This window comes from Mytilus galloprovincialis, chromosome 13 (assembly GCF_965363235.1).
Source record: "Mytilus galloprovincialis chromosome 13, xbMytGall1.hap1.1, whole genome shotgun sequence".
In the NCBI taxonomy this organism is placed as follows: Eukaryota; Metazoa; Mollusca; class Bivalvia; order Mytilida; family Mytilidae; genus Mytilus; species Mytilus galloprovincialis.
Genome location: NC_134850.1, coordinates 65,317,904 through 65,462,082, shown reverse-complemented (window position 1 = coordinate 65,462,082; position 144,179 = coordinate 65,317,904). Strand labels below are relative to the sequence as shown.

The 144,179-nt window shown below is 32.7% G+C and overlaps 1 protein-coding gene and 4 long non-coding RNA genes across 8 annotated transcripts; all 5 read right to left on the bottom strand.

The window, feature by feature from the left end:
* Positions 1 to 12,952: 12,952 nt before the first annotated feature.
* Positions 12,953 to 16,996, bottom strand: LOC143056671 (uncharacterized). The gene is made up of 3 exons (XR_012972453.1): positions 16,893 to 16,996; positions 15,319 to 15,403; positions 12,953 to 14,850 (listed from the first exon to the last, which is right to left on the bottom strand). It is a non-coding gene; the product is annotated as an uncharacterized LOC143056671 (long non-coding RNA).
* Positions 16,997 to 34,582: 17,586 nt separating this feature from the next.
* On the bottom strand, positions 34,583 to 92,736 carry LOC143056223 (uncharacterized). 4 transcript variants are annotated; one of them, XM_076229301.1, is made up of 35 exons: positions 92,638 to 92,736; positions 90,294 to 90,515; positions 89,462 to 89,720; positions 87,472 to 87,659; positions 86,316 to 86,436; positions 85,421 to 85,645; positions 84,991 to 85,102; positions 84,298 to 84,369; positions 82,988 to 83,134; positions 80,981 to 81,146; positions 80,380 to 80,479; positions 79,434 to 79,552; positions 78,859 to 78,998; positions 78,242 to 78,413; positions 77,176 to 77,340; positions 76,724 to 76,795; positions 75,986 to 76,075; positions 75,494 to 75,619; positions 74,356 to 74,485; positions 72,138 to 72,191; positions 55,354 to 55,529; positions 50,703 to 54,206; positions 49,995 to 50,147; positions 48,647 to 48,854; positions 46,471 to 46,596; positions 44,827 to 45,368; positions 44,012 to 44,116; positions 42,874 to 42,978; positions 41,728 to 41,859; positions 41,018 to 41,179; positions 40,419 to 40,577; positions 37,906 to 37,929; positions 36,786 to 36,942; positions 35,918 to 36,105; positions 34,583 to 35,238 (listed from the first exon to the last, which is right to left on the bottom strand). In XM_076229301.1, exons 2-35 carry the CDS (start codon positions 90,495 to 90,497, stop codon positions 35,176 to 35,178), a joined length of 8,466 nt encoding a protein of 2,821 aa, XP_076085416.1. In that variant the 5' UTR covers positions 90,498 to 90,515; positions 92,638 to 92,736; the 3' UTR covers positions 34,583 to 35,175. The 4 variants fall into 4 exon arrangements, with proteins under 4 accessions (XP_076085416.1, XP_076085417.1, XP_076085419.1 ...); XM_076229302.1 differs by lacking the exon at positions 37,906 to 37,929; XM_076229304.1 differs by lacking the exon at positions 37,906 to 37,929 and having other exon boundaries at positions 36,840 to 36,942.
* Positions 92,737 to 98,475: 5,739 nt separating this feature from the next.
* Positions 98,476 to 103,389, bottom strand: LOC143056389 (uncharacterized). The gene is made up of 2 exons (XR_012972319.1): positions 103,327 to 103,389; positions 98,476 to 100,184 (listed from the first exon to the last, which is right to left on the bottom strand). It is a non-coding gene; the product is annotated as an uncharacterized LOC143056389 (long non-coding RNA).
* An 8,789-nt stretch (positions 103,390 to 112,178) lies between these two features.
* Positions 112,179 to 115,927, bottom strand: LOC143056837 (uncharacterized). Its single transcript, XR_012972533.1, has 2 exons — positions 115,569 to 115,927; positions 112,179 to 115,058 (listed from the first exon to the last, which is right to left on the bottom strand). It is a non-coding gene; the product is annotated as an uncharacterized LOC143056837 (long non-coding RNA).
* An 11,764-nt stretch (positions 115,928 to 127,691) lies between these two features.
* On the bottom strand, positions 127,692 to 136,515 carry LOC143056570 (uncharacterized). The gene is made up of 2 exons (XR_012972406.1): positions 136,463 to 136,515; positions 127,692 to 129,829 (listed from the first exon to the last, which is right to left on the bottom strand). It is a non-coding gene; the product is annotated as an uncharacterized LOC143056570 (long non-coding RNA).
* Positions 136,516 to 144,179: the final 7,664 nt, after the last annotated feature.

Genomic DNA, 144,179 nt, shown 5'->3' with positions numbered 1-144,179 from the left:
CAATCACAATGTTTAGATACATTTACCTAAGTAGGGTACACAAAAGAGCAACCTAAATTCTGGAATGCAAATACTACCGTGCCACCTTTACTATGTTTGTATCGTTTCAATCTAGCAGATACCAGTTTATTTCAATGCATTGAAAAGAAACGAGAAATTTGTAATGAAAGGTTTAGTTTTTATATTTATCAGTTTTAATTTTATATTAAATAGAAATAACTTATTAATATGGATGAGTAAAAATGATGAGAGCGCCCTCTACAATATCAATAACAAAGATGGCGGAACGTAAACAAACCACCTCCCCGCGAAATTGAACTTGTTCTCTTATTTCTTGCTTATTGTACTCTATAGTCCCCCTCTCAAGTCTTTCTATGAACAGGTCAACATTTTTGTTGTAAATATAATAAAGTATGTAAACTGGTTCCCGTCCGACTACAACACTTTGTTCGAGTGTAGCGGAATACAAGCAGATACCAGTTAGTTTGTAAAATAGTAAATATGAAACCAAGTGCGGAAGGCGGAGACAATAATCGACTTCCTGTTGGTCTGGTCAATGGTATTGGAACAATGCCGCTGACGCGTCATTTTCCAATAAACCGGGTTTCAGATTTTTTATATATGCCTCCAGTAAGAAGATATATTGATTTAACTGCTGGGTACCAAACCTCATTTCATTTTATACCTTTTTTTTTGGAGACCTATAAATTCATTTAAAAACAAATTATACAAAAACTGGGACACAGTATTGTAGAAAATACTCCCTTTAATCACATGTATTAGTCAACCTATAAAGTTTCTATTTCATTTTTTTCCAAACAATTCTCACGAATAATTGTTCTGAGAAATTACATAAAAACAGAATTTCCCACTTTTGAACCCGTAAATTTTGCATTAGGTGTGCACTTTCCGACACTAACTTGGCTTTTGGTGGGAGTTTGACCAATATCTGTGATGTAGTAATTAAATATAGACAAAGCTTTATAGACCAATAACAGGATTGACCAGCTACATTTAATTAATATTTAACATCATTATTTTCACTATAAAGAATAATTTTCAATTGTATTTTAAAAAGAAATATACTAAGACTGAAATTAGCTGGAACATCAAAACTGCATCAAAAGGCATGTTCATCAAAAGATCAAGAGCAATCCCTTCTTGAAAATAGACTGTCCTACATGATTTTCTAGTTTTATAGAATTGAAATATTTCACATCAACTTAAGCATGTTAAGATTGGTTAAAATACCTAAAACTGTATTTAAAATTAGAAGACCAAAGAGAAGAAATTTAAACAGGCAGTCAGAGGCTTTCAAAGATACTTTCACATATATTTTCCATAGTTTTCTTTTTTTCATTTTTGGTAAATTTTTTCCATTTAAATTTTTCCATTTGGATTTTTTTCTTTATTTGTTTATATATTTTCTTTTTCCTTTTCTCTGTTTACTTCCATGTTATATAAATTACTTCTGTTGCAGTCCACAACACTTATCTTGTGGATATAGGGATTAACAGCTAGACACTGGTATCAACATATGATTGACATTTTAATCCCTCCGAAATGCCTATATATATATAGATTAATTACCATGCACGGTGCTTTTACTTACATAAGTTCATTATAAATTTAATCCCTGTTGTGATATGACTTTGGGATTTTTACAAACGGTGCAGAATGATACTTGCTTCAAAATTATATTATCAAAAAAATTATCTCCAAAAATTATTGTTAGACTGTACATAGTGCTACCTTAAGATTGATTTTTTTTAATAAAAATCCCAAGATAATATAAACTAATCGTGGTTGTCTTACTTAATTTGTTCTTTATTTTGTTATTTGTCAAGCTTTGGAATTTATTAAATTATGAACACTTGCTATAATGCTAAAAGTTGAATTTAATGTAAAACAATCTAACATACTACTTTCTTACCATCACCTACAGTAACTATGCCAATAGGCACAAGATTAACTTTTAATTTATTTATATACAATATATGCAAGCAACATGAATAGCTGGTATGCGTTTCGCGATTGAGGAAACCTATAAACAGAGATGCCGATACAATATGCATATTTTCAGCCCGTAGATGTACTATATAGATGAACAATGTGGTAAATACCTGAAAACAAGGACGAGGGCATATCAGTCATTACAGGTGTACTGCAGTCAATATACGGGTGTACTTCATATCAACAAGGAAGTAAATTATCACGTGACTTAAAGGTCCACCTTACCCTTGCTTATATGCATATTATACAAACCAAACACTGAACGAAATAGCGATTTTTGTGTGTAGAACGAATAAACAATCAGATCTTCCTTAAATTACGATGTTGGTTTTCTAGACATATAAATAGGTAGCATTATTCACACACATCTATTAATTGGTATTTGCCTAGGCTTCGTCCAATCAGTATGTTTTCGATGCAACTTAAGATTAACAGGAGGTCAACTAAGCGTAATTCAACAATACCCCTTTTCTGGCGAATTATATTTGCATATACTTAGTTTTGTGATATGGTTGTTTGATCAAACTTTCAATATCGAAAAAGACATCATACAATAAATGGTGGGTATAAATCAACTATGGTAATATAAAAAGCAGAAACCCAACCATACTGCTTTTTTTTTCTTCTTTTCTTCATGAATATTCTGAAATGCTAATGCTACGTCTTGCACTTACATCAACCTGGATAAAATAAGTAAAACGCAACGTCGTAACTCCCGCGGTATTTTCAGAATCATCCAATCGCGTAGCTGTATTTAAAATTCCGCGAAATATAATGACGCTTGCGGTCAAATAGTTTTATCGAGGTGCAATAGTTAGAAATTTTTGACCGGTCCAATAGTTCAACGTATGCAATTTGAAAAAAATATTCAAACTATTCTGTATTTATTTTATATAAAAAATGATAACTGAGGTATAATAAAGTACGACTGTCATACAAGTGAGAGGTTTAGCTAGCTATAAAATCAGGTTCAATCCACATAAGAAAATGCCCATACCAAGTAAGGAATATGACAATTGTTATCCATTTGTTTGATGTGTTTGTACGCTTGATTTTGCCATTTTATTAAGGACTTTCCGATTTTAATTTTCCTCGGACTACAATTTTGTAATTTTACTTTTTTAACAGCACCTACTCCAGATAGTTCTTGGTTGCCAGAAAAGAACAATCCGTAAATGCGACTATTGTTGAGCCTGAAATCGTTTTCAATTTCAAGTCAAGGACAACTTGTTTGTTTTTGGAAGTCGTGTACATGTCCTGTTCCATTTTAAGCATCACAAACGGACAACAGTAACTTGGTGCTCTCAACAAAATTTGATATATATATATATATATATATATATATATATATATATAACAAGTCAAAAAGGGTACAACATCACCATTAAATAACTATAAAATACACAAATATTAGATATTTCGGATAACAGATATCCTTCTTCGGTAAATATATATATATATTTTTAAATTTGCAAACTACATTTCACATCAAATAATAACAGTTCGTTAAAATATTGTCACTAGCGCTTTCATGCCTTCTGGCAATCTTCAGGCGACGTTTTAACAATGTCCTTGACGACACTGTCGTTGGTAACGTTTATTACGTTACAATAACGATAAGGGGAGATAAATCAAACGTGTTTACGTAGATCCGTTTAATTTTGGCTGAAAGTCCTTTATAAAGTGTGCTTCCTTTGCCAGTCTTTTATATTTGTTCGATTCGTTCATTTTATAGAACGGATATACGGTAAATTTTCCACTACTGCACGTTTCGAAATGTTCGCTCACATCTTGCATTCGTGTGGATGGATCTCGTATCTGTTGTCTGTGAACACGAACTCTTTGACAAATTGAGTTACCAGTCTGTCCGATGTACCATTCCTTGCAAGTGCTGCATAAAATACAGTAAATAAGGTTTACCGTTTTGCAATTCATGTCTGCATTTGGAACAATGGTTTGGCCGTTTTTCAATGTTATTTGCGGGCCGGTTGCCATGTATTCACGAAGACCACATCTAGGGTCATTACATTTTGAAACGTTGTATTGTATTCCATTTGGGTCATAAAACTTAGCCCTTGTTAAAATCTTTTTAAGATTTAAAGGCTGTCTTTTACTTTTCAGGAATTTTTCTGTAGGGAAAAGCTTTTTTAATTTTTTCGTTTTTTGTAAGACTGGCAAATTTGCTTTTATGACGTTGAATATGTCAGGATTGTACGGGTTATGAGTGCTAACAAACGGGATAAGTTCTGTATTACTCTCTTTACGTGCTGTGGACCTGAGTTCCGTCATTGGTATAGCTTTTGCCTTTTCTATTCCCTTTTCTATTAGTGGGTTTGGATAGTTTTGTTCTTTCAAAAACACCTTTAGTTCATTCAAACGTAATTCCTTCGTGAAATCATCACTCACAATTGTACATACACGTCGTGCTAGACAAAACGGGATGTTTCTTTTCGTATGTGAAGGATGGCATGAATGAAAATTCAGGTATTGGTGGGTGTCCGTCTTCTTATAATATATATCTGTGGTTAAGGTTGTTCCATTCTTTAATATTAAAATATCTAGAAATGGCAGTCTTTGTTCGCTAGATTCGATGGTAAATTTAATCGAAGGATGTAATGTGTTTATCAGACTATGAAACTTCTCTAAATTGTGACTTTTGTTTAAAATGATAAAACAGTCGTCTAAGAATCGCTTCCATTCCGATTTTACGTACACTTTAAAAGCTGTATCAAATTCACTTTCAACTTGTTGATACATTTTATCCTCCAGAAATCCCATCACGAGAGTTGCGTATGTGGGAGCAACTTTTGTTCCCATAGCTGTACCAGAGATCTGTAGATAATATTTTCCATCAAAGAAAAAGGTGTTATTATCTACACTGGTGGTAAGCGAATGGTCGTAACTAAAAGTTACGACCATCCGGAGATGGGAGACAACTCTAGGGATAAGTTTTTCTTTTCCGATTTTCGTGCACTAAAAGGTTCATTTGAACCAAACCGCTTGTCTCGTACATACTATTCGGCAGTCCGGTGATATTAAAACCAAATTTGATGCATTAAAACATTCCAATTTTCGTAAAATAGTCATTCAAAAATTCAAGCATGATGGTCGTAACTTTAAATGTGTGATGGTCGTAACTTCAACTATAGTATTTTGGATGATGGTCGTAACCGACACAAGATGGTCGTAACTTTGAAAGATGACCGTAACTCGAGTATTTAGACAAACTTGTATTAATGTATTTTAATTGTTAAGGTAATAGACTCAGATGTAATATATGATTTGCTACAAACAATACTATTTGTAACTCTGGTAATGATATGCAGAAATCAAGCTAGAGAATTATTAAACATACACATTTCTGATGGATTTCAAACGCTCATCTTATAGGAGCAACAGTGAAAACTAATAAATAAAAATAAATAAATAAATAAATAATCTTTATTTCAAGAGGATGATCCCATTAGTTAAAACTAACCTTCCTGAGAGTCCTCAAAATAATAATAACATAGTTATAAGTACACACAGTATTATAAAGTTATACTATACACAATATACAATTATAATGGAAATAATAATGAAAAGGCATATTAATTTGCACAATTGATGAAAAATTTGTAACATTTTGTTTTAAAAGATACAAGTGTATCACTCATTTTGATTTCATTTGGTAAACTGTTCCATATTTGAGAACCTGAATATGTAAATGTTTTCTTTAAAAAAATTGTTTTTGGTTTTGGAAGATTTAATAGTTTTTTATCAGCTGAACGTAAGTTATAGTTTTGATTATCAGTAAAATGACAATTTTCTTCTAAATAGTTAGGAACCATACCATTAATTGATTTAAATACAAGTATTGCCTTTTGGTATTGAATTCGTTTTTCCACATTTAACCAGTGTCAACTATTAAACAATAAACTGGATGATGTCATTATGTCAGCTTCTACTATAACCCTAGCAGATTTCTTTAATAATTTATTAAGTTTATCTATTCCACTCTCACAACAACTTCCCCATATATTGCAACAATAATCAAATAATGGCAGAATATAAGCATTAAAATAGATAATACGTATATGCATAGGTAAATATTTTCTTATCTTTTGTAATAAGTTGATTCTATTTGATATAGTAATTGACATTTTATCTTTTTGCTGACTCCAATTAAAGTTTTTGTCAATATATAAACCAAGTAATTTTTCACAAGCTACATTTTCTTTTTGTTCATTTGAAATATTGACATCAAAACTGTTTCCAGTTAAACAAAGCCATTGTTTTGAACCAATAATCATTGATTTACTCTTTTTTGGCATTTAATTTCATACAATTTTGCGAGCACCAGTTTTCAATTACATGAATATTATTTTGAAGGTTAGAAGCTAACTGAATTACATCATTACCTTTACAATGTAATGTAGAATCTGTTCTATATTAAGTGGTAAATCATTGATATATAAAATAAATAACATAGGGCCCAGGATAGAACCTTGTGATACACCAGTTTTTCTGCATTTAGTATTAGACATGACGTTATTGACCTTAACTTGTTGGCTTCGTTCAAACAAGTATGACTTAAACCAGTCAAGTGTTCTATTAGAAACATTATAATATTCAAGTTTTTTCAATAAAATTATATGATTAACCAGATCAAAAGCTTTCTTTAAATCTAAAAATATAACTCCATTTATCTCTCCATTATCTTTTTTTGCTAACCATTCATCTACTAATTTAGTATGTGCAGTAGTATACGAATGTTTAGTTCTGAAACCTGACTGTGTAGTATTAAGAAGGTCATTACTATTTAAAAATATATACAAACTATTAGCTATATGTCGTTCTATGATTTTAGATAGACAAGCCAAAACTGCTATTGGTCTATAATTATCAGGATTACAGGCCTTGCCACTTTTGAAAATTGGGCATACTCTTGCAGTTTTAAAAATACTTGGAAATTTACCATAATTGATGTTTAGATATATGTCAAAGCTGGTAAAATGACATTGCTGCACATACTCAAAATAATTGGTCCGACATCATTTAAACCAGTTGCTTTCGACTTGTCAAGTTTTTTTAAATACATATTTACATCTAAAATGCTCATTTCTGGTATAATGAATTTTTCACTACCCCTTTGTAACTTTGATTTTACAAATTTATTAAGTGCATCAATTTAATCAACTCGCATTAAGCCAAAAAGTATGTTAGGGTTGAGAATTGATATATTTTTTACTGTACGTTAAGGCATTAAATTATTAAATGCACGTGTATTCCCTTATATTTGTTTTTAGTATTTTTTATTTACGACTTTTTTTTATCTGCAATCATGTCAAAAGATGAAATTATTAGACGTACAGTCTGAACAATCATCTTTAAATCATTTATTGCAGCTCTTATGTCTTAGAGTTTTTGAGTCTTTGTTTACTCCTTGACTTTTTTAAAATTGTTATTGTCTATAAACTATTGGCCTTCAAATATTCGTCTTTTGGTCGTTCATGAGGAAATAGAATCCACAAATGCACTTCTGAGTCAGGGTTGAGTTCAATATCGTAGCTGCTACGTAGTGCTACGTAGATCTTGACGATTGAACATGCAGCTATAGACTAGTTGTTACATAGATATTGATAGCAGCTACGTAGCCGCTACGATATTGAACTCAACCCAGGATTTTATTACGTGTTGTCGTTATTTTTTATCGATTACATAACGATTATATATTGCTGTATAGTATTGATATTAGTTCTAAGTATTGGTACGGAATGAAAACTGAATCCATGGTGTCGCAATGATCATTGTGTTAACTTCGAAAGTAGGAAAAGTGTTGATATATATTTTACACTGCTACATGCACTGAATTTAAGAGTAAAATAAAATACTTGTTTGTAGCCAGGATAATGTTACAAAGACTTAGGTCAAACTAGATGTACTGCGGCAATTATTACATACAAATCCCGGTATGCAGGTTGAAAATCATATGTAAGTTATATGTTTACATTGTATGAATTGCTACAAGCTACTCATGGACTTCGCACCTGATTATCAGCTTGATTTCACCAAACAACAATATGACGTCTAAGCATCCAGGCTAAAAATAAAGCGTATGTTCTTTTTAAAACTCAGGTACGGACCTGCGAATTCGCGGGTATGCTCTAGTCTCGATAACGACCTTCATAACCTATCAATATGTTAAGCTTATTTTGACTCCTTATTAATACTCTTTCGACTTAATGTATCATTCTTCAAAAGTACATCCTCAAAAGTTTATGTTTGCAATAGATGCGAATTCCAATCGGGAAAAAAATTAGGATACTGCTATTTCATGTGATGTCCAATTTGTTAATTTGTTTCTTAAACTCATTTATTTTGTAATTAAAACAATTACATGTATTTGATACATTTTGTGCTTTTTATTTCTAACAAAGAATGATCATAACCAGAGCTGTGTTTCTTGTTTTAAAATGATTTCTCCACTTTTGAGAAATTTACATTGTTAATGAATTTAACCGCTTACATTAATTCAACTATTTGCCTCTTTATTAATTTTATACATTATATTTTAAGAATATATTACTGTTCATTTCATTTTGTATTGTTTCGTTCGATTCGTTCCAATTTTCTTCTTTACAGGTATCCCTCTCTCCATCTAGTTTTTATTATTTGGTGAAAACAACTTCACAAATATATAATATGATATATGATATATTCATATAACAGAAGACACGTTTAGAACTCTTGACTGGTTCGGTTACATTTGAAAAAATTGGAATTTTAAATCGAACTTTAATCAAAATTCCCCAAAACTAATATTTGAAAACTTTTAAAATTTCTGAATTGATAAGTGTTACACGCATTGAAATTGCTTTATTTTACATTGTATGTAAAAAATGAAAAAAAAATCTTCAGAAGTACATCATATGAAATACTAGTATGCATATAATAAAAGACACGTTTAAAATTCTTGACTTGCCTTATTCGGTCTTATTTAAAACAGAGTTACGACCATCACAAATTTAAGTTACGACCATCCTCAATATTTTGTTTTTTTAGTTACGACCATCATGCTTGAATTTTTGAATGACTATTTTACGAAAATTGGAATGTTTTAATGCATCAAATTTGGTTTTAATATCACCGGACTGTCGAATAGTATGTACGAGACAAGCGGTTTGGTTTAAATGAACCTTTTAGTGCACAAAAATCGGAAAAGAAAAACTTATGCCTAGAGTTGTCTCCCATCTCCGGATGGTCGTAACTTTTAGTTACGACCATCCGCTTACCACCAGTGTATCTAGTATGATTTTCAATCCCTCCAACAAAAAATTATTCGAAAATCTTTGGTCGATAATGTGCCATCTACCATCTAAGAACAAAAATGTAGACAAGAACGATGTGGAACGGAGAACAAAACGGATTCATTTTTTTAGGTGTGGGTCGGAACAAAACCGCCTACCAAATAGAGGAACGTTCCGAAACCAATCTGAAACAGGTAACAGGGTCGACCCAAAAATAATTAACTTGTCTAATCGCAAAATTGATTCCGATGAAATGAAAGTGTTAAATAAAGGATTGAAATATACTCCAACACCTCCAGCTGACACTGATACACTCTCAGTGGATATCAAAGAATTTTGCCGAAAATTAAGACTAAAAAATCATTTTGGGGATAAAGAATCAAAGACAGCTGACGAATCAATTGTAAGAAATAAATCTACATTTGCACCGGAAAAAGGAAAAAATAAAGATTTAGACTTATACATTAATCATCTGTCAAACTTTCCATTAATACCGAAGCCACAGGACAAAGTAAAAAATAATTTACCATTTAAACAACAGCAAGCTTTATACAGATTACAAAAAGATGAATCGATAATTATAAAAGAAGCTGACAAGGGTGGTGCATTAGTAATAATGGACAGAATATATTACCGAGACAAAATTCAGGAACAGCTCAATGATAAACAATATTATCGGGAACTCAACGACAATATGGAAAAGAAAACTAAGAGAAATATAAACAAACTTATTTCAAAATTTCCTCATTGTACTACTGAAAAGGAAGTTGACTATCTTACAAAATTTGAGGTAAAGACAAGCAACTTTTATGGACTACCTAAAATCCACAAAAGTAAGGAAGTAGAAACAGCAGTTCAACAACAAAATTGCGCATATATCAAAATAAATTCACCAAAAGATTTAAAATTTCGGCCTATTGTTGCTGGACCGCAGTGTCCAACTCATAGATTGAGCCATTTCATTGACCTAATTTTGAAACCTTTATGCCAATATGTACCTAGTTTTATCCGTGATAATTTTGATTTTTTAAATCATTTACCAGCCGAAGTCAAAGAAGATGCAATATTGGTAAGCTTCGACGTAACAAGTCTTTACACCAATATACCGCACAAACTAGGATTAGATGCTGTAAAATTTTGGCTAGAGTCATATAGGCACATTATCGACCAAAGATTTTCGAATAATTTTTTGTTGGAGGGATTGAAAATCATACTAGATAATAACACCTTTTTCTTTGGTGGAAAATATTATCTACAGATCTCTGGTACAGCTATGGGAACAAAAGTTGCTCCCACATACGCAACTCTCGTGATGGGATTTCTGGAGGATAAAATGTATCAACAAGTTGAAAGTGAATTTGATACAGCTTTTAAAGTGTACGTAAAATCGGAATGGAAGCGATTCTTAGACGACTGTTTTATCATTTTAAACAAAAGTCACAATTTAGAGAAGTTTCATAGTCTGATAAACACATTACATCCTTCGATTAAATTTACCATCGAATCTAGCGAACAAAGACTGCCATTTCTAGATATTTTAATATTAAAGAATGGAACAACCTTAACCACAGATATATATTATAAGAAGACGGACACCCACCAATACCTGAATTTTCATTCATGCCATCCTTCACATACGAAAAGAAACATCCCGTTTTGTCTAGCACGACGTGTATGTACAATTGTGAGTGATGATTTCACGAAGGAATTACGTTTGAATGAACTAAAGGTGTTTTTGAAAGAACAAAACTATCCAAACCCACTAATAGAAAAGGGAATAGAAAAGGCAAAAGCTATACCAATGACGGAACTCAGGTCCACAGCACGTAAAGAGAGTAATACAGAACTTATCCCGTTTGTTAGCACTCATAACCCGTACAATCCTGACATATTCAACGTCATAAAAGCAAATTTGCCAGTTTTACAAAAAACGAAAAAATTAAAAAAGCTTTTCCCTACAGAAAAATTCCTGAAAAGTAAAAGACAACCTTTAAATCTTAAAAAGATTTTAACAAGGGCTAAGTTTTATGACCCAAATGGAATACAATACAACGTTTCAAAATGTAATGACCCTAGATGTGGTCTTTGTGAATAAATGGCAACCGGCCCGCTAATAACATTGAAAAACGGCCAAACCATTGTTCCAAATGCAGACATGAATTGCAAAACGGTAAACCTTATTTACTGTATTTTATGCAGCACTTGCAAGGAATGGTACATCGGACAGACTGGTAACTCAATTTGTCAAAGAGTCCGTGTTCACAGACAACAGATACGAGATCCATCCACACGAATGCAAGATGTGAGCGAACAATTCGAAACGTGCAGTAGTGGAAAATTTACCGTATATCCGTTCTATTAAATGAACGAATCGAACAAATATAAAAGACTGGCAAAGGAAGCACACTTTATAAAGGACTTTCAGCCAAAATTAAACGGATCTACGTAAACACGTTTGATTTATCTCCCCTTATCGTTATTGTAACGTAATAAACGTTACCAACGGCAGTGTCGTCAAGGACATTGTTAAAACGTCGCCTGAAGATTGCCAGAAGGCATGAAAGCGCTAGTGACAATATTTTAACGAACTGTTATTATTTGATGTGAAATGTAGTTTGCAAATTTAAAAATATTATTATATACATTCTGTACACCGTGTTTATTTCTTTAATATGAAAGTTCATGTTGTACAAGTTGTATATCCTCACGAGCTGCTTTTAACAAGTCACTTAATTTGTAGTGTAACTGAAAGGCGAATCCTGTGGTTTATGTTATTGTTGTTCAAATCTATTTAAAATTTCCCAGACAATAATTGGCATTAACCATTGTTTTGTTTTATCAATATTGGTTATTGATCGACCTCAATACAGTTACCAACCGATTAGATCTACAATCTAGGGTTCATTCATGAGAAATGGCAGGCTCAATATATATATTTAGATGCACTGTAATTTGTTAAAAATTTCTAATTCTTGGTTGTTTTGGGCGTCTTTGCAGTTAAAGGTCTTCACACCTCTTTTAAAATGTTTAAACCCTGTTGCAGGCCTCTACTGCACCTTTTCATAACATATAAGTTCAATACGAATTTAAGTAAAAGTAAATCTCTGCACTCGCTCATTTTATTATTGGATATATAATAGATTTAATTTTAACTAGATTGAGTTAACACTGTATTTAATTCATGGAATATTTTTTCATCGATACTTTCACGCTTTTGCTTCTAATAAGTTAAAACAATGCTAAATGTGTGTGACCATACCTATGGAGTTGTAAACATTTGTGACTCTATATATGTATCATGTTGATAATTGTATTTTGACAAAGCACAACACCATGTTTTCTCAGACTGCTTTTGAAATAAACCTTTACACTTAATCTATTGAATATGTGATTTATTGTGTTTTTGACAGAATTTCTTTAACTCTTTAATTTTCACGAGTTCGTGTTTGCAGAAAGCACAACTGTTGTGTATGAGTTTTACTGTTATTGTAGAACTGGTCAATGGCAACATTTTTCTCCTTGACTAAATTGATCCTAGACTTTAAGACAACAATGTAATATGTCTAATAAGAACTTCCTAAAAAAATCTCTTAATATTCAAACAAATCTGCAAGATAGTTAACATATACTTAAGAAGGATTAAAAGAAGCTTTAATAACTGTGTGTATTATAATTTAATCTAGATAGTCTCACAAAACACATAAAATGATGAAAATCAAACAAGGTCGGAAATGAAATGTAAATACAATCCATATTCAATTCACACTGATATTTTTACGTGAGTGATAGCGATGTAAATTCATCTGTAAACGTCAAAAAGAAATACAGTTTTGCCTTCATTTCCAATCAGCAATTGATTTCTATCCTTATCAAATGTTATAACGTGGGGTTTATTAAGTTCGCTATGTCCAGAGAGAAGTGTTCTAGACTATTGACCATCAGGAGAAAGTACGATAACACTATTGTATTGACGACTGGCAATGTAAATGTAGTCGTTATTATCAACAGCCAGACCGCCGGGTTTCACTAACATGGTTTTGTCCTTAAAAGTCCAATTTGACCTACCATCGAAATCACAGCATGTAACTGTACTTTTATCTTTATTGCAATAATATAACTTGTCACTGATTGAGGATACATAGGACCATTCGGACAAATCACAATCTACAATGCATTTAACACTTGCATCCTTTATATTAATTCTAAAGATTCCCTTACTCTGGACACAACAAAATAACAATCCATTTATGTATGTAATGCCATAACATCGATGCTTTGTAGGTATGGTATTTTTAATAGTTTTATTTTCTATGTCGACAATATGTATTCCCTTATTTGAATATCCCGATGTTACAGCTACAGTTTTGAGATCTATACACGCAACAGCATATGCATAAGATGAAGACAGGGACAATTTAAATGGCTGCTTACCATCTTTGTCGGTGATAACTAGTGCATGTGATAGACTAGCATAGTCACTTAAGACCATTCTTTTATCTGGGAATATATCACATCCCCTAATTTCCCTTGAATCGATATCAAACGTTTGGGTCAATTTTATATTGATATCATGAATGGATTTAGGATTAAGCCCTATAATCTGAGCTTGTTTATCTTTCTGTCTAATGTAAGTTATATAAGTAGAGATTTTCTTCTCAGTTATAGTTCCAAAGGTTTGGATGTTTCTTGTTATATCATTGAGAGACTCGTTTACGGAGCAGGTAAGTGAGACTTTGTTTAAGCTTCCATTGTCAATAAAAGATTGCAAACTGGATTCTAATTTTACAATATCAGAAGAAATTTGATGAAGACCGAGATATGTTTGAAGATCTGACGCATGTTTCTTCATGTCTTGAAGTTGTTGTTGATATTTCAAACGTTCGGTTTTCTTTTCATCTAAAATTTGTAATGTATGTTTCATGCTTCTGGTAGACTGATCTTCTATCTTGGTTACTTCATTTCGAAAGCTTTCTTCTAGTTTGTCAAGGTGATCATTGATTTCCTGTCGAACTCGACTTATATTCGCTAAAATTAATCCCTTTTGTTCCCCAAAATCGTCTATATTCTTTTTAACTTCTGCTTCCATTTGATATATATTCTCATCAATATCTGCTAAACTTTGTTCCGTATCTTTCCATGTATCCGATGTTTTAATGTCTTTCGTCTTTTTACTAAGTGGAATTGTATCTTTACATTCACTATGTTCCTCTACACAGAAGATGCAAAGAGGTTTGTCGTGTGTCTGACAATACATCTGATATTTATCATTGTGTGTACTGCAGTGGCTACTGTAAACGGTAACTGACTGAGACAATGACTGGTAATCAACTATTCCAATCGTCTCATGGTTTTGTGTGCCCCTGAATACAATATGATACTCCTTACACTCGTCGCATAATGCCTGGTCACATTCAAAACACCATGTTGTCGAAGGTTTTGTAAGATGACGTAGATCACATATATTGCAGATCCTTGGATTATCTGCCATCACTGTCCAGTTCTATGGAATATGATTCAGCATGGATCCGTTACAATTCATTGTCAAGTCCTATAAAAAGATAAATTAGCATGTATCCAGAACATATTTAGAATTTTAAGGTTATGCAAAAAGTATATCAATTCTTTATTTAAAATTTAAGATTAACGTATGTAAAACATTGTAAAAGAAGTATGCCATGGAATATCAATTAGCCATAGTCGGACATTGCAACCAAAATAATAACGAGGAGATTGATGTACATGTATGAACATATATCAGGTTTTCTAGTTAAAATTGTTTTCAAATTTGAAGTTGTTGTTTTTAATAGTTACTTTACGGTATAGAATTTGGACCTAGTTGATAATGCCGTACGGAAGTAAGTAAATTAGTTCAATCATTAGAATTCCTCAAGGATTAGAAAAACAAAAACCTGTACAGCTTTTGTACCATGAAATCAATAATATTGAAGGAGAAAGTGTACAGCTATAATTCCAAGCTTGTAACTCTATCCTCTCAGATAATTCTTAAATAGCGTACCTTTTTTTCTATGGTTCACAGTCCTTTCCCTTTGCAAATATTCTGGACCCCTTATTGATTTAGCTAAGGCAAACAAATTTGGCATCTGTAAACGATATGTTTAAAATTGTTTATTCATAGATCTCCTACTATAACAATAATTATCAATACAAAATATTAAGCAAAACACGTAATTATTTATTCAATTTTTGGTGGAGTCTATGAATTTAATTTTTTGATTGGTTGTAAGAATTATTAACAAAAAGAGTGTTTTCTAAATGTGAAATATTAAGAACTAATCTATCAACCATTCAAAACGGCTTTGAAAATACGCCAAAAAAATGTTACTTCTTCACATAAACTAATATATCCCCAATCTATAAAAATGTAATTTCTTAATATTCTATGCATAAAATATCCTCAGGAATAGATTACCTTAGCTGTATTTCCCAAAACTTTTAGGAATTTTTGGTTCTAAATGCTCTTTAACTTCGTACTTTATTTGGCCTTGAAATTTTATTCGAGAGTCACTGACGAGTCTTGTTGTAGACGAAACGCGCTTTTGGCGCATATATAAAATTCCAATCCTGGTATCTATGATGAGTGTATTTTCGAAAGGTTTAGGGAAACAGAATTCAAACACTTTCAATACTAGGGACTGTATTACATCAACAAAAATACCGAACTTCGAGGAAAATTCAAAACGAAACGTCTGTAGTCAAATGACAAAATCAAAAACTGACAACCCGTCAAACGAATGGACAACAACTGTCATATTCCTGACTTGGTACACGCATTTTCTTATGTAGAAGATGTTAGATAGTTTTATAGATAGCCAAACCTCTCACTTGTATTACAGTCGCATACAATTCCATTATATTGTCAACAATGTCTAAACAAAACAAACAGTCACGAAAGGTAAAAATGTCAAATATAACTGTCAACATTGAATGACAAAAAGGCAAAGATAAAAGCAAGAATACAAAACCAACCTTAGCGCAACACAATGACGGGATGAACAAGAACAGTGCCACGTCATGAGTAACAAAGAAACACAAAAAGGCATATTGATAACGCATATAAGTAAAATTGGAAGACAAGAATACAACAACATTTCCATAACACAAACACATTGTTTTTGAAGTGATGAAAATAAAACAAACAAAAAAAACAAAAAAAAACAAAAAACGTTTTCAAGTTAATTGGAGTTACTGTACGTTAAATTTGATTGACACATTGGAGCCCGAATTACTAGATATTTAACTAAACTCGGTTGCCTTTCTTTGTTCTTTATTTTGTCAAGGTATTGAATTTGTCATAACTATGAAGACTTGTTATAATAATGAAAGTTCAATGTTATGTTAATCAATCTTGCATACCACTTTCTAGTCAATCAATTACAGTAAATATTTCAATAGGCATAAGATTAACTTGTATCGCCTACATTGTTATCTATTTATACAAGCTACTGTACATGAATAGCTGATATGCATTTATGTATTATTTGTTTTTTTAATGAGAATCTAAACATCTAAAGACAGCGATGGAAATATCAAATGCATATTCAGCTTGTAGATGTGAAAAATCGTAAATACCTGAATACAGAGAACTATTGAAGAGGGCTGACGTCATAATAGGTTTACTACAGTCATTACACAAGTAAAGTTCATAGTAGTCATTATACAAGTGTACGTCTCGTCAACAAGGAAGTGAATTATCACGTGACTTAAAGGTCCGACTTACCTACCTTGCGAAAAAGTAGTCTATACCTAGGATTACACTTTCTTATACAGTTGGCAAAGAAAAAGGGTCATTTTAAAATATAAAATAAATGGATACGTAATAATAACAAATGATTTTTTTGTTCATTCTTTGGATAAGTCTTTTCGAGGACAAACTAATGAAAACTGTTTTGGATACTTAGTATCATCATCTTAGGTATTTTTTTAGTTCTGCGATGGCGTATTCAACCTGTACTCTGTGGTGTGCAATAATTTCGTGTAATTTTGTATTTATTTGGCTTTTTTAACTATTTTGATATGAGCGTCACTGATGAGTCTTATGTAGACGAAACGCGCGTCTGGCGTATAAAATTATAATCCTGGTACTTTTGATAACTATTTCTACTGTTCCTCTACATATTCTGGGGTTTTTCAAACATTCTAATGTCTTATAAAAGGTGTCAATACTAAATTTTGGTTCAGGTGTATTTTTCTCACACACAAAAAAACTAGCAGAGAACCATTCGCTTTCCCAAGGAAATAGAAAATTTTACTCCATTGTTTTCAGTATATCGAAATCAGTAAAAATTCGTTCGAAAGGTACTCTACAAAGGGAGCACTTGAAAACACAGGACAATGCGATAATACACAATATAGTTATTTTACCCGTCGCAGCGCAGTGCTTTAGAATATTAATGCCGGGTGTTGTGTTTCTTCAAAAGAACAACACTTTTGACATATTTGAATCCGCGCACTAACCTACATAAAAGTTTTATTAATTTTGACAATTTCAATCTCGCTTAATATACCTTTTTGCATAATTTTCGACTTTTAATCAAAAGTATAATTTTTTCGATTAACTTTATGTTTAAATGGAAACTAATATAAGTGCACTCTAGTAATTGTACTGGTCACAGGATCAAGAGTGACTACAACTTGGAGAACGATACCAGAGGGAAATTCAAATTCATAATTCGAAAAATTATATAGAAAATCGGAAATTTAAGACTGAGTCACACGAACCCCTACAAATACTGAAAAGACAGCAAGTGTGGGATTAAAGAGGTTCGCAACTCAGTATCAAAGTAACAAGTTTTTCATATCACTATTATTTATTTGTAGGGGATGTTTAAAGGAACCAAAAGAGAAAACAAAATATATAGGTATATGTGCTTGTTTTCGAGATTTGCGGGTCGCAAATAGTGATGTGCTAGTCAGAGATAGACAATTCTCACAATTCTTATTGATATAAAATGAATAACGTGTATTTTTTTTATCTTAATGAAAATGCACTTGACTTTTGCAAGTTTGTATTATATTGACAAATGCTTAATGTTCGGTTGAGGTTATGAATTAGAATATAATACTGTTGTTTTCATCGTAAAACATGACATATCACCAACCGTTAAATATCATAAATATAGCTAACGTAATTATAATTAGTGAATTGTTACACATGCAAAAATGTCTAACATATATATGATACGAGATTTGTATGTAACTTGGTTTCTTTGATAACACCTGTATTAAATCTTCAAACCTTTTCAATGATCATTGTAGAAAACTTTACGGCACCCATTTCAAAATTTTTAAAGTCAAACGGCAATTCTTCATGTGCCAGATACTATTTCTGTAAAGTTGCATTAAGTGTAGAACACGCTTCTTTTTTTCGCATTTTGATGTTTCAATGGCAAAGGTAGTCATCTTGAGAATTTCATACCCGGATTGTTAATCTGCACATGCTGGTTACTATTATGATAAATTTCCATTACGATTGGTTCATAAAATTCTGTGATATAAGCTAGACTAAAGAGGTCAAATAAAAATTAAAATAAAAAAAAAAAGAATAATAGAAACATAGAATAACAATATGTCATACTAATTCTGATGAGAGTGCCATACTGATAATGAATTCTTTATTTAAATAGGGTTAACACAGTAAGCAAATGGTTGGTTTCAACAAATGATTCTTCCCTGAGGCCGTCACTTACAAATTACAATACAATTAAAAACAGATAGATACACATAATTGATTTACGTATATGTAAGAGAATGCTAATCCCTTTTTTCGTGATTAGGTACGATTAATCGAAGAACACGAATGCGTTCTTAATAAAATTAACGGTACCAATTTTCTTCCACCAGACGCACAAAAAATATATGTATTATATATCTGATATTCTTCCTTTGCCATATAACCTTCCATCATTACAGAACTGAACAAAGAAATAACACGACGGGTGCCGTATACGGTGCAGGAAATGCTTACCCTTCCGGAGCACCTGATTTGACTCCCGGTTTTTAGTGGAGTTCGTGTTGTTTCTTCATTATTATTTATAACTGTTGATATAAATGTTCTTTGGTTTTGTGAGTCTTTGTTTACTCCTTGGTTTTTATTGTTATTGTCTTTAACACTCGAGCCTAACTTAAAACGTAAACAATCGATATGTATCCACATATTATAGTCTCAACACAATGCCAAAAATAAAATAAGAAAACCATCATAATTTGTAATATTTTCTAAAAATAGACTTGAACTTTAAACTCCTTACTGTAAAACATTAAGCGTAGGGATTGAAGATACAAATACAAAGAAAGGTATAGCACAACAATAAGAAATACATAGATTATTTGTCCTTGCTTTGGGATTCTAAAACGTTTACTAGGAAAAGTGTATGAATAATTTTACTGAAAGACTATGAAATAACAAATTATTCCAAAGAGCAGGGTTTTGATTGATGTTCAACATTGTATTTTGTTTCTTAATTTCAGTATTAAACATCTCACATGAATATGAAAATGCAACGATAATTTTGCAAAAGGTATGCATGGGTTCATGTGAACATCGCAAACTATGCCATGTTGAATATAGCATTATTCATAACTATAGTATTTTGAAAGCGCGCGTTTGTTGTCAATATAATAGATATGCATGCGAATGTCATACAAGCGAGCGGTTTATCATGCTATAAAACCAGGTATAATCCACAATTTTCTAGATAAGGAAATGCCTGTACCAAACAGGAATATGTCAGTTGTTTTTCATTTGTTTGATGTGTTTGAGCGTTTGATTTTGTCAATTGATTAGAGAATTACCATTTTGAATTTTCCTTGGAGTTCGAATTTTTTTTTTATTATTTCTTATTGATTTTTAGCGAAATTCTAATTGAAAACATTTTTTATTAAAAAAATACTTAATGTTTAGCAATTTATATAATTCAATAATATAAAGTATTAATTTTTCATTCAAAACATTTCAGTTTTGTGAGTTTAAGGATATGTCGTCCTAATTATTATATGTATTATACATTTTGCAGCGATATTACGACGAATGAACTTACAGTAACCTTAATACAAACGGGATATCACATTATTATGATTATGGTGATGTTGATTGTATAGTCTGTACATTTACATACGTACTAGGTAAACTTATTGATTCATTGAATAAACTGTTTCTGGAAGGTTATATAAATTAAAGGGGTCTAAATATTTTTTTTTCTAATATAGGATTTCGCTATATTTTTCTATAAATGAACTTTATCTTCTACTTAAAAGAAAAAGAAAATAAAAAATTGGGGTCACCGTTCATTTACGCTCACAATCTGCCTTCGAAAGAAGCATACATTTTTGTAAAGGTACTTTTTTCCTATTGCACTAATTGGAGAAATAGAGGTTATGTCGAAATAAAAAAAATAACCTAATTACAGAAATCGCTTAAATGTTACAATTATTTAGTTTATGTACAGCTTATGTGAAAACAATAATAAAAAATATAGGTCACCTATGTGTTAAAAAAGTTATTTCAATTTTAATGCCAAAAAATGGCATTTTTGGACTTAAGGGAGATAATTTGGAGCTTATTCAATGATATAAACATTTTAAAAGTCATATGGGGGCAAACAGAATCGATTTAATTGGTTGATTTTTGTACCATATCATTAAGTAATAACTAATAGTGTAATAAATACAATTTGTGATGAAAAATATTGTGTACCCGCGAGCCTCCTTAAGACCAATCTAATTAAAATTAAATCTCAGCAATCGCTCATTGTTTATGCTTGGTCGTTGAGCGCTGAGCAACCAGTTACCAAGCATAAACAAATGAGCGAGTGCGGAGATTTAATTTTAACTATATTGACATGACTGATTCAACACTGTATTAAGATCATTGAATATTATTACATCGATACTTATACACTTTTGCTTCTACAAAGTTAAAACATTACTTTATAGTTATGTGACTATGGAGTTATAAACAACACTTCTGCCCCTACAACCTGTCGATATTTATATTTTGGGCTGTGGATTCCATTTCACTACAGACATAGTATAGAAAAGTACGAAACTGATTTCAATAGAATTGTAATCTTTCGTGTTTTTTGACAGAATTTCATAAACTCTTTAGTGTACAATAGTTTGTGTTTGACGAAGTCAGCATTGTTCTGTATGCGTTTTTCTGTCTTTCTAATCGTAGTCTGAATCAATGGCAACATCAATTCTCTTTGATAAAGTTTATCCTAGACTTTAAGACAAAAATGAAATATGTATAATAAGACGTTTCTAAAACATCTCTTAGTATCCATACAAAACTGCAAGATAATTAACATATACTATTAAAGGATTAAAACAAGCAAAATTGACTGTAATATTGTTTAATCCAGATAGGCTAACAAAAACACCTAAAATGGAGAAAATCAATCAATTAAAGTCTGAAATGAAATGCGAATACAGAGCATATTCACGGTCATATTGATGTTTTTACATGAGTAATGGCGATGACAGTATTTCATCTGTATATTTCAAAAAGAAAAGCAGTCTTTTCTTCATTTGCAATCAGCATTTTATTTCTATCCCTATCAAACTTTAAGGCGAGGGGTTTCTTAAGTTCGCTATGTCCGGAGAAAAGTGTTCTAGACTGGTGACCATCAGGAGAAAGTACGACAATACTGTTGTGGTGACGACTGACAATGTAAATGTTCCCTTCATAATCAACAGTAAGATCACCGGGATTTACTAGAACACTTTCGTTCTTAAATGTCCAATTTGACTTTCCATCGATATCACAGCATATAACCGTGCTTTTGTCTCTATGTGTATAATACAATTTGTCTTTGAAAGATGACACATATGACAACGTGGGCAAATCACATTTTACAATGCAATTCGTACTTGAATCCTTTTGATCTACACTACAGATTCCTTTGCCCTCGACGCAGTAAAATAACAATCCATTACTATGAGTAATACCATAACATCGGTTCTCTGTAGGTATGGACTGTTTTATAGTATTACTCTCTAAGTCGATAATGTTTATTTTACGACCGGTACAACCTGACGTTACAGCTACAGTGTTGTTAACTATACACACAACATCAAATGCATTAGATGGATCAAGGGACAACTTCAATGGTTGCTTTCCATTTGTGTCAGTGATAACTATAACTTTTTTAAAGCAACTATAGTCACTAAAAACCATTATTTTGTTTGGAAGTATATCACATCCCTTAATGTCGGTTGAGTCAATATCAAGTTTTTGAAGCAATTTCATTTGTATATCCCAAATGGATTTTGAATTAACTCCTATAATTTGAGCTTGTTTATCTTTCTGTCTAATGAACGTTACATTATCAGAGATTTTCTTCACACTTAAAGTTCCAAAGGTTTGGATGCTTCTTGTTATATTATTGAGAGACTCGGTTATGGAGCAGGTAAGTGAGACTTTGTTCAAGCTTCCGTTCTCAATAATAGCTTGCAAACTGGATTCCAATTTTGCAATTTCAGAAGAAATTTGATAAAGACCAAGATATGTCTGAAGATCTGACGCATGACTCTTCATGTCTTGAAGTTGTTGTTGGTATTTTAAACGTTCGGCTTTCTTTTCGTTAAACATTTGTACTGTAACTTGCATGTTTCTGGTAGTTTGTTCTTCTATTTTCATGACCTCATTTCGAAAATGTTCTTGTAATTTGTCAAGGTAATCATTGATTTCCTGTCGAACTCGACTTATGTTTGCTAAAATTGATCCCTTTTGTTCCCCAAACTCATTTATATTCTGTTTAACTTCTGCTTCCATTTTATCAATGTTTTCCTCAATATCTACTAAACTTTGTTCCGTATCTTTCCATGTATCTGATGTTTTAATATCTTTGGTCTTTTTGCTAAGATGAATAACATCTTTACATTCGCTATGTTCCTCTATACAGAAGATACAGATAGGTATGTCGTGGGTTTGACAATACATCTGATACTTATCATTGTGTGTACTGCAATGGTTACTGTACACGGTAATTGACTGAGACAATGTCTGGTAATCAATAATTTCAATCGTCTCATGGTTGTGTGTGCCCCTGGATAAACTATGATATTCCTTACACTCGTCACATAATGCCTGGTCACATTCAGAACACCATGTTGTCGAGGGTTTTGTAAGATGACGTAGATCACATATACTGCAGATCCTTGGATTTTCTGCCATTTCTGTCAAGACTTATGGGAAAATAGACAAGCATACGTCCACAATTAATTCAGTCCAATTATTCATCATGTATACATTTCAATTTTCTGTCCAGTCCTATGAAAAAATAAATCAGCATTAATAATTTCACTGTTTCACTCTTATTAATGATTGAACAAAAAAACATTTTTTTTATAAAAAATTCGATCTAACTGAATCCGTATTCATATAACATTTTCAAACAGTTAATTTATAAAAATGACCCTATAATTGATATTCATATCAACACTGAAGTGCTGACTACTGGGCTGGTGATAACATCGGGGACGAAACGTCCAACAACAGTGACATCAAACCAGTCAAAAACTGAAACGATGATTGTCATTTTTTATTAACCTATAGCATGAAATCAAACACACACAAAAAAGGCCAATTGCACGACGCTAAAATTCATATCGCTTTATGTGACCTTTGAAAGTCTTCGAAGTTCATCTCGATAGTTGATCAGATGCCTCTTGACTAAAACATGTAAAATACACACAATATTCTGAAATTTTTTATAGAGCCAATGCATTGTTAATTGTTTAATTATTTTTATGTTGTAAATCAAATATGAGAACTTGAGTCGAATTAGTGAAAATGAATGTGACAGCTAAAGCCACTTTGAAGTTTTGTGTAAGTAATGCTAATATTATTATTCATACAATTGTTGAAATATTATAAGTATCAGACTTAGTTAATAGCTGTCGTCACACACCCTTTCCGAATTATTGCCTAAACGATTTTATGAAAATTCATAGATATTAAACTAAACCGTGGTTGTCTTTCTTTGTTTTTATATTATCAAGCTATTGGATTTTTCAATGATGAAGACCAATCTGTTATACCACTTTCAAATTATCAGCTACAATAACAAGGTCTATACGCACAAACGAAACTTTTATCGCCAGCATTGTTATATATATTTTAAATATGCAAGCAATATGAATAGCTGATAGTGGTTTAACATGTTTAAGAAAAACCTAAAGACAGAGATGCCGAAAAAGACGTAAATACCTGAAAACAGAGATCTTACGAAGGAGACAGAGCATTCATTAGTTACAGGTGTACAGTACTGTGCTTATTTTATTTTATGTATTTTACAGGTGAACATGTCAACAAGGAAGTAAATTATCACGTGACTTAAATGTTACACTTACCTTTGGTTATATGCATAATATTCAAAGCTTCTTTCTTTCTTTTTACAAGTATGAATCGCCGTTCTAGATCGGCGCACTCCTACGATGGCTAATGTGCTATATAGAAAATAATGCATGGCAAAATACGTATCATATGTCGGATCATCCCGAGATACCAATGTCAGCCAGAGGGCCTTAAGGCCCGAGGCATGATATTGGTCGAGGGTGATACGGCATGTGATACGGATTTTGCCATGTTTTATACGCTTTATCATGTATTTCAACAGGAGAGTTTATATGGACTGCTTTCTGATCCCTAGCACCTGGGTAACATTCAGATCTACTTTTGTCTTGTTTTAAAAGCTTTTAAAGAGCTGTTCAATTACAAATCCGAAGCACCTGGGTTGCCTTACAATTTGCGTGCTGTTGTTTTAAAAATATTTTGTTAATTGTATTTATTTGTGTGTTTTTTGTGGTAAGAAGCTTGTGTAAATAAAAACGGAGTTTATGTAAAAATGAAGAAAAAAAATAGTTGGGGTGCAATAAAGGGTAGGGGTGGGATAAAGGGTGTGCTAAAGGGTTAGATAAAGGGTGCGCATCAAAAATGCGCGATATGGATTAAACAGCAGGCTATGTATCAAACTGTTTTTTTCTACTAAATGTATGATAAATACAAATATACACCCGTACCAACTAATATCTCATATCAACAAACAAGATAACGTGTCACTAATACACCAATTCATACATATATATTTAACGGTGACGGTAAAAGCGTGCTGTACAAATACTGTGTTGTTATTTACATGTTATATACATTCACTGCCGACACTCGGCTAACCGAGAGATAGGTCGGTTAATCTATATTGAGTATGCGGCTATATCGGCGGTGGGTCTGTAAATCGGGTTGGCTAAAGTCTGTTAATCAGGTGTTATCGTGAAAATCAGTACAAGGTCAGCATGTTTCATTGTATTACTTTTTAATTATATTTATATCATAAAAACTATTCATGTCTGACAAAATGATTTGGAGTACTGAATACAGTGGTGTAATTATTTTTTTTCTAGCTTCAATAAACGATCTATAAAATGAAAAGGCGAGTTACTCATCAATAAATTTATACACATTTTACACACACAAAATGTACACAAAAATGACAAGTTGGTTGAGTTTACTTGCATGCAATCTTTTGAACATCGAAAAAAGATTGGCATTATGTTTGTTTACCATATTAACATCAATATGTCAAAAATTTACACGAAAAACTGTATTTTGGTGACATAAATCAATTTTTGATAAAAATATGGTCTGTTAATGGGTCGGATGTATAAAACTCGGTCTGTTAATTGGTCTGTTAAGAGTTATGAATGACATTACAAGTATAATTTAATTGCTATATGGGATGTTATCTGAATAAGGAGATAGGCCAAAGATTAGTGGCTAGAATAAATGGAAACAACACATGAACAATGAAACATAAGTTTAGACAATCGAATCTGAAAATTGATAGAAATGATTTTAAAAAGTGTAAAATCAAAGTAATATTAATTTCATCAAAGAATGGTCGCATATATCATGTGGATTCTGTTTCATTGATATAAATGGCACCAATTTGTCATTTACATAGTTAACAAGTACATACATCAGAGATAAACTTCGGAATGTTTTGATTTTTTTATCAAATGAACTGAAATATGTTTATAATGCAAACAAATATGAAACCTTTCAACATCAACCTTTCTCTACACCACCTTGATGGTCACTCGATAGAAAAACAAGCACGTTTGCGGACTGCGAGTCGGCTAAATGACTTACGATATCATAGGAATACATCATTACTCGAAAAATAAAATTAATATTATGCATTTATTGTGATTTACAGGAAAATAAAATGGTCTTGTTGTCACACATTAAATCAGGACCCAACACTAATAAAAAAAACCTTACTAATGTCTATTTCTTGTTTAGAACCACGGTTTAAAACTTGGTACAGACATTTCCTTAGGCGGCAGAAAATGAGAATGATGACTCGGTACAAAGGAAAATACATACCGGAAATAAACTTCTCATAGATACCAGGATTGAAATTTGATATTCGCGCCTTATATTTACGCCAGACACGCGTTTCGTCTACGATAAACTCATCAGTGACGCTCGAAAAAGATGTTTTAAAGCCAAAAACAAAGTTGAAAAGCATTCAGGAAATACAACTAATACCGGCGTCACACATCAGCGTATAGCTCCGGCGTGTTAAAAATCATTTACGCTGCCAATATGCTTTAAGCGTGTATTGGGCGTACTAGAAGCGTACCTAAGGCTAAGCGTTTATCCGGCGTTCAAGAAACGTATGTTGGCGTATGTTATATGTTTTTTATGCTGCATACACATTTCCTCGGGTTGTAGCTTTCATCAAGCTTATTTACTTTCCTTCAGTGGCCAGAGGTATAGTGGGAGGGTTGATATCTCATAAACATGTTTATCCCCTCCGCAATTTTGCGCCTGTCCCAAGTCAGGAGCCTCTGGGTTTGTTAGTCTTATATGATTTTTAATTTTAGTTTCTTGTGTATCATTCGGAGTTTATTATGACGTCCATTATCACTGTACTAGTATGCATATTTTTTAAGGGGCCAGCGGAAGGACGCCTACGGGTGCGGGAGTTTCTTTCTACATTGAAGACCAATTGGTGGCCTTTGTCTGTTGCCTATTCTATGGTCGGGTTGTTGTTGCTTTGACACGTTCCCCATTTCCTTTCTCAATTTTACCTTTGTTTTTCGACGTACTTCAAACTTATGCAACGCGCTTTGAACGATTGCTAAACGTTCCTATGGCGTGCAACTAACGTATACCGACTTTGTCAGTTTTCTCTGTACGTTTGATGCACGCTGGTCTATCCGACAATGTGTGACGCCGGCATAAGGTAATCTATTCCTAAGGTAGAAAAGCCTTAGTATTCAAAAGAAAACGCATGGAATTTAACCAGCTGAATTGCAACACATGACAGATTCATAGATGTTACAGACTTTGAAAAGAAAAAAAAATAAGGCTGATTGATAACTTGGCGTAAATAATAAATTCATGCGAATTCGAGCGGCCAATCAGTCCATATAACGCTAATTTGAAATGACACACCCTTTTAATGAAATGTAGAGAATTTTTTTTTTAAATAAAAGTGCTCTTTCTATAAGGATAGTTATTATTACTGTTGCACCGTATTGTATTTTTTTCGTTATAAGTACATCTCTTTTTTTTCAATGTGAAAATATAAATTCAAGGTAGTAAGACTATTGTCGTGGCTAAATAACTCTTAACTGACACGAATTAAATTGTCCAACCCATTAACAGACTGTATTCCCCTAATATTCATTAAAATGTGATATAACTCAACTTATATAACAATTATGAAATATTTATCAATGACAATTGATTTTTTAGAACCAAAGTACTACTTTGTGTCCTTTAAATCATATCTAAAAATGGTTTTAGGCCTTTAATCTAAAATATTGCTATGCGTACAAGCATAAAAACCACATACTTGCGCGACGCCTTTTCGTTTTACGTAAAATTGCACGGACTATGCATTTTTTTTAATGGTGGAAAATGTTCTATGATAGATATCATTTTGTCAGACACTTTTTTTTTTTTTTATGTGATTCTCATAATGTGCCAAAAAATCTGTATATTTAACAGAGTTTAACATTAAATTGTGAGTTTTACTCTTAACAGACGTATAACCAACCCGATTAACAGACCCAACGCCGATATAGCCGCATACTCAATATAGATTAACCGACCTATCTCTCGGTTAGCCGAGTGTCGGCCGGCCGTGACATTGTACATATTTACAGTGCAGTTACGATTAAGACGGGTGTGATCATCTTCACTGCTTAATGCCTAAAATACTGGTTGCTATTTCATGCTAGGTGTGCGGATATCTACATACGCTTTATAACAGGCTATAGATAAGCACTGTTAATGTCTTCTATTTTAAACATACTATGGCAAGCCGTTCTCGTCAAAACTATGTTTAAACCCTTTTTTCGAAAAAAAATACACACTGAGATTTAAAAACCTAAAATAACACACTGAGAAATCGAAATTACACACTGAGATTTAAAAAAATAAAAAACACACACTGAGAATTCAAAATTACACACTGAGATTTTAAAAAGACACACTGAGATGAAATAAATTGAAAAACACACACTGAGAATTGTTAATTACACACTGAGATTTCAAAAATACACACTGAGATTAATATGCAAATTACTGATGAATATTCATGAGATGAATAATTCAACAGATTAATATCTTGATCTCAAGAACTCTTGTCATTATGATGAAATGCGATTCCTTCAACCAACATTCGTAATAAATTTCAAGACTTAACATCGCTCATATTCATAAGTTTGTTGCCTATAATTCAGATCATTACTACCAGTAATTAAACATGGATCCCTTTTCAAAAGTCTTCCAACTATTTCCCTGATTTCGCTAGTTAATCTTTTATATTTTTGTTACGTTTATATGCTATAATAGACACTTGAGTAAAAATTTCACATTTCACTGCATTCTTTTGCAGATTGTTCCAATGTTTTCTTATAATTTTAATAACGTTTTTCACCATTTGGTTATATTTTGTAATAAGAGTAAGTGGGTATTTTTCTTGTTCTTGTATTTCTAAAGGTTTTTTTTATTAATAATTTGGAACCAAATCGAAGGACTAACGAGTTCTGTCCCCTTGTTGTTTTAAGCTTGTAATAGATTCAGATTAAGTATGCTTATAAGATATGTGCGCATAAAACGTGCGCACAAATCTCAGTGTGTAATTTTAAATTCTCAGTTTGTAATTTTAAATTCTCAGTGTGTAATTTCAAATTCTCAGTGTGTGTTTTCAGTTTATTTATTCTCAGTGTGTCTTTTTGAAATCTCAGTGTGTAATTTTAAATTCTCAGTGTGTAATTTTAAATTCTCAGTGTGTAATTTCAAATTCTCAGTGTGTGTTTTCAGTTTATTTATTCTCAGTGTGTCTTTATGAAATCTCAGTGTGTAATTTTCAATTCTCAGTGTGTAATTTTCAATTCTCAGTGTGCGTTTTTCATTTTTGTAATCTCAGTGCGTCTTTATGAAATCTCAGTGTGTAATTTTTAATTCTCAGTGTGTAATTTTCAATTCTCAGTGTGTAATTTTCAATTCTCAGTGTGCGTTTTGAAGTTTTTAAATCTCAGTGTGCTTTGTTGTAATTCTCAGTGTGTAAATTTTTCGAAAAATGGTTTAAACATAGTTTTGACGAGAACGCCTTGCCATAACATACTGTTAATGTTTGACGTATGTGTTCATCTGCAGAATATGTAGATATATTTAAATTTGAAGTACACTAAAGCACTTTGCGGCAAATACACAGGAAAAGAAAAATGTTAAAGCACTATATTGTAAAATTGCCGTATAGGCAATAGGTAGATCATAGATAAGTAGCTAAGCGGATTGTCGTTATTTTTGAAAAGATAAAATGCCTCTATATTTGTTACACCCTTGCCTCTACCCTGCCATCTGCCTCTTTCAACTGGTATGCATGTCGTAGCCGATTAATAGTCTGAGGTTTTCTAGCTATATCGATTGTTGATGGTTCATATGGAATCCATAGTTAACATGGTTAATGGTTGTATAAATACAGTCCATCACAATGTGTACAAGCATGTTACAGTGCTGATAGAAACCATTATCTAAGTTGTGCCGGTATAATTCTATTTTCTGGAGGTGCCTTTCATGTGTATGCTTAAGCCTACTGCATGAGCGTATGATGTGTTCTAGGTCTTCTTTTGATGTATTACACAATGTACATATTGGAGATATGTTCTTATTGTGTCCAGACCTAACTGTCTGTAGCATATATTTTTGTGTTACTAGTCTGCTCTTTATTTTTCCTATTTTCACATTTGTTTGGTTGTTTCCTGTACATTGTCAGATATTATGCGGCATAAATGATGGGTTTTCCGGTATTTGGAGATATGCCAATGTCTTTTTATTGGACTGGTCTTCAATGCATATTTCATGTCAGTATTTATTTTCATGATATCTAAATATCATTTTTCATTTTTCCTTTGACTTTGGATGTTTCATAAGATAATCATCCTGTACTTGGTCAGAACGTTCTGTTATCGTTTAATAAATATGTTGCTTTTTCATATTTCATTGCAATTTGACGTTCCAGGATTTGAAATTTTAATGAGTTATTGTTTCTGATAATGTTCATCAACAAAGATAGCATATTTCTGTCTATCACCGTACTGATGGGTACTGCCCCATGTAATGGAGAGACTTACTGCTGTGTTGGCTATCTGATAGGGAAGGTCCTGTAACTGCTTTAAGTTGTTGATTTGTTTCCATTTGGTCCATTCCTTCTTAATTGGAATGACTTCCAACCCATGTGTCATTTTTGAACAGAATATATCATCCAGAGATTGTGATATACAAGAGAAGAAAAACCTTACCTTATATAGAGACCAGCTCCTAACATGCCAGTGAAGGTGGTCCTTCCTTCTGTATTCTTTTCATTTCTAGTTTTACTCCTACCTATCTGAGAGTAGTCAATATTAACTACTCTGTCCTGTTTGGTATTCTGGCATTGAAGATCCGATTTCTGTGGGTTAATTTCGAACAGACCCCTGTGTATGGGGGTATCAAATGTCCACTGCCTGTTGTCCCCATATGTCTTCATAATCCACTTTCTTTTACACTATCTAGAATGGCATTATTATAGCATTTGTATAAGGAGGTCGAGAGTTTTGCTCCTTGCTGAATTCCTTGGTTGACAGATATTTTGGCAGAAACAAGATCGTTCAATTTAATAACAAGTATAAATCTTATTGTTCTATACATATTACGGAGTAAAATTGACAGGTCACCGTCATTGCTATATTGGTAGACCTTGTTGAATAAAATTTAATTTTCCAAATTGTCAAAAGCCTATCCTTCATCCAATGTTACTAGTAGAACTTCTTAGATATCTTCACAAGATTGTATTATAACTTCTGATGCCATGAATGCTGCAAATAGCATGGATATTGCTTCAGTAAATCTTCGTTGTAGCTGTTTTTTGGATTTGTTTAATCTTTATTATCTTATTTACTCTAGGATTTTAGTCACTGTTATTGCTTGATTTTGACATTCCTTTTTTTCTTCAATTGCCAATGGACATTAAGAAAATAATCAATCAAGTATTTAAGATAATTATCATCTCCAATCAGTTTTTTTCTGTGAGCAAATCAGATCCTTCAACAATCAATCAATTTCATAACTGATGGTATATATGTATATAACTCATTTAATTTACACATTTACAGTACTTTCAGTTATATCCATGCATGACCTAGTAGACAAAACAATAAGAGATAAACACTTATTTGTTCTACTGACTAAGCATATAATGTAATGCAATCCTGAGGTAAACTGTGAGGGGAGTCGTCATGGCCCTGTTCTAGTAAACAAACAGATGAAGATTTAAACTTAGAACTCTTTCAAAGAAGTAAAGTGTTATTAGATTTAAACATAGCTTATTCCAATGGATGACGAACCATCATAACATTCCTAAACTCAAAATGGATTAGATGTTAAAAGAGCTGATATATTTTTATTGAGGGACTGGCTTTTTTCCTGTTTCCTATATTTGTTTTTCGTTTATTATCTGGCATAGTTTATTCTTGTGTAATGCTGTTGCACAACTGTCCCATGTTAGGGGGATTGTTTGGCGCAAATAAAATAGTTTAACTCCGCCACATTCTGTATGTTACTTCACGAAGTCAGGAGCCTGTAATTCAGTGATTGTCGTTTGTTGCTGTGCTAAATATCTTTTTTTCACTATTTTGTAGACAAATGAGGCTGTTAGTTTTCTGGTTTGCATTGTTTTAATTTTAACATTTCAGTATCTTTTATAGCTGACTATGAGGCATGGGCCTTGCTCAATGCTGAAGTCCATACAATGATTTTAAGTTGTTAATTTCTGTCATTTGTTTCTTGTGAAGAGTTGTCTTAGTGGTAATCATATCACATCTTCTTTTTTATAATTAGTACATAAACGCTGGGAACCAGATTAATCTTTCAGTGGTGAATAGTCATGACAAGTGTCATTTAATACCCAATTCCAAAGGGTTTGATAAAAAGTTAAGAACATAAACAATGTTTGTACATGATATTCACAGGGTTGATTATGCTGAACTTAGTTTTGTTTATGAGATTCACTTTGCATATTTCTTTCTTGTACAAGACAAACTTTACTGTAATGTTGGATAACCATGTCAAATGTTTATACCCAACAACATGAGGTTTCAAAATTGAACAATTTGTGATGGACAGCAGTACACAGACAGTTAAGCTGATTACTCAAGGCCTTCCTAGCATTAAACAGGTGCCCTTATAATAGCTGGTAACAACACAGCAGGTAAAGATGTCTGATTGATATTAGTGGACATGTTGGATTGCATAATGCAGCATAAAACAGAACAAAATGTATGGTCTTACAACCTGCCAGATTGTTTATTGTTGGCTATATTTTACATAAATATTCATGGTCTATTTACATACATTAATACTGTATATTCTTCATATGAATTAGAAGAGATTGATGAGTAGAGGATAGTTACAGTACAAAATGTATAAAGAAAGGAAAATTTATAGGGGAAGTGTAAAAAAGAACGTGTTAGAACTGTAGAAGTATAGCCACAAAGTAAGGAGTTTATATAAATCTTCATTTATACATAAAATAAACCACCTATGGTCATATGGAAAAGATAAATAAAATTTAAAAAGAAATATTCATGTTCATCTAAAAAAAATAATCGTACTCATAGAAATTATCATGAGATAGATGTGCCTATAAATTCACCCTGTATTCATTAATTTCCTATTTATCAAATTACAGAATCCTCAATATGTAAATGATACATGCAAAGAACTGTATCATAGGGCAGTGTATTACATGTTATGGAGTTTTAATATAAACATCACTTCAGGTATCAGAAAAACAATTAACAATTAACTGCCCCTGAGTGTTAAAAACTGCAGTAGCCATACATGTATGAATAATGGAATTCATAATCACACAGTAAACTCATTTTCAGCACACTTCTGGTATAAAATTAAAATTGTAAGTGACCAGAAGTTTGTATCTGAAAACTTCTAATGTTGATTAAAATTCACATAAGTGTATGCTTTAACAAAACATTTAGACATAGGCATAATTTTCAAAACATAATGCCAAGTCAATAAAATTGCCCTCATGACAATTATATTTGAAAAACAAACAAGAATGTGTCCTCAGTACATGAATGCCCCACTCGCACTATCATTTTCTATGTTCAGTGGACCGTGAAATTGGGGTAAAATCTCTAATTTGGCATTAAAATTAGAAAGATCATATCATAGGGAACATGTGTACCAAGTTTGAAGTCGATTGGACTTCAACTTCATCAAAAACTACCTCGACCAAAGCCACTATAATGGGCTCCATCATATTACCAAAAATATAAATGATAAACACCATATGCATAGCACCACAAAATGCTCTTCTAAGATATAAATACAAAAATACAATAAATCAAGATCAACTCTCTGTTGATATAAATGTAAACTCCTAAGACATTCTCTTCTTGTAAAGAATGCTCTGAATACAATTTTTTAAATAAATCCTTTCCTACAAAAGAACATAAAATTTGTAATGAAATCTAAGTTTTCATTAAATCCTCTTCTCTATCAAACAAAAAGGATCAGTTGTATGAAATGTTCATAATATAAAACAATTTTATATCTTTTGTGGGGTTTGTAACTTGTAAACTTGACTGAGACATCTGTATCTAGATTGTCAAACAAACTTAATTAATTCTTATTTTAGATATGACCAAAAAAGAGTTACAACGTGAAACTAAATGTATGAACCAATGTGAAACTACATGTATGAACCAAAGTGAAACTACATGTTATAACTCAAAGTACATAGATATAGGAAGATGTGGTATGAGTGCCAATGAGACAACTCTCCATCCAAATAATAATTTATAAACGTAAACCATTATAGGTCAAGGTACGGTCTTCAACACAGAGCCTTGGCTCACACGGAACAACAAGCAATAAAGGACCTCAAAATTACTAGTGTAAAACGGGAATGCATGCATGAGTTACAGTGAAAGTAAATGTCTTAACATACTATGAAAGTACATGTACATAACCCAAATTGAAATTACATGTAAATAACCTAATATGAAAGTACATGTACGAACCCATAATGAAAATGCATGTGTGAACCAAAAGTAAAAGTATATATGTCTAAACCTATATTTCAAGTACATGTATAAACTATATAATTGAGTTACATACAAATAAACCAGGGTGAAACAGTCTCTAAAGTACATTTATTTATGACCTATAAAATGAAAGCACATGTATGTCTGATGATATCACCACTAAAAACTGAAGGCATATTTAGTCCATTAAATCAATGACATGATTGTTATCACATGATCAAGACAAACTTCACTTCTTTCTGCCACGTAACTTCCTCTGTACAGTTGTATGTACATCATCTGGAGATTGACCCTAAAAATACAGTAAAAAAAAATTTCAAGGTTGTATTCATTAACAATGCACTCCAATACACAGTAAAAATAGTTAAAATAAAGGTTATATTCGTAAGCAACGCTCTCTAAAAACACAGTTAAAATAGTAAAAATAAAGTTTATACTTATAAACGATGCTCTAAGACTGATGGATCTAACAATATTTGCTTTTATTAAAATACTGTTAATAATGATTGTTTTACTACATTGAAAATGTCTTAGATGGTTATGTTTATTTGAAACATGTCCTTTACAACAAGTTAATTATTTATTGTGTATTAAAAGAGTAGCAATTATATGTGTTATTGTCTCAGGTAACTTCTTCCTCTTTTTTTAAAGTTGAATCTGACATATCTAGTGAACTTAAAGCAGGAGTTTTAAAGTTAATATTCATTTCAGTGTATAGTTAATAAGTTGTTGTAATATCTAATACATTTTTGTAACATTAAAAAATATACATTACTTTGTCATTTATCTTTTTATGATCTGATCTATCATGAGCTGAGAGCCATTAAATTGAATAAAAAAATTAGTTAAATAAACAAGAAAATCCACTGTCAAAGTAACCATAAAATGCTTTAATCCAGAAAATTATCATGGATAGGAAAAAGCAACAGACACCACAACATTGTTTTGCTGGAAAAATAAAAAATTCTTACCACAAAACTTCCACAATCCAGTGGTTCCGATATCTGTAGAGACTCTTTGTACAATGTATGTTTTCTCCTTGATCGTTTGTTAGCCATGGCAGGTGACATCTGTGTCCCATGATCCTCTACTTCTACAGTAATGTCACCATCTTTGTTTGGTGTTGAAGTCTCTGTTATGTCTTCCAATAACTTCTTAGCTGTAATCAAACATTATTTGTATGTGAAACAATTTGTTTATGCATAAAGGATAACATGAAAGAATATTTTTTTCAATTTTCAACTCCAACATGGAATGCACAAACCTTCATACATAAATTACTTTTTAACAGTCAGGTACAGAAATGTGGTTGGTTATTGCATTCATAGATGCTTTTTACTTAGTTTAATTTTTCCCCCCACAATAATCATGGTCCTTAGACCATCTATAGCCTATTGTTATACCTTCTTAAACTTTGTAGTATTATTTGTACAATTTTCAGTTATGCTCTTCCACCATGTCAGTTATAAAATATTATGCTAAAGTTGAGATCTTAATAAATTTCAGCCTATTATAACTCAATGACACATTGTGAACACTAGTCCTCTCCAATAAGTACTTGAATGCTATCTTAATGTGATGGATTGTTTGTATTATGTGCTGATAACATGGATAAGAACACTGTATTACTAGTTCAATTGGACAATTTTTGTGGGAATAAATTTAAATTGCTAAGGTTTTTCTTATTTTCAAAACAGTCTCCTATAGAAAGTAAAATCAAAGAAAAAATCAAAGAGGAAAGTCCTTAATCAAAGGGCAAAATCAACAATATTCTCTGAGTAGTTTGTTGTCAATCTGACCGATGTGTACCCCAGATCTCCCTTCACTGATAGTATTTACCAGTTCTAGTTATTGGAGATTCTTTAATGGCAGACATAATAGAACCAATCCTACTTAGTCCTTTTCCATTGGTCTCTGGTGTATCACTGGACGTTTTAGAAGCTCTCTGTTTTCTTCCTCGTGTTGACTTTTTATTTTCTTTATCACATTTTTCTTCCTGAAGGATAAATTTCAAGAATCTTAGCCATTACTCAATATCAATTTCAAAATGATAAAAAAAATATATATATAAAAACACAGTTAACAGGAGTTACTCCAGTAAATTAAAGTTGTGGTAATAAAAAGACATCTTTAATTTCTAAAGGTATGAATCCAATATCTAAATGGCCCTTTGATTAAAAGTACTGACATAGTACAGATAAGTCATTATATTTATGTTTCAATACAGAAAAATATATAAAATTGATGAAATCAGATATAAAGAAAAATGTCCTGATATGTTTCCATTTATTGTGTTAAATAATGATTATATAAGTTCAGTTAAATGTAAATAAAATAAAATAATCAAAGGGAGATAACTTTGAAGTTTTAAGTGAAATGCCATTTTAAGTTCAAAACTGCTAAATTCTAGTAATTATATTATATGTACACATTATAAAGGTCAATTTGATTAACCTTTAACAAGTGAAATTAAACTAAATAGCTTCTTAATTGTGCTCTAAATTTGTTGAAAACAAAAGAAAAGACAATCCACTTCATTAAGCTAAAATCGTGCAAATCTTTCTTAAATGCTTTCTGATTATACTATTTTCCACCCCCATTATATTTCCAGACTGTAACACAGACTATTCTTGTGATAGTTTGACAATAGATTGAAGAATTAGAAGGCATTAGATTTAGTTTACTTTAAAAGATAAAATTGCCTTCTAACCTCTCCATACTTTTGTGTAATGACCCAGAATTCCCTTTGCAGTTCTACATTCCTGTGTTGTCACACAACAAAAAGTCACTTACTTTTGAGAAGCCAATGAAGGCCTATTAAAACAAATCAAAGAAATTTTAAATGAAACCTGGCAAAACAAACATAACACAATCAACCAAACAAAATAAGATAAATTTAATAGTTTAAAAAAAAAAGAAGATAAAATGAACCAGTTAACAATCTAATATATTAATTCACCTTTTTGTGAAGCGATCTAACAGCCTAAAATGTTTGAAAAAAAACAAGTTTGATATACATCAGAGAATTAGACTCCGTGTTTGCATGTAGTTTTTAAAACATTTTAACCGAAAAACCTCCCAGTTGCACTCTTATATCAGAATATTGAATTCTTTGCAATATAATAATTAAACTTAGTGTTATCAGTTTCAAATAATTTTTACTTGACCTAAATGATTATCTTTTGAGCCTTTAGTGAAACCTGGACTTCTAAATTTCAAATTTTATCATAAAACAGAATTGTCATACTGATTCTTTCTACATTGAATGTGTCTACTAAGTCAGATATAAAATAAACTTTTATCAGATGAATTTCTCTATATTTCACTTTCTCTGGGATGAATAAAGGCAACAGTAGTATACCGCTGTTCAAAACTCATAAATCCATGGACAAAAAACAAAATCGGGATAACAAACTAAAACCAAGGGAAACGCATTAAATATAAGAGGAAAACAACGACATAACACTAAAATGTAACACACATAGACAAAATCCCACGAGAATAATATATATAACATCAAAACCAAATACATGAATTTGGGATAGACAAGTACCGTGACACGTCTTATCGCAATGTGAATTTACACTCAAAAATAAGAGAAAACAAACGACACAATGTTATAATGTAATACACACAGAAACGAACTATAATATAACAATGACCATATTCCTGACTTGGTACAGGGCATTTTTAAAGGAAAAAATGGTGGGTTGAACCTGGTTTTGTGGCATGCCAAACCTCGCACTTTTATGGCCATGTGAAATATAACATCAAAATGACAACACAGGACTACAATATAAATAAATTGGAGAACACAATTGGCAAAGAATCACACGAACAACAGCCAACAAAAGGCAACAAGTTCAAAATTTTAATACGCCAGAAGTGTATTTTGTCCACACAAGATCTATGTGTGACGCACAGATACAAAAGTTTGAAAGCCGAAACGAGTACAAAGTTGAACAGCATCGAGGACCAAAAGATCAAAAAGGTTGTGCCAAAAACGGCAAGGGTTTTCTGTTAAGTTACCAGAAAATCCTTATAATTTAGAGTAATTTATACTTTTGCAAACAGTAAATTTAATAAAATGAATATTCAAAAGATGTACATGATAAAGCTGAAGTATTAACTAATTACAGGAAACAACTGAAATACATTTACATAACCAGACATTTGAAACACAAAAGTAGACACATCCGAATACGTTTAAACCTCTACACCAAGTGACGTCCTATTTGAAACTGAAAAATGACGAAAAAATGACGTCATTTGAATTAGTAAAACAGAGCATCAAAAAATGAAAAATGACGTCACATAAGAATGAATAAGATAGAATTAGGATTAATTTAAGATTATATATTTGAACTAAATACTGATATTGCATTTAATAACAAAGCACATTTTTATTCTTATTAATATAAAACTGAGGTAGCAATTAACTATATTATAAAACTATGTCCGGTTTGTTATGAATCTAACGTCACATAAGAATGAATAAGATAGAATTAGGATTAATTTAAGATTATATATTTGAACTAAATACTGATATTGCATTTAATAACAAAGCACATTTTTATTCTTATTAATATAAAACTGAGGTAGCAATTAACTATATTATAAAACTATGTCCGGTTTGTTATGAATCTAACTTCAAACGTAAAATATCGTACTGATTACTTTGAACGAAATCAAATCTGATAAATGAAGGCGGTGATTAATTTTCTTTACCATAACACATAAATATAATAGAAAAGACGTCAACACATTTGACAAAATCCGATGAGAATTACAAATATAACATTAAACATTTAAACTAAATACATGAATTTGGGATGGATAAGTACCGTACCACGTCTTATAGTAATGCGAGTTCACACTCGGCAAAACAGTCACAATCGGGAATAAGTCACGTTTGGTAATTAAAAGATTAGACGACATTATGACAAAACACAATCTACCATGTGGTAAAAATGTCCTTAGCTAGTTTTGTTAACGAAACATCGTATGGATCCACCAAATCGTGATGGTGTCCATAAAATTTACGGAGTGTCAATTTTAATCTGTCCTCCTCATAACTTTGTTGGAGCAGTTTCTGCGTAAGGAGCACACTCCTGTATATGAAGTCCGTATAGTGTGAACAAGCACGAGAATAACGTATCAATTGTGATATGTAAACACCATACGAAGGGGCAGAGGGTATGTTACTGCTGAGAAATGGGAAATTGATAATTGGGAAGTTGAAATCGTCCCGTTTATCATAGATTTTCGTGTGAAGTCGTCCATCTACGTCAATATTGAGGAAAATGAGTCATTTTTTAAAATTTCGAATGAAGCACGATTCTTGCAATCTGATTGTTTTATTACTCTGCCAATGAGACAACTTATATGCTCTTTTTCTACCTTCTCTAGACTAGTACTTTTTGCTAAAACACCACCTTAACATAATAAATCTTCTCTTCACAAAAAACTTACCCTTAACAAATCAACAGAAGACCTCTTCTTTCTACTTTTCCTGAGGGTTTTAGCAGCAATGGCTGGGGTAGCATCTATCTCTATATGATGTGAGATGTCTCCGTCCTCCGATACAAATGTCATATTATCATCAGTTACCTCTTTCTTTGCAGACGATAGCTGAAAACAATATGGAAAAGATTATCAAGTAGGGGTATGTAAAATGTTGGGCAAGAAATAACGAAAATGTTTGACATCAAAGTACAAAGAAATATTAGGCAGGCAAATACAGGTAGTAATGAAAATGTTGGGAGATCAAATTTGAGCTACTGCTCACTTATGATACCCCCATCCCGCTAAAAGTATAGGGTAACAAATACGCTTTTGAGTGATGTATCTAAAAACGCATCATACAGTATAGCTGAATAATACCAACCCTGAAATCTAATTTCAGAAATCCTTGTAATGTAGTTCATGAGAAAGATGGAATGGACAGACGGACAAACAGAGGTCAAACAGTATACCCTAACTTTTTTTTAAAGTTGGGGTAAAAAAGTAGGGGTATAAAAATGATTTTATACTTATTTAACAATAGAAAGATAAACATCTAAGACTCTTACCATGTCTGGCGTTTCAAAGGTTGGTGATTTTCTTTTGCGGCCCCGCCTACTTGGAGCTCTCCTGGGTGGAGACTGGAAAACATCTGGTATTTCTTCTTTGATAACAATGTCTTCGGTAGAATCGGGTACAATGATCAATTTCTCATGCTGTGTAGTGGATCTCTGAACAATATAAATGCAATTATTATCATTCAAAGACAGTTTTTAATTTTGCCATATGAAATAAAATGTTATAGGATCTCCTTCCACAAATACTATGAGAATTTATTTTTTCGTTTCATATGGTGATTATATTAAAGCAGAAACTACAAAATCCTATTTAAATTATTATTATATTTGAGGTAGAATCAACCATGTTTATAAGCTGACATCATAACCATGAATTAATATCATAATTTTTTAAAGTGTCTCATTTAATACTGGAAAGTATTAAACAGGAAAGTATGCTGCAGTGATTTTGTATGCCCTGACTGCAAGGTGAAGGGATCATTTAGTGTTACACTTGACTGTATGTCCCATTTTCAGGTGAAAACCTGGTAAAGAACAGTTAATAAAGCACTTCAAGTCTATGGCTCTTTCATATTTTCTACTGTTCCAGAAGTCACTTTAGTAATATCAAATAATTGGACCACATCTAACCCTTTATATTAATATACAGAAAACATGTTTATTTCCTATTAATACATCATCATATACAATTAATGACCTACATGTCTGTGTCTGGATGTCTGTTTATCTTCTAACTCAGATTTTTGTTTTTTCAGATCGTGTATTTCTCTCTGTTGTCTCTTCATTATTCCTTCAAGACCATCAACTAACTTATCACGTTCTAGTTTCCAATTCTACAAGTAAACAAAATATATTAATATTTTCCTAATTATAAATTACACCTATCACAAAAGAGGCAAAAACTATTTGAGACATTTCCTATACATGATGGGTAATTACTCTTTTGGTTTTACATGTATCAACATTTTGATTTTTTTTAATGCATCGTCATAGGCCGATCCAGGACCCCCCTTTTGTTGGAACAATTTGGTTGATAATAGAGGATATCACTTAAGCATGACTGGAGTGGGCCCGCTCTTAGGGCAGTCAGTCCAGTCAGTCCCCCCCCCCCCTTACTAACGTAAGGAAACAAAATTGCAATGTTCATTTTAAAAGGAAGAAAGAGAGAAGAGGACACAAGGCTTTGAACATGGATTTAGATCAGATGATATCAAGTATAGATCGTCCTTTTCATGCCCATTAATATTTTACAAAAAGATTTTACCTTGGTTGTATATAATTGAAATTTTAAGACACACAATTTATTATAAAATGTTAACCTGTTTAGTTACTCTACAGAAAAGTAAGTGTTTTTTTAATGGTTCAAAAGACCATTTCACAGTTAGTTCGGTATATTAAAACAATTATGGCCCTTAAAAGCCATGAATATCCAAAATTGTCATCCCTAAAAAAATTATTTCTTGTGTTGACAATTTTGGATATTCAACTTTTCTGAAGGCCATAATTGTATATTATCGCTATTTTACGAAATTTTCCTTTGATCTTGCAGACTGACGATTTTCTTTCTCATTAGAGTCGAATGATATGAAAATGATCCCTAGAAACTATGGACTCACGTGCCTGTTGTCATGAAATTAACAACGTCGTCATAGGTAAAATAGCAATAAACAGATTATCATTGGTCATCTCAACTCGATTGCTTTTCTCCCTTTCGCTGTACCGGCTCAAGCAAGAAAATCAATCTCCTTAAAATGATGAACGATATTCTATAATTATCTTCACTCAAAAAACTTCACTAGACACTAAGAACACATATAATAAGTAATAGAACCCTAATTTAACCGTACATTAAGTTCGGTAGATTTATCTTCTATTGATCTCTGCAGTCTGATAATCTCCTGATTTTTATGTTGCACCTGTTTACCAAATTCTGTAATGGCATTACTTTTTTCCTGGAATAATAAAAGATAATGAATACAAATTTGTGGAATCCTGTGTCCAATTCTCTTAATATCCAATGAGGGTTAAACATAGTTATTGATGTTTAGAAATTTAACCTCAATCATGTATATGTTAATGTTAACTGCGTAAAATACTGAAATTTGCTCTAGATATTGTTCTTTGATAAATGATGAAGTTTTTTCCCAATGTTTCACTAATTCCATTTAGATTTGAAGATAGATGTATCGAAAACTCATATATTGGACTTTTAATAAATATTAACTGCAAACAAGAATGTGTCCAAAGTACACGGTTGCCCCACTCGCATTATCATTTTCCATGTTCATTGGACTGTGAAATTGGGTAAAAAATCTAATTTGGCCTTAAAAGTAAATTGATCAACAAAAAGGGAACATGTGTACTAAGTTTCAAGTTGATTGGACTTTAACTTCATTGAAAACAACCTTGACCAAAACCTGAAACTCACACTTTTAATTTCTATGTTCAGTGGACCATGAAAATAGGGTCAAAAGATTAATTTTGTTTTAAAATAAGAAAGATCATATCATAAGGAACATTTGTACTAAGTTTCAAGCTTCTTCAAAAACTACCTTGACCAAAAACTTTAACCTGAAATGGGACAGACAGACGGACGGACAGACGGACAGACACACAGACCAGAAAACATAATGCCCCTCTACTATTGTAGGTGGGGCATAAAAAAAGATTTGATGAATTTATTGATGTCTAAAAAGACTGAAACAACAGACTTAACATAACTGTAAGCTACTGATATGTAGATTACTATGTCATGCTTCTCTGATTTTATTTCACAGGATTGAACAAAAATGCAAAGTAAATACACCATAACTGTTCGGGTTTGGGAGTGGTTTAACTATCTTTAAGGAAATGAGTTTCACTATAAATGCTTTATGTAATTGCAAACAAAATATTATAGTCAACATTTTAAAAAATCTAGTTTTAAGAGGCATTTGAAAATACAGATATAGATTAAATAACAGTTTCAGAAGACATTATTCTTACCTTTAATTCTGATTTCACCACATCTAATTCATGTCTAACTTTAGACAGTTCATCATTCATACTTCTAACTTCTTTGTGTGAATCTCTCAGACAGTGGTCTTTATCCTGCAATGGGGTCAAGAATATTGTCTTTGAAACAGATAAAACTACCGTTTTAGAGTGCCTGTTATCTAAATCAATTTTCAACCCCTTTAATAATTTGGTAGAAAGGAACTACTTACTTTGTGTTCTTACATCAATTGGATTCCCCAGAGTAACAGAGAATTGTCACAATTATGCTATATTTTCTCTTTATTCTGTTATACAGTACACATATAAAAAAAAATCAGTTTATTATATGATTTCTATAATCATGATAATATGGTGTTGACTACTAAGAAAATATTGTGAAGCCAAAAAAAAATATATATGCATCTATAGACTTGCCCTAAAAACTTTAATTCACTTTTCAAAAAATTATTTAAGATATAGTGTTCTGCGTTGTTTGCGTAGACTATTTTTCCCTATTTCTGCTGTCAAATGTTAAGGGAAAAAATTGTTTGGAACGATGGAAATCTAAAAAATGTACAATCATTGACCATTGTACTTGCATAAAATTTCCTGATGTGTTGTGTAACTATGAATCCTACTTGGACACATGTAATTGTTTGGGACTGTGTTGATGTCCGTGTCATTTTTTGTCCTCTGCCAGCTTTTGTTCAGAATACATACCTTAATTTTTTTCTCTATAGATGTCTTATTAGTATGTATTCATAACCTTTCTACTTATTCTTAGAGGTAATTTTAAGCTCCCACTTGTCATCAAGAGTACATACCTTGATCTTATTTTTCAGTTCTGTGATGATATGTTCTTGCTCTTTACTTTTTGACTCCACAGTTTCTAACTTGTCAGTATTATTCTGTGATTTGAGTTCTTCACACTCTTTTCGTTTTTCTGATACTAACTTTTCCATTTCTTTAAGTTCATCATTATTTTCCTTTATGACAGCAGAAAGTAACAATTTATCATCCTTTAATTTCTGATTGTTACGCTTCAGTTCTTCCATTATCTTATCAAGATCTTCCCCATTATCTCCCTTTGTAGAAGATTGAAGTTTATCACACTCCTCCCTCTTTTCTTTAAGTATTGTTTCAAGTTCACTCAGTTCTTTACACTTTCCATTTAATTTGTTTGATAATTCTAATTTTTCCTCCTGCAGTTTTTGCAGTTTACTATTCATTTCCTCCATGTTTTTCTTGAACTGATCGACCTCTGCAGACTGTCTAACATTCTCTCTTGTCATTTCTCTCATTTCTTTTCCTGAGTCTCCACTAGTGGTCAACAGCTGGTGATATTTATCTGTATACTTTTCAACATCTGAAAAAGACATGTTTGTTTATAGGGCTGTTTATGAATTGTACACTTTTTTCAGTTCTGCTTGCTTGTGGTACTTAAAATGAAAGTAAGAATGTGCTTATATTTTCCAGAAGAAATCTTTTGAGAAGTATACTTAGGGGATTTAGGGGTTAATGTTTTTCACCTCCCCTAATACAAATTAAATTATGCAACAGCATATGTAGAAGAAAATATTTTAAACAATAAGAATACTGTGGATTCTTTATTATTCATTGTATTCCAATTATCATGGATTTGGTTATACAGGTGAACCCCCAAAGTAATTGTTTAACAAATAATAAATGTTCTATAGGCTTTATGCACAATTTGGCAAAACCACGAAATTAGATATACAACGAACATGCAAGTTTTCCTTAATGTATGAAAATTGGTACTGACGAAAATAAATGAATCCACAGTACCATGCTGAAATGTTTGTTGTGACTAATCCTTGTCATTGCTCTTCATTGTCCATAAAGTTATTGCCAGTGCTAAAGAATTGAACAGCTATAAAGCATCTCCAATGGTTTTAAAACGTTTTTTTTTTTTGTCTGACTGTTTAATGTACATATAAATCTTTCTGTTAATGCTTTGATACTGGCATTAATAAAAATTGAAGTGATGCATTTTGTTGGTAAATTATAATTTTAAAGTCATAGAACTGACTTTTGTGCTCAAATCATATTCAAAGTCATTCTGCCAATGTTGAGTTTTTGATGTTGACATTTCTTTTCTTTTTAATAACTAAAATGTATGGCATATATGTGTATTATAACCCTTTCCCAATTAAGGGTCAAATTGAAGTTCAAATGTATATGGATTTAAACGAGTTGCAAACCAATAATACATCAGGTACCGGTATGTTTTTTAAAGCTTTGTTGTCAAAAATTTAGTCGAATTGACTTTTAATATGGAAATATCATCATGATCATTTCAAAATTCCTCTTACATAAATGTACGACTTCTAATATGGAATTGTCATTTCAAAATTCCACTTACATAAATGTGAAACAAAAAGTATATCGTATTTTAATAATTTGTTGACTTCTAAGTTAATGTCCATTTATATCTATTTATTGTTTACCCTGCTGTAATTTGTTGATAGTTTCTTCCTTCTGTTGTATGTATCTGTCTTGTTCCTCCATTGTTTCTTCCTGTAAAGCTATGGCATTCTTTAATTCTTCAATCACAGCCTCATTAGCATTGGCATCTAGGGACAAATATCATATAAATCATTATATCAATTATCATTGTCAATAACTACATGTTTTTCTCTAATTCTGAAAGCATTTAAACCAGTTAAGGAGACTCGAGGGTACAAAAATTTCAGCAAAAATTTTAACATATATTTTTTTTTTCATTACATATTTTATTTATTACATTATTAGTTGTTACTTTATACTATGGTTAAACAAGAGGCTGTCACAACGACAGCAAACCGGATTTATTAATATTTATTTGTGTCCTGGCAATATCACAAGAACCATTACTGATGAATGGTGAAAGTGAAAATCGTCAATATCAAATTTGGCCTCCATTTTGTCATCAGTATCAACATATTAAAATTTGAAATCTTAGATTGAATGGTTCATGAGTAAATGCAACAACGTGAATGGAAACACCATTTTACAATCTTTCAAGAACCATAACGCCTGAACGGTAAAAGTCAAAATCGTCATTATTGAACTTGACCTCTATTTTGTCATCAGTAACAACATATAAAAATTTCAAAAGCTTTGGTTGAATGGTTCATGATAAAATGCACGGACACGACTGGAAACACCATTTTTCAATCTTTCAAGAACCATAACTCCTGAACGGTAAAGGTCAAAATCGTCATTATTGAACTTGACTTCTATTTTGTCATCAGTTACAACATATTAAAATTTGGGAAGCTTTGGTAGAACAGTTCATGCATAAATGCACGGACACAACTGGAAACTCCATTTTTCAATCTTTCAAAAACCATAACTCCTGAACGGTAAAAGTCAAAATCGTCATTATTTAACTTGACCTCCATTTTGTCATCAGTAACAACATATTAAAATTTGGGAAGCTTTGGTAGAACAGTTCATGCGTAAATGCACGGACACGACTGAAAACTCCATTTTTCAATCTTTCAAGAACCATAACTCCTGAAATTTTAAAAGCTTTGGCCGAACGGTTCATGAGTTAATGCACGGACAACATTTGATTGCCGCCCGCCCGACTGCCCGACTGCCCGACCGTCCGCCGAGCATCCCCAAATCAATAACCGACATTTTTGTCACAAAAATCCGGTTAAAAATCAACAAAATAAATCAAATTGTTTTGGCCCAGATGACTTTTAACATGTTTATATCATCAAAAAGCTTCAAATTATCTCCCTTTGCTGCAAAATGCATTTTTTTTGCATCAAAAAGCTTTTTAAACTCATAGGTGACCTATATTTTTTATTGGTTTTTTTCAAACAAGCTTTACTTAAACTAAACATTGTAAAATTTAAGCGACTTCTGTAATTTAGTTCTTTTTTTATTTTGATATTACCTTTATTTTTACTTTTAGTTCAACAGAAAAAAAGTACCTTAACAAAATTGCATGCTTCTTTTGAAGGTATATTATGAGATAAAATGAACAGTGACCCCATTTTTTAATTTAATTTTTCTATAAAGTATATGACAAAGTTCATTCATAGAAAAAAATAGCGGGATCCTATAATAAAAAAAAAGAAGATTTATACCCGCAGGCCCCTCCTTAAAAGATAATTTTTTTAAAGGCACAAAATATAAATTTCTTTCATGTAGTTTCAACCAAAAAGGAACATTGCTCTCAGCAATTTCTATTCAATCTTTAGAAACAACAGATTCAACCAAACTTTCCTCCTCCAACTGCAATATTTATCCACTATGAAAACCTCACATTATAAAGTTTGATTGATTGATGTTTACTTAATGCCACCTCAGCACAAAAAGGCTATATCAGCATTACAAGTCCAGTCTCACTTTAATAAGTTATTTTTATTGTTTAAAAATTTAGAGATACATTTCAAATATTTAGTTATAGTATTTTTTTAATAACACTGAATGAAAAGTTCTAAATAAATAATTCATCAACAATTGCTACAAAATGGTTGCGTATCATTGTAGAAAAATGTACTGTTATACAACTATTTTTAATCATAGACTGAAGTTCAAAAGAACACATTTAAAAAGTATTATCTTATTTTTCTGATTGACAATCATATGCACATGCACAAATGTTGTATAAACCAATGTCATTACCTCTGAGAGCAGCTTCAAACTTATCTCTCTCCATTTCCATCGTTTGTTTCAAATCTTTGACCACTTGACTTTTACTTTGAAGCTTGCTTTCTTTCTTCTGTAAATCTTTCTCCAAGCTCTGAATGATCTCCCATCTTTTAGCATGTTCCTCTCGCAATCTCTTCATATCTTCCTGGACACAATTGTCTTGTGGAACTCCATACAGAGACTAAAACAATAATTATTTAATTAATTCATATTGACTTATTGTTTTTTGTTTAACCTAATGTATGGTAACAATGTCATTTGATTGATGGATTAATTGGTGTTTTATCTCCAGTGGCAAGCATTACATATATATTTGGACAAAGGCATGTTAAGGAGGCTCACAGGTACAAAAAAATCGGCAAAAAATTAAACGTTTGTTTTTTCATTACAAATTTTATTTATTACACTATAAGTCATTACTTTATGATATGGTACAAAAATCACCCAGACAATTCAATTTGGTTTTGCCACAGATGACTTAAAAAATGTTTATAGCATTGAAAAAGCTCTAAATTATCTCCCTTTGGTGCAAAAATGTCATTTTTTGACATTTAAATTGAAATATCTTTTTTAACTCATCAGTGACCTATATTTTTTATAATTGTTATCAAACAAGCTGTGCATAAACTTAATTTTTGTTAAATTTAAGCGATTTCTGTAATTAAGTTCTTTTTTTATTTTGATATTACCAATATTTCTCCTATTAGTTCAACAGAAAAAAATGACATTAACAAGAATATATGCTTCTTTCGGAGGCAGATTGTGAGCTTAAATGAATTTCTATTAGGTATAAGATAAAGTTTAATCATAGAAAAATATAGCAAAATCCTATATTAGAAAAAAAAGTTGATTTGAACCCGCGAGCCCCCTTAATTAAGTATGACTGAGCAAAATCTGGTGTAAATGTTTGTTAGTGGTATGGAGTCTACGTTACTGTCTTTCCATCAGTGAATCCTCAGCTGACCAATGTTAATAAAATTACGGAGCTCTAATATTCACTAAAACCCAAATTTTTGAAGGAAATGCATTGAAATCGAAAGATGTCTATTGTACCCAAAGCCACGAGGGCGCCTGCAATGCAATTTTCCATAAAATAAATATTTCAAATGTGTGTAAATCTTTAAAAACAATTAGCTTATTGGTACTGATTTTCAACTAGTCCAGGACATTGCTGTTATAAACCTCTGATATAAGTTGGATAAAAATCTGGCATGAATTGTACACATGATAGGGCTTACAATACCAGACAGATGCTCTGTATTTCTATGTCCTCCACAACATGTTGTGCTGGGGCCAATTATTGGCTTTGCAGTCAGCCTACCTGTCTTTGTTTTAGTGAATCTTCAGCAGCTCTAAGTTTTGTACTGGTTTCTAGTATCTGTTTTTCCAGTTCACTGATCTTTTCATTCTGTTGTTTCACAGTCTGACTGGCTTGTTGTAATTGGTTCCTTAAGTTCTGCTCCCTTTCCTGGCTCTGGATTAACAAAGAGAAGTATTCTTTTCTAATTCACAGTAAACTGTTGAGGAAGATGTACAAGTATGTCCTCAAAATTAAGAGAGAATTAAAACTTTCCATTTCTTAAAATAACAGAAATGAAATATGCAGTATGGGCTTTCCTCATGGTTGAAGGCTGTACGACATATAATTGTTAACTTCTGTGTCATTTAGTCTCTTGTGGAGAGTGCTCATACCACATTTTCTTTTTCATGTAGGAAAATAAAGTATTTTAACATCATGACAAATAAAAGAAGCAGATATACCAGTATTGAAAATCAGTATTCAATAGGTACACTATAATTTATACTTTACCATGATGATGATTAATGTCTGCTGAACATAAGAAGAAGCAAATACCAATTGTAGTCTTTGGTTTGAACCAGTCTGGGTTTGAACCCATGACCTACACATATTTTCTATAATCAAAATATCTTTTTAGTTATTACAAATGTTTTCAGGAGCCAAAAGGCGGTATTTTGTAACAACCATTATCATCATATATCTGTATATATATTGAAAAAAAACACCTACCCTGTTCAATTCTCTGTGAACTGTAGGACTAGTTACTGATGCCCTCTGTATTGATTCAGTATGTACCATACGTCTGGGTGATGACATTACTCCATTATGTACTTCATTCTCTAACTGTTTAATCTTAAACTTAGCTTCTATTAATTGATTTTCTACTTCAATTTTTTCTTTCCGCAGCTTTCTCGCACAGTGACTTTGACTTGTAGGACTCAAGCACTCATTTTCTCTGAACTGATTAAGATTTTCCTTTAAGTTCTCTATGATTTGTTCTTTGTTATTAAGTTCATTACTAATTCTGACTAAGTCATTTTCCACTTTTGTTAATTTATCTTTATGAAGTTCTAATGTCTCAGACTTGATCTTCAAGTCAGATTTTAATGTGTCTAATTCATGTGAAATTGTGACTGACCCATCACATTGAACTAATTCTTTAATTTTTTCTGCCTGCTGACAGATGAGTTTTTGTTGCTGAGAAATGGCCTGGTTGAGATTTTTTATTTCTCTGTCAGACACTTCCATTTGAAACTTACATCCATCAATCTCAGTTTTAAGTTTACTTTTCTCTTTTTCCAGTTTTTCACATTTAGATTGTTTTAGCTCTACTTCTTCCACTAATACCTGCTTTTCATTATCACATTTTTCAAAGCTTTTTATTTTGAGGTCCTGTTCATGAATCAAACTCTCATGCTGTTTACATGTTTTTGACAAACTATCCATCTCTTTCAATGACTTTTCAGACTTACTTTTGTCCTGTTTTAGACTGCCTAAATCTTCTTGTAATCTCTGAACTTCAACATTTTTTTCTTCTAATTCACACTTAAGTTTGTCACAAGATTCCATCTTGTCCAAACTTTCCTGTTGTACACTGTCTACTTGTTTTTTAAGATTTTCTATTTCAACATTTTTGCTTTCCAAGTCCAATCTTAATTTATTTAAGGAACTTTCCTGTTCTTTTTTCTGTGTTAAACATTCTTTATCCTCATCTTTAACATTGTCAACATCATCATCATCATCTTGTACACTGACAAGTTTACCCTTTAGAGTTTCTATTTCCTTTTCACGCTCTGCTATTCTTTCCTCACTCTCTAAGACTTCAGATTTTGCATTTTCATGCAGCGTCTTGTGCATGTGAAGTGCAGACTTGAGTTCAGCGATTTGTAACTTGGCCACACTGTGAGAACTCTGTTCATTATCACTTGTCTCTGACTGAGAACTACAACTTTCGAGTTCATTACACTTTATCTTAAGTCTATTTAAATCAGTTTGTAAAGTTTGCTTTTCTTGATTTGCACATTCAAGTTGTTGTCTTAGTGAGTTATTTTCTGCCAAACTTGCTTCGTTTCTTTCCTTCAAATCTACAGTCATATTTTCAAGTTCAGAACACGTTGCACCTAATTCTTCATGTTCTTTTTCCAGACTTTCCTTTTCATTTTTGATATCATTGATTTGCCTGCTAATTGTGTCACTTCCTACTTGCACGTTCTCCATCCTTTGATTTAAAACTTTTTGCTCTGAGTGAAGTTGTGTAGTCAAGTTCACATTTTCTTTCAGTTGTGTTTGAATTTCCTCAAATCTTTTGTTTTTTTCACTAACAGATTCTGATATATTATCAATTTCTCTATTTAATTCCTCAATTCTATAACACTTTTCTTCCAACTCGTTCTTAAGCTGTGATATTTCCTGGTCAAGTAAAGTGACCGTCTGTTTATGGCTCTCCTCTTTACTCAAATCACCATTTTTAAGCTCAGTAATTTGATCCTCGAGTTTTATGACATATTCCCCATTTTCCTTTTGTTTTTTCTGTAGAACTTCAGACAATTCTTCTATTGTCCTTTGTTCCTCTATAATATCTTTTTCTAAGATCTCATTATCCTTCTGTAGACTTGACCTTGTATCAATGTGTGCCTGCAGCTCCTCTCTTTCTTCTTCCAAATCACGTACGTCAGCTTCCAACATTTCTTTGGCAACTTTTATTTTATTCAGTTCATCATTCAATTCCATCAACTGAGTTGTTTTCTCCTTTGACAAACATTCAACTTCATTGACCTTGCATTCTAATTCATTGACCTTGGTTTCAATGGCAACCTTACATTCTATCATGTCTGTAATTTCAATAGATTTCTCTTCCAATTGGAACTCCAAATCTTTACAGTTTTCCACCAATTTCTTCATTTCATTTCCATTTTCCATGTTAGAACTTTTAGATTTTTCTAGTTCTTTTTTAAGGTGTTCCATCTCTTGTGACTTATTTTCACTCTCTGTTTTTATCTTTTCACACTCTTGTTTCAAGTCCCTCATCTTTTTACGAATATTTGTTAGTGAGTCAGACGACGGACTATCACATGATTGCAGACTCTCAACAACAATTTCTTTGATTTCAGTATCCTTCTCTTGAATTTGATTGGTTGTTTGGTTAACCATTTCTCTGAGGCCTAAATTAACTGTTTCCATCTCTTCAAGTTTTTCTGTCAAATTAGTAATCTCAATATCTTTTCCTGAAAGTTCCTCTTTCAACTGTTGGACATATTTTTCAATTGAAGCTGTTCTTTCTGATTTTTCCTTTATTTCCAGTCTACCACGTTCAAGATTTAATTCCAGTTTTGTTTTGGTTTCTTCCAAGTCTTTATTTACAGCGTAAGCATCGAGGACATCCTGTTCCAACTTGTTCACTTTATCTTCTAAGACAGTCAAACATGAAACACTCTGCTGTAACAAGGTAATACTCTGAACACATTCATCTTTCTCTCTCTCAAGTCTGTCAGTATTGTCTTGAAGATCCTGTATTTTACTATATGCCTCATTTTTCTCTCTCTCTAGTCGCTCAATATCTTTCTGAAGAGATTCTATTTGACCGTCTGCAGTTACTTTCTCCTTTTCAAATTTATCAACTTCACTCTCAAGTGTTTCTACTTTACTTGTGGCTGTTAAATTCTCCTCAACTTTTGTGGCCATCTTTTTCTCAAGTTCTCCAAAATTATCCTGCAATTCTTTGAACGAATTGTGAATGTCATCAAGTTCTTTTAGTTCTAGTTTTAATTTCTCCACTTGTTCATCTGATTTCTTCCTTTTTTCCACCTCCTTTTCTAGCTGAGATTTCGTATCTTCCAACTCTCTCATCTTAGTTGTTAATTCCTCTAATTTATTTACAGCTTCTTGTTTATGTTTTTGTTCAGCTTCCAGACGAGCCTCTAGATCTTCTGATGTAAGTCTAGCTATGTGTAATGCAGATTCCAACTCAGCCGTTACGGAGGAATTCTTCATGAATTCAGCCTGCAAGTCTTTGATTTGACGAGAAAGGTTTTCCTTGAAGTGGTGGTTTTTCTCTTCACTTCCACAATTATTGGCATTACTTCTCAGTCTCCTTACAGGAGAGTCTATTCTGGTTTTTCTGGGAGATTCTGTTTCTCTCAGACATTTAGATGGAGAAAGAACTTCCTTACATTTCTTTGAAGGTGAGTTCTTCATAGGACTCATCAGCTTACGTTCTGCTTTTAACTGGTGAATCTGTAAAATTATCATTTCGTTAAAATAATACATAATATATTTCTTCTTATTTGTTACAACCATTTTTAAGACCTGGATTTTTAATATTTTCTATTCTCAATTTAGGTCGATGTAACTGAACTACTTGGATATATTGTTTATTTTCCTGGATATAAAATTTTAAAATTTCTACGGCGAAAATTGTATGTACGTTTTATCTTTTGTGCATTTTTATTGTCCCCAATTCTGTTCTTTCTTAGAGAGGTGGGTAAATTTGACAGGAGTGGATTTTTCATGATTTTATCTTAACACCTTGCCCAAATTTCCAATACAGATCTACAGTACAGCTAGTCAATTTGCAGAAGAGAGAAGCTTGACAACATGATTATGATATGCAAATCCATCCCACCTACAGAAAAATTTCTGACAATTTAGTTTTAAATCCAATTGTCAATCGCATATTGATTCATTTTTTTTTTTATTTCAAGTCTTCAATCAAATAAATGTTCATGTAAGCAAAATGGTGATCATCACTCACTAAGATTATCTATGTATGTATATATTATATTTTAATAGCTGACTATGCAGTATTTGTTGAAGGCCTTACAGTGACCTAAATTTGTTAATGTCTGTGTCATTTGGTCTCAAGTGGAGAGTTGTCTCATTGGCAATCATACCACATCTTCTTATGTATATGTAAATGTCCTTTATTGGTTAATGTCTTCAATCATTCACATACCGTACATCTGAACAGATCTTTAAATACAAATGTATCTGGATATTAGTTGAAATGTTACAAATGAAAATAAAGCTTAATATTCTTATTGGGGCTCTTTATAGCTTGCTGTTCTATGCAAGCCAAGGCTCAGTGTTGAAGGCTGTAATTTGACCTACAATGCTTTATTTTTTTCAAATTATGACTTGGATGGAGTGTTGTTTCATTGAGACTCATACCACATCTTTTTATTTCTAATCAAATATAGTTGTTTGTCTTTTGAATTATTTGAAATATAACTTTGTTTTGGGTAACAATTTGTGAAAATTTTTCATTTCAAAATGAACTTTTGCAAATTTTTACAGCATAGGTATTTGAGCTTACTGATTGTACAAATCTTAGTGTGCTCTACTCTTTCAGTGATTTTAATTGTACTATAATCTTTAAGTTCACCTGTGTTTTAAGATTACTGATTTCTGCCTTGTAACCATTAATGAGTGCATGTTCTCTTTTAAAACTTTCATCTTCTTCCCTAGCAAACTTATTCTTCCATCCAGTTATTTCTTCGTCTTTCTGCTTCAAAGTTTCTTCCAGGAACAAACAACAATTCTTCTGGTTTTTCAACTTCTCTAAGAAATTCAAATAACCAATAAAATATTAACTCATATACATGTATATAAGTCTGTTTCACTCCAACAACTGTTTGTATACATACATTATCAATGACCACTGAAGTGCAGGAATAGATAATGTTTTCTAGTTGTTTATTGAAGACTTTACCGTATAGTTCCTACCATACGTCTAAATTAGATCATTCCTCAGCTTTTGGTGTGGTTCTAGTTGCTCAGTTTTAAGTTTATTATATATGTGTAGTGTTTAGTGTTTACTATATATGTGTTTTGTTTTGTGAACTAGTTTGTCTTTTCATCCTTTTATGTCACTCTTTTTTAGACAGTTAACAAATATTTTCAAATAAAGTAGCACCAATATTAATATTCTATCAGAGCTTTGTTATTCTCTAAATAATTCATTTCAGCAGAATCTCTTTTCCTACATCCACATTCCATCCTAAACAGGAATAGAATAACAGCTGTCAAAACTAATAACCTTTGAGATTTTGTTTTGATTTGACTGATTGTCAGAGCCTTTACTAAAAAAACATTTTATTTTTTTAAAGTTTTTTCATTGTATATAATTTTCTACTTTCAATATTTAAAAGCTGTCAAAACATTTAGGTGTATTACTTTGACAGAAATACATTCATAACTACACTTTTTTGCTATTGTAACTGTTACCACATATTGCCCCATATCTGACAATTTATTATGGATTCATAAATATTCATCAATTGATAAAAATTATACATTTGTGGAAAAAGTTCTTTGACACATATTTTTATCATGATTTTGATATCCAACATTAAGTTGTTTTTTGTTTTTGTACCTCTTTTTTTCTTATTGGATTTTGGTTTTGCATACTGCTCAGTGTACTGTTCTGTTTTTTTTTTTTATGATTCCTGTTATTAAATAAGTTCTATTTACAGAACTAGTGTTGCCCATAACAGTTTTATGCCAGCAAGTACATAATTACCAATTAATTTTCCTTTGTAAATAATTGTTCTTTTGCAAGAGTTGTGCTCGATATTATTTATTGGAAAAAATTTGAGTGAAAATACTCCTTATTTCCCAATCTTTAAAAATGTACTTTTGAAGTTACAATCATTAAATACTTTTCACAAGCATTAGCCAATTCTTTTTTTTTTTTGTATTGAAGTTAGTTCTGTTGTCAAATCTAACCTTAAAGATACAAAACATCAGGAAACCCAGGGATGTCAATTGGAAATTTTTACTGCAGGCTGTTGTCGGATTGTTACATGGACGTCAAGTTGGTTACCTATTCCCTATTCCCTATTCGTTACCTATTCCCTATTCCCTATTCGTTACCTATTCGTTACCTATTCCCTATTCCCTATTCGTTACCTATTCGTTACCTATTCCCTATTCCCTATTCGTTACCTATTCGTTACTTATTCCCTATTCCTTATTCGTTACTTATTCGATTTTTAATATCCTTCCCCCTTTTTAATTAAGTCTCCCAAACAAAGTTTGGAGACTTATTGTTTTTGCTCAGTTCTTATTATTTTTATTATTCTTCCTCTTCTTCCTCTTCTTCCTCTTCTTCTTCCGCCACTTTAAAAATGAACTTGTCCGCAGCATTTCTCCAAAACTACTTGTCAGATTTACTTAGGGTTTCATAAAATGTTAGACTAATATGTCTAGGTGAGCCATCAATCGTTCATTTGTGCATTGGGTCTATTAAGGGGTATTTTTTTTTTTGGGGGGGGGGGGGGGCAGAAAGAAGGGAGGGGTTTACTATAGAACCCTATAGGATTTTATTTTCTAAAATTTTCAAATGAATATAACTTGAAAACTGTAAGTGAAAGATACATGCAGTCTTCAGAAATGATTAAAGGACAATAAAACAAATCACATGAAATATAGGGGAGTCCCTGGAGGTCATCCGTACCCCCTTCAATTCGAGAATATGCTTTTAACTTGTGAACGGTCCAGATCCCCACCCCTAAACCATATATATTATTGTATGGGACAATAAAACTAATCAAATGAAATTGAATAAAAGTTCCTTGGGGTCAACCCCACCCCGTTAAATTTGAGAATGTGGTATTATCTTGTAAACGGTCCAGATCCCCACCCCTAAACCATATATATTCTTGAAAAGGACGATAAAACAAATCAAATGAAATTAAATGGAAGTCCCCGGGGGTCATCCCTACCCGGTTCAATTTTAGAATGTGCTATTATCTTGTAAACGGTCCAGATCCCCACCCCTAAACCATATATATTCTTGTAGGGGACAATAAAACTAATCAAATGAAATTATATGGAAGTTCCTGAGGGTCACCCCACCCCGTTCAATTTGAGAATGTACTATTATCTTGTAAATGGTCCAGATCCCCACCCCTAAACCATATATTTTATTGTAGGGGACAATAAAACAAATGAAAGGAAATAAAAGGAAAGTCTCTAGGGGGTCACCCCACCCCCTCTTGTTTGAAAACTTATAAACGGTCAACATCCCCACCCCTAAACTATATATATTCTTGTAAGGGACAATAAAACCAATCAAATGAAATTAAATGGAACTTCCTGGGGGTCGCCCCCACCCCGCTCAATTTGAGAATGTACTATTATCTTGTAAATGGTCCAGATCCCCACCCCTAAACCATATATATTCTTGTAGGGGACAATAAAACAAATGAAATGAAATAAAAGGAAAGTCCCTAAGGGGTCAGCCCACCCCCTCTTGTTTGAAAACTTGTAAACGGTCAACATCCCCACCCCTAAACTATATATATTCTTGTAAGGGACAATAAAACTAATCAAATGAAATTAAATGGAAGTTCCTTGGGGTCACCCCCACCCCGTTCAATTTGAGAATGTACTATTATCTTGTAAATGGTCCAGATCCCCACCCTTAAACCATATATGTTCTTGTAGGGGACAATAAAACAAATAAAATGAGATAAAAGGGAAGTCCTGAGGGGGTCATCCCACCCCCTCTTGTTTGAAAACTTGTAAACGGTCAACATCCCCACCCCTAAACTATATATATTCTTGTAGGGGACAATAAAACAAATAAAATGAAATGCAGGTAAAGTCCCTGGGGGTCACCACCACCCCCTCCTGTTTGAATACTTGTAAATGGTGGAGATCCCCACCAGTAAGCCATATATATTCTTGTATGGGACAAAAAATCAAATCAAATGAACATGGGACCATATGAATTGCGAGTTATGGGAGCTTTGTTTGGGAGACTTCGTAACAGCATCCTGTTACAATTACTTCTTGTTGTTTATACTCTTATATCTGGTAATAGTTCTAAATTTGTTGAGGTAAAATGATCTTTTTGTGACCTATTTATATGTGTTTGTGCTCAACCGATCCTTTTACTTTATGTTCGATACTCATTTGTTCATTATTTGATTTTTATACGTTCTACCTTTTAGCTGCTTTATGTCCGTATGTTTGAAGATGGATCTTGGTTTGAAGGGATGAAATCACCGTGTTAGCGCTTGCATAAAAAAAAAAAGATGTGGTATGATTGCCAATGAGACAACAACCCACAATAGACCAAAATGACACAGAAACTATCAACTATAGGTCAATGTACGGCCTTCAACAATGAGCATAGCCCAAACCGTGTAGTCACCTATAAAAGGCCCAGATATGACAATTTCAAACAATTCAAACAACAAAACTAACGGCCGTATTTCATATACAAAAACATAAACGGAAAACAAATATGTAACACAAAAACAAACGATAACTACTTAATTTCAGGCTCTTGTCTAGGGACAGGCACATACTAACATAATGTGGTGGGGTTAAACATGTTAGCAGGGTGTACATCGTTTCGGAGCATGCTATTACCTTGTTTAATTCGTTCAATCAATCGCTTATAATTCGCTTATAATACGTGTATCATACGTTGCACCTTTTAAAACATGATTTTCAATTGTTTTGCTGACTCTGGTGGTAGATTTGAGTTCTTAGAGGTGATATAACTCTATAAGCGCATATGTACCCGTTCCAGTGCTCGGATAATACCCTGTTAAATATTCGTTACTTATTCGCTTTTAATACGTTTGTTGTACGTTGCACCTTTTAGAAAAGGATTTTCAATTGTGTTCATATCTCTGGTGGTAATAATGTGTTCTTATAGATGAAATATCCCTATTAGCGCGTATGTACCCGTTCCAGCGCTCGGATAATACCCTGTTACTTATTCGTTCCTTATTCGCTTTTAATGCGCATGATAAGTATACGTTGCACTTTGAAATAAATCGTTTTTTTAATTGTGTTCATGTCTCTGGTGGTAACAATGTGTTCTTAGAGACGAAATGACCCTATTAGAAAGCATGTGGGTGGAATCAGAAAAAATGAAGCAAAAGTGTGACATGGGGGGTCCAATTTCAAACTTAATATTTTGTATTTCTTTTTGTCTTGCCCTATTACCAATACTTTAAATTTTATAATTCCAAAGTTTCAGGCCGAACGAAACAGACACATTGAATAATCTTAAATTTTAATAGCATACATCTCAAAAATATTTAACAGAAACCATACTACTTAAAAACAAGTTTGGTAATAAAACAGTCAAGAAAACATTGCTCAGACCTTTTCCAAATGAAAGTCAATATAAAAAGGAAAATTTTAAAACCAAAATTTCCATCTTTTCTGCTAAATCATATAATAACAATCAAATTGAATAGCTTAATTTGAAAAAAATAATAGTAACTAGTGATTGAAGTTTTTGCCAATAAAAAGAATCTTAATATATTTCAGTTACAATAGTAAACTTTGAAAGCCCTGAGATTTTGTGATCATTTGCAAAAAACAAAATGTCATTTCATTGTACCGTTTTAATGTAATTGTATGTAGAAAAAGCCTTCTATTTTCAGTATTTTGTCACACTCCTGACATATTTTATAAAGATTGAAAAATGCTTTAAACTTTCACAAAAAATCACTAAACACATTGCTATATCATTGATTTCAATTTCTGATATCTTTACCCATAGAACAGGACTTTCTTTTTAGGACCATTTAAAAAAAAACACAAAGAGAGGCACCCCAAAATGTCAGGAGTGTGACAACTGTCTTTAAACATCTACCAAAGAATACAAAGGACTTAAATGTTTTATTTTTTTTATTTTTCAGAAGTGGCTATTCCAAAGAGAAGGAAAAAAATCATTAACACTGTGATATGTTTATATCATAGATGTGGGAGTGCATTATATATGTCAGGAGTGTGACGCTTTTTTAAGGCATTTTCTGTCAATTCATAATTTCACAAGAACAAGTTCCACAAGTTTCTTTGTGTAAGAAATGTTAAAACCAAGTAATATTCATATCATTTACCTCTTAAATGTATTATTTATCATGATTGTTTTGGCACAATCAGTTTTAATTAGTCATTTTTCTATTTTTTGTGCACAGTAATGCAAATTTATCAAAGGAAATAAGTGTGTACAACTATAATATCATATAGGAAAGTGAGGAAATGAATTTTGTACAAAATAGAACAATTATTTTGATTTAAAATGGTATATTTAAAGATGTTTCAAGGATTAACCATTCAGATGTAATTCGTCACACTCCTGACATGAATTTAACAATTTAAGAAAAATATGAAAATTAGCTTTATTTTTAGGACAGATAATTGAAAGACAGCTAGTAAAATGAAGAAACTTTTGGTAAACCTTCCATTCCTTAAAACATCTACCAGATTTGCTGAAATAAGCAGGGCAAAATTTTCTAGAAGAAATGATTCAAAGAAAGAGACTTCGAATGAGAGAACTCACAAATACTGGCTGAATCTGAAATTAAAAATTGATCAGCGGAAGTTGGACCATCTTAAAATAAAAACCTATAAAACCAAGCTAACAAAAAAAAGCTTAAAGAAAGAAGAACTTCAAATTCCAAATTTTATAAACAATATAAAGAAAAACAAAGGCAGTGGCAGAGAAACAGTAGAAAAAAAGGAAGAAAGATAAAAGAGAAGTTGGGTTGAATAAGGACTTAGAATCGAACAAAAACAGCTCAAAAATTAAAATGAGAACAGATCTGTGACTGTGTCAGATTCCAGATCTACAGTGAGAAAACCTGCACAACAAACAAGAAAACAATTGCCACAAAACAAAAATGCTTATAAATGATCCCTTCTAGAAGGCCCTTCTGGGTGTAGCATTTTTTATGATGTGTTTCAAAGAACTCGTCCAAGCATTTGGGTTTTGTGGCAGTTGTTTTCTTGTGTGTTGTGCAGGTTTTCTCACTGTAGATCTGGAATCTGACACAGTTACAGATCTGTTCTCATTTGAATTTTTGAGCTGTTTTTGTTCGATTCTAAGTCCTTATTCAACCCAACTTCTTTTTTATCTTTCTTCCTTTTTTTCTACTGTTTTTCTGCTACTGCCTTTGTTTTTCTTTATATTGTTTATCAAATTTGGAATTCAAAGTTCTTCTTTCTTTAAGCCTTCTTTTGTTAGCATGGTTTTGTAGTTTTTTATTTTGTTTAAGATTGTCCAACTTCCTCTGATAATTTTTTAATTTTATATTCAGCCAATATTTGCGGGTTTTCTCTTTCCAAGTCTCTTTCTTTGAATCATTTCTTCCAGATAATTTTGCCTGGCTTATGTCAGCAAGTCTAGTGGATGTTTTAAGGAATGGAAGATTTACCAAAAGTTTCTAAATTACTAGCTGTCTTTCAACTATCTGTCCTAAAAATAAAGCTAATTTTCATATTTTTCTTAAATTGTTAAATTCATGTCAGGAGTGTGACGAATTACATCTGAATGGTTAATCCTTGAAACATCTTTAAATATACCATTTAAATTCAAAATGATTGTTCTATTTTGTACAAAATTCATTTCCTCACTTTCCTATATGATTTTATAGTTGTACACACTTATTTCCTTTGATAAATTTGCATTACTGTGCACAAAAAATAGAAAAATGACTAATTAAAACTGATTGTGTCAAAACAATCATGATAAATAACACATTTAAGAGGTAAATGATAGGAATATAACTTTGTTTTAACATTTCTAATACAAAGAAACCTGTTGAACTTGTCCTTGTGAAATTATGAATTGACAGAAAATGCCTTTAAAAAAGCGTCACACTCCTGACATATATAATGCACTCCCACATCTATGGTATAAACATATCACAGTTGTAATAAATTTTTTTCTTCTCTTTGGAATAGCCACTACTGAAAAATAAAGAAGAAGAACATATTTAAGTCCTATGTATTCTTTGGTACATGTTTAAAGACAGTTGTCACACTCCTGACATTTTTGGGTGCTTGTATAGAAGTTAATCCAATATGTGAATTATGCACCTCAGGATGTCTGTATAGCCTTTTATGGATAGCTTATACATGTATACAATAAATACTTACCAGTTTTACACACAAATACTCCTTTAAAATACAACCATAACACTTTAATTTAGAAATTATCAAATTTTGCCAATATTAATTTTTAGTACATACCTTTTCACAATGTATATTTATTTACATAATATTTGTGCAATGATAACACCAATCTATAATCTACAAAACCTAGTATTGAAGAATGATTATAAACCATCTTCATATACATGCATTCATCATAATAATTTTTACTCAACATGTAAATTATTAAAAAAAAATCCTGTCACACAAAAAGCGTCACACTCCTGACAAATTTGACATGTTTTTTTAATAAAACTTTTGGCTGGTACAAGATATCTAAATGAAATTTGGCTGCAAGTTAGCTGGTATTGAACTTGTTGGTTTGACATTTAATTTACTTTCCTAAATATAATGGGGGAAACAATATGCCCCAATATGTTAAAATCTTCATTTTTTCTGATTCCACCCATGTACCCGTTCCAGCGCTCGGTTAATACCTGTTACCTATTCGTTACCTATTCACTTATAATACGTTTGTTGTACGTTGCATCTTTTAGAAAAGGATTTTCACTTGTGTTCATGTCTCTAGTGGTAACAATGTGTAATTAGAGATGAAATGACCCTATTAACGTGCATGTACCCGTTCCAGCGCTCGGTTAATACCCTGTTACCTATTCGTTATCTATTCGTTACTTATTCGTTTTTAATACGTGTGTTGTACGTTGCACCTTTTAGAAAAGGATTTTCAATTGTGTTCATGTCTCTGGTGGTAACAATGTGTTTTTAGAGATGAAATGACCCTATTAGCGCATATGTACCCGTTCCAGCGCTCGGTTAATACCCTGTTACCTATTCGTTACCTATTCGTTACTTATTCGCTTTAAAAACGTTTGTTGTACGTTGCACCTTTTAGAAAAGGATTTTCACTTGTGTTCATGTCTCTGGTGGTAACAATATGTAATTAGAGATGAAATGACCCTATTAGCGTGCATGTACCTGTTCCAGCGCTCGGTTATTACTTTGTTACCTATTCATTACCTATTCACTTATAATACGTTTGTTGTACGTTGCACCTTTTAGAAAAGGATTTTCAATTGTTTTCATGTCTCTGGTGGTAATAATGTGTTCTTATAGATAAAATACCCCTATTAGCGCGTATGTACCCGTTCCAGCGCTCCGATAATACCCGGTTACTTATGTGTTATTTATTCGCTTTTAATGCGCAGGGTATACGTTGCACCTTGAAATAAATTGTTTTTTAATTGTGTTCATGTCTCTGGTGGTAACAATGTGTTCTTAGAGATAAAATGACCCTATTAGCGCGCATGTACCCGTTCCAGCGCTCGGTTAATACCCTGTTACCTATTCGTTACCTATTCGTTACCTATTCACTTAAAATACGATTGTTGTACGTTGCACCTTTTAGAAAAGGATTTTCAATTGTGTTCATGTCTCTGGTGGTAACAATGTGTTCTTAGAGATAAAATGACCCTATTAGCGCATATGTACCCGTTCCAGCGCTCGGTTAATACCCTGTTACTTATTCGTTACTTATTCGCTTTAAATACGTTTGTTGTACGTTGCACCTTTTAGAAAAGAATTTTCACTTGTGTTCATGTCTCTGGTGGTAACAATGTGTAATTAGAGATGAAATGACCTTATTAGCGTAACAATGTGTAATTAGAGATGAAATGACCTTATTAGCGTGCATGTACCCGTTCCAGCGCTCGGATAATACCATGTTACTTATTCGTTCCTTGTTCGCTTTTAATGCGCGGGGTAAGTATACGTTGCACCTTGAAATAAATCGTTTTTTAATTGTGTTCATGTCTCTGGTGGCAACAATGTAATCTTAGAGACGAAATGACCCTATTAGAGCGCATGTACTCGTTCCAGCGCTCAGTTAATACCCTGTTACCTATTCGTTACTTATTCGCTTTATAGACGTTTGTTGTACCTTGCACTTTTTAGAAAAAGATTTTTACTTGTGTTCATGTCTCTGGTGGTAACAATGTGTAATTTGAGATGAAATGACCCTATTAGCGTGCATGTACCCATTCCAGCGCTCGGTTAATACCCTGTTACCTATTTGTTACCTATTCGTTACCTATTCACTTATAATACGTTTGTTGTACGTTGCACCTTTCAGAAAAGGATTTTCAATTGTGTCCATGTCTCTGGTGGTAACAATGTGTTCTTAGAGATGAAATGACCCTATTAGCGCATATGTACCCGTTCCAGCGCTCGGTTAATACCCTGTTACCTATTCGTTACCTATTCGTTACTTATTCGCTTTATATACGTTTGTTGTACGTTGCACTTTTTAGAAAAAGATTTTTACTTGTGTTCATGTCTCTGGTGGTAACAATGTGTAATTAGAGATGAAATGACCCTATTAGCGTGCATGTACCCGTTCCAGCGCTCGGTTAATACCCTGTGACCTATTCGTTACCCATACATTACCTATTCGTTACCTATTCACTTATAATACGTTTGTTGTACGTTGCACTTTTTAGAAAAGGATTTTCAATTGTGTCCATGTCTCTGGTGGTAACAATGTGTTCTTAGAGATGAAATGACCCTATTAGAGCGCATGCACCCGTTCCATCTTTTTCTAAAAGGTGCAACGTACGACAAACGTATTATAAGCGAATAAGTAACGAATAGGTAACGAATAGGTAACAAGGTATTAACCAAGCGCTGGAACGGGTACATGCACGCCAATAGGGTCATTTCATCTCTAATTACACATTGTTACCACCAGAGACATGAACACAAGTAAAAATCTTTTTCTAAAAAGTGCAACGTACAACAAATGTATATAAAGCGAATAAGTAACGAATAGGTAACAAATAGGTAACAGGGTATTAACCGAGCGCTGGAACGGGTACATGCGCTCTAATAGGGTCATTTTGTCTCTAAGATTACATTGTTACCACCAGAGACATGAACACAATTAAAAAACGATTTATTTCAAGGTGCAACGTATACTTACCCCGCGCATTAAAAGCGAATAAGGAACGAATAAGTAACAGGGTATTATCCGAGCGCTGGAACGGGTACATGCAGGCTAATAAGGTCATTTCATTTCTAATTACACATTGTTACCACCAGAGACATGAACACAAGTGAAAATCCTTTTCTAAAAGGTGCAACGTACAACAAATGTATTATAAGTGAATAGGTAACGAATAGGTAACAGGGTATTAACCGAGCGCTGGAACGGATACATGCGCGCTAATAGGGTCATTTCATCTGTAAGAACACATTGTTACCACCAGAGACATGAACACAATTGATAATCCTTTTCTAAAAGGTGCAACGTACAACAATCGTATTATAAGTGAATAGGTAACGAATAGGTAACGAATAGTTAACGAATAGGTAACAGGGTATTAACCGAGCGCTGGAACGGGTACATACGCGCTAATAGGGTCATTTCATTTCTAAGAACACATTGTTACCACCAGAGACATGGACACAATTGAAAATCCTTTTCTAAAAGGTGCAACGTACAACAAACGTATTATAAGTGAATAGGTAACGAATGGGTAACGAATAGGTAACAGGGTATTAACCGAGCGATGGAACGGGTACATGCACGCTAATAGGGTCATTTCAACTCTAATTACACATTGTTACCACCAGAGACATGAACACAAGTGAAAATCCTTTTCTAAAAGGTGCAACGTACAACAAACGCATTTAAAGCGAATAAGTAACGAATAGGTAACGAATAGGTAACAGGGTATTAACCGAGCGCTGGAACGGGTACATATGCGCTAATAGGGTCATTTCATCTCTAAGAACACATATTGTTACCACCAGAGACATGAACACAATTGAAAATTATTTTCTAAAAGGTGCAACGTACAACAAACATATTATAAGTGAATAGATAACGAATAGGTAACGAATAGGTAACGAATAGGCAACAGGGTATTAACCGAGCGCTGGAACGGGTACATGCGCGCTAATAGGGTCATTTCATCTCTAAGAACACATTGTTACCACCAGAGACATGGACACAATTGAAAATCCTTTTCTAAAAGGTGCAACGTACAACAAACGTATTATAAGTGAATAGGTAACGAATAGGTAACAAAGTATTAATCGAGCGCTAGAACAGGTACATGCACGCTAATAGGGTCATTTCATCTCTAATTACATATTGTTACCACCAGAGACATGAACACAAGTGAAAATCCTTTTCTAAAAGGTGCAACGTACAACAAACGTTTTTAAAGCGAATAAGTAACGAATAGGTAACGAATAGGTAACAGGGTATTAACCGAGCGCTGGAACGGGTACATATGCGCTAATAGGGTCATTTCATGTCTAAGAACACATTGTTACCACCAGAGACATGAACACAATTGAAAATACTTTTCTAAAAGGTGCAACGTACATTAAACGTATTAAAAACGAATAAGTAACGAATAGGTAACGAATAGGTAACAGGGTATTAACTGAGCGCTGGAACGGGTACATGCACGCTAATAGGGTCATTTCATCTCTAATTACACATTGTTACCACCAGAGACATGAACACAAGTGAAAATCCTTTTCTAAAAGGTACAATGTACAACAAACGTATTATAAGTGAATAGGTAACAATAAGTAACGAATAGGTAACAGGTATTAACCGAGCGCTGGAATGGGTACATGCGCTCTAATAGGGTCATTTCATCTCTAAGAACACATTGTTACCACCAGAGACATGAACACAATTAAAAAAAACGATTTATTTCAAAGTGCAACGTATACTTACCCCGCGCATTAAAAGCGAATAAGGAACGAATAAGTAACAGGGTATTATCCGAGCGCTGGAACGGTTACATACGCGCTAATAGGGATATTTCATCTATAAGAACACATTATTACCACCAGAGATATGAACACAATTGAAAATCCTTTTCTAAAAGGTACAACGTACAACAAACGTATTAAAAGCGAATAAGTAACGAATATTTAACAGGGTATTATCAGGGCACTGGAACGGGTACATATGCGCTTATAGAGTTATATCACCTCTAAGAACTCAAATCTACCACCAGAGACAACAAAACAATTGAAAATCATGTTTTAAAAGGTGCAACGTATGATACACGTATTATAAGCGAATTATAAGCTAGTGATGGAACGAATTAATCAAGGTAATAGCATGCTCCGAAACGATGTACACCCTGCTAACATGTTTAACCCCACCACATCATGTTAGTATGTGCCTGTCCCTAGACAAGAGCCTGAAATTAAGTAGTTATCGTTTGTTTTTGTGTTACATATTTGTTTTCCGTTTATGTTTTTGTATATGAAATACGGCCGTTAGTTTTGTTGTTTGAATTGTTTGAAATTGTCATATCTGGGCCTTTTATAGGTGCTACACGGTTTGGGCTATGCTCATTGTTGAAGGCCGTACATTGACCTATAGTTGACAGTTTCTGTGTCATTTTGGTCTATTGTGGGTTGTTGTCTCATTGGCAATCATACCACATCTTTTTTTTTTATGCAAGCGCTAACACGGTGATTTCATCCCTTCGAACCAAGATCCATCTTCAAACATACGGACATAAAGCAGTTAAAAGGTAGAACCTATAAAAATCAAATAAGGAACAAATGAGTATCGAACATAAAGTAAAAGGATCGGTTGAGCACAAACACATATAAAAAAGTCATAAAAAGATCATTTTACCTCAACAAATTTAGAACTATTACCAGATATAAGAGTATAAACAACAAGAAGTAATTGTAACAGGATGCTGTTACGAAGTCTCCCAAACAAAGCTCCCATAACTCGCAATTCATATGGTCCCATGTTCATTTGATTTGATTTTTTGTCCCATACAAGAATATATATGGCTTACTGGTGGGGATCTCCACCATTTACAAGTATTCAAACAGGAGGGGGTGGTGGTGACCCCCAGGGACTTTACCTGCATTTTATTTTATTTGTTTTATTGTCCCCTACAAGAATATATATAGTTTAGGGGTGGGGATGTTGACCGTTTACAAGTTTTCAAACAAGAGGGGGTGGGATGACCCCCTCAGGACTTCCCTTTTATCTCATTTTATTTGTTTTATTGTCCCCTACAAGAACATATATAGTTTAGGGGTGGGGATCTGGACCATTTACAAGATAATAGTACATTCTCAAATTGAACGGGGTGGGGGTGACCCCAAGGAACTTCCATTTAATTTCATTTGATTAGTTTTATTGTCCCTTACAAGAATATATATAGTTTAGGGGTGGGGATGTTGACCGTTTACAAGTTTTCAAACAAGAGGGGGTGGGCTGACCCCTTAGGGACTTTCCTTTTCTTTCATTTCATTTGTTTTATTGTCCCCTACAAGAATATATATGGTTTAGGGGTGGGGATCTGGACCATTTACAAGATAATAGTACATTCTCAAATTGAGCGGGGTGGGGGCGACCCCCAGGAAGTTCCATTTAATTTCATTTGATTGGTTTTATTGTCCCTTTCAAGAATATATATAGTTTAGGGGTGGGGATGTTGACCGTTTATAAGTTTTCAAACAAGAGGGGGTGGGGTGACTCCCTAGGGACTTTCCTTTTATTTCATTTCATTTGTTTTATTGTCCCCTACAATAAAATATATGGTTTAGGGGTGGGGATCTGCACCATTTACAAGATAATAGTACATTCTCAAATTGAACGGAGTGGGGGTGACCCCCAGGAACTTCCATTTAATTTCATTTGATTAGTTTTATTGTCCCCTACAAGAATATATATGGTTTAGGGGTGGGGATCTGGACCGTTTACAAGATAATAGCACATTCTAAAATTGAACGGGGTGGGGATGACCCCTGGGACTTCCATTTAATTTCATTTGATTTGTTTTATCGTCCTATTCAAGAATATATATGGTTTAGGGGTGGGGATCTGGACCGTTTACAAGATAATACTACATTCTCAAATTTAACGGGGTGGGGTTGACCCCCAGGAACTTTTATTCAATTTCATTTGATTAGTTTTATTGTCCCATACAATAATATATATGGTTTAGGGGTGGGGATCTGGACCGTTTACAAGTTAAAAGCATATTCTCGAATTGAAGGGGGTAGGGATGACACCCCAGGGACTCCCCTATATTTCATGTGATTTGTTTTATTGTCCTTTAATCATTTCTAAAGACTGCATGTATCTATCACTTACAGTTTTCAAGTTATATTCATTTGAAAATTTTAGAAAATAAAATCCCATAGGGTTCTATAGTTAACCCCTCCCTTCCTTCTCCCCCCCCCCCCCCCCCCCCCCCCAAATACCCCTTAATAGACCCAATGCACAAATGAACGATTGATGGCTCACCTAGACATATTAGTCTAACATTTTATGAAACCCTAAGTAAATCTGACAAGTAGTTTTGGAGAAATGCTGCGGACAAGTTCATTTTTAAAGTGGCGGAAGAAGAAGAGGAAGAAGAGGAAGAAGAATAATAAAAATAATAACTGAGCAAAAACAATAAGTCTCCAAACTTTGTTTGGGAGACTTAATTAAAAAGGGGGAAGGATATTAAAAATCGAATAAGTAACGAATAAGGAATAGGGAATAAGTAACGAATAGGTAACGAATAGGGAATAGGGAATAAGTAACGAATAGGTAACGAATAGGGAATAGGGAATAAGTAACGAATAGGTAACGAATAGGGAATAGGGAATAGGTAACGAATAGGTAACGAATAGGGAAATAGGGAATAGGTAACGAATAGGTAACGAATAGGGAATAGGGAATAAGTAACGAATAGGTAACGAATAGGGAATAGGGAATAGGTAACGAATAGGTAACGAATAGGGAATAGGGAATAGGTAACGAATAGGGAATAGGGAATAGGTAACGAATAGGTAAGGAATAGGGAATAGGGAATAGGTAACGAATAGGTAACGAATAGGGAATAGGGAATAGGTAACGAATAGGTAAGGAATAGGGAATAGGGAATAGGTAACGAATAGGTAACGAATAGGGAATAGGGAATAGGTAACGAATAGGTAACGAATAGGGAATAGGTAATAGGGAATAGGTAACGAATAGGTAAGGAATAGGGAATAGGGAATAGGGAATAGGGAATAGGTAACGAATAGGGAATAGGGAATAGGTAACCAACTTGACGTCCATGATTGTTACATAATGTATATAAATAACACAATTTCCCCTGGGTACCATACATAATATATAAATGATAGTCCTTTTATGTAGTTAACTATTATGTTCAGACCCTTTTTTTTTTGCTTTTTATTCCTTCAGACATCATACTTTAAAACTTCTAAAATGTTGGTCTCCCGAATACCATGAGAAAGCTTTTTGTTACTAACACAGGGTTTTCAGTTTGACAGTTCCTAACAATTCCATTCTTGAATTTCTTCCAGTGGCTAGTGTTTCTGCACTGGCATGAATTGAATGATACAATCTGTTGGTAACATATCACAAACTATATAATTGTACTATAACTTAAACTGCCATGCTCTCAGGCAAAGATATGTAGACCCCTTTTTGATTTTAATGTACTGAAATGTTTATAATTTGGGATTTCCAAACTTTGGACAGATCTGATGAAGGTGCTGTCGACATGAAAATCTGAATCTTCTGTTTTCTAAGTAAATTTGTTTCTACGCCTATATGTATCATCTGATGTAATTATAAGCTGCTGACCAAATATAAAGTCATTCTGTTCAGTAGTACCTGACCAAAAAACAGACATTCTTATGTTGTACTGTTACACTACTGTCCCAAGTTAGGGGGAGGTTTGAGATAACTCTCACTTGCTTAACCCTGCCACATTCTGCATGTATGTGCCTGTCCCAAGTCAGGAGTCTGTTATTCAGTGGTTGTCATTTGTCATTTGTCATTTGTTGATGTGTTATATATTTGTTTTTCGTTCATTTCTTGTACACAAATTAGGTTGTTAGTTTTCTCATTTGAATTGTTTAGCATTTGTCATTTCTGAGCCTTTCATGACTGACTATCCGGTATTGACTTTTCTCATTGATGAAGGCTGTACAGTGACCTATTATTGTTAATTTCTGTGTCATTTGGTCTCTTGTGGAGAGTTGTCTCATTTGCAATCAAACCACATCTTCTTTTTTCCACAGACAGACACACAAATGGTCAGACGAACACGCTGAATGCAATATATATTCACCATTTTTAAATGATTTCTGTTTTTAGTGTTTGTTGGTATTTCAACCCCTTTCAAAGACCCCCTTGGATTATTAAGTATATATATTAATTGTATTTTAAAGCCAAACCTGACAAACACATGGACATGCTAGGCTGCACATCAGTAACTTGAACAGACTCACCTGAAATGAGAAAAATTCAGGTGAAAGTTTATAGATACATAGTGAGAGAAGCATGCCAATGTGTCTGCCAGGATCACTGAGGACAATACTTACAATGAGAAAGTGTAGTGTGGATAAGCTAGGATGAAGGTATTTCGTAGCTTCAAAAGCCGCAATTACCTAAACAATGTAGTTGTAGGAAAGGTGATATATAAAACTATACAGGTAAAATAGTTGAGTATAAAATTTTATTAGAGAAATATACATCATCACAGTGATTCAGCACCTGGCAGACAACACATTGGTGCAACATAATACCACAAAATATTAATGAAAATACATACAAGCTTTCAAACAAAGTTTGTAAAAGTCAACAGTGGTAGGGGTTACGAGACTCTAAAAATCAATAATTTATGAAATTCTAGGGGTTTTCATAACAGAAATATTGATGTCATATGCATTTGCTTTGATGGTCATAGACAATCTTATATAAAATCTTAGACCAGAATTATAGATTTGGTCACTAATCAAAGACAAAGGTATATATGAAATAGCAAGGTGGTAAAGAGTTTTATACTTTATATTAGTCATCACTGCATATAAAGCAGTTTTTTCGTATATACAAAAAGGTCCCTATTTTTCTTTTCTCTATCTGAAAGGTTCAGTATTATACCAAAATACAAGTAACATTTTTTAGAGGTTGATGTTTTGATTTACCAAATTTGGTTGACGAAGCTTAACTTTTTGTCTGTTGATGAAAGACAGATGAATATGTTTTGAAAACTTAAAGCAATAATATAAGGCATCAGTAGTTATTGGTGGTCAGTGTCATATTAGAACATCAGCTGTGCATCAATGGATGTTTATATTAAAAAAAAATATAAACCATATTACATATACATGATATCGTCATGTCATGATGTTGACTCTAAACAAATGTGAGGGTTAAAATAATAAATAAATGATAAAATAAAATTCAAATAAAAACATGAAATAAAATAACAAAAGCTGACCGATCATCTTATGACCAGCAGCTACTACTAATGAACATGTGTTAAATGAACGGAGCCTTATTTACCCAGAAAAAAACAAATAAAGATTGTGACTGTAAATGATACATTATTTGCATAATTTATGCCAATAACTTTAAACAGATATATAAATAAGACCCGTTTCTGAAAGATCTAAAAATAGACTGACAATTTTTATGGCTATGAACAAAAAGAAAATAAATAAAACAATGAAATTTGGGGGGTCAGTTAGGAATTTTGATGCAAAAAATCTGTATAGCTTCTGTGAAAATCAAGGAAATTATCAAAAACTTCAAGTGAAATGGCTACTTTTAAATGAAAACAAGTCTTTCATCAAAGTAATACTGTGGATTCTGTATTATTCATTTGGCTACCAATATTGTTGGTTTCATGGGTACAGGTCAACTACGAATTTAAATGTCGAATGGACTACAATTTCTATTAGGTTGTTTGCAGACTTTGGAAAAACATTGAAATCACATTTTCATCATGCATAAAAAGGCAAAACTTCTGCAATCCACAAAAATAAATGAATCCACAGTATAAAAAAATGATAAATAGTAACTGTGTATTAAATGCTAATGACTACTGGGATTATTTTGTCAGACACAACACTATGAGAAACACCTGATTATCTTGGGATTATTTCATTGATTTTCTTAGTTTTTCAGCAATAAGACTCTTTAGTAAAATCTAACAGCATATCAAACACAGCATGCCTAGTAAAAACATTCAATTTCTGGTCCTCAGATTATATTTCAAACCTGAATGTTTCCCTGACAACCTAGCTAACTTCTGTTTGACAGAATTACTGACTCGTCTTCGTTTACTTGTGTTCAGACGATCACGGGATCTGTCACCAAGTTTACGTTTGACCAACTTTACATTTTCTTTGTCCTTAACTATTCTGTCGTTAACTGGTTTTTTCACTATCTGTCGACTACGTCTAGACTCAGCTATAGGTGAGTTTCTAAGCCTTAGTAGGCTAGTTTTAGTATGATGTGCAGTCAGTTTGTTCTGTAAGGGAGTCAGCACCACTTGTAACACACGACTGCTGTTATGTAATGGTCTGTTGATAATGAATTCCTGACTAGAATGTCGCATGCTCAGTGGGGGACACAGATTACCTTGAGAGGAAGGAACATTGTCAATACCTTCTAACTCAGAGTTTTCAGACTCCAGTTTAATAATCTGTTCATCTCTCTTTACAAGTCTTTCTTCAGCAGTGGTTACAGCATTTGTACTTTCTTCCAATGCTGTCTGAAGCTCTGATATCAAAGTTTGCTGGAAAAATAATAAATCATGTAAATGTAAAGTAAAACTTTTTAAGTGGAAAGGGAAATTATGTTAAAACCAGACAGTACCTGCTAACATGTTTAACCCAGCCATATTCTGTATGAGCCAGTTCCATGTTAGGAGACTGTAATTCAGTGCTTGTCTTTTGTTGCTGTCTTACATATTTATTTTTAGTTCATTATTTTGGACAAAAATGAGGCCATTACTTTGTTTTTTTAAATTGTTTACATTTATCATTTTGGGGCTTTTGATTGCTAAATAAGTGGTATGGGGCTTTGCTTCTTGTTGAAGGCCATACAAAGACCTAAAGTTGTTAATTTCTTCGTCACTTTTGTCTCTTGTTAAGAGTTCCTTCAGTATCAATCATACCACATCTTTTTTATAGCTTACTTTTCATGACACTTGTTATTGCAACAGGCTAGGGAGTGTGATAACAAAACTATTGCACTTTTTCTTGCTTAGAAAAAGGTGACAGATTTTGGCATCACAAATACTGCATTAATGTTTCAAATATAGTATCAAGACTAAGAATGTTTCAAAAAAAAATTGCACAGTACAAGACAGACATTGATCATTAAACATAAAATGAGGACAAAATATTCTACAGAAAATGTAACTACATGAAAAAACTTGTACTATGACACTTAGTTCTAGCTCTGAGGAAAAGACCATACACTTCTTAAAAATGAATGAAAAAATTAACACAAAATCTTTCCCAAAAGGTAGGTGAATTTATTATTTATTCTATCATCTTATTTGAAGGTGAACATAGTCCATTCTCTCATTTAATTTGTATGAAGAAATCACCAGTATGAATTATTTTCAACACAAAGAGTATTTCGTTTTTGAGAATCAATAAATCCTACTTTCAATAATCAAATTAATAAAGACCTTATACCTGAAATTTAATTGAATTAATTCTTTAGGATTCATGTGAAGAAAGAAATTTTGGGTTTGGGTGCCCCCTCCATATGAAGCCTGTATCCCTGTGTTTACCTGTTGTTTGAGTTTCTCCTCGTCATCATTAATGACCTCCTTCAGCTGTTTGATTTCTGTATCTGTCTGTTGGAATGTTTCTCCAGCTTCTGTCAGCATAGCGTTTAATTCCTTTATTTCTGTCTCCTACAAATAGAGGTATTTAATGAACCTTCTTAGCTGAGGGACTGTTGTACAACACGGCATTCAATTTTTAAATTTCTGTCACCTTCATATAGAAGTGTGTAAAGAACTTTCTTCACTCAGACTGTCACATACCTGCCTACTTTTCATAATCATCAATCTACTACACTAAGGTCTGTTTGGCTTTAATACATGTTCAGCATTGGGTGTAAATTAAGTTTCAATATTTGTCTAAAGAACTATGATTACACAGAACAAAATTAAAAGCATCAATTTAGAACTGAAATATATTACTTCTAAAACTCCAATATTTTCTTTAAGGTAATATCTATAAACAGTCAAGATACTATTTTTTATCAGCCTAATTACCTGTTCTTTAATCTGATCTTTGGCCTGTTGTAACTGTTGTGACAAGGTTTCCAACAAACAAGTATCTCCTAAATCAATATCACTCTTTCTCTGTAAAATAGACAACATTCTTAATATCTATTTTCAAAACAACAAGTGTATCAATAAATTGTCTCAACCACAATAATATGGAGGAAAACAAGTGACTAATTAAAAGATCACAATTTTCTATCTTTATACAAAGGTAAACTAAAACAATTGGATTCATTATTATTGGTTGGTACAGGTGAACCATGAATTCAAATGTGCAATAAATTACAAATTTTCTATAGGCTATGTATGCAGAGATTGGCATAACCACAACATCAAAATTTTTCTACTTATGCTATTTCGAGGCAGCGAGTTTTTATTGGTGGAGGAAGCCAGAGTGCCCGCAGAAAACCATGACCTTTAATAGCAAAACTGACAATCCTAGTCAATTAAGATTGGAGTCGAGTGCACCCGCAAGAGCAGGGTTCGAACTCACAACCCCAGTGTTGACTGGCTAGTGATTACAGTAGTAACTACTTACACCACTCTGCCATTGGGGCATTAAAAGCACCAAACAGTTGATCAAGCAAACATGAAGCTTGATACCAAATTTCAGGAAGCTCTGATTATTAGTTCCCACTAAAATGCCACCATAATCTTACAAAGAGATAGAAACATGGATATAACCAGTATACCTCCTTTCCTTTAGAGTAGAGATTTAATGATTACCTTTTCTACAGTATTAGTTACAAGTTCATCCATTTTGTTGTTAACTTTCTTCACCTGGTCCTTGGCTTCTTCCTATAAGTAAACAACATAAAACTCATTATACATGTAGTACATGCTGCAGTAGATACATAGAAATTTTTGCAATATGTTGAGATATAATGCCACTTACTTGGCCCTTTCAATCTGGATATAATTGATTGATTGTTTTCAATTTAATATTTGTCAGCACATGTTGGTAATGCATCAGCAAGAGACTGTCTTTCAGAGATAAAGATAAAATATATTTTTGGGTCAAAAAATTTTTAATTTGTTTTTATTTAAAATTAAATGTTAAATGTCCATTTTGGTCAAATAACCATGTATCAGTTACAGCAGGTTTCTCAGAAAAAAATATACCTGCACTGCTTTGATCAAACGCTTAAATATGATTTGTGCTTGCCATTGGATCATACCTTATCTTTCTGTGTCTGTTCAAGAACTTGCTCCGTATCAGCCAGTTTAAACTGTAGAGATGTATTCTTAGCAATATAATTCTCTTGTTCCTTGATGTACTTGTTTAATTGTGATTTTGTGGTTTCCAGCTCTTTTTTCAATTCTTTAAGTTCTTCATCCCTTTCCTGTAAATAGTGTATTATCTCTTAAGTGTAATTTACCAATACAAAAATAATTCAGCCGATTTCAATGAGTGTGTAGGCAAAGGTAATATCTTTGGTGTGCTTGCTTGCTAGCTGAACCGTGAAGTCATTGTAAGGTTAAGTAAACTACCCTCCTTTAAGAGTAGACTAGTCAGACAGATAACCAATCCATTTGTATGTAAGACTAGTCTACTTTGAAAGGAGGGGTAGTATACCTTATCTAACAATGACTTCACGGTTCAGCTAGCAAACAAGCTAACTAAAGATAATACCTTTAGCTACACACTCATTGAAATCGGCTGTAAATCAATCTAATCAGTGGTTTTATTGCTGAAATAATCACTTCAAAATATAATTCAATCATGCTGCCAAAATAATTTACTAGGATCAGGCATGTTAGACATAGATTTCCTCACTGCCATGGTAAAGTATAACATATTTCTAAATGAATTCCACAGTTAAATATATATTAAAAAGAAGATGTGGTATGATTGCCAATGAGACAACTGTCCACAAGAGACCAAAATGACACAGACATTAACAACTATAGGTCACTGTATAGCCTTCAACAATGAGCAAAGCCCATACCACATAGTCATCTATAAAAGGCCCCGATATGACAATGTAAAACAATAGTTCATTTGTTCTTATGGAGAAAAAATTTACTACATTGATGTACAACTTATGCAAATCACAAACAAAACTGTTCTTAAAAATGAACAATGCTAGGTCAAAAAAGGTGTTTACTTGGCATATTTTTTCCCATTCCCTTCAAGGTAAATGTTGGAATATTGGACTTTCTATCTCCTCAAATGGAAAAATAAAAAGACAATTTGTTTATTTTACTTGACCTTCTATTTGGGTTCAATACATGGATACAAACCTGAACTTTGACCTTCTCCTGATGTAGCAACATACTTGACACCCATTCATCATCCTCATCTTCCATCACCTCTTGTCTTTGTCGTTTACGGGGATTTATTGTGTTTGTTAAAATCTTTATTCGTTTCTCCATCATCTCTTCGGCTAAAATCTCACGTTCCCTAATCTGTTCTCTGAAACAATCAAATTTAAAATTATTCTAAACAATTTGCAATTGATTCCAAGTTATACAATATTTTATACGATAAAAGTCTGATAACCAATCTATTTTCAAAGGTAGCTGGCGTAATAAATTTTCTAATGTGATATAATTTAATATGACTGTGGTGTATCATGCATAACCTAGTTAGTCCCATGTTAACGAAAGGCATTAAATCTGCTGTTTAAATACATAGCCATATCTAGTTACAGTGACGACCATAAATCAAATACATCTTGAAGAGAGAATGTATGGGAGATTTTCAAAAGTTGGCAGGTCTGTTTAACCAAACTGTGACTTTTAAAACATAAACCTAGTAATAGAGACTGGTGCTCATCAGATTAATTTGATGAAGACAACCTCCCCAATATTACACTTCAGATATTTAACACACTTTAGCCCCTATAAACATTACTTACTCATAATCGTTTTCTATTTTAACAATCTGTTCCATCATTTCTTTACACACTTCATCTCTGATGTCTCGTTCCATCAACAGTTTGGCATGTTTTTCAACTTTTAGTTTCTCCCGCAAACTATCAATGATTCGCACAAGTTCCTATAAAATATATAAAAAGTTTCAAGATTTTATTTTCTTGAAGAAAGAACAAAAGAGAATATATATGTGATTTGTGACATTCTGATAATGATAAATTAACTAAAAAAATATGATGTTACGTTAAAAAAAAAACACAACTTCTTTGATCATTTTATAACTGGTAACGGTAATGGTGGTTTAACAAGCGCTTTGGAAATGCTTCTTGGAATGCTTATTGGAATGCTGTACTTAAATTGAACTCTATATGTCTTAATGTCTTTTAAAATGAAAAAAGTTATAGCTATAGTTTGTATATTCATAAACAACCAAACCCCAATTTTCTTAACATTAATTGAAAACAGTGAAACAGTTGATTACATCCAATTAACCCCGACATGTAACAAATCTGAATCTAAAAATATTTTTAAATATAAATCTTAATATCAAAATAATTACAGCCGATTCCGAATCATCCATAGAATCCGAGTCCATATCTTCATCAAAATCATCCTCCGGTAATGGAATCTGCTGCCCACGTTTGAGGGCAGAGTTCATTAGTGACATGTCAGCTGCACCTGAAAAAATATTACAAGCTCTTCATTTTAATAAAGTGATGTGACCCATAAAATCTACAACAAAAGAAATGCATTACTTTTATTCTTCCATTAAATATATGATTGCGTCTGGAAATAAAATGATCTGAAAAGCATAAGAACTATCTGAAGGCAAATAATTCTCATTTAAAAGTGTTACATTTTACAAGCTCTTACCAAGTCATGCAACTTTATAAAAAAGAAAGCTTTACCCCTCCTATAAGTATTCTATAAACAGGAATGAGGAGTGATTGAAAATCTCTTACAAAATTAATGTATGCTCACATAAAGATTGCTTCCAAATTTCAGGAAGACCAGATTTGTGATAAATGGGACTTTAATTTCAAAGGAGAGATTATACAGAGGCAAAGCTATTTCCTCACAACTTTAGGAGGGGAATAAATAAGGGCTATTCCAGAAAAAAATGTAGGGGGGGGGGTTGGAAGGCAGTTTTTGTCAGCACCCGCCACCCAGACAATTGTAATTGAGAATTATAGTGCATTATAGTGTGAAAATTTGCTCTGATACCCATCACCCATGTATTATTAATATAATGTGCCTTCCAACCACCCCCCCCCCACCCCATACATTTTTTTCTGGAATAGCCCTAAATGAAATCATTTAAATAATTGACAAACATCATCCGTTATAATGCAGCATACACATGCAATTTAAGCATGTCAACAATTTAAAGTTCAAATACTAGGGATGATTACTGTCCAAGACTTATTTGTTAATACATGTAATATTATCATCAAACTATAAATTGTTGTGGTAAACCTGTGTTCCTGGTTAAAAATAAAACAAACCTGGTGTAGCCCATGGAATAGATGGTCTGGGGACTTTAGGAGGGGGTGCAGATTTCAGTCTCTTCTTTGGCGGTGGTTCTGGTTTCTGAACTACCACAACCTACAATCAAACAATGAAGATGTAAGTATTTATATGACAACACTTTACATTCAAGTATTTAACAGTACCGTTTGACAATGTATCTATGGCATTAAAACCCTTCATTGTTTAATTCTGAGGAGACTGTATAATCTAAACCTCACTGGTCCTGCTGACAGTCTTTGCTGAACATAATCAAAATACAGAACACAATTAATTTGTCTTTAAATGATTTTTTCATATATATCATAGATATGTCTCGGTTAGAAGTTTTGTAGGGTTGCTTTCTCGTTTAATTTTTTATCCAAATCATCTTTCAAAGCAATTTGTTGTTTCTGCAAATATGTTAAAAATTAACAATTGATGTATTTTCAAGTGTGTTTTTTGTAAGGGTGATGTATGAACAAATGGTGTTGGTATATATATTGTCAATGCAACTTCATTGGAAAAAGATAATAGTTGGCCATTTTACTAAGTAAGTGTATGCAACAAACACAAAACAATGGTTTAGTATAGCCCTACCTGTTTTGCTACAGCAGAAAATTTGAAGACATGTAAAGTTTCATCAAACATACTGGCACACTGGTTTACATTGACAATCATAGCAGCTTTTCCTCTACCTGAGAAAAAATTTTGGAACAATCTTGTCAACTTGCTGTCCCTGAATGGTATCAGCTGGGTTTTATCTCTACAAACAAAGAGTTAAATTTATTTCTAAAATTCAAGTTAATAGTTGGTTATATCATTTTCAAATCTTTACCACAGCAAAATACACATTTAGATTTTAATGAAACAGCCTAAATTCTTAGGTTTCAATTTTAACACTATTTTTTCTTAATCTGTGTTGTTCTAATGACTCTTAACTGAATCTAGAGATAATGTTTGTGAAATGTTGATATCTCTGTCCAGGAGAAGTGATCATATATTTTTGTATGTGTGGTTAACCTATCTTTTTGATTTACAACCAATGTAAAATTGTCTCACTGATTTTCACCAATGTCAAAGTTTATTCATACAAATACCACACCCACATTTACTAAAGATAACATATTATATTGCTCCCATGCAATATGAAGAGCAAGTAAACAATGTCTTTCAATTTTTTTAATCAAGACTAAGAAACAACTGAACTTTAAAACATGCCTTTCAAATACAAGATACATTTATTCCTGGTGTTGTTTTTTTTTCTTTCTTTTTTTTGTTACTCTTGCGCTTATCTAAAGTTCTTACACCTGTATCAACATCAATTTAAGGTATACAGTGTTCCAGCTAGGCCGTTTTCAGAGGGCGCGGCGCCCGCCCTTTTCCGAGTGGCGCCCTGTGCCCTTTTTACAGTTTCCAGGGCGCCCTGCCTTTTTTGAAGATCGATTGCATATTAATTTGCGTATTGATATGATACGCTAATTACTAAATATTACCTGGGGAAAAGATTATGACTTTGTTTACCACCCCAAGCTAATCAATGGTTACAACTGGTGTCATAATCTGTTGTTATAGGTAATCCGTTTATCGGATGGGTCATTAATGATCATCAACATTAATTCGTTCAAATAGAATCGGTCAGTCGGCAATTATCTTTGAAGAAATGTGCATACAACAACTTGGGCACAATTTGCGATGTTTACCGTAGTTTCATGGAAGAAACGTAATGACAGAAAGTTGGAAAACCATTATAAACTCGTTGAAGACATTGTTTTACTTGTTTTCTGTAAAATAAACAGAAAATTCAGACGTATTTGTCATTGACTGCCTTCATTTTTGATACAAAAATAACAAAATCGGCCGCCATATTGTGATCATATTTACATCATATTTACGTACTGTTTATAATCCTCCAAAGAAGGAGCACACCCGAATAAAGAAAGATAACTCAATCTGATTTTTTTCCTAGCATTGAGTAACCCATTTACATATTCTAAAATGTGTCTCCATACTTCTTGCTTAAGAATATATATGTTTAGGTATTTATTTTGAGTTATGGGAAAAGTTAAAGAGGGTCTTAGTAGCAGTGTTGGTAGGGTGCCTTGGTCATCTTTTTCTGTATTCTTTATTTTTGATACTATTTTTCACTGTTGCTTTATATCCTAAAATTGTGAATTTACTGAGCACAGCTGTTTTGTGCTGTATTGCCATCAAGCACAGCAGGGGTAGAAAGGTGAAACTGGTAAAATGTGGTAGACCATAGAAACAGTATGAAACAGATCTCCTTTCAAAACATACTGCATATAAAGTTCAACTGTGCCAAGCAATGATAAAAAAACTTGTGTGACAAGCTGCTTGACAAGTTTTTCAGCCTTAAAAGTAGAAAGATAGAGTTCTATATGGGCTAAAGATGTTGTTCTTGTATAACCTGTGATTCAACAAATAAACACAAATGTTTGATTAACATCTTTTATTAAAATATGCCCTTTTCATATTATCATATCGCGCGTTAAATGCCCTTTTTCAGGATTGGCACCCTGCCCTTTTGAAAACCTAGCTGGAACACTGGTATAAAAGTAAAATTAAGATGTAGTTGTCTGTACTTACTTGTGATGTTGATTATTCCTCAGTGCTTCAATACATCTTCCTAGTGTCATCAATGAGGTATTTATATTACCCGCCTCCTTCAGTCGCTCACCTTTACTCTGGGTTTTAGAATGTCGTTCTGATCCAGCCAGATCACATAGAGACAACCTGCACAAATACCAATATAGATTTCCTTAGTCACAAGTATCAATACTAACTGTTTAAGTCACAAGTATATTAACATTCTAAGTCACAAATATCAAAAATATTATGGTATCTGATGCTTATCAAAATAAAACGTCCTCAGCCCCAAGCTGAACCTCACATGGTTTAACTCAGGGGGCCGGTTTTATCTACATGCTGACCAGAGACAGCTATCTGTGAGCAAGGATAAAATCATCATTGGACTTTTGACACAGTAATTATTCAAACAATAGAGCTTCAAACATTGACTTGGTTAACAGTATTGAAAAAGGCTAGACATGCTAGAAACAATTGTTGTTAGATCCTTGATATCAAGAGCAGAATACAAATTTAACATTTTTTCCCCCATGAAATCCTGGTAAAATGCTATCTAAATGTATGATATTATTTGGTATAAATGTTGTTCATCTTTAAATTTCCATTTGTATGTGAACATGTAACAAAAAAATAGCTATTGAGATAGCTACCAATAGTCTGTAGATTTTTTTTTTAATGGGACAGAAAAATAAAGCTTTAGGAAAAAACAGTCACAAGTCTTTCCATTCTGTAAACAAAGCTAGTATGATTGTTGTAGTACATATAAGGGGATCATAAAATTTAGACACACAAGAATAAGTCCTCAGCCCCAAGCTGAACCTCACATTGTTTAACTCAGGGGGCCGGTTTTATCTACATGCTGACCAGAGACAGCTATCTGTGAGCAAGGATAAAATCATCATTGGACTTTTGTCATAGTAATTCTTAATTCAATAGAGGGTTAAATAACATCCAGCGTAACTAAATTAGTGCCAATTAGGTTTCATTTCTGAGGAATATAGTAGCATTGATGTCATTTTCATATTTTCTACCTTAATTTTCAAGCAGTGTTCAGCATCTTGTGTTGTTAAATTTTGATTAGTTCTCCCTCCTATATTTTTTTATAATAAGTCATTAATTTTGCTATGAAATTACATTTATATTTTAATAAATTCTGACCTAAATCAAATATGAAGTCTTAAAAAAGGATTATTTATCATGACTTCGAACTTGAACAGATCTCAAAAGTACATTGAATTGTTTTCATTTTGGCCTATAACAACACAGAGAACAGAATCATATCTTTAATATGAATATGTTTAAGTACTTACATGCTGACCCGTGCATGATTTGGATTTCCTTTGTCAACTACACGTAAAATCTTGATGTTAAAAATACAATGACTGAAATATATATAAATCAAATTATATAAACAATTCATAAAATGTTTACAATACCCAGCAATATAACTGAACCTCGTTAATTTCTGTGTCATTTTGGTCTCTTGTGGAGAGTTGTCTCATTGGCAATCATTCCACATCTTCTTTTTTTATACTTACATGAAAGTACGCTATAAATATCTAAATACTATCAAAGTTGTCTCTTGCATTATTCAAAGCACTATAAATAATATAAGTGTAATAACACAAACATATAATTTTGGTTATTGATTGCAGTGTGAAGGACAAACAGGATTGATAAAAACAATGTCTTGAATATTGATTTTGATAACTGTAAAGCTATATACATGATACATAACTTTTCTTTGCACTCATGTTGTGCTAATGTATATTTCTTTCTCATGAAATATTGGTAATATTGAAATAAAGACAGTAACATTTGAATTTTATCATATGTGATTGTATTCGTGTGTACTGCAATGTTCACCAAAACAGCTAATCCTGCCAAAAAAATCAAAATTCTTGTGGTTTTCCTTTTATTTCAAGTGTCAGAAGGAAAACTGCTGAGTGGTTGTATTTGACATAATAAAATCCAAAGAGTGTGTTGATCTAATTGTTACAAACCTCCTAGATGACTGATGATTTAGTTTCGTGACTGCTGTACGTAGATTTTTCTGTCCCACAGTCAGTAAGTTATAAGCTTCATCAGCTGATGTTACATGGATCTCTTTCAAACCTTAAACAGTATTAATTACTAGTAGTGAATTACATGATTTATGTTTACAAAATGAAATGAAAATGTTCTGAGGCTTACACTTTATAAGATTGGTTCATTTACAAATGTAATTGACTTACACTTTGGTCTTCTTCGAAAACAGGTATATATATTGTTTTTTTGTTTGTTAAAAAAATCATTTGAGCTCATCTGTCATTGTCTGTTGTTAGTTTTATGTAAACATTAAAATTGATTGATTGATGTTTGCTTAAAGTCCAGTGGCTGACCAGTCAATGTCACACTGTGAGAATATAATGTTTAAAATTTCTCTCTTCTTACCTCTTATATAAGGACTACCATTTCTATCATCACTCAGTCGTAGAACAGGTCGTCGTGTGGTTTTCTTCTTTGGTATTGGTTCCAACAAATCAAATATCTGTTCATTATAAATTTCAGCAAAACTGACCCAAACAGAGAATTTCATAAGACCCTGGTCTTCTACATTGACAGCTGCCTCCTCACGAACACGGTTCTCCAGGTCAGAAAATACTTCATCCAATGAATCTACAAAACAACATTGTTATTTAATGAACACATTTACAAAGAATTGTTCAGTTGGGAAAATATATATCTACTAGTTATTTTAAAACAGTAAACTACATTTTAAAGATGCCTTTACTCAAAATTCATTGGCTAAAATATACTTCTTTGAGCGTGAATGAAACATAAACAGTGTCATTGTTAATAGTGGTTTTTTTCAGTACACTGGTCAGAGAATGAATATTGCTAAAGATCAGTTGGTTGATAAGGGAAAATGGTCATGTTTAAGGCTTATTAGGAAAAGAAATAAAATTAAAAATGTATGTGACTGTTTCTTTATAAATGAACAAGTATTTACTACTAGTGTGTAGGATCCATTATCATAGATAATTTAGCTGATCTGTAAAAATAACATCTTCATGTCTTATATATGATGTACATATGTAGTATGATGCTAGATTAAAACTGAAGTGGAAAGGTAACACCGGCCACCGAAAGCGTTATTTTTATCAAGCCCAGGTGGTCATGGTCTAGCGCACCGGTTACAGTGCAGGCAATTTGGTGTCACTATATCTCAGTAGCATGGGTTCGAATCCCAGAGAGGGAAGAACAAAAAATTTGCAAAAGCAAATTTACAGATCTAACATTGTTGGGTTGATGTTTAGGCGAGTTGTATATATACATATATATATACCTTTAGATACTCTACCAGCAGGACCATATGACGCATTAGAACTTTCTGAACATGTAGTAGTATTATTTATTATTGACAGGTCTGAGGCATCATCACCAAGAAGGCTCATCACATCAGGTTCCTGTAACATAAAGTGACATTTCAAGATTAAAAAAACTTTAATAAGACACATCATCTAGAGCCAACATTCAATATTTACAACTTAAAGAAAACGGACCCCAAAATCTAACTTAAGTATTTTACACACATTTTAACAACATCATTATTTATTAGGCACCTGTCAACATATACTAGTAAGCATGTCTTATCATGGAAGAGAGCAAGGATGTTTGAGGAGCATGGAAATATGTATGGAATCCAGCTTACATGTTTAACCCCGCCACATTATGTATGTATGTGCCTTCCCTAGTCAGGAGCCTGTATTTCAGTGGTTGTCGTTTGTTGATGTGTTACATATTTGTTATTCATTCATTTTTTTTTTACATAAATAAGGCCGTTAATTTTCTTGTTTGAATTGTTTTACATTGTCATTTTAGGGCCTTTTATAGCTGACTATGCGGTATGGGCTTTGCTCATTGTTGAAGGCCGTACAGTGACCTATAGTTGTCATTTTTGGTATCTTGTGGAGAGTTGTCTCATTGGCAATCCTACCACATCTTCTATTTTTATATATAACATTAGTGTCCAAGCCATTGTATTCTAAACATTTTCACGGTAACTCTTTTATTTATTTATGAAGAAGCTTGGATGATACAGGGTGCAAATGCCTCACTTTATATTCAATAGAGTTAGTATAAGTTTTAAATCATGCTAGTTAATTCATTCCACTCTATTTAGAATGCATCTGATCCAATTTATTCTCTGCTTACTGCTAAAGTAAATGTCATTGTTTCAAATGTTTAAAGGATTTTGTGAAATATATTTGACTGCATTATTATTAGATTTTGGTTTAAGCACAATTTTCCAATGACTGTTTGGATAGACTTTGAAATATTTGTAACTGAAAGTAAATCATTGTTGATTGATACAGAACTTTGTCAAAAAAGTATAATGTTAAATTGTTGAAAATTGAAGAGAAAAGAGGCCAGAATTATCAAATTTATGAGGCCTACATAGTTCCTTTAACATGTTTAGCATTTATGACTTCCAAACATACATCAAACGTAACCATCTTCAATGTCCTCTCCTTAATTTTAACTTCTTGTGCTGCTTGCTCAGCTGACAGTCTAGTTACATCCATAAACATCTTAGGCTTCAGGTTATTATTAGGCCACTGTTTACCATTTATACTGTTAAACAACACATCTAGAGCTCGAGGTAAAATTCCTGCATCTTTAGGTTTTCCTGAAATGTAAATTGCTAGTTAGATTGGAAGGCCAAGACACACAACAATCATTACATTCACTATATATATCAAACTTTGAGAGCCTGGAAAAAAATGTTTAGTGATCTGTAGTTTAGTTTGGGATCACTTAAAAAAAACACACACTAGAACAGAATTGTCTAGTGGGAATTTACACCTTCCCATTTTTCAACAAATCTGAGCCAGATCGTATCCCTAAAGTTTCAAGTGTGCACATTGTGTATCTTTTGTTGTTTCTGTTGAAATATGTATGTATATACATGATTTCATTATTTAAACTAAAGTTTGTTATTTGTATATAAAATATTGTGGAATAAATCCTTGCTGATTTCATGTCAACAACCTTAACATAACCTTGACATTGACTGATGAATGGCCTTGACCAGTTCACATTATTTTTTTCTTTGAGCAAAAAAGCATTTTTATGTAACACTATTTTATTAAATTATACTTAAACAATGAAACCCTATAATCATGATAATGAAGGCAGATTGATAATAACAAAGAATGCATAATTTTTCTGTCAGGTAAAAAATATATTTTGTTTTCATCTTTTCCACTTGATTTTTCAACTTATTATACTGCTTATCATGCTTATGGTCCCAGAAGTACATATATAATTTTTTTTAAATAATACATGTAATAAGGCTATCAAACTTATTATTCCTGAAAAAATTCTGGATATGTCATGTTTTTGATGAAAATGTGGATGTTCCTGGAGCCAAAAGTTGTAGCGGGTTAAGAAAGATTTATAAATTGTGATAAATAACTCTTAGTGAAACAATCATTTGTATAAGTAAGAAGTGAATATATGCTGCTTTCATTAGTTTATTAAAATAAATGGGATGATTATTTAGTTTATTTCTTTTATATTGTTTTTATCTTACAGCTACAGTGAAAAAATGTGCTTTACAATGTGGTTTGGTATATTTAACAAGTGAAACTGCGAGCTACTGCTCACTGATGATACCCCCGCCGCAAGTGGATAATATTAATAGTGTAAAAATATGCAAGTGTTTGGTAAACAGGAAGTTGTCGAGTGATGAATCTGAAAACGCATCACACGGTATAGCTGACTTATAAAAATCCTGAAACCAAATTTCAGAAATCCTTGTATTGTAGTTCCTGAGAAAAATGTGACGAAAATTTTTAACTTGGTTATCATGTGTAAAATCATACAAGTGTTCGGTAAACAGGAAGTTGTCAAGTGATGAATCTGAAAACGCATCAAATGGTATAGCTGACTTATATAAATACTGAAACCATATTTCAGAAATCCTTGTATTGTAGTTCCTGAGAAAAATGTGACGAAAATTTTCAACTTGGCTATCATGTGTAAAATCATACAAGTGTTCGTTAAACAGGAAGTTGTCGAGTAATGAATCTGAAAACGCATTACACGGTATAGCTGACTTATATAAATCCTGAAACCAAATTTCAGAAATCCTTGTATTGTAGTTCCTGAGAAAAATGTGACGAAAATTTTCAACTTGGCTATCATGTGTAAAATCAGACAAGTGTTCGGTAAACAGGAAGTTGTCAAGTGATGAATCTGAAAACGCATCACACGGTATGGCTGACATATATAAATGTTGATACCAAATTACAGAAAGGGTGGATGTGTAGTTCCTGAGAAAAATGTGACGAAAGTTTCATGGGACGGACTGATGGACGGAAGGACTGACAGACAGAGGTAAAACAGTATACCCCCCTTTTTTAAAGCGGGGGTATAATAATTATTCCTGACATAATATTAAGATTATGTATTCAAACACGTAGTTACCTTGAATAGTGTATGTTTTGCCAGAACTTGTTACACCATAAGTAAACACTAAACAATTCTGTCCATCAATGAAGTCCTTAACAAGACCAAGCATTGTCTCATTAAAAAAGTCTTTCTGGGTTGTTACCGAATCAAATATTCGGGAAAATTTAAACTTATGAGTAGTTTTTCCTAGACCATGTGTACAGTTTTTAAATGTATGGGATTCCTTTGGTGCATGTGTGGCTACTGTGTTCTCATCTTCAATTGTAAGACATTTCTGAAAAATAAAGATACACATATATATAATGAACTTCGTTTATAATGTACTTTATTTATATATATGCATGTTTCAAAGTAGTTAACATAACAAATTGGCAAAGGATATCTAAGTTAGATTTGACAAGGTAACAAAACCAATACCTTATGATGTAAATGATGGTACATACGTAAACTTGTGTATTGTTATTACAAGACTGTATTCAGCACAGGAATCTTTAGAAAAATGCAATTTAAATATTACAGTCGGAACTTTTCATGCTTAATTAATTCATTGAGGATACAACTGGCTTTAATTGATTATAAAAAACTTTATCTAAATAAGGTCTTTATAAAACATCTGTATACATGTACACTGTCACATAATCCAATTTGCGTCAAAGTGTTTTAGAGTTTGTCTGATTGGAAAAGAAATTTCTACTATATTTTCAACCAAAAAATCTGAAATTTCTGTGTGACTGAATGACTCTGTCTAACATTTTGACATTTAGGGATGCCAAGAAACGTGAGTAAAACCCAGTTTGATCCCTTGTACAGATTTTATTTACTTTGTGTATTCTACTGAACAGTATACCTGGTCTTCCTTGCTATCTACTTCTTCTTCTGAGAAAGGTCTTATCCTCAGATAACATTTCATGTGTTCTGAGATCTCCACAGGTGTATTGGTATTCTCCTCGTCAAACAATATCCTCTTCTTAGGATTCCTGAAGGAGATATCATCGTCCTGAGTAGTGTCTCCAAACACAACATCTGAATGCAATCTTGTCCTTCCTGCCATTGTTTATGTATCTTCTTACTGAAAAATAAATCATCCTGTTGATTCTCGTCAGGTTATCTCAATATTTACATATAATGTTAATGTAGAAATTTAGTTTAACTTTTGAATTCAAATTCCATAGTTTTTTCTGTAACCACAATAAAAATACACAGAATGCAAACAATTGAAATGTAAAAGTAATGGGAGTTTTCAAATAAATGGAAATATCTATGTATGAAAAATCTTTCTGGTTATCGGTTAATTGTGATAAATATAACAGGTTGGGATCGCTCCCTCAAATGAGGAAATCACCCCAAAATGAAGGGACTATCACTTTTAAGAGGGACTGAATCAAGTGATAAAAAAATACTTGTTATTGACAAGGATGATGGTGTCTTCGCTGCATTTCAGAATACTGAATGATGGCAATTTTGTTATGAGAATACTCATGTATTAACCGTTCTATTCATATTCTTATATTTTTTTATATTTTTACTTTTCTTTATTTTCTGATGTTAATAATAAAAAACAAGAATGTGTCCACAGTACACGGATGCCCCACTCGCACTATCATTTTCTATGTTTAGTGGACCATGAAATTGGAATAAATTCTCTAATTTGGCATTAAAATTAGAATGATCTTATCAAAGGGAACATGTATACTAAGTTTCAAGTTGATTGGACTTCAACTTCATCAAAAACTACCTTGACCAAAAACTTTAACCTGAAGCGGAACAGACGGACGCACAGACCAGAAAACATAATGCCCCTCTGCTATCGTAGGTGGGGCATAAAAAGGTTTTCACATTTTGGTTTGTTTTCCTTTTTCACAATTTCTCTATCATATTAACTTTTATTTTTTTATATTTCATTCTCCTTTCATATTGCCATCACTAGTCTGAGATTGGAGCCAATGGATGTCAGAGTAATCTTAGACTAGTCCATCACTGAAACATCTTTTATTCGTTTAAATATGATAAGGCCAAAAAAAAATATATGTCTGTTTAAGGTTACATCATCAAAATAAATAGGGTAGGTAGGTCGGTATTTCCATTTTATTTTTTGAGCCATGATTTTGAGTTGTGCGGTCCGTCTTGCCGTGGTTTGAGTTTACCTGTATTTTTAATGATTGGATTATTTCCCTTTGTTATTGATTGGGAAAAAATGGCGGCAAAATGTTTATTTCATCAAATGAGTCGCGAATTTCCTTAAAACAGCTATCATATTCATGATTATGAACATTGGGATGTATCAGGCAACACTATCTTCACTTTTAACACAAGTTCAGTTTATTTTTCACTTTACAATGGAAATAAAATGGCTTAGGGTAGGTTTGGTAACCGTAAACAGACATATATTTTTTTGGCCTAAATCATTCCTCCATACATGTTTACTACGCATGGGCAGACTTACCGGACAATCACACTACTGTGAAAAACACTGGTGACCCATTTATCGGATTGATTTTCTAATCATTTCAGATGTACAATGTATCTTTGCGGAAATAAGATAATACGCAACATTGAGTTTTCAGTGAAAAGATTTAAACAAAATTTAATGCATGTTTTTTTAATAAATATAAAAAATATACAGGAGCCTAAGGTGGGCGGAGTACCAAAAATAAATGATTGCAAGCTGTATTTGAAAGTTCAACACTACGTACAAAGAATTTTACTCAGTAGATTTAATATGGAATAAGAGGAAGCATAATATAAAAGCTGACACAGGAACCAGAACCGAAACAAGTCAGCAAATAACTGAAGATTTGGGCATAGTGGAGTGATCCAGCACTCAGTTACAGACTATGTAAGATTAATAAACTGCTTTCACTCCGTCCTAAAGATTTGGTTCAACCAGGAGTGAACAGATTTCTAAACAGATTGTTTACTGATACGAGAAATCAATATCAATTGGATATAGGGTATCTAAATTTCGAAATAGACGGCATCAAATGCAAGTAAGTACTATAGTATTGTAGAATTTTTAAATTTTGTTTCCCAGTGCCAGTGGATATAAAACGTATCGGACACGTTTCTCTTGTGTTTACAACGACGTCACATGTTCAAACATATTTTTCATACACTCTCTTACTTCTGAGGCAAGTGTCTTAACATGATCATTTCAGGGTGTTCTTAATTATTAAATTTTCTGTATTATTTACCATTCTTTATCTTCTTCGATGTTCCTATAGCCCGCTTGTTTTAAAATAACCAATCAGAAACTAGCTTTCAAAAAAGTCTTTCAAGGGAAGCAACTCTAGATTATTGCAATTTCGGAACATATTTGTTTCGTACCGTAACTTTCTTCACTAATCGTAGTCGCACATGAATTACACACTACTTTCAATCTCATTTAAACTCCCGTTCTGACGCAAAATCATTCTTCGGTGAAATCTGTATTGAAGATAGTAAACTTTTGCTTTTTCTAAACAAAATTTTTCACAATTGACATAAAAAAAAATAGTTTTATAAATTACTGTAATGTTCAGTGTACTAGCTAGTATATATATATATAGGGTATCTAAATTTCGAAATAGACGGCATCAAATGCAAGTAAGTACTATAGTATTGTAGAATTTTTAAATTTTGTTTCCCAGTGCCAGTGGATATAAAACGTATCGGACACGTTTCTCTTGTGTTTACAACGACGTCACATGTTCAAACATATTTTTCATACACTCTCTTACTTCTGAGGCAAGTGTCTTAACATGATCATTTCAGGGTGTTCTTAATTATTAAATTTTATTATTAATCTTACATAGTCTGTAACTGAGTGCTGGATCACTCCACTATGCCCAAATCTTCAGTTATTTGCTGACTTGTTTCGGTTCTGGTTCCTGTGTCAGCTTTTATATTATGCTTCCTCTTATTCCATATACTCAAACCACGGCAAGACGGACCGCACAACTCAAAATCATGGCTCAAAAAATAAAATGGAAATACCGACCTACCTACCCTATTTATTTTGATGATGTAACCTTAAACAGACATATATTTTTTTTTATATATATATATAATTTAAAAGTAAAAAACACAAAAAATCACATCATAAATCGAACATTGTTTCTGTTAGCGCTTTCACCGCATCTCCAGCGGTTCATCAGACAGAATTGGGAGCCGTCGACAAGCACCAAATCTGAAGAAACTTCTCACACGAGCACAATTCAGTACACAGAAGGTAGCAGAAATACAAAAATGCGGGGATCCCAGATGTGGAACGTGCGAAATGCTAGAAGTGGGACAAAGTAAAACTCTGAAATCCGGCACAGTAATCAAACCGAATAAAAGCATGAACTGCAAATCGGAAAATGTCATTTATTGTGCAACCTGTCCCACTTGTAATAAAAACTACATAGGTCAAACAAATAGACTAATTGATAGAGTGAGAGTTCATAAACAGCAGATAAAAGACCCGTCAATTCGAAATTCTCCCTGTTCTGAACACTTTGACCGATGTGGAAAGGGAAAATTTAAAATATATCCCTTTTTTAAGATGTGGACCGAAGATAAAATTCCGCGTGAAGCCAAGGAACAATATTTTATTGAACTTTATAAGCCCACACTAAATAGGAAGTGAAATTCGATCCGTTAATAAAATTCCGTAAGATATATACAATTACCGCATGACGTTACTATAACGTAACGTCACAAGTCGTTACTATAACGTAACGTCACAAGTCGTTACTATTAACGATAACAATTCTGTCTGATGAACCGCTGGAGATGCGGTGAAAGCGCTAACAGAAACAATGTTCGATTTATGATGTGATTTTTTGTGTTTTTTACTTTTAAATTATATTTTCTGTACCAAGGACTTTTTATTTATCAAAATATATATATATATATATATATATATATATATATATATATATATATATATATATATATATATATATATATATATATATAGTATTCCATTAATGCAAATTGGACAAACTCAATTTATTGTTTTATATGATCTCGTTTAATTTCCAACCAGAAGATCGATTTCATTTACTCATAATTTAAATTATTTTATTTTAAAATAAATGTTTACTCATTAAAAAAAAATTCAATCAAAAGCACATTTTGAGTTAACTGGCACAGCTATAGACAAAAACTAACTCCAACAATTGAAATAAAGTCATACAACAAAGAGAACACCGAGGACTAGAAGACTTCAGCTGTGGGACAGCTAAGTTACTGTCTACTTGAGCTATAGAAGCAATTATATGAAGAACGTTAATTAACACCATGTTTATGATGTTGAAATAAAATGTTGAATTATTCTGAAGTTGAGACTCAGATGCTTCGTGCATATTTCGGCAGAGGGTTTGTTGCCAGCCAAAGCTACAGGTAATACGTCGTACCTTGTAGTTCTTAGTCGTAGTAATTCCAATGTGAGTTTATATCTAAAATAATATGACTTATCTTTAAAATTTAATATAGTGTGTACATGCCAAGAAATAACCTTCGTTGAAAGTTTGCAAACATCACAGAGAGAGCAAATTACACGGATGATCAATATTGACCATTTGGGATATGGCTGTGTTTTAAGCCACACGTACATGCATTTCATAAATTAATTTGTTGAATGAAATCAAATCTTTAACTACTAATGGTTGCCGTAGGAATTCCTACGGAGTTTTGAGCGAGGATTTCTTGTAAGGTAACAGATAGAAAACTCAGGGTTAGAATTCATAAAACAGACGAGGTGCAGTGGCAAATATATCATGTATATTTTGAACATAGAACGGGTTACCCCGGCACCCTTTTGCAAAATAAAAAAAAATCTTTTTCTTCTATGTGCATTAGATCTTTACGTTTTGAATTATAGTGTCACTATATAACATATTTGGTATTTATTCTAATATAAGCTTCACGAGTACAAATCACGTGATGCAGGAATATATTATATTTGAGATATGCTATTTCTTTCTTTTCGGTTAGGGACTCCAAGCAGACAACATGCATGTGTATAACGGCATCGTAGTTTTTCTTTTTAAATAAAGAGAGATCCTGGTCCGATACACGAAAAGATCGGTTATAAAGCAGCGTTTTAATTTTAATTAGATTAGAAATTTGTATTAGAGGGTTGAAAATAGAGAGAGCACAAAAAAGGGGGGAAGTCCTTTGGGGAAATTTTTATCTTATGAACTCTTCATTTGAAAGTTTTTTTCTAATTTAATTAAAAGAGAGACAAAATATTAGACAAATTGTGAATGGTCTTTCTTTCTTTCTCCCATACCAATTAAGAATTGCCTCAGTTGAATGTTTGCAAACATCGCATAGAGCTAATTACATGGCTGATTACAAATCTACCATTTGGTATATGGCTGTGTTCTAAGCGACACGTACACATGCAGGTCATAAATTGATTTGTTGAATGAAATAAAAAAATTATCTTTAACTACTCATGAGTGCCGTAGGCCACCGTAGTTGTGGGCGAGGATTTATTGGCATGAGAACTCTGGACTGGATTTGGACACACTTTTGTAAGTTTCTAATGCCATGGTTTTCATGTATCTGATTTTAAGTGTTGGAAGTTTAAATTTTTCAAGTAATTATTCGTGTGAGTTATTGTAATCCGGCATTGGAGATGAATCTGAGAGCTTGTTCTTGCAGTTCAAATAAAGATGTGTTGCGCTCGATACAAAAACTGATATGTGCAGTAACTTAGGTTCGACATGATGAAAGAATTTTTGCCAGTTTATCCAAGTGTGATCTAAATATTTATATTAATATGTATTGGTTAAAGTCAGGCTTAAAATCAATGGCCACTCACTCCAAGTAGTTATACTTCATCATCGCATTTGACGTTGTTTCCATTTAAGTTGAAGACTATGCTATTTTTAACTGTTTTTACTACCAATCTTTATGGCTTGAAATGTTTCTGGGTTAGCCTGTAGTTTATTTAATAAGAACCATGAAATTAGTGAACTACGGTCTCCCCTTCAAGGATTTAACAACTAATGCAAAAGAAGACTAAACATTTTAAAAATAATATTAGTTCTTGTATATATACGGCATATAAAACAATTTAATTTTCTTTTATTCTATATCAGAGACATATCAGAAGTGATTCTCGTTTTTTATATAGATAATATATAGAGAATAATACACCATGTACATGGCAAAATCCGTATCATATGTCGTATCATCCCGAGACATCAATATCAGCCCAAGGGCCTTTAGGTCCGAGGGATGATATTGGTCGAGGGTGATACGGCATGTGATACGGATTTTGCCATGTTTTATACGCTTTATAATATATTTCAACAGAAGAGTATTATATTATATGAACTGTTTTCTGATCCATAGCACTGGGTTACCTTGAGTTCTACTTTTGTCTTGTTTCAAAGGCCTGCTCAATTACTTATCCGAAGCACCTGGGTTATCTTACAATTTGCGTGCTGTTGTTTTAAAGAATATTTTATTTATTATTGTATTTTTTTGTGTGTTATGTATTTTTTATAGTTCCATTTAGTGTGCTAAAAAATATGAAAACTTGACGTTCGTGACGTCACATACCAAACACTGACGCCATTCAATGAATTGCGTCACGCCCGAATGACTGTTCTATTGGACCTATTTTGAGGACAATTTTTCTTAAGTAAAAAAAAACAAAAAAACAACTGACTTTATGTAAAAAAAAAAAAAGAAAAAAAAAGGAAGGGTGTGATAAAGGGTATGCGATAAAGGGTAGGGTTGTGATAAAGGGTATGCGATAAAGGGTAGCGGAGTGATAAAGGGTATGCGATAAAGGGTGCGCATCAAAGTTGCGCGATATGGATTCAACAGCAGGCTATTTATCGAATATGCAAAACTACTGTATTTACTACTAAACATATGATAAACCGTTGTATTGGTTTCCCCGTTTGAATGATTTTACAATAGTTATTTTTGGGGTCTTTTATAATCTTCTGTTCGTGTGTCATAGCTCCGTGTGGAGGGCTGTTCTTTGACCTATAATGGTTTATTTTTTACAAATTTTGACTTTGATGGAGAGTTGTCTAAATTGGTACTCATACCACATCTTCTTATATATCTATACTCTGTGCTGTACACAACCAAACTTAAATTCCTATGGTTATATACATAGGAAACAAAAAAGTAAAGGGTTAAATCCTCATGTTTCGAATCTACGTACCTCATAACATTGAAATACTACTAATCATGAACAGTGACAGAATATATTTCAGAATAAGAGAATGAAAACGAAGAAGAACATGATCACCCAAAGCCATGCTTCATCCACACAGTGACTTATTTATATGAATTATCTGTACGACCACTGATGTCAATTTGCAAACGAAAGTTTTCTATGACCTTTGTTTGGAGGAACAGATAAAAAGACATCAGAGATCTTACAAATAATTCATAGAAATAAATCAAGGAGAAACACAAAATGACAATAACCTTGAACCTACAGATCTGGCACTTTATTTAAAAGAGAAGAGAAATGTATGACAATACGTACATTGATAGGGAAAAGTTCAAACTGGTCTATCCGTCCTTCAATATACAACTAACTTCAACTTATCGTGGAAGTGGCGAACTAATTACAATAAAGAATCGGAAGATACCTAGGAGACATTTAAAACTAGTATACATCGAAGATCTCGAGAAACTAACACCATAGCGGCAGACGAAAAGACAGACAATATAAAAATCACTAAATGTAAGAAGAAAACTAAAGATGTAAATGCATACAGCTACAGATAAAAAGCGTCTCGTGACAAAGTGTGACCCTTGTATCTTATACATGTTATAGTCTCACAAACTAAGTGTCAACGTTATCCAGACAATGGACAATATATCTACTGTGTATAGCAAAGAGTTAGACTAGTACAATTATCTATCATGACTAATAATTTTAGAAATCCTAATTACAAATTTAAGCAAACTTTACGAAATGTGAATTTCTCGGAATTTTACAGCCCCAATTGCCGCAATCACCAAAAACAAAAAAAAATTCAAACAAACACAGGAAAAACTCAAAATAACAAAAAACAGTATAAAACACGCATTTGGTTTATGTTCTTTTATGATACATCAAACAAAAAGCCGGTATTTTTTCGATTACATATCAGGAGACGATTTTTGTTTTTGTCATAACAAATAGCATAAGGTTTAAGAAGTCCATCTTTTTCCGATAGCAGTTGCCTATGATGTTGTCCGTCGGCAGACAATACAACGAGTTTATTCTGATTGTAACTAACAATGTAAACATTTCCTACATTGTCAACTGCAATTCTACGAAGATCTTTCACAACAGATGCGTTTCTAAATGTCCAGATAATATTACCCGTGTCCATATCACAGCAAGTCACACTATTTCTTTTTTGGTTAGTATAAAATATTCTTTGGTCGACAAAAGCAATAGAAGACAATGGACTAAGATTGCAGTTTACAATCGTAGTACTTTTCTCACTTTGAAGATTGATACATTGGATGCCTTTCCCTTGTATACAACATAGCAGTGATCCCCCTTTGTGCGTTGTTCCATAACATGAATCAGGAGTTGGGATGGATCTTATGGATTTTGTATCTACATTTATGACATGTACTTGCTGTTGGACATCTGATGATACAGCTACAGTTTGGTTATCAATATATGTAACATCCGAATGAAAGCTGGATGCCGTTGGCATTTTCAAAATGAGTTCGCCATGTGGATGCAATATTTGTATACAGTCACTGTTGTTTTTACAATCACAAAGCACAATCTTTTCATCTGGAAGAATACAACATCCAGTAAACTCTCCACTTAGATTGATAGTATGAACCAAACTGAGTTCGATATGATTTATAGATTTGTTACCCGAACCTACCAACTGTACCTCTGTATTCTTTGCACTTTCCAGTGTAATATGATCAGGGATTGTCTGTAATTGGATTATTCCTAAACTCTTTACATCCGCAAGGAAGTCTGGAATAAGCTTATTGATTTCACAGGTAAATGTCATTTTATCTAATTTACCATCGTCCGCGAATGTCTGCATGTACTGATTTGCGGTGGCAGTTTTTGCAATTATCTTTCGCATGCCAAAGAACGTTTGTAGATCTGATCCATATTTACTGAGGTCCTCAATCTGTTGCTGGAAATGTTCAACATTCGCTTTCTCCTTTATAACCTCTTGTAAAATCATATTAATACCACTGTGGCACTGATCATCAACTAGTTCACATAGTTCTGTTTTCAGAGCGCTTTCAATTTGATTTAGATGATTATTCATATTTTCTCTAATCTGAGTTATTTCTCGAAGTGCTGATTCTTTCTTTGTCTTGAGGTCAATTAAGTTCTCCTCAAGATGGTTTTGTAATTTCGAAAACTTTAGTATGATCTCCGATACACCCGTCTTAGCTTTTATAAAATGTTCAGACGTTTTTACATCTTTGGTTAGCTTACTGATACGAACCACGTCCTCACAATTCATATGTTCTTCTAAACATGTAAGACAGAGTAAACAGTCATGTGATTGACAAAACAGTTGATATTCGTCGTCGTGTAAGGGACAATGTCCATCAACTAAAGAAAAAGAGATACCAAGAGATAGGTAGTTTGCTATTGGTATCAAAGAATGATGTTGTAAAGCTTTAATAATTGCATGGAGATCTTTACATTCGGTACATAGAGCTTGGTTACATTCGGAACACCAATCACTTGAAGGCTTAGTGATATGACGTTGAGCACATATACTGCAAAATTGATGATTTGTCGTCATTTCTGAAAAAATATGAAAGATTTATTTTATTTAATGTTTAAATGGTACTGACAAGTGTACAGGAGAATAAGTGACAATCCGAGGTGGAGGATCAATTGAATGTATTTGTATTTTTATTTTGCCCGCCGAATGTCTAACCAACCAGTATATACATTCAGGTAACAATAGTTTATGTTCAAATCTCATAAATAGACTCAGAAGTCAGTTATATATGTAAAATATAAAACAAAATCTGAGGGAATTGCATGAATTCCAAAAGAAGCGATACCGGGTGCATCGACAAGGTAAATAAAGGCAACATTAGTATTCCGCTGTTCGAAATTCATAAATAGACCGAGAAAAAAAACCAAATCCGGGCTACAAATTAGAACTGAGGGAAACACATCAAATATAAGAGGAGAACACGACACAACAGAAACACAACAATAAAATGTAACACACACAGAAACGAACTAAACAATAACCATTTTCCTGACTTGATACAGGACATTTTGTAAGAAAAAAATGGGGGGGGGGGGTTTGAACCTGGTTTTGTGGCTAGCCAAACCCTCCTGCTTTTATGGCAATGTTAAACATCATATTAAAATGACAACATTACATGACAGGACTACAATACAAGTTAATGGGGGAACATATAGGACAGAGAAACACACAAATAATAGCTATTAAAAGGTACCAGGTTTATAATTTGCCAGATGCATCCTCTGATATGCAGGCATCATCCGTCATGTAAATCCACATTCAATGAAATTTACAATCTGTTAAAGGCAACCATCGGTCAAATTATAGGACTTATAGTTGATATGACTATTCTATCTTCTTTAAAGATTAAGACTGCGAAAACATGTCGCTAGAGAGATAACACAGACATATCGTATTTGTCAACGTATGTAGTGTCTAACAGGAGTCATACTCAAATTCAGAGCTGCAGCTGTCTGTTTGAAATACGTCAATGTTTGTATTAAAATAAGGACTATGTAAAATGCCTATTTATAATAGTAGACGTACATGTTAATATAACTTGACCCCAGTTGTTTGTATTGTTCGTGTTCGTTAGTCGTTAGTTTTACTTTTTTTGTGTGTACTGGTTGTTTTTTTCGTTGAATTTGTTGTTGCCACGGTATTTTCAGTTTGTTATCGACTTGTTAGTTTGAATATCTATTTGGTATCTCTTCTATAGTAATAAGTCCATTGTATGGTTCTTAGAAAAAAAGCAAAAACTACCAAATAAATTCCAACTCATCCGTCTAAAAAGTTTTAAAAATGAAGACTCTTTTATACAAACTATACAATGTATTTACAACAATGGTGAAATGTCTATAGTATATGGAGGATAATTACTAGTAATGAAATATATTTGCCAAAAATGTGGTTTATGAACGATGACAATAGTTATCATAGTTCATACCTTCGTGTCTTTTTTTTAGAGGTATTGAAACTTTCTTTATTCTTTATTCAAAATATTTTAGGTTAAGAGCGTGACATTTTGAAAATTTAATGCTTTTTTTTCTTTTCTTTTCAAACCGTAACTGTTCCATTGATGTATCTCCGTTTTATGTAAATACATACATATATACATAAAGATACAAATTGTATGACCTACTATTATTTCTGAAATGAAAAACTCGTTTTGAGATTGATCTTAACATACAGAGAGCCACAGCCAATCAATTGGAAGCAGAACTTCAAACTACTAATGTATTCTGTTGAGGGCTTTGCAAAAGACTGGACAAAAAGAGAAAAGGTTGAGGTTGGCACTCTTTCGGAGTGGGTAAAATCAGTAAGGTCATTGATTCAGATTAGAGTAAGTAAGCTTACAGGGTCAATGAGCACCAAAGCTCCTCTCATCTTTAAAGACCCTCAGGTCATAGAGGAGTTGTCTTGCCTCCATGACAAATATGTTGTCATTCCATCTAACAGAAGAGGATGTCAATGCCATTCTGGACTTTTAAATTGACAACATATTTGTTGAATTTGGAGGTTTGGTACCAATGGGTACCAATTGCGCTCCTCTACTTGCAGATTTGTTTTTATATGCCTATGAAGCAGAATTTATCCAAGGGCTTGTACAGAAAGGAGAAAAGAAATTAGCCCAGTTTTTTAATTTCATAATATGAATATAATATGTATATTGATGATGTACTGTCTCTTAATAATAATATAGATTCAGTGATCACTTACATTTAATATATCCAAGTGAATTTGAATTTAAAGATACTACCGACACAGATACATCTGCTTCATATTTAGACCTTTTTCTCGAAATGGCTACTAATGGTAGGTTGAATACCAAAATTTATGACACACGCGATGATTTTAATTTCCCTATAGTCAACTTTCTATTTCTGTGTAGTAACATCCCAGCGGCACCAGCATTTGTATATATAGAATATATGTGTCTCAACTGATACGTTACTCTAGAGCTAGCTCAAAGTAAGTTGATTTTGTTGAACGAGGGGAGGGATACTGCTTTTTCAAAAGTTGCTAAGACAGGGCTATGAATCAATCAAATTAAGGTCACCACTCAAGAAATTTTACGGTCGCCATCATGAGCTGATTGGCCATTATGACAAAAGTGTGTCAGAAATCATATCTGAAATTCTTCCTCAGTCATAATAACCTTCCATCAATACCGAATTGAACAAAGAAATAACACGACGGGTGCAGTATACGGTTCAGGAAATGCTTACCCTTCCGGAGCACCTGATTTCACTCCCGTGTTGTTTCTTATTTATTATTTATAACTGTTGACGTAAATGTCTTTTGGTTTTGTGAGTATTTGTCTTTGATTGTTACTGTCTTGTTAAAATTCCAATTAAGAACAGAAAGAATTCTACAATACTCAGTTATATAACTAAGGAAGAACCATTTTCATTTAGAATTTTTGATATTCTAAATAAATAAAAGTTTCAAAGAAAAATGCACGAGTATTTATGCTTGTCCCCTAAAATATCATATAAACTAACATCGAGGCTGTCCTGATCATATACCTAATATATAAAACAGTATCAATACTACATACGTAATAAACGTCACAAGAGGGCATATGATAAGTTCTGATAGTAGATTAAATATGTAATACGTGAATTCAAAGTAAGTTTATGAAATATTACTCAAAAATTAAAGATAATATCAAACACTTACCAATTTATAAGTTTTTAGATAGCAAATTTCCCATAAGTTAACGGATATTTAAGTGTCACCTAGTAGTGACGATTGGTGTATAACTATTTAACTGCAAATATTTTACATAAGGCGTCGCTTATTTGAATATGACACTATTGCATAAATTGACTAATTCATTGATTTTATAAGTTGTGCATCGTTAAAATCATTCCATCGTATTTAAATGTATAATTTAAGTTGTTTGTTTGTAAACTGTTATGCTTCACGCATTATCAAGGATAGGGACATGGATCATTTAACAATATAAATCAAACTTTAACTTTCTTAAATTACATAAAAGTGAAAAGCTGCATTTAATCAATATGGAAGTTATATATAAAAAAGAACAAATAACAAATAATAAAAAAACCGGATGTTTATCATAGCAACTTAACGTGTTTGTTTAAACTTGTATAACTTTATAACACAATACAGGATACATTTGAAATTTGTTCAAATAGGCGTTTTAAAACTACTCGACACAAATAAAACACATTTCTATCAAATACATCAAAACGTTACCATGTAATGCTTCATTTGCCGAAATACATGAAAAAATAACTTCCAGCACTGCATGTTATTTCAACGGATCAGTCAAAGAAGTCCATTATTACAATAGTTACTTAATAAACATGGAAATCTCGTGACTAATTACACATAACAATATTTAACGATCATAATGATCAGACTAAAACCAGGAAAATATCATAAAAGTGAAACCTAACCTATACCCACAGATATCACAAACACAGATACATACCCACAAGGATTGGATTTTTAAAATTAAATGATAATTTTACCTGGATTTAAACCATTGGAAAGTCACTCATTGAATGTCAGCCAAGAAATACATTTTACATATGATATGTAAACGTGTACTATATCGCATGATATTTTAACTTTATACTGCTGACGAGATTTACAATTTATGAAATTATTGTTTTTAATTAAACATGTTAAACCTCTAATTTACCTACTTTACTAAAGAAATATAGAGTCAACGCGACTTTTAAGGAGAATAGTGTACCTAACCTTATAATTACTTCACAGTTCAGCTAGTAAGAAAGCTAACTAAAGATATTGCTTTTGCCTACACACTCAACATTGCTCAATGCAATCGGCTGTAACTAGAAGTACTACTTCAGCTTCTAGCATGCTGCTGCTGTTGCTGCTGCTGCTGCTGCTGCTGCTGCTGCTGCTGCTGCTGCTGCTGCTGCTGCTGCTGCTGCTGATGATGATGATGATGATGATGATGATGATGATGATGATGATGATGATGATGATGATGATGATGATGATGATGATGATGATGATGATGATGATGATGATGATGATGATGATGATGATGATGATGATGATGATGATGATGATGATGATGATGATGATGATGACGATGACAAAGTTTTAGAATATGCAAATGTTTATAGTAAATATAACATATAACGTATTTTTCAAAGTAACCTACGGTAGTTTTACGTGATGAAGTCAGTTTTCCTACCAGCTATAACCATTGTTTATCAAACAAATAGACGGATACGTTAATGGAATTATTATGCTTGGTATGTAAGTGCCAGAATGCTAAAATGATATAAAATTTATCTTTCTGGTGATAGTACATGTGAAGAATGACTATCTCTTTTTCGGCTTTTTTTATAACGATGCATGGGTTGGTCTGTATGTCCTTATAAACTTATTTCAGATTTGTAACGTATAGACTTTCTCACGTCAAACTGGTGTAATTGGGCATTCTAGATTGATTTGAATTCTATATACAATTGAGTACAGCTCATTCAAGTATTTTCGACATTTTTTGTTTGAACATTTGCCATTTGATAAATGACTTTCCGATCTGAATTGTCCTCGCAGTTCGGTATTTTTGCCATTTTGATTATTTTCGAAGGATATTTAAGGAGAAGTTGAATACATATGAGTATACCTGCATTCTGTACTTAGTGTCTAATTGTTGTTGGGATGTATACAAGACACGTTTTTTGATTGAGTTAAGTCTGCCAATTGATATTTTATCGTATGTTTTTCTATGTTGTGATGTTATGCTATTGTTTCAGAAAAAGGGAGAAGGTTTGGATCCATTAAAACGTTTAATCCCGCTGCAAATGTTTGCACCTGTCCTAAGTCAGGAATCTGATGTACAGTAGTTGTCGTTTGTTTATTTAATATATACGTGTTTCTCGTTTCTCGTTTTGTTTATATAGATTAGACCGTTGGTTTTCCTGTTTGAATGGTTTTATACTAGTAATTTTGGGGCCCTTTATAGCTTGTTGTTCGGTGTGAGCCAAGGCTCCGTGTTGAAGGCCGTACTTTAACCTATAATGGTTTACTTTTTTAAATTGTTATTTGGATGGAGAGTTGTCTCATTGGCACTCACACCACATCTGCCTTTATCTAAGAACCGGTCACTCTGTGTTTTGTTAGATGTATTTTTGTTAGTATCCGTCTGATGATTTAAACTTTTCAACTTGCTTTTATACTTCGTTCTTTTGCTGTACTGTTACACCAATATCCAAGGTATAGGTAGGGTTCTGATCCCGCTTACATGTTTAACCACGCTACATTTTGTATGTATTTCAGAGGGCGTCGTTTGTTGGTGGTTACACATTTGTTTTTCGTTCATGTTTGGTTCATGAATTAATCCGTTAGTTTTGTTGTTTGAATTATTTTTTCATTTGTGATTTCGGGGCGTTTTATAGCTGATTCTGCGGTATTTCGCTTTGTCTGTTGTTGAAGGCTTTACGGTGACTTAAAGATGTTAATTTCTATTTCATTCGGTCTCTTGTGAAAAATGGTCTCATTTTCATTTATACTATATTGTCTCTTTTATAATTAATACGTAAAAACAATCATGCAAATCAACATTCTATTTCATCCTGTCACACTCTAAACACCACCTTTTATTTTTAAAATCAAAATATAACTATAGGTATTGGAAATCAACAATATAGTTATATTCTCTCTATCATTGTCAATGTATAGCTATCAAACATACCACCTACCGACTTAAACTTTTCCGAATTTCAGAGGAAATATTCTAGAAGGCAATCTTTCTTACACTGCTTCGAATTTGCAGTCATATGAATCCAACTTTCAATTGAAGCAGCCAATACTAATGATGGTTTCGCATTGACAAACGCTAGTTATAAGGAGGCAGATAACTAAATTATATTAAAATTGAATTCCAGTTTTAATAGTAGTACATTAGTATTGGCAGTTTATTAAAGCCCAAATCATCCGCGTAGATGGACCTGGTGCAGATTACTCTATAAAGCTAGGTTACCTTCGGTATATGTCCTGTCCGTAAAAGGAGTCTAATATATTGTGATGGAGTATAATTTATCGCGATGTCTATCAGATATGGATTGCAAAAAATTATAAAGCTATATTCAAACACTTTTTGATTCGATTTGTTTAATTATCTTGATAAGAAGATTTCTTTTAATTGAAAACATTTCAACAACGGTTAAATACTTCTGCAAGCTACATTTTGTACTTACGAAACATGTTGACACTTGCTATCTTTATCTTAAACTGTTAACCACTAATATATATTGTTCATGTCTGTTTGATTTGAACATAAGTGTTATTAACTTATTTCTATTGAACCAAGCAAAATGTACTTTTACAATTGATACAAAATATGGCATTACAGAGTATACTTAAATGAGGACATCTAAATGCCTTTTTTCTTGTTTCGTCACTTCTGGTCGCATTGTTTTTGTTTGTTTTATTGAGGTACATATAAAGAAAACAATGAGGGAACTACCTATTGTTATTCATTCAAATGTCAACTAGAGATAATTCAAATACAACTCGATAAAACCTTGATATACACAAAATATCATCCGAAAAAAACCCAATAATAAGTCAACTTCAATATCGTCTCAAAATGTTACATAAAAATCCGTTATTTTCCAAATTTACAACACAAAGTCGATTTTTGATCTTGTCATAAGCTATTGCATATGGCTCCACAAGTCCATCATCTTTTGACAAAAGTTGTCTACTAAGTTGTCCGTCTTTAGACAACACAATTTACCTTGACTGCTACTGACAGTGTAAACATTTCCCGCATTGTCAACTGCTATACCACGAGGTTCCTTAACAATGTTCTCGTCCTTGAGTGTCCAGATAGTATTACCCTCCATATCACAACATACAACGGTATGTTTTTCACTGTTCGTATAATATAATTTATTGTCACTGGAAATAATATTCGACCATGAACTTAAATCACATGGTACAATCGTAGTACTTTCTCAACTATGGATATTGACAGTTTGTTCTCCTTTTCCTTCGACGCAAATAATTAGTGATTCATCATTGTGTGTAATTCCATAACATTTATCTGCAGTAGGAATTGATCTCCTTGCTTTTGTTTCCACATCTATGATATTAATTTGCTTCTGGTATGTGTTGTCGGACGATACAGCTACAGTTTTATCATCAATGCATGTTACATCAAATGCATAACTTGGTGAAATTGAAGTTTAAAACTTCAATTCTCCATGTGTATGCAATATCTTTACACTGTCATTACGTGAACGATCACAAAGAACAAGCTTTCCATCTGAATGAAAACAACATCCGGCAACATTAATAGCTAATCTTAAATTATGTTCTAATTTTAGTCTCATATCATTGATAGAACTTTTTTTCACACCAACTAATTGCGCTTGTTTGTGTTTTGATTTCTCCAAGACAATACTACTAGGAATTTTCTGTACCTGAATCGAGCATAGACTCTGTACTTCCTTAAAAAATCCGGAAATCATTCCATCAATTTTATGAGAAGTTTTCACTTTATCTAAGCTACCATTTTCTTCTAATGCCTGCAAGTAATTATAGGTGGTTTCCGTTTTTAATGAAATTTCTCGGAGTCAAAAGAAGGTTTGCAAATCTGATCCATATTCATTGAGGTCATTTATCTGCTGTTGACAATTTTCTATCTTCGTTCGCTCTTTTTGTATCGCTTTCAAAGTCTTTCCGTTTTTAATGAAATTTCTCGGAGTCAAAAGAAGGTTTGCAAATCTGATCCATATTCATTGAGGTCATTTATCTGCTGTTGACAATTTTCTATCTTCGTTCGCTCTTTTTGTATCGCTTTCAAAGTCTTTCCAATATTGTTCTTGCACTGATCATCAACTAGTTTATTTAATTCTGTTTTTAGAGCGTTTTCAATTTGATTCAGATGGCTGTTTATCTCTTCTCTTATTTTAATTATTTCTTTAAGAATTGATTCTTTCTGTTTTTCAATATCCTGAACATTTCCCTTGAGATGACATTGTATTTTTGTAAGATTTAATATGATGTCCGATAGACTCTTTTGAGAGTCTGAAGTTTTGACATCTTTGTTTAACTTACTGATAGGAATGACGGCTTCACACTTCGCGTGTTCTTCTAAACACGAAAAACATAATAAACAGTCATGGGGTTGGCAAATTAATTGGTATTTGTCGTCGTGCACACAGCAGTGTCCCTCTATTTGAGAAAAGAAGGAACCAAGAGCTAAGTAGTTAGATATCGCTATCGTTGAATGGTTTTGTGAAGCTTTAGACAGTGCATGGAAATCTCTGCATTCGGGACAAAGAGCCTGGTTACATTCGGAACACCAGTCGCTTGAGGGTTTTGTGATAAGACGTTGATCACATATACCGCAAAATTTTGGATTTGATGCCATTGCTGATAAAGAAATATAAAACTATTATTATAACAAAACAATTCAAATAACAAAAAAACAGAACGTTTAGGAAAATTCAAAACGGAAAGTCCTTTATCAGATGCTATAATCATAAGATTTAACACACAAAACTCATGAAGGCTAAATGCCATACTCCTGACTTGGTTCGAGCATTCATTTACTTATGTAGAACATCGTGGATTGAACCTGGTTTTATTGCTTGAACTTCTCACTTGTATGACAGTCGTATATAGTTCTATTATATTGACAACAATGTGTAAGCGAGACATATAAGGTATTACTGGATTTATTTCACTTGACTGGGCGGGGTTTAAGAAGTTCGCTTATTTAAGACCAGTCCATCTATAGACAGGAGTTTTGGGGAAAAAAACTTTTGTGGAATTTGCTTAACATTCCTTTCCTTGCCACAGGTAGTGTTAAAGTAAACAAAGTCATGTGAAATATTTAAGATGGTCCCCTCAGGTAAGGATTGTATTAAATCATATTAATTGAAATGAACAATAGAAATCTACTCACAACAAAGGTGGTTTAAATAGTGTAAATGAGTGGACTGTATCAAAGAAAACTAGGTGTTTGTTTATTTCACCATCTTCTGTGGCAAGGAAAGAAAATGTTCATCAAAATCTATAAAGTTTTTTAACTTTTTAAAACATTAATTCGATGTAATATGTATTTTTCTAGGAGCTGCCAGGCTTTAAATCTTTTAATATTTCACAGTTTTATCTGCACTCAGAGAAAATCTCATGGTGTAAACACGCACATTTTTGTTTACGTGTATGGATGAACCTTAAGTGAGTACAAAAAAGAAAGACAATCTAATTATTACACGTATCCATTGTAACATAAAAATGTCGCCGGAATTTAAACCAGGAAGTTGTTTTGTCATATGACTAATGCAATATATCTAATAACACGACGTTTACAGTTGAGATAGCGGGATTTACAAAGTACGAATTTCTAAGTTAAATTCGAGACGAAAAACAAATATATATGAATTCCAATCTTATTTCGATTACTTTTTTTTTATTTTTACAACACAATCATCATGATCATGTTTAATATTGTTTTTTATTCTGGAGTTTGATTTATAGGGTAAGTTTTCATCATTACTAACTATCTGTCATATTGTCCAAATCTTAATTATTGTTAATTGTAGATTACTTACTTTAGTGTATTTAATACTCGTTGAATTCAACTATGCCTTTTTGATAAATTCATGTAAATTGTTAAATTAAATTAATACTCAATCTAGTGTTTTAAATTTCAAACAATAAAAAGGTAGTCCACAAACTTCGTATCAACTTTAACCAGACAAAAGACAATAAGTTGGTTTGTATGGTTGGGAAAATTTGACCGTGGCTATACAGTGTTATGTGTACTTGTATTAAAAATTTGATGGAAAATAGTTTGAAATAAGTAAACAACATTACACGTAAAATCATATGTTAAAACTTTCTGATCATTTAAATGTTACTGAAATTATTGATGCAATGCATGTTTATAATTTATATAACGTTTGATAAAAAAAAACATATTTCATTCGATGATTATTGATAGAAATTTTGGCTACTAATGCACCTTAGGTTTTGGCGTCAGGTTTCATTTTATTATTTAATGTCGTCATTGCATTTGTTAACAGATTTATACATTACATCAATTTTTCGGACCTTTCGGATACTTTGAAAATTCAGCAAATATTATTTTTTTTAGATTTGAAACTTGATAAGACCATTAAAGGTTCAACTATTAAACACATGCATGACAGTTGTTGTCTATTTGTTTGATGTGTTTTAACATTGATTTTGCCATTTGATTAGGGGCGTTCCGTTTTGAATTTTCCTTGGAGTTCAATATTTTTGTGATGTTACTTTTTATGGACTTTTTTAACATGAAAATTCGTTGTCTTCACAAAATTTTCAGAAAGATAAGACTGTTGAATTATTATATGAGAAACATGTGCTGACACAATTGCCAGCATCTTACTCACAAGTTTCTCTACTATTTGTTTTTCATTAAAACACATATACCATCTTAAATAAAACCAACAAAACAAAACAACAAAATAACAAACAATGTAAAAAAAACACGCATTTGTTTAATTTCGTTGCTACATCAAACAAAACCCGTATTTTTTTCGATTAAAAATTAACAGAATATTTTTGTTTTTGTCATAACAAATAGCATAAGGTTTTAGAAGTCCATCTTTTTTCCGATAAAAGTTGCATATGTTGTTGTCAGTGTGCAGATAATACAACAAGTTTATTTTGACAATGTAAACATTTCCTTCATTGTCATCTGCAATTCTACGAAGACCCATCAAAACAGAGGTGTCTCTGTACGTGCAGATGATATTATTCATATCAATATCACAACATGTCACACTATTTCTTTTTTAGTTAGTATAAAATATTCTTTTGTCGACAAAAGTGATAGAAGACAATGGACTAAGATTGCAGTTTACAATCGTAGTACTTTTAGCACTTTGAAGATTAATACTTTGGATGCCTTTCCCTTGAATGCAACATAAATAAAGGCAACAGTAGTATACCGATGTTCAAAACTCATAAATCGATAGAAAAAAACAAATCCGGGTCACAAACCAAAACCGAGGGAAACGCATTAAATATAAGAGGAGAATGTCGACACAACATTAAAATGTAACAGTGATCCCACTTTTTGCTTTGTTGCATACCATGAATCCGGGGTTGGATGGATCTTATGGATTGTGTTTCCACATTTATTATAAATACTTGCTGTTGGACGTCTGAAAATACAGCTACCGTTTGTTTATCAATATCTGCTACATCCGAATAATAGCGGGATGACGCTGGGATTTTGAAAATGAGATCTCCATGTGAATGCAATATTTGTATGCAGTCACTGTTATTTTTACAATCACATAGCACAATCTTTTCATCTGGAAGAATACAACATCCAGTAAATTCTCCAATAATTTGATAGTATGAATTTAACTCACTAGTTAATTGACAAGCAGATGTGACAAGGCTGTCTAAGATAACAACAATAATATAATAATGGCAATTTTATTTCCTTGATAACCCCAAGCCTAACACCCCTCTTGTACATGATATATGACATAACAAAAAATATAATCCCATACAATAAAACAATAAGTATTACAAGTACTCAACTACAAAAAATATTCAAATATAAGCAAAGCAAAATACCACAACACCCTTAGCAAAACTACTGGGAGGGTAGGCGGGGCTTAAGAAAAAACGTGCTTGCATGCTTACGAAGCTGATCACAATGCAATGTGGTCACTATCTCTGCGAAGCTGCGCATTAGTGAGGGGTCGTCTCAAGGCTAGCTAACCCTGTGATATTAATACACGTGGTTAAAACTACATTTATCCTAAATTACACTTTACCTTTCTAGCTAATTGACAAGCAGATGTGACAAGGTATCTAAGATAACAACAATAATATAATAATGGCAATTTTATTAGCTTGCATTGGTAACCCCAAGCCTAAGACCACCCTTGTACATGATATATGACATAATAAAAATATAACCCCAATCCCAAACAAGAAGAGGGTAGTTGTTAAAAAGAAGGTAATGTCATGGCTTTGAGACGCTGGTCTATATCAGAATCAATATAGCGTAAAAACAATCACTTGACCAATAACCTAACAATTTATTGTCACTGTCCGAAAGACCTATAGATCCTGCCCAAGTGGCAGCACCCCTATGAAAAGAGTGTCCCCTATATTTTTGAGGATTATAGCCAAGGTGTTGTAACAAAAAAACCAAAGGAATTGGAGAAAAACAGTATAAGACAAACAACTTTTGTCAGACGAACTAAATAAAGGATCTAAGGAATCTCCAGGTAAGGCAGCACACGGGATAAGTCTTCATACGGACAAAGCTGGTGACCGTGTAACAAAGGGAAAATTACCTCAATAAGCTTAGAATGAAACCGCAGCGTCTTAGTTACTTTGAGCGTTACAAACATACCCCAGCCACAAGGCAGCACATCTACCCTCCGGAAATTGATTTCTGAATCAAAAGGACCTTTGACTAAAAATTTGTTTGGTCGCAAAAAAACATAAAAACCAGTAAGGCAAGCAGCCCAAAAAATAATATTAATATGACATTCAAGATTTAAAATTGACTTAAATCTTAACATCAGTTATTGCGTAACAGGTGTTTTACAATTTTGACTGGTACCAAGTTCCCGTTTGACACCAGTTAGTAAATGTCGAACATTCCAACAGCTTGCAATAGGGAACGGTTTGTCGTGCGATTTATACAGCACAGAAATAATGTTCAAATACGATAGTATCGAGCTAAACGCAAAGTTGTTCACATCCACAAGAAAAGCAATGTAAAGTTCTACAGCTTTGGTAGTGCATGGCACTGGTTTTAGGTCATAATTTGGCTTAAGATTGGTACGGTAAAATCCTGAAATTGAACATCCCACCACTCGCTTTTCAAGCGAACCACGCTGTTCTCCAAAATTCATTTGTGTTTCCATTGTTTCTTCATCTGGCATTAAAAAAGTGAAAAAAAATATGTGATTTTGTACCTCGATAGTCGTAAATGGTATATAAAATAAGTGGCTCACAAGTTTATCATAAAGCCTAGATAATTGTCCTGGTTCATGAAGTCTTGACGCGGCGTCAGCAATAACATTATTATGACCACTGATAAATTTGGCTCTGATGTCAAAATTGTGTTCAGCCAATAACCAGAAAAGTTCTCTCAACTGAGTCATTAAAGTTTTGTTTCTAGAACTACCTTTGTTAATGATGCATTTTGTAGTCATGTTGTGTGTAGATACGACAACACGTCTATAAGCCCACAAATGTCCCCATCTCATAGTGGACAACACAATAGTCATAGTCTCTTTAATATTTATGTGATAGTTCTTGAAATTCGGTAAATTGTGTCTCAATCACATAAACAAAATCTTCATAATATCCTGCACCACCATGTAAACACGCATCAGTTTGCAAGCAGTAACTTGTTTAGAATCTAAAAAATTTCTGTTTCATCGAGCACATTCATAAAATAAGCCCACCATGCAATATCAGAAAAGAAATCTGTAGATCACTAATAGATTTGTTTCCCGAACCTACCAACTGTGCAGTTGTGTCTTTTGCACTCTCCAGTATAACCTGACCCGGAATTGTCTGCAATTGGATTATTCCTAAACTCTTTACATCCGCAAGGAAGTCTGGAATTTGCTTATTGATTTCACAGCTTAATGTCATTCTATCTAATTTACCATCGTCCGCCAAGGTCTGCAAGTACTGATTTACGGTGGTAGTTTTTGCAATTATCTTTCGCAGGCCAAAGAATGTTTGTAGATCTGATCCATATTTACTGAGGTCTTCAATCTGTTGCTGGAAATGTTCAACATTCGCTTTCTCCTTTTTAACCTCTTGTAAAGTCATATCAATGCCACTGTGGCACTGATCATCCATTATTTCACATAGTTCTGTTTTCAGAGCGCTTTCAATTTGATTCAGATGGTTATTGATCTTTTCTCTTATCTGATATATTTCTCGAAGTGCTGATTCTTTCTGTATCTTGATATTCCTTAAGTTATCCTCAAGCTGACTTTGCAATTTCGATAACTTGAGTATAATCTCCGATAGACCATTTTTAGTTTCTAAAAAATTTTCAGACGTTTTTATATCTTTGGTTAGCTTACTGATACGAACCACGTCCTCACAATTCATATGTTCTTCTAAACATGTAAGACAGAGTAAGCAGTCATGTGATTGACAAAACAGTTGATATTTGTCGTCGTGTAAGGAACAATGTCCATCAACTAAAGAAAAAGAGGTTCCAAGAGATATGTAGTTTGCTATTGGTATCAAAGAATGATGTTGTAAAGCTTTGATAATTGAATGGAGATCTTTACATTCGGTACATAGAGCTTGGTTACATTCGGAACACCAATCACTTGAGGGCTTTGTGATATGGCGTTGGTCACATATACTGCAAAATCTAGGATTCGTCGTCATCTCTGAAAAGTGCGAAAGATATATTTGATTTAAAGTTTAAATGGTACTGAAAAGTTTACCGGAAAAATATTGGCAATCCTAGGAAGAGTAGCAATTGAATGCATTGTGTTTATCTTGATCATAGACAATCTTACTTTTTTAAGAGCTATTTGAAACTTTCTATATAGTTTATTCAGAATATTACACGGTTAATAGCTTGACATTTTGAAAAGCTACTAGTTGGTTACTTACATTTGTAATTTGTTAATGCTTTTGTTTTTTTGTCATTTCGTTACTGCTACATTTTCTGTCAAGTTGATAATAGATGATGATAGGCATAACGATCTGTCTTCAAATACACAAAATGTCGATGACTCGTCGATATATTTTTATAGAACAGCAACAATACTACATACGTAATAAAGGTCACAAGAGTTCACAAGATAAGTGTTGATGGTAGATTAAAAATGTAATACGTAAAAGTAAGTTTATGAAATATTATGTAAAAATTAAAGGTAAAATCAAACACTTACTAATTTAAAAGTTTTTTGGATTGCAAATTTCCCATAAGTAAACGGACATCTAAGGTTTTCCTCGTCGTGATTAAAAGTGTATACCTATTTTACTGCAAATATTTTACATAAGGCGTCGCTAAATTGAATAAAGTATTATTTGTATTGCATGTATTGACATGTATATATATAAAAAGGGTATTGAAAGTCAAAAGTAAAATAATACAAATTCATTGATTTTTTATAAGTCATGCATCGTTAAAATCATTCCAAAGTATTTAAATATATAAACATTAAAATGTTTGTTTGTTAACTGTTATGCTTCACGCGTTATCAAGGATAGGGACATGGATCATTTAACAATATTAATCAAACTTTAAATAACATAAAAGTGAAAAGCTGCATTTCATCAATATGGAAGTTATATATAAAAATAAAAAAACAAAAAGTTTGTTGTGTATCAAATAATAAGAATAGGATGTTTATCTTAGCAACCTGATGTGTTTGTTTAAACTTCACACACAACAGGATACATTTGAAATTTGTTTCAAATAGGCGTTTAAAATCTACTCGACACGAATTAAACACATTTCTATTAAATAAATCAAAACGTTGTTGTCTATCGCGCTTTTTTGCTGAAATACATAAACAATAAGTTCCAGCACTGTTTTTTTAACGTATCAGTCATAATGGTGTGAGCGGATTTATTGTTTCAATAAAGCCCATTTTCACAATAGTTACATAATAAACATGGAATCACAAGTCTAGTATCATTTTACATTATTCAACGATCAGAGTCAACTACTAATTTTCTATTTTCATTTAAATTTCCTCTTTATATCATCAGAGTTAAATTGACTTGTTTATCTTTTTTCAATTAAGAAAATCAATTGCAAACTCTTTCTCATGATCTATTTAAAGACATTGTCATTCAGATATACGACACGGTTTGTGACGTTTTTAAAAAAATGATTACAGAGAAATAAGTCTGCATAAAGTTGTACAGTTTCATTCCCGTTATTTGTTCGTCTATATCACGTCTATAATTTTACAAAAGTGACATTCAGACGCGAAACTAAACTAACAACGGCATGGCAAAACAAAGACTAAAGAAGCAAACAACAGTATAAAAACACTATATAGAAAACTAAAGACCGTGCAACAAAAACCCAACTTAAAACTGGGGAGACTTCAGGTGCTTCTGATCAATACTATAAGCACCCTTTAGAAACATATTTTGCACTCGTTCAGTTGGTTGATAATCTTCAATTTTGTAAGTTTTTACCTAAGAGTATGGTTATACTTTCTAATAAAATGTGTTTTAAAACAATTCTATTATCAGCAGATGAGAAATAATTCTCGCGAGCTTAACAAAGGGGATTAAGAAACATGTCTATTTGATAGGACTGTTTGCGGCAAACTATGTGAAGGAACATAATTAGCCAAAAAAAATAAAAAAGGAACGATTATTCAAAACTGATTACAACGTATCAAATCTTCCTATATTTACGACGCAGAAAAGCATTAGTAACTATGCACATGTATGAATAACATTTTTTGATAGCACTCCCAAAAACTAAGTTGAAATGTACATTGAAAAGTATCTCTGTTGCCTCATTTCTAAAATGGGATTCATCGAAGTCTTTTGAATTTCAATTGCCATTCAAATACAAGTATCTTTTGTTATCGTTTGAAAGTTCTCGCGCTGAGAAAAAATTACTTTATACTAATGTTGTCAATCTGATTACATTGATTGATTTATTTACCAAACGAGCCTGTTTGTCATATCATCAAGGGTTTGAACAAAATAGTTATACGTGTTCAAATTTGAAACAAACTTCATAATATTCATATCATTTCCAGTTTAAAATTTCACCAATGATATATTCACATAAAGAAGTGGATACATCATTTCTTTTTCAAATTTTTGGAATCAACGCCGCCAGCACATTGATCAGAAAGACAATAAGGATAATGTGTTTTTTTGACAAACAGTAACTTTACGCTTTAAAGATAAAGTTATCTCACTAACAAATTCGAAATTTGATGATTAGGTAGAATGCACATATTGTATCGAACTAGAGATAATTGATAAAGTAGACGTAGTCAAGGTTGCCTTATACCTTGACTTACCTCTAGAAATTGACAATGAGGGTTGTATCGTTATTCCTACGATATGAGGGCAATAATAAGTAACACTGGTTTAGGCACACACGTATACACAGGAACATCATCTTAAGTGTAAACGTCATCAGTATCAGTGTTAATCGATGTGGCGCATCATAAACATATGTATATCGTTACATCCCTTTCTTAAGAAAAATATATAAAAATTCTTGTTCTCAAAGTTCACTTTTAACTGATCTTTAGTCGCGACTGTGCCATTTAAAGCAATAAATTTACTACAGAACATATTCATGTCCATTATAAATTCATAATATCAAAACCCTACACTAATTCAAACAAAAACCAAAAAAATTAAACAGGCACATATTTACAAAGTCCATTAAACGCACTACACATACATAGTCCTAGAGATATTTTGATGTAATACGAGTACGTTCTTAGGTTCTGACAGTTGGTTTCGTTTCTTGGTGTTCAATGACGGTGTTGTCTACTTAGATATCGATAATGATCGGTTGTGCATGTTTGTCAGTACGATCGGCGGTTTGAGTTGGTCATGTTGATAGATCTATTTCTGACTGTTAAATCATCGGCTCTTTAGTTAATAAAAAATGTCTACGATTTCTCTGATAAGTGCTTCCATCTTCGGTTGTCACATTCTACGATCTTATATTACATTTCTGATCAACCTTTGCTTTTGTCTATTCTTTTACATTTTTGAACGGTTTAAGTCGAATTATATCTCCTTTCGCTAGTTTGGTCTTAACTTTAGCACTACGATTGTAAAAGAGGGACGAAAGATAACAGAAGGACAGTCAAACTCATAAATCGAAAATAAACTGACAACGCCATGGCTGAAAATAAGAAAGACAATCAGACAAACAATTGTACACACTAGTGATATCGGATATGTTCCTTACGTCATAACTACAATCCCCCTCCCTTTCATGAATGTGACATATCGAATTAAACTATTTACCGGATTTGATATCACATAATCAACACGACGGGTTCCACATGTGGAGCAAGATCTGCTTACCCTTTTGGAGCACCTGATATCACCCCTAGTTTTTGGTGGGGTTCATGTTGCTTATTCTTTCGTTTTCTTTGTTGTGTCATGTGTACAATTGTTTGTCTGATTGTCTTTTTCCTTTTTAGCCATGGCGTTGTCAGTTTATTTTCGATTTATGAGTTTGATTGTTCCTTTTGTATCTTTCGTCCCTCTTCTATGCACGTTTAGAACGTAGCAGTTTTTGTTTTGCCCTCTTGCTTCTGTATCCTTTGCAATTTCATAGTTTGTCCACATTCTTTTAAAGCGTTTCCAATTTGTTGCAATGTTTCCTCGAAAATCCAATTGCTATATAGAAACGGCAGATCAGTGTTAATTATGCGTTCTGTAGAAATGATTGCATTTGCGACAACCTCAGTTTCATTATCAGACATTTTGGCAATTAATATATATGTATATGAAAAGTGTTTCGAATATGAATTGTTAACAAGTCATAAATAACTGACGGTACATAGCGAACTGTATGTCAATACTAGAGTGGCTATCGCATTCCATATAACTTTCAAAATGCAATTTTATGAATTGGACTCGTTTATAATTATACACTTGTGGTTTTATGGTGCAAAATACGTTTCCTTTTATTTTTTATTTTAATTATTTCAAGTTCCAATATACTTTATAAAGGCAACCACTTATTTGTGATACTTGATTCATTTTAGCAACTCTATTTTAGCTATATTATACATACTCCTTCTTATTTCAGGAAAATGAGCATATTTGTTTATGTGTTACATATTTGTTTTTCGTTCAATTTTTGTACATACCTAAAGCCGTTAGTTTTCTCGTTTGAATTGTTTTACATTTTCATTTCGTGGTCTTTTAATAGCTGACTATGCGATATGGGCATTGCTCATTGGTGAAAGCCGTGTGGTGACCTACATGAAACATATTGTATCCAAACAAATTGTATTCACAAGAATCATTCATACTTAAGAATGTAAAATCTAAACCTCTTGATTTCTCAAATATTTAAAGTTCACATACAAAATGTCTGTACTTAAAAAAGTCTGAAATATGTCAGTCGTTCTCCGTTCGTTTGATGTGTTTTGGCTTTTAATTTTTCTATCAGATTAAACATATTTCGTTTTTAATTTTCCTGGCAGTTTGGTATCTTTGTGATTTTAATTGCATACAAATATAGTAATTTGCTCGTGTTATTACCTAGGACATCAGCATCGTGTATAAAGAACAACTACGATCATAGCTCTCAGTTAAAAGCAAGAACAGAAAATTATCTAGCCAATCAATTGGAAAAACTTCAGGTGACTTACAAACTGTTCAGCTCAGCTAATGGGTATTTTTGAGTGAATCAATGTTGTTAGGTCATGAATTCATAGTTAAATTTAGAACCCATGATAGTTATAGATTATCGTTGATCATCTCAATGATATTGCTTTTCTCGCTTGAGCCGGTACGGCAATCGAGTTGAGATGACCAATGATAATCATATTATCGCTATTTTACCTATGACGACGTTGTAAATTTTATGTCATTTTCATTAGCAACGCCACGTGCCTCCTTAGTTTCAAGCGATAATTTTCCATCGTTAGCCAGTAGCATGATATGAAAAATTATCACAAAAAATATCAAAGGAAAAATGTACAAAATAGCGAAAAACCCAGATAACATGGGTTTGTAATCCTTATGGGAGCTCCGTATTGTGGAAGCATTTTTGTCTCCACGGGACATATACGTTGTAGTTCAGGTAGATATATCATCACATATATTGTTTTGAATCAATATTAGAATTGGATCTCTACATAAGAAAATACCTGTACCAAGTCAGGAATGCGAGAGTTGTTATCCATTCGTTAGATGTGTTTGAGAATTTGATAAGGGACTTTCCGTTTTTGATTTCCCCGAAGTACATCATATTTGTGCTTTAACTACTTACTGAAGAACTTTTCATACCACTTCTTCTTATTTTCATATTTTATATTGAATTTACATACCAATAGGAATGTTGCTTTTGTACTAAAACCCTCCATGAAACAGGATATTTGAGGGGAAAAAACAAACCATTTTTTTTCTTCTCTTTATTTAAATAAACTTAAAATTAGCGATACAAATTTCCATCATATTTACTGGAATCCACAAAACTACTTATTTTTAACAATAGATGTTCGACTAAACATCTTTCTTAAGTTTTTACTATCATTTGTCCATTGTTCACAGGCATTCAAAAATTGAAATGTCGTTTATGGAAACTTAAATATTGAGGAATAGTGTATCCAAAATATAGACAAAGACTTCAAAAATGAAATAAAAATAGTTCATACATTCGGTGATGTAGTGATTTTGAATACTGCCATATTTTACTGAATTGTTAATGAAAACTGATAGATCCTATCAGTTTTCATAACCAATTTGTAGCTGTAGTTACCCGAGATAGTTATCTGTAGTAGAGACAACATGTTGACCCTGCTTTCCAAATGAAATGATAGTTTTTAAATTTATTGAAAAACATTCAACATGTCTGAAATTCACTGTTGACTTTGCTATTGTATTGCATAGTACTATGACACATGGTCTAGGTTGACCAGGGGTTTGTCTGCACGTAAAGCTGATTTAAATGTACCCCCATTTTGTGACTGTACCAAAGTTGCATTGAAGATGGATTTTCCTTTTCTGTTGTTTTGTAAATTACCAAATATTTAGGTTATCGTTTTGCACAAATTTGACGATTAATGTGATCCCTTCTCATGTAGTATGATGTGATGGAGTATACGTAACAGCAATGAATTAAAAAAGCAATATTATTATTTCATAATGTTGACCACTGGATTGACTTTGTTTATTTTGTATTTGGTGAATAACAGTTTTATAAAAAAAAACTTCTTAATCATATGGACACTTTATATTGTAATTTCTCACTGGTCGGTCGACTCGTTTATGCACTCATATCACAGAGGGAAAGCCACAGATCAGTTCTGCGCCTCCTTCCATATGACGTAACGGCCAAAAAATCAAGGGCGACAATCGCGATTTTTACATAGACGGCGACAGTATCGCGCCATCTCGGTAATTTGTTTACATCGTGTACGTGTGATTTTTCAAGAAATTTACTATTAAAGACAATTAAACTTGTGTCATTTCATCATTAATTAGTTATATAGGTAAGTTTTACAGGTGACTATGCTATATTTTCTTCTTAGGAGATTTTATTTTACAAGAAACAAACATCTGAAACTGGCAAGACACGTTGTTATTTTGGAAGATAAAAATATGGCGAGTGTTTTCCGCTTCTGAAAATAACTGACACATTCGCATCCTATTGGCTATTTAAATATAAAATGACCAAAAATAGTATCTATGATGATAGGAGTCCCTAAATATTTGCCTAAATACCCATCACTCCTTGTAAAATTGTAACTGAGGCTGCGAAAAGGAAGCACATAAATCGACGCCATTTTTCAACAGATTAAGGTTTCTGAGCTCACGAAATCCTACTATTATTACTTTTAATGGTTAGTAGAAAGATATCAACATTATCCATAACATAATTCATTGATCAGATCGGGTTATGGCTATATGTTTGCCTCTTTTAGGATGCTGAAATCCATTAAATTCCCCCAGACCACACGAAATAAACGCCCCTTTCTCAGCCCGAGACTTCAATTTTGATTTTAAAAAACTTGAATTTTGGCATGTCAATGTTAGCTTTATAATTTTAATTAAATTATTACGGTTGTGTTAAGCATTTGTGCTGATTTGTTTGGTTGTCTCGAATAGTATAAAGGTTAATTAAATGGTTTTATATTATTATTTTTGAACCCAAAAAGTGTGCGACAAAAAAACCAAAACAAACAAAATAAAATTATAGGAAAAATATAACAACTACATAAGTATAGTTTAATTTTATCCTAAACCTCTATCCATCATTTCTTACAGATAGTACAGGGTGAGGGTTCACAAAATAGGGAACCAGGGGTGGATGCAGCCATTTTAAAAAGGGGGTTCCCTACCCAGGATAAAGGGGGGTCCCAACTAAATGTCCCCTTTCAAATGCATTGATTGTCCATAAAAAGGGAAGATTCCAATCCCGGAACCCTATCCCTGGATCCGCCACTGGGAACTATGGCTAAAAGTATAAAAAAAATTGGAGAACTATGACTAAAGGAACAAAGAATAGAGAAAATTGACTGTAATAAGGAATAGAGCAAATGACATGCTAGTCAAAATAATATGACGTCTGACAAGGCTATTTTATTTTTTATCTAGGACGCCGTCTACGCATCCAAGAAAAAAATTATAAAATATTCTAGCCAGACGTCACAATATTATTTGAACTATTGATGTGCTAATTTATATATTGAGAAAAGAGAAATGATGGACAAAAAGTATAAAAAATAGAGACAAATGAGTGTAAAGAATAAATGATAAAGTAATGGAAAACACCCCATCCAGACCCTTGTTTATCTGAACAACAGAACTATTATTTTTGCTGAATAGTGCATATAGGCATTTCCCATTTGAATGGTTTTACAGTAGTAATTTTAGGGCCCTTTTTAGCTTGTTGTTCGGTGTGAGCCAAGGCTCCGTGTTGAAGGCCATACATTGACCTATAATGGTTTACTTTTATAATTTGTTATTTGGATGGAGAGTTGTCTCATTGGCACTAACACCACATCTTCCTATATCTATGTAAAGTATCTTTTAAAGATTTCAGGTATATGAAATATTAACCAGTAGGACAGTATAAATTCTGTCCCTCCTTCCATGCAAAAAAAAAACAAATTATGTGATTTATTGTTAAATTTTATTGCCACATTCAGTATTGGCTAGGTGTTGTGGCCAGGTTTTATTGGTGGTGGATACATTTAATATCTATTACTGGTATGAAGAATTTAAGATATGAATGATTGAATGAAAAGTTACCTTTTAAATAACAGATACATGTAAGATAATTTAATGTTGCATATTAAGTAATACTTTATTTAAACATTATTTAATATACCTATTAAAAAGATTGATATGTTTTTATGTTGATGGATTTAAGATATTGAAGTAAATGAATAAATAAATAGAAAATTTGTGTTGCTGTATATGATTATTAACTTTTCTTGATGGAGGGCAGGACTTTTTCGGGATGTTTGGATTGGGTGTTTTTAAGCTCAGGATTTTCTTTCGTGATTTTTTTTTTAAATTTGGGACCTCAGAAGATCATGTTTTTAGCCCGGGATTTTGGGATCAGGACTCCTGCAACATCCCCCACCTCCTTCTTTGACATATAATATAAAGTCAGTAAAAATATATCAATTATTTACATCAAAAGTCTAAAAAAATTTCTTTATTTTTGTTGAATCATATAAACCTCCTTTTGATTATTTAAGATTAAAATAAGAAGGATTTCAATTTAAATGAAATGATAACAAACATCTGAAAACAATCATAGTATATACTTTATGAGATTTTCTCATGTTTAAAGGCTTTCATGTAGCAAAAAAATGCCTATATATCCACTCCAAATGAGTATTTTGGGATAGTTGTCTCATTGGCATTTATTCACATCTGATTAGTTTTCCATTAGTAAAATTCAAATAAAAAACATGCAATCCCAATTTAAATGTGAACCTTCTCATTCTTGGACCACATAGAAATTTGTAGACAATTAAAATATATTATAATTTCATATAACAACTGTAGAAAAGTTCGAAATTATTTTCATTTAGATTATATATTTTCAGATAACAATAGGGATAAGAAGAGCAGGATTTCTATTTTGAGGATTTACATGTATGGGACAGAGGACTATTTGACTTGATTTTACTTTTAACTTGGACTTTTTAACAATAATACTCTTAAATTATTTTAAATATTTTATACGTATGTTTCATTTTAACATTATTTTTATGACTGTATTTATTTATCATTTAATAAACGTTTATTTTTAAACATTTTTATATTTTTCAATATACAATGTGAAACACTCAACCATTTTATATTGATAACGTGGGGTAAATGTACATGAGACAATAATGCTGTTGCAATACAATAAAACTTATTGTCATTGAAAAACCTGAGATTCATAGATGCAAAGCTAGCATATTCATAGGGGTCCCTTTTGTGGTTGATTAAATAGGGAATCACTGGAGCGGGCCCCTCTTAAGTCAGTCAGCAGCCCCTAGAAAAAGTTCTGGATCCGTCACTGATATCAGGCATATACATGTATGTACTGTAGTATTTGAGACATAAAAAAAATCAAAGATATAAAAAGTAAACTTGATGGTCTTTAATGATTGATTAGGTGTGAAGGACTGAAATAGAAAGGTTTTAAAATCGTTCAGTTCTCCTAGACATAGTGAGGTATCCTTGAGGTCTCTCAAATGGCCTACCATGACGACTTTTCACTGTTTTTCTGAAGTGTGGTAACCCCTGCACCTAAATAAATCATTTTCAGTAGTCTCTCTTTTTTCATGAAAAGTCTAAACTAATATTCAAATTAGAAAAAAGAAAACTGAGCAACTTGAACCCACAACATACAATTGATATCAGGTGTCCTGGAAGAGTAAGTAGATCCTGCTCCTTGTGTAGTATTAGGAATGAGATGTCCTGGTGCCCTTTTTCTATGTTATCACATGATTTTGCAAATTATTGAAATTGTGTGCTTTTTAAGAATGGAGAAAAATGTGTGAAAAAGTATTATATTGCATAAAAATCAGCACACAGATATAGGAATGGTATGATTCTGATTAAACTATAGATCCTGTGTCCAAGCTTTGTTTTCTTGTAGATTGGTGTAAAATAAAAAATGTGGGTCAAGCATTAATATCAATGCAACAAAACAGGATCCCCAAAATCAGAGTGAGACTTTCATATGCCAATTTCAAAGTAGACCTTAGAAGTACTAGTGATACAGCATTTTGTTAATGCTTTAAATGGTCATATAGCTCTGACATGTATTAAGAATTGGATGTACTAGGCATTGTGCATTCCTATTGAATGTTAATCTCAAGAGTTAAACATGCCCCACGGCCCAGACACACTCAAACATGACTCGAATGGTTAGTGTACACCATGTTGCTTGATATGCATGATAAGGACAGGACAGACATTTATAAACATGTGTTAGTGTTAACTTCCAACTTGCTTAGTTTTATTTTATATAAACAACAAGAACGAATACTAAAAATCAAGTGAAAATTATAGATGCATCAGATTAATATTTGTTGATGGGTACTTTTTTTAATTGACAAGTTGATTTCAGATTAATATTTACTGAATCAAAGAATGACTAACCATTACCCTACAAAAAATGGCTTAAAACAAAGATTAACTGAGTGCTTACACTTTGCACATGCGTAGGATTTTTATCCAGACAATAACTTTTGACCTAGCCCTTCAGCTGAAATTTTTGAAAAGTTGGGAAAAAAAGGGGGATACTTCCAGACAACTGAAGTCATTTATATGGAAAAATTCGTTCATAGATTAATCTAGTTTCAATGTACTACATACATCTGTTACACACTGCAGCATAATTAAATAACTACAGAAAATGTAATACTGCGAGGGGTTTGAGCAGTCTGAGCAACATGAAAAACATCAACAAATGACGGTGTAAAGCCTTCAACCCATCATCATTTTTAAGTAAAATATATTTAAAATCCTGGAAACATCATCACCCTTCATTGTCTCAATCAGTTTCGTGGTTAAAAACTGTTAAATATGACATAATTTGCTTAATTTTGCGCCGAAATAACTCTAAAAACGTTAGAAAAGTGTTGAATTTTGACCTCCGGTTGAAGTATTTATTATGTAAACAAGACTCAGAGTGACGGGGAATCCTATACATAGTCATGTGCCCATATGTTTCTGGGTCACATTTATTTATATCTCGACCAATGAAAAGCTTTAGGATGCATTTGTGTCAGTTCCTGGCAAACAGGGGGATTACCCGCGGTTTTTTGGAAATCTACGTAGGACGTCTTTTGATTTATCATATTTCAGTAACGCAGCACTTATTTTAATACCTACTTTGGCAGTCGTGTGACAAAATCTATTCTAATAAAAAATTAACCTCAAATACTGATGGATGTTTAGTTGTTTTAATAAATTTATTGTCTGAAGCACAGGCTATGCTTTTGTTTACACGCTGGTTACAGCGCCACCTCAAAATTCTTAGATTATCTCCCCTTTCCCGCGTGACCACCGGAAGGAGCTCTTCAATGTCACTGGCTTTCCCACTGTTATGCAGAAGTCACACACATTCTCAAAGACAAAAGAAAAAAACAGATAAATAATTCTAGTTTGCTCCACGGATGAAACCCATTTTATTATGATGTTAAGCTATTTCAATTGAAAGATAATTCAAAGCAAATATCACAATTAAAAAATTAATCACAAGGAAGGTATTAAACTAAGAGTTCCACATGGTGAAGTTGAAATCATCCCGTCGTTAGTTTACGGACGCAATCACGAGTTGGTTAACCGGTATGGAATAACCGCTTCACAGATAATATTGGATATGTTCCTTATGTCGTAACTACATCCACCTCCCCCTACACCACCAATGTGACCTACAGAATTAGACTATTAACCGGGCTTTTAATAACACGAGCAACACGAATGGGGCCATATGTGGAGCCGGATCTGCTAACCCTTTCGAACCACATGAGCTTACATTGGTGGGGTTCGTATTGCTTAGTCTTTAGTTTTCTATGTGTCTCGTGTATTTTTATTTGTCTGTTTGTCTTTTTTTAACATTATAAGCGTTGTCAGTTTATTTTCGATCTATGAGTTTAATTGTCTCGCTGATATCTTTCGTTCTTAATCAGACTGAACAATTAATCAATACATATCCGATTACTCATGCGAAGGAAACCCTCTCCTCGTCTTGTAGCATTAACATATCGTAATTGTTATACTACGTGGGTTCAAGTTCACATGAAAACTTATAGACAGGGCTGTGTTTCTGATACTAAATCATAAGTTATAAGCAAAAACGACATCACTGAGCTTTAACTGTCAACCTCATTTATTTGTCGAAAAAATAATTGAAACGTCAAAACTCACAACAAAATAAGTAACACTTATATCGAAGACGCACATGTCCTGGGTCCATTTTGTTTTATTGATTATTGATTATGTTGATATGAATATTGGAACATTGATCGATGAAAATTTAACATTGAATAAACAGAATCTTTAGTAAGGCACGTACACAACATGTAGATATTTCATGCCTTCTTCTAAAACAATGAACAATGTTTTTTTTTTAAGTATAACTGATTTTTTCATAATTTTCTTTTGTAATTTTAATTTCTACTTGTCGCATTTTTGTTTGTTTATTGATAATTTATGAAAACAAGGCAAAATCAGTCATTCAAAAACTCCCTAAAACACTTGCACACACAAAACATTAAAAAAAAAATAAACTAAATCAAAAGTCTTACTTCTATCTCCTATCAAATTGTTACGTCAAACAAAAATCCTTTATCTTGAAAATTAACAAGGCAAATACGATTTTGAATCTTGTCATAAGCCACTGCATATGGCTTTACAAGTCCGTTTTCTTTTGACAAAAGTTGTCTACTGTGTTGTCCGTCTGCAGAAATCACAATTAATGCATGTTGACTGTTACTGACAGTATAAACATTTCCTACATTGTCAACTGCTATACCACGAGGATCCTTAACAACATTCTCGTCTTTAAATGTCCATATGATATTACCTTCCATATCACAACATGTTACGGTGTGCTTCTTAGTGTTCGTATAATAAAGTTTAGTGTCACTAGTAACAATATAACAACATGAACCTAAATCACAAGGTATAAGCGAAGTGTTTTTCCCATTTTGGATATTGACATTTTGTACTCCTTTTCCTTCGACGCAAACCATTAGTGATCCATCTTTGTGTATGATGCCATAACATACATCTTTAGTATGGATGGAATTTATTGCTTTTGTATCTATGTTTAAGATCTCTATTTTCTTGCAAATATCTGATGATACAGCTACATTGCTGTCATTAATACACGTTACATCAAAAGTTGAATGTTGCGGAAGGGGAAATTTCGATAAAAGGCCTCCGTTCGGATTAAATATTTTTATACCTTCATTTCTATATGAACGATCACAAATGACAATGTTTCCAGCAGGAAGAAAACAACATCCGGTGACATTTGCATCTAATTTGATAGTATTCACCAACGTTAGCTTTATATCATTGATAGATTTATTTCTCACACCTCCTAACTGTGCCTGTTTGTCCTTCGATCTCTCTAGATTAATTTTATTCTGAATTTTCTGCACCTGAATTGTTCCTAATCTCGCTACTTCTTCAACGAATCCTGAAATTGTTGTATTAATTTTACAAGAAATCGACACTCTATTCAAGCTACTATCGTCATCTAATGTGTGTAAACACTGGTCAATGGTACTTGTCTTTACTGATATCTCCCGCAAACCAAAGAACGTTTGGAGATCTGACCCATATCGATTCAGGTCATCCATTTCCAGCTGACATTTTTCTATGTCTATTTTCTTTCTTTTAATGTCTTCCAGAGTCTTACAAAAAGTGTTATCGCACTGATCCTCAACTACTTTACTTAATTCTATTTTCAGAGATTTCTCAATTTTATCAAGATGGCTGTCAATTTCTTTCCTCATCTGAGCTATATCACGGAGAATTGATTCTTTTTGTTTTTTAATTTCGCATACATTTTCCTCGAGATGACATTGTATCTTTGATAGGTTACATATGATATCTGACAGACTCTTTTGAGTGTCGACGAAGCTTTCGGAAGTTTTGACATCTTTGGTTAACTTGCTGATACGAACGACGTCTCCACACTTTGTGTGTTCCTCTAGACACGTCAGGCAGAGTAAACAATCGTGGGATTGACAAAACAATTGGTACTTGTCGTCGTGTACAGAGCAGTGACCCTTGACTTGGGAAAAGGAGGAGTCAAGAGCTAAGTAGTTAGATATTGATATCGTGGAATGGTGTTGTGAAGCTTTTGACAGAGCATGGAAACCTTTGCATTCGGTACACAGAGCTTGGTTACATTCGGAACACCAGTCGCTTGAAGGCTTTGTGATATGAAGTTGATCACATATACCGCAAAATTTAGGATTTGATGCCATTGCTGTAAAAATATAAAACGAAATTTATAACAAAACAAAGTAAAATAAGAAAATACCGAACTTCAAGAAAAATTCAAAACGAAAAGTCCTTTATCAGATGCCATAATCATAAGCCTAAACACACAAAACGCAAGGAAGCTAACTGCCACATTCCTGACTTGGTTTAAGCATTTATTTATGTACAACATGCATGGTGGATTGAACCTGGTTTTATTGCTAGTTAAACTTCTCACTTGTATGACAGTCACATATAATTTTATTATATTGACAATAAAATTGAGAATGGAAATGGGGAATGTGCCAAAGAGACAACAACCCGACCATAGAAAAAAAGAACAGCAGAAGGTCACCAACAGGTCTTCAATGTAGCGAGAAATTCCCGCACCCGGAGGTGTCCTTCAGCTGGCCCCTAAACAAATATATACTAGTTCAGTGATAATGAACGCCATACTAATTTCCAAATTGTACACAAGAAACTAAAATTAAAATAATACAAGACTAACAAAGGCCAGAGGCTCCTGACTTGGGATAGGCGCAAAAATGCGGCGGGGTTAAACATGTTTGTGAGATCGCAACCCCCCCCCCCCCTATACCTCTAGCCAATGTAGAAAAGTAAACGCATAACAATAAGCACATTAAAATTCAGTTCAAGAGAAGTCCGAGTCTGATGTCGGAAGATGTAACCAAAGAAAATAAACAAAATGACAATAATATATAAATAACAACAGACTACTAGCAGTTTACTGACATGCCAGCTCCAGACTTCAATTAAACTGACTGAAAGATTATGATTTCATCATATGAACATCAGGCACAATCCTTCCCGTTAAGGGTTTAGTATCATACCATCATAACATATATGAGAAGAACATAACCCGTAACTGGTCTTTGAATAAATGTGTTTAGTTCCGATGCAAAGACCCTATAAGGGAATCAATATTAACGCCAAAATATGCAATCTTTATTGACCTAACAACAGTATCGTAACTATTCCCCTTCTTAATAAGTCTATTCAAAGGTTTTGTTAGTTTTTGAGGTGAATACTGACACCTTTGTGCTTTATAAAGAATATTTCCATGAAAAATTGGATGTGCAATACCTGAACGTATAAGAAGTCTGCATGTTGAGCTATATTTACGAATGATGATCATAAACCGATGATAAAATTTAGTAAATGTTTTGACTAGTTTGTGATATCGAAAACCCTGGTAAAATAATTTTTCAGTAATACATAAATTTCTCTCGTTAAAATCTAAAACACTGTTACATACACGAGCGAATCGTACAAGTTGAGATATATAAACACCGTAAGATGGTGACAAGGGAACGTCACCATCTAAAAATGGATAATTAACGATAGGAAATGAAAAATCATTTCTTTTATTATAAATTTTAGTATTCAGCTTTCCGTTAGTGATATAGATATCAAGATCGAGGAAAGGGCAGTGGTCATTGTTAGTATTAGCTTTATTTAAAGTAAGTTCAACAGGATAAATTCCTTTAATATACATACTGAAGTCGTCATTATTGAGAGCCAAAACATCATCCAAATGTCTAAAAGTATTATTAAATTTGTTTATCAGATGTTGTTTCGATGGGTCTTTGCTTATTTTTGTCATAAATTGTAACTCATAGCAATACAAAAACAGGTCCGCAATAAGTGGTGCACAATTAGTCCCCATTGGAATTCCGATAATCTGACGATATACGGAATCCCTAAAGCGAACAAAAATGTTATCTAGTAAAAATTCAAGGGCATATATAGTATCAAAGCATGTCCAATTGACATAGTTTTTTTGTTTATTGCTACTAAAAAATGACCTAAAAGAGTTTGAACATATATATTCACATTCTGACTTTTTAAATGCCCATTTAATTAGGTGTGTGATTTTTTTCTTAATGAGAATGTGAGGCAATGTGGTATACAGGTTAGAAAAATCAAAACTTTGAACAGATTCAAAATCACCAATATAAGCATGCAATTTATCAAGTACTTCCAACGAGTTCTTGAACAATTTATTATCAGGTTTTTAATGGTACAAAGTGTGCTGGTAAGAAGAATAGACAATTTAGTAGTGGAACAATGGCTTGAAGACGAAATAAATCTATATTTGTAAGGTGTTTTGTGTAGCTTCGGAAGCCAGTACATAGTTGGGACTTTCATTGTATTTGGCTCTGCTTGTAAAGCGGTAGCTAAAAGTTTATGTTTGTTACAGATGTCGTTTTCTGAAAATGGAGTCAGTTGGAATGTTGGTGAATTGGTGATTTCTTTTTTCAGAACCTCAATGTAAAATTTACGTCAAACAATAATAATATTATTAGCAGCTTTATCGGCCGGGACAAAAACAAATTTCTTGGCTAGTTCTTTAAGTTTATTTTTGATACGAGAAATAGGGTTTTTTTGGTTATTGTTAATAGTAAAATGTTCTTTAAAATGTTGAATACGTATATCACCTATCTTCATTACTGGATTAAAAAGAGTCCAAAGATTTTTTGTCAGCTTTTTCCCGTTTTATGCATTTCATACAGTAAGTATGGAGTGAGTCGTGGATGATATTACGACACTAATTCCAATTAATAATTGACGGGGGACGATATTTAGGTCCTTTACTGAGGAATGATTTTAACTCTCGGTCTTGAACGATGTTAAGATCTCCTGTTATAACATGGGAAATGGGTTCATAAATATATTCCGAGGTACTACAATTACATGAAGTAGGTGTATTTTCACTGATATTAACATCTTTACACAGTTGACTATAATTAAACACAAATTTCCGGGTAGATTTCTTGTAAATATAACAAATAAGAGGTAGTTCAGTATTGTTAAAATGTCCAGGAATTTGTTCTTTAACAGAATGGTCGTTAAATATACCGGCAATATTTACAAAATCAAAACCTTTATTGACATACTTTATTTTAATAAAATGTTTTTTATGATCTTCAGGACGATCATTTTTGGGAAATAGTTTAGAATAACAATATGCCATAATAATTTGAACAATTTCATACTTAGGACTGCTATATGAAATTGTGTTGCAATCCTCCAAAATTTCATTTAACTTATTAACATGTAATGAACAGAGTTTTGTTAACAGATAATGTCTGCCGTTGTTTTTTTGAAATAGAAATTAGGTCCGAAATATTGGTATGATTGGTCCGAAATTTTCTTTGATTGCGATTTGTTCTACGACCGTGAGAACGGTTTTTACGAACAGTTTTAGAAACTATATCCAAAATGTTAACGGAATCGGTTCTAGATATACTACCAATTCCCATGATATTATCATTAAGACCGAGAGGGTAGACTGTCTGTAATTTTTTAATCCAAAATAATTCAATTATTTTCCGTGATCGTACAAACTTTGAATGAGACTCACCAGGCTGCTTATTTACTACTTCTAAAGGTTGAACTGCTAAATATTTAAAAGGATGGTTGTGCTTCTTAAGGTGTTGGTAAATGATACTTTTGAATTTATTGGGTCTTTTAAAACGATACAGATGTTCTTGAGTGCGTTTAGATAAATATCGTCCAGTTTCTCCTACGTACTGAATACCACATCCCGATTTGTTTCATGTGAGTAAATAAATAATACTGTTTGTTTTTCAAGTTATATCAGTTTCAAAATTCAAAGAAAATGTGCGACCTTTAAACGTGGACCTTACCGTATTGTCGTTGGAAAGACGGGGACATGGAAGTCATTTTTTGGCATGACACTTATCGATAGAAGGGTAACCACGATTTTTATTGTTAAAAATGTTAGCGATGGTAGTATTTTTAGATCACCGATTTTGAAGATTGAGACGTGTAGATACCCTTTGAACAAGTTTAGTATTTAATATTTTTCCATTTCTAAGCTTCATAATTGTTTTTTGTCAGTGAATTATATTATAAAGGAGCAAAGACTTGCGTCCAGAATATGAACCAGCATACAATAATTTAAGTTATGTAAAATTGATAAATCTGTTCGGCTAAAAATGTCAAACGCTATCAGTATTATTAATTACCTGAAAAAGATACGATGTGTGAGCGGACATAAAAGGTAAAAATGTCAAAAATTGGATTAAACAAATAACTGTTTCAACAAAGAATAACAAAATGGCATGTCTATAATACTAAAATAACAAGGTCCAATTTGTCAGCTGTCATGGGGTAAAAATGACAAATCAGAGAATTCAACTTTACATATAGCTAATAAAGGACAATCGTGTTGATAAAAATTACACCATTCCAGACCCGTTTGTTTTCCCAATAATTACTATTGCCAGTAATTTACAAGTTCTGGGTAGAATCCGATACCGATACCAAAAGTATACTCACATTTTTCCTATACCTTATCTGTACGTTCCGCATCTGACAGGTGCATCACCAAACGGTGTATTTAGGATTTGTTATATACACGGTGCATAGTCATAGGGATGACATGACTAAATTCTATCATTGTCACATTGTTTCCTATTGTACTATTTTAATCAGTATGACTGTAAAAAATGGCAATACGCAAAACAGAGAAACAAAGAATTCAACTTTATTCATAACTAATATTGGACAATGCTGTTGATAAAAAATTACTCCATTCCAGGCCCTATTGTTTTTCAAATAATTATATTACTAATAATTGATAAGTTCCAGGTCGACGGTTTCAATCAGAAAGATTTTGAAAGTAGAGAAAACTGTGCATCTTATTAACAGCATGACTTTATCAGATGACAATATCAATACTAAATACCCAGGCTGAAAAGAGACTTAAAAATAGTTATAAACTTTAATTCAGCCACCAGTGTTCTCCCCAGGCCGTTTTAGCGTCGCGGTACCGCGACGCTATATTTTTTCACCGTGATGCTATAATAATTGCCGCGACGCTATAATTATTCCCGCGACTCTATAATTATTTTGAATATGCTATTTTACTTGTCCTCAATTTTGAACTTTCATCTATTATCGTTTATGATCATAAAAATTATATAACCTTTAATTGTAATCCCTTTAAGTCGGACACTAAAGGCAATTAAGAGATTAAATAGCTAGGTGTTAATTGCCCTCAGGGTGATAACTGTTTGGATGCGAATATCCCAAGCCGACACTTGTGACATGACTAATACCACGTGTCTGCAATCACCAATTTCGACATGGAAAAATGCAATTACAAAACAATTCGAAATCTACGTTTTGTATTACGAAATTTCAAAGATTTAAACGATTTTTTTTTTAAAAGGTCGTTTATTTGTGCATCTCTACAAAAATTACTTTCTTTCTCTTCCGGTAATACGAGAGCGAGAATTTTGGTTTAGAGCTAAACTAAGTTTAATACTTCTTTAAAAAGTTATCATAATTGGCTTAAGTTTATGTTTAATCCATTTAATGCATTAAAAGCGTCTTATTCATGCACAATCTTTTGTCAAACAATGTTTATTCTCGGACTCATTTTCGTAAATTTTTCTACGGCCGCAATTGTACATTTTTTGTGTAAACTGCGGACCGGAACCGGACCAGATATGAGAAAAATCCGCATTTTCACGATAATGACAACAGATGGACAGTAGACAGAAAAAATATACCAAGAGAGAAAACTACGCATTAACAGACTATTTGTTAGATAACTTTGTTAAAAATACATATCATTTTGATGTAAAGATAAGAAACAACTGGGACTAATTCATTGCGTGCCATGAAACAATGAATTTCATAAACATGATAACAAAAAAGTTTTTAAATTGATTTTTTTTTTTGCTACTTTATCTTTACTTGATATAATATAAAAAAAAATAGTTAATTTTGTGTATTAGATATTTAGTTTTGTATATAAACAGGTTGATCTATAATGAACCATTCATTCATTTGACTTATTGTTGGGTAACTAAAACCACATATTTGTTTTTATTTGGCACAAGAGGAAAAAAATAATTCTGTAACTATAAATGAATAAAGAAAACATAAACTGAAACAACTGTTTTTGTGGTTATAGTTTAATTGTATTCTCAGTTATGAATTGAACAATCTAAACTAAAACATATAAAGGAAATAGAGTATCAACACGACGCGACAAACGACATTAAAAAAAATACAGTTATTTTTTTTACGCAAAATGTGATGCTATCCAAAATTTCTGGGAAAACACTGGCCACGGACCAGCGTGTGTGTTCCAGTGTACACTATAAAGAAAAAGTTAATAAGAAACAAAATCAACAACACAAAAACACAAAAATGACCTAAGCACAATTACACATTAGCACTATCTATAAATAGTTAAACACCTACTCAACCCAAAAGTAAATAACCAAAATGGACTCAAAAAAGCTATCCCATTGACGTGAATCATTTAAGAGTTCTTATTTACTATGTCAATACTATGATGTCAAACATGAGAGATACCAGGAGAGGCCACCAGAGATCATTAACAAATAACGGTTAGACAGGGCATGTTTGACAGAATTACAAAATAAATAACAACAGTAAATGACAACATAAGTCAAGGGGAGACAATTCAAATACAATCCAACGAAAACAAGTGTATCAATATATATGTATAACAATATCAATAAACATCCATTTTATGATGCACAAAAATTACTGTCCAGTTGTGATGTGCATCAACATATTATCAATTCTACATTAATTATTACATTACACTTACCTATTGTAACATTAAAATGTCGCTGGAATTTCAACCAGGAAGTTGTTTTGTCATACGACTAATGCAAGTTTACCTGATAACACGTTGTTTACAGTTGGGATGGCGGGATTTACAAAATGCGAAGTTCTAAATTAGATTCGAGACGATTTTCACCATCATTTGTAAAACGGATATTCTGTAACGATCAACACATTCGTTTGTTTATTGTACGTGTCACTAGTTACTTTACACAAAATAAATGCAAAAGATACCATATGGACAAAATAAGAGACCAAAAAATACAGTGTTTTAAACACAAAATAGAAAACACAACAAAAAGACTCCTGATGCATACCATAAGTAACATCTTAAACGGGTTTCGTTCCGTTGATTGATTACGTTTGATTGTGTCATTTTGTATGGACTTCTCGTTTTTTTTTATAATCTTGGAGTTATGTATTTTTTGTTTTTAGAACTTTTATAACTTTTATAGTAAACGCCTAAGAATTGCATTACTAAGTCTATTATCAGCAGACTGTTAGTTGACATGAAGAGTCTTACAAAAGTCTTCAAGCGTTACAATTCATTTGTAGAATAATGTACCAATCTTGAAATCTGCTTACAAGGCAAATAATCTTTCATTATCTGCGTTGCGCAAACCACTTCTATTCTTGTATATGAGCAAACCATTTGTATAGCACTACACAACATAAAGTAGACATACACATTGACAAGTATCGCTGTTGTCTCCGCGTTTAATCCAAACTTCTTGAATGGGATTAAGAATTTGATTTAACATTAAAAAAAAGTCTATTCGTTTTCGTTTGAAATGTTTTGGGTTGAGAATACATGAGGCATGTCTTCATTCTGTCCAAAAAGTTAAAATTACATTTGTAAAACGAACCATAACCACCAGTAGCGATTACACCATCACAAATATAAAAAAAAAGTATTACACATGTAAAGTTGAACAAGATCGACAACTTGTAATCATTTTTAATACAATCTGTTTGCAAAAGCTACACAATTTCTCTCTTAAGAACTAAATTTCAAACTCAGAACAAACTTCAAAACCAATTAACAGTGCTCAAAATGTACACGGTTAAATAAAACCAAAAAAAAAACCAATTCAAATGATTTTTCATTAGTTTTAATGTCTGGACATCAAATGAAGGACAGTTATTGTATTATATGTAAGCAATAATTTGGTTACGATATGCAAATGAAAAAAGAGATAATGTCTTTGTTTATTTCTTTTTTTGGTGGCTAATCGCCAAAAGAAAGCGACGACAACAATATGCCGTTCATAATTAATATAAAATAGTTAGAAATGTCGGAGTCTTTGCATCAATTTTAACCTTATTTTATATTTTCGTAATCACATATTTTTTTTCAATTTGACTATTGTATGATGATTGATTATGAACTGTATCCCCTATAAAAAGAACTCCATGTGACAGAATGTTTGCTTTCAACGATGCTCGTTTACATCCATGTTTGTAAATAAGACAACAAAACAAAGATAAAGAATAATCTACTGTCTTCCAAACGAACACATTGATATTGTTTAGAAATTTTGGTCTGTTTTTTTGTTGTGTTGTTAGTGTTGTCAATCAAATTGAATTTTATACCACTGTCATACAAAGGAGATAGAGGTTTATATAGCTATAATCCATCATTTTCTACAAAAGAAAACGTCTGTACCAAGTCGAATATAGGCAATTTGTTTTCATTCGTTTGATGTGTTTAAACTTTAGATTTTGTCATATGATAGGGAATTTTCAAGTTTGTATTTTGCATGGAGTTCTATATTGTTATATTTTACTTTTTTTGTACTTACAGAATGAAGCAAAAACCAGCACAATTCGGCAAAAAAGGTATCAATTAAAGTTTTCCCTCACAAGCCTACAAAACAAAGCAAAATAAACTAGTGACAGAGAAAAATAAACCCCATAGAAATTCGTCTATTATCTCTGGTGCTCGATAAACTGTAATCAAACTTGTTCCAGATGTGATATATACATTTGCTCAGGGTCGTAACTACATTGAGGCAAATGAGGCAAATGCCTCATGCTGGAAATTTCAAAAAAAAAATGAAATGAAAAAAAGATTGTCTTTATATCAAATTGTTTTCACGGAAAGTGTCTTGAAGAAGCAAGTTCTCTTCACTCCCTGATGTCGCCCCTGCAATTTTTTGGGAACTATGTTTCTATTGTACTTTTGGTTTTCGGAGTTGATGGTCTATTGTTTGTACTTCTGTGTCTCGGGTTTGTCTTTTGTTCTTTTATTGTCCTACTTTATGACTATAGTCTGAGTGTTGTTTTCTATTTGTAAACGTGTGCAATGTTGCATGTCCACCAATGTCCTGATATTGTGCAGGAAAATATTTTAAGAATATGCTCTCGTTTTTTATATAGATTAGACCGTTGGTTTTCCCGTTTCAATGGTTTTACACTAGTAATTTTGGGGCCCCTTATAGCTTTTTGTTTGGAGTGAGCCAAGGCTCCGTGTTGAAGGCCGTACATTGACTTATAATGGTTTACTTTTATAAATTGTTATTTGGATGGAGAGTTGTCTCATTGGTACTCACACCACATCTTCCTATACCTATATACGATGCTATACAGGACACAGAAAAAATTGTCGTTTCTGCATGGATAATTGAACTTGATATCAAAGAAAACAAATATTGTTTTGTCTTTTTTTTCCGTTGATTAAGATATTCAATTTTCTATATTAATAATACATATCTATCATTTTTGTGCATGTCTCACCTAGTTTCGAGTGATTTAAACGACTCAGAGAAAATACCGGCAATTTTTCTTAGTATGGATTGTAAAATTGGGTATTTTCTCTGAGTCGTTTAAATCACTCGAAACTAGCTATATATAGGTAAGACATGCACAGAAGCGATAGATATGTTTTATAAATATAGAAAATTTACTATTTTAATCAACAACAAAATAATTGAAAAAAATATCAGTATCATATACCCAAGCTCCTGTGGATAAAACTACATAGCTAACATGGTTTAAATTAAAGAAAGACCGCCAATTTCCCGGTATCAAATCATTTGAAAAAAACAATGTATTGCCATATGACCTTTTACTTTGAAGGGTTAAACTTGCATTAAGTCGTGTTTAGACAGAAAATAAAGGAATATGGAGTAAAGGTGCACGGGACCTAATCGCACACAAAGTCAATGCATAGAAAAAATACAAATGATCAATGGTCAAAGTTTTTATTCCTGTTCTTCATCTTGATAGTTGCTGGAGGGTCTTGGACTAATGCTATTTAATAAAGTCGGGCATTTGATTCTAGTTAGGCTTATTTTGACTGTCGCTTGATTAAATAAAGTTAGGTTTCGGTATTGTAAGTAACACCTTTCGACTAATGATATTCAAGATCACTTTTGTCTTTTCCTCTTCTCTTTGACTAAAAGATAAGTCTTTGAAACAAGTATAAAAATGTCAGTTGATCACGATTCTAAAGATCGTACTGTGTTAGATACAGTGCTGTACGCATGATACGTCTTCACATTCATGTCCTTAACTGCAAAGTTAAGCACTCAAGTTAACTTTTAAATATTCAGTAAAGAGGAAAACAATTGCTGATTATATTAAGTATGGACATCATTATAAATTAATACCTTTATGTGTCTAAATTGCTGACTAAATAGCAACCACAGTTTTTATTGTTTTTTATAATATCAAATTATATCTTAATTTAATAGAAATTGATTAAACGATTTCAAATTCATGACAAATCATCTGAATAGTCGGAAGTTGAGGACAAAAGGTCAAACGTGTCAATACTAGAGTGGCTATCCCATTCCATATCATTTTCAAAATGTAATTTTATAAATTGGACTCATTTATAATTTTACACTTGTGGTTTTATGGCTCTTAGAAAAAAGTGTCCTTTTAATTAATTTCGAATTCCAATATCCTTTATACAGACAATCATTTTTTTGTGATAATTATTTTATTTTTAGCAACATAATTTTAGTTATATGATACATACTTCTTCTCATTTAGGAAAGGAGCATGGCATTTGTCCCTTGTATCTTCTCACTGACGGAAATCTTAACGTTTACAAATCCAATATGGACATTTAGGCATGTTTATGTAGTATAAAGAAGTCTGAGTCATACACTAAAACAAATGATCCATAGATATACAAATTTCCAAATAATCATAATATTATTCACTTCTACATAATAAAATTCAAACCCAGTAAATCAAAAAGTTTGGTTGTGAGAAAAGGCAGAGTGAGAGAAGAAACTTTTGAATTTGCAGAGGAAAAATATCAACAGTTGGAGAAAAGTTTAGGCTGGAGAGAGCAAAAACAGTACACCTGAAGGCTTTGGAATCATTTCAACAGCAACAGATTGACAGTTTACTGCAGATATCCAGCAACGTATGAGCTTTCCAGCAGAAAAAGAAGAAACATCGCTAAGACCAAAAATGGTATAGTGGTCATAGCGAACTAGGAAGACAGTCTTGCCGGAACTGACAGTCCATTCGGAAGAAAGAATGGATGAGGCACACGAACGGAAAATGGCAAAAATACCAACAGCTTGTAACAGATTGCCAACGTCGGGAATGGATGACGTGATGCTTTGCTGTTGAAGTAAGATGCAGAGAATTTGCGGGACACGCAGTATGGTACGTTCCCAGGACCTTAGGAGTAGTAGAAGCAGATATGAAGAAAAAAAAATGAGAATGGAAATTGGGAATGTGTCAGAAGACAAACAGAAGAGTCATCGCAGTGGATAAGGAGGAAGAGAGATGAGATCTACCATAGCTGTCATTTAAAGACACAAACAGCAAATTATCTAGCCAATTAATTTTAAAAACTTAAGGTTTCCTATGAACTGTTCAGAAATCTATATATTTGAGTACATCAATACAACTTTGTAACTGAAGGTGATGAAGTATACTTTTTTTCTAAAAAAAAACACAAACCTGATTCAAATAACAGATATACCATAGTAGATAATATCCTTATATTGAATTTTGATTAGACACCTTTTTTTTGGGGGGGGGGGGGCACTTATTGTGAGTTCCGTTACCTTTATAAACCAGAACTCATACCAAACCTTCCCATGAAAAAGAAAAGGCAGTTATCATGTTTCAACTCAATTTTCAGATATTTGGATGAATTCTTTCCAATACCCATTTTTTAATCCAGTTCTTGCATCGTAAATAAATCCTTGATTTTAATTTTATCACTACTGTAACTAAAAGGTCTAATCGGAGATACTGTAAAAAACTAGAGAAGGCAGGTTCTTAGCAGATATTTAAATCTAATTCAACGAAAAGAAACTGACATTTCAGGAAAAAAAGATGAACATACAAATAAGTCCACAAAACAGTATATGATGCAGACGAATCTCAAAAGACAGTGAGGATCTCAGGTGCTCAAGAAAGATCCTTCGTGTTAAACTCATTATGTTACTCTAATAAAATATGCTGCTTAGTTATATAAAGTCAAAAGTAGGTTCAAAACAAATATCAACCTATAAATTAATCAAACTGAAATATTGATCAATACACATCTAATTTCTCAGCAGAAGCAACCTTTCTCCTCTTCGTATAGCATGTAAATATGTCAATTGATATACAACGTGTGATCGATTCCAAAATATATGCAAAGTTTATAAACCTGGTTGTGTTCATAATACTAAATCGGATTGTAAGCCTAAATAACTGAAGTCCGCACCACAAAGCTTTAACGGTCAAAATCACAAATTAAATTCGCTGACAGACCTCAACTCACAGATAGACAAACATGGTTTTCCTGAAGGAGCTAACACGTATTGACCCGTCATGTCTTTATTTATAACAATCTTCAAGTTACTACGAAATATAATTGTTGCTGTCTTCTTGATTTGAACATTATTGTTCTTTGGTAACGTCTAATGAACCAATCAAAGCGTACTTTAACAATTAGTCTAAATATTGAATGCAAGTGTAAAATGGTATGCTGAGAAAAGTTCCTTTTTGTTCTCTTGTTTATTCATCCATAAAGCAACTACCTACTTTATTCATACAGAGATACATAATAGATAAATCAAATACAACTCCTTAACAAATATAAACCAGTATTTCTTCAACCTCCTCTCAAAATGTTTCACCAAAAAACAATTCGTTATTATACAAATTTACAACGCAAAAACGATTTGTGACCTTATCATAAGCTATTGCACATGGATCCTTAAGTCCGTTGTCTTTCGCAAAAGTTGTCTTCTTTGTTGTCAATCTGCAGACAACAAAATAAGTGTACATGTTACGGTGTTCGTATGATAAAGTTTATTGCCATTAGAAACGATAAACGACTCTGAACCGAAATCACATGGTACAATCGTAGTACTTCTCTCATTATGGATATCGATACTTCGGATTTCTTTTCCTGGGATACAACAGAGTAGTGATTCATCTTTGTGTGTGATGCCATAACATATGTCTTTAGTACGGATAAATCTTATTGTCTTTGTATCTATGTTTATGAAATATATTTGCTTAAAATAGTCTGATGATACAGCTAAAGTTTTGTCATCAATGTATGTTACATCAAAAGCAAAACTGGGCGACAAGGAAATTTGAATTAATAAGATAGAATTAGGATTGATTAAAGATTATATTTGAACTAAATACTGATATTAAATTTAATAACAATGCACATTTCAAAACTTATTGATAGCAAACTAAGGTAGCAATTAGTTATATTATATAGTTATGTCCGGTTTGTTTTGAATGTAACTTCAAACGTAAAACATCGCACAGATTACGTTGAACAAAATGAAATCCAATAAATGAAGGCGGTGATTAATTTTCTTTACCATAACACATGAATATAATAGAAAAGGCGTCAACACATTTTAAAAAATCCGATGAGAATTACAAATATAACTTTAAACATTAAAACTAAATACATGAATCTGGGATAGATAAGTAGCGTAACACGTCTCATAGTAATGCGAATTCACACTCAACAAAACAGTCACAATCGGGAATAAGTCACGTTTGGTAATTAAAAGATTAGACGACGTAATGACAAACCACAATCTATCATGTTGTAAAAATGTCCTTAGCTAGTTTGGTCAAAGACACATCGTATGGATCCACCAATTCGTGATGGTGTCCATAAAATTTACGGAGTGTCAATTTTAATCTGTCCTCCTCATAACTTTGTTGGAGCAGTTTCTGCGTAAGGAGCACACTCCTGTATATGAAGTCCGTATAGTGTGAACAAGCACGAGAATAACGTATCAATTGTGATATGTAAACACCATACGAAGGGGCAGAGGGTATGTTACTGCTGAGAAAGGGAAATTGATAATTTGGAAGTTGAAATCGTCCCGTTTATCATAGATTTTCGTGTGAGGTCGTCCATCTGCGTCAATATTGAGGAATAGATCAAGGTATGAAGCAGTCCTTCTAGTATCAGTAGTATCCTTAATCTCAAGTTCACTGGGATATACATGTATGAGATGTAAGTATTGGCTGAAATATGGGTTATTCAATGATAGAACATCATCAATATATCGGAAAGTAAAATTAAAGAATTTCGCAAGATGCTTTTTCTTTTTGTCTTTTAGAAGGTTCTGAATGAATTCTGCTTCATACGAGTACAAAAACAAATCGGCCAGCAGGGGTGCACAATTAGAACCCATTGGAATACCGACTGTCTGTTAAAACATAAATCCTCCAAACTCAACAAATATATTGTCGAT

Excerpts from the sequence above, each read along its gene's own strand:
- LOC143056223 (XM_076229301.1), bottom strand. The coding sequence starts at position 90,497 with ATGGCAGGAAGGACAAGATTGCATTCAGATGTTGTGTTTGGAGACACT. Across the intron at positions 86,437-87,471 it reads TGAAGATGGTTACGTTTGAT|GAACCTGATGTGATGAGCCT; the intron begins GTATGTTTGGAA and ends TTTATGTTACAG. Across the intron at positions 78,999-79,433 it reads TGGATGATTCGGAATCGGCT|GAACTTGTGCGAATCATTGA; the intron begins GTAATTATTTTG and ends TATATTTTATAG.